The sequence below is a fragment of the Mustelus asterias genome, chromosome 10, assembly GCF_964213995.1.
Source record: "Mustelus asterias chromosome 10, sMusAst1.hap1.1, whole genome shotgun sequence".
Lineage (NCBI taxonomy): Eukaryota > Metazoa > Chordata > Chondrichthyes > Carcharhiniformes > Triakidae > Mustelus > Mustelus asterias.
This window is the reverse complement of record NC_135810.1, coordinates 59,842,388-59,975,886: the sequence shown is the minus strand read 5'-3', so window position 1 is coordinate 59,975,886 and position 133,499 is coordinate 59,842,388. Positions and strand designations below refer to the sequence as shown.

Genomic DNA, 133,499 nt, shown 5'->3' with positions numbered 1-133,499 from the left:
ATAAGGGAATTAAGGGTTATGGGGAGCGGGCGGGTAAGTGGAACTAAACCACTATCAGATCAGCCATGATCTTATTGAATGGCGGGGCAGGCTCAAGGGGCTAGATGGCCTACTCCTGCTCCTATTTCTTATGTTCTTATGTGATTTTAATTGTATTGTTTCTTGTTCTGGTCATAGATGCACCAAGCCTGTGTCCATGGTTTATGGCAACACAAGTCCTAAGCTCTGGATCTATAATATAGTTCAGACTGTGATTGTGGATCTAAAACACCCGCTGCTCGTTTCTCATTGGGCGAGCTCCTGGTCTCTTAATAGGGAGACTCATTCTCCACAAAGCACCATAGTACACCATAGTAGTCCCAGTCATTCTGAACTTGACTGATGTAGGACTGCCAGAGTAGTGCCTGGTAAAAACTAAGGAGTTGTATGTGGAAATTATGCATATTTTAGTGAAACAACAGAGATGGATAAATCAGGAGGACTAAAAGTTTGGGATATTAATGGAAATTGGGTGGAAAATCATTCGACTGAATTAACTAAGGGAGCAGGATGAAGGAAACAAAGTTTAAAAAGCGACAATCCATCAGTAATTGATGATTACTGATGGATTGGTGGTCTCATCTGATGAGGAATCAATGACCTGTCTGCACATGTCTAATGTAAAGTGATGGAGATTCTGTAGGGAACAATGAAGGGGAATCAAAATTGGCTGAAGAGGGTGGGACCATGGCCATACATTTTCAAAATATTGTTATGGTGACAAACTCCATGCAATGATCATGAATCACTGCATCATTTATTGTGATAGATATCTGATTGGGCATTATTTGTTAAGGACAATCTTCAGAGGAGCTGCTTTTGCGATAAATGAAGGCTCTTATAAAATCCAGCAGCTCTCATATGACCTGCGATATAACCTTAAGAAGTATTGTGGAACAGGGACCCCATGACATTATTTTGTATAAACCGTTCTCCTATCCAGCAGTAAATCCCAAGAAATGTTGGTCAAGCTGAAATAAGGCGGTAAGTTCATCACTTTGATTTTTGTTCCCCCTGCTTCCACTCTTACTAATACTATTAACCTCATTAGCCAATCCACTGTGCACAGATGCAGGACAAAACAAGTCTTGAGTTGCATTGTTTGTTACAGGAAGCAATTTTATTTTGCTGCATCGCAACGTGACAGGACACTCTTCTTCAGAATGGCAGGAATCTCAGATTCAAGCAATCATCATCTGCATTATGACTGAGTTTTTCACTGCAGGTACCTTTGGCTACGGGAAAGAACTTTATTACCACAGTATGTTAATTTGTAACCAGAAATATTGCTTGAAACTTTTGAACTTTTACACTAAAAATAATTTTAAGTAGTTTGATGCTTCAGAATTAATATATTAACAAAAACAACAATATTTTGATTTTCACCACCTGCCCGCCCAATTTGATTTTCACAACCTGCCATCCAAATCTTCTCTTTCCTCTTCACTTCAATAGTACTGAAATGCATTTTTTCATCATTCCACTTTCTCTTTCCCTGTTACTGCTATCAATCCCTGCTCATCCCCAAATCACATGCTTATTTGAGTCGAAATATCAATATACTGGATTGGGCCTCTCTTCCATGAACGGTACTGTTAGCAATAAGGACAATTCTTCAGCCTCTGTAGGTGAAATATTGCCAACTATGTAGAGCGAATTATTAGGTGGTGAGAAACCTGATTCATGCCGATTTTCCTTATCAATCGCTGACATATGAGCATCTCAGGTTCCCAAAATGCTGATGTTGCAAAGCAAGTGATGGGTCTAGTGAAATATTCTGAAGTTGTCCATGTCTGTTACCAAAATTGATAGGCTGGTCCTTCCTGATGACTGACAGGTGGTGAGGGGACATCCCACCTGATGACTGACAGGTGGTGGGGGCCATCCCACCTGAAGACTGAAGGGTGGTCCTTTCTGATGATGGGCAGGTAGTGAGGGGCCATCCCATAGGATGACTGATAGTGGTGAGTGGCAGTCCCTCCTGATGACTGACAGGTGGTGATAGGGCACTCTTGTCAATGTCTGGCAGGTAGAGACAGGTGATCATTTCAATGACTGACATGTAGAGAGGGGTGGTCTCTTCTAATGATGGACAAGTGCTGAAGGCGGTTCCTGTTGATGACTGACAGGTGGTGAGTGGTGGTCCCATCTGATGACTGACAGTTGCTGAATGGTGGTCCCATCTGATGACTGAAAGGTGTTGAGGGTGGTCCCTGCTGATGATTGAAGGATAGTGAGGGGCACTCCTATGAATGACTAACAGGTAGTGAGGGGTGGGTCCACCTGAAGATTGACATATGGTGAGGGTGGTCCCTTCTGTTGATTGACAAGTGGCAAGGGGCGGTCCCTGCTGATAATTGACAGGCGATTAGGGGCGGTCCCACCTGATGACTGACAGGTAGGCAGAGTTGGTGCGTATCACTGAGGTGGGGCTCACCACGCGTTTCAGGTTTGTGAGCCCAGGGCATTGCTAATTAGGAACACCTGTGCAACCCAGTTAGCGGGCTGATCCGGGTGTGCTGCGCAACCAACTAATCACTAATTAAGCTGCAGCAGTTTTTTTCCTGATGATTAGGCAGTAATTTCGAAATTGTTAAACGTGAGTAATTCCGCCCACCCTCCCAATTGTTAAATAGAACAATGAGTGTCTGAGGTTTGCTCACAGTCCGTTGATTTGCAGAACTGATGGGTAGCTTGTTTGAAAATATTTATTTTCTCTGAATACCTAATTTATGATAAAGAACGAGCCCATTTAGGTTCCTTTGTAAAGTTCAAAACAATATATTTGTTGGTGTTAGTATAACGCAAAATTAAACATTTCTCCATAGCCTGCGGAATATAAGATCTCGAGCAGTGTTTGGGAGATGTTAAACCAGCTATCATAATTTTACAAAATATTATTGAGAAAGCTGTAATGCTGACAAATTTAAATACATTTTCCAGCAACAGACTAAAATGTATAATGGTGGGGCCATCTTTTCACAGTTTTATTATTCAAATTGCAAACTTAAGAGTGCCTGGAAATTTGCCTATGGTGTTCTGAATCTTTTAACCTGTCTCTGTAACAAATAGAACATTTTTCTCAAAAAAACAAGGTACTATTAATTAACTAGTAAAAAGGAGGAATGATTGCTAATAATAAAATGGAAATATTTGAGATTGTGAGTAAACTGCGCTTCACAACGTTTGAGGGGCTAGGCACCTTTTTAGTTCAAAATTTATTTATTTGTCACAAGTAGGCTTACATTAACGTTGCAATGAAGTTACTGTGAAAATCCCCTCGTTGTCACACTCCGGCGCCTGTTCAGATTTACTGAGGAAGAATTTAGCACGGCCAGTGCACCTAACCAGCACGTCTTTTCATTCCAAGTGTTGCTATATTTTATACTCAGATTGTAGAAGGGCATACATAATACTGTGCATGTACCAAATACAAATCATGATTTAGCAACCTTAGCTTTATATTCCATTAAAAACACTTTTACCTATCTGTACCTGTCACATCTCCACTAAAGGTTTCTCTTCCTGCTGCATTTCCACAGTTAGAATGCTTGTTTGATATACAGTCTTGGATGAGGTAAACTTAAAATCATCTGATTCTCTGTTGCCTGAATGCAATCCAACACTAAGCCCTTCTCACCCACAGCATTTTTCATTGCTTACCTACCTTGGCTCCCATTCTCAAGCATCACAAAGCTAGAAATTCTCATCTTTGTTTTTCACTATTTCTATAACCTGAGTTCTGTCCTAGACTGCGCTGACCAAGGACTACATATTTTACTGTGTGGACAGTGTCACTCTCCAATCCTTTGTTGATCCTTTTCTCTGTCAAGCACTTTACAATGCATGTAGGTGCCATCAACACAATACAACACAGTCTTACATCTTGACACTTCTTGCACAATCTTGGTTTGTCACTTATGAAGGAAATGGCCATTGTACTCTATATCTGGTACTTAGGTTGTGCAATGAAGTTTCTTCTCTTCCTAGCATTTCTATTCAGCATATTTTCATATTGGTTCTTGTGCGTATGACCAATTCAGCAATCTTGTTCTGGCATTCAATCTTAGGTTCCTTCTCTGCTTGGATTGCTGCTCTATCTAGTTCTCTCCGGCACACCTCATTCAATTGGGTGGCTTCATTTTCCAATCTCTTCCTTTTGCCTTCTGCACAACCAATCTTCTGCTTGGACATAAGTAGTTGCCAAATGTGGCAGATGGAGTTTAACGTGAATAAGTGTGAGGCCATGCATTTTGGTCAGAAAAATGGGAAGATGACTTATTATCTAAATGGGGAGAGACTTCAGGGTGCTCCGGTGCAGAGGGATCTGGGTGCCCTTGCTCATGAGTCACAGAAAACTATAATGCAGGTTCAGCAGATAATAAAGAAAGTGAATGGAATGTTGGCATTTATAGCTAAAGGAATAGAATATAAAGATAAGGAAGTATTGTTGAAACTATACAAGGCATTGATGAGACCACAGCTGGAGTATTTTTCACAGTTTTGGTTCCCTTATTTGAGGAAAGATGAAGTGGCATTGGAGGCAGTTCAGAGGAAGTTCACTAGATTGATTCCAGAGATGAGGGGTTTGTCGAATGAATAGAGATTGAATAGTTTAGGCCTATACTCTGGAATTTAGAAGAATGAGGGGAGATCAAATTGAGGTATACAAGATAATAAAAGGTAGGGATAAAGTAGACATGGAGCGGATGCTGCATCTTGTGGGGCATTCTAGGACAAGAGGTCATAGTCTTAGGATAAGGGGTAGCACATTTAAAATAGAGTTGAGGAGAAACTACTTCTCCCAAAGGGTTGTGAATCTGTGGAATTTGCTGCCCCAAAGTGCGGTGGATGCTTCAACAATGAGTAAATTTAAGGAAGAGTTAGACAGATTTTTAATTGGTAATGGGTTGAAGGATTATGGGGAGAAGGCAGGAAAATGGGGATGAGAAGCATATCAGCCATAATCGAATGGCAGAGCAGACTCGATGGGCCGAATGGCCTAATTCCGCTCCTATATCTTATGAACTTTATTCCATTCATCTGCTTTGCAATCCACTCAGTTTAGTCATTTCTGAGTTTTTTCAAAGGTTTGATTTTTGACTTGATATTTTTATTGTCACATTTTTAGTATACAGGGAAAAGTATTGTTTCTTGTGCGCTATACAGACAAAGCATACCATACATAGGGAAGAGAGATTGCAGAATGTAGTGAAACAGTCACAGCTAAGGTGTAGAGAAAGATCAACTTAATATGAGGAAGGTCTATTCAAAAGTCTGATGGCAGCAGGGAAGAAGCTGTTCTTGAATCAGTTGGTACGTGACCTCAGACTTTTGTACCTTTTTCCCAATGGAAGATGGTGAAGAGAGAATGTCTGGGGTGCGTGGGGTCCTTGATTATGCTGGATGCTTTTCCGCGGCAGTGGAAAGTGTAGCCAGAGTCAGTGGATGGGAGGCTGGTTTGCATGATGGACTGGGCTTCATTTACAACTCTTTGTAGTTTCTTGCATTCTTGGACAGATCAGGAGCCATATCTAGCTGTGATACAACCAAAAAGAATGCTTTCTGTGGTACATCTGTAAAAGTTGGTGAGAGTCGTAGTGGACATGCCAAATTTCCTTAGCCTCCTGAGAAAGTAGAGGCATTGGTGGGCTTTCTTAAATATAGTGTCGGCACAGAGGAACCAGGACAGTTGTTGGTGATCTGGACAGCTAGAAACTTGAAGCTCTTGAGTATTTCCACTTCATCCCCATTGATGTAGATTGGGGCATGTCCTCCACTACACTTCCTGAAGTCGATGACAATCTCCTTCATTTTGCTGACATTGAGAGAGAGATTATTGTCATTGCACCCGTTCACCAGATTCTCTGAATCCATCATTCCCATCTAACAACATTTCTAATGCTTGCATGTTTTCAGAAAATTGATGCATCTGATGACCTTTTTGTTGTAGTTGTAACGAACTCGACTTCTACATTCAAATTTCTTCATTCTTGTCTTATTTTTATTTGATAATTTTCCTGAATTCCTAACTTGTTCAACAGTAGTGCGATCTCTTTGGGTTTGTCCATTGCTATGTCCTCCACAGCATCCTTGAAACACTGGACAGTTTCTGCCTCTCTGCAGAATGACTATCAAGGATATTGGAGGGAATCTATGCGTGGAACCAGAGGAAATGGGCGAGATTCTAAATGAATACTTTACCTCAGTATTCACCAAAGAGAGGGACTTGATGGATGAGGAGCCTAGGGTAGGGTGTGTGGATATTCTGGGCCATGTCGATATCAAAAAGGAGGTATTGGGCGTCTTAAAAAGCATTAAAGTAGATAAGTCCCCAAGGCCTGATGGGATCCATCCCAGAATAATGAGGGAGGCAAGGGCAGAAATTGCTGGGGCTTTGACAGAAATCTTTGTATCCTCATTGGCTATAGGTGAAGTTCCAGAGGACTGGAGGATAGCCAATGTTGTTCCATTGTTTAAGAAGGGCAGCAGGGGTAATCCAGGAAATTATAGGCTGATGAGTTTTATGTCAGTGGTCGGGAAATTATTGGAAAAGATTCTTAGGGACAGCATTTACCACATTTGGAAACAAATTGACTTATTAGTGATAGATAGCATGGTTTTGTGAAGGGGAGGTCGTGCCTCACTAACTTGATTGAGTTTTTCAAGGAAGTGACAAAGATGATAGATGAAGGAAAGGTAGTGGACGTTGTATATATGGACTTCAGTAAAGCCTTTAACAAGGTACCTCATGGTAGACTGGTAGGAAAGGTGAAGTCACACGGGATCAGAGGAGAGCTGGCAAGATGGATACAGAACTGGCTAGGCCATAGAAGACAGAGGAAAACAGTAGAGGGATGCTTTTCTGAAAGGAAGGCTGTGACTAGCGGTGTTCCACAGTGTTCAGTTCTGGGTCCTTTGTTGTTCGTAGTATATATAAATGATTTAGAGGAAAATGTAACTGGTTTGATTAGTAAGTTCGCAGATGACACAAAAATTGTTGGAGTTGCGGATAGTGAATTGGATTGTCAGAGGATACAATAAGATATAGACCGGTTGGAGACTTGGGCGGAGAAATGGCAGATGGAGTTTAATCTGGACAAGTGTGAGATAATGCATTTTGGAAGGTCCAATGCATGTACGAATTATACAGTAAATGGTAGAACCCTTAAGAGTATTGACAGGCAGAGAGATCTGGGCGTACGTGTCCACCGATCGTTGAAAGTGGCAACGCAAGTGGATAAAGTAGTCGAGAAGGCATACGGCATGCTTGCCTTCATTGGTCGGGACATTGAGTATAAAAAATTGCAGGTCATGCTGCAGCTGTACAGAATCTTAGTTAGGCCTCATTTAGAATATTGTGTACAATTCTGGTCGCCACACACCCAGAAGGATGTGGATACTTTGGAGAGGGTACAGAAGAGGTTTACCAGGATGTTGCCTGGTCTGGAGGGTATGAGCTATGAGAAGTTGGATAAACTCGGTTTGTCCTCACTGGAACGACAGAGACTGAAGCGTGACCTGATAGAGGTTTACAAAACTATGAGTGGCATGGACAGAGTGGATAGTCAGATGCTCTTTCCTAGCGTAGAAAAGTCAAGTATTAGGGGACATAGGTTTAAGGTGCATGGGAAAAAGTTTAGAGGAGATGTGCGAACCAAGGTTTTTACACAGAGGGTGGTGAATGTCTGGAACGCACTGCCTGGGGAGGTGGTGGGAGCAGGTACCATAGCTGCATTTAAGGGGCAACTAGATGAATACATGAATAGGATGGGAATAGAAGGATACGGACTCTAAGTACATATGGTTTTAGTTTAGGCAGGCATCATGATCGGCGCAGGCTTGGAGGACCGAAGGGCTTGTTCCTGTGCTGTACTTTTCTTTGTTCTTTGACAATTTCTCTAGCTCATTTGTGTCTTCCATGTGACTGATCGTTTGACCATTCATTTGGACCTAGCAAATTCCCAGTATGGCTCTGGTGAATGATAGCTCTGTTCTAATTTCTCTTTCAACAGTACAATGACTCTTGGGGTAGATGATACAGGATGTTTGTTTATTTATTTATTTATTTCCTATTTCTTATGTTCTTATGTTTACATGCATGCAAGGGATCAAATCCTTGTTGCGTTTCAATCAGAGACTAGTAGTTCTCTCACTGATCACAAAAGTGATAGCATCCATTATATTGGATTTCCTTGGCTCTTTTCGAGATCTATACCATGACCTCTGCTGCTGAGTTCCACTTGTGCTTTTTCTCTCAATTCTTTTTACCTTTTATTCACATCTTTCTCGTTTCTTCACCACTTACTGGTGAATGTTGTACTGTTTCTTACTTGTCCTAATAGATTTCCAAGCTACTTTCATCTTTTCTATAGTGCTTGCTGTTTTTTTAGCTTTGCTATAACTTGGGCACTTTTAATTTAGATTAGGGTCATAAACCTTTACCTCATTTTTTACTTGACATTCTCAATGAAGTTTATCCAACCTTTTTTTTTCACTCTTACTACTTCTGCTATGGCTTGTCTTACTTTCTAACTGATTACAGCTTTATTTGCTTGTAGTTTATTGCTACAACTTCAAGGAACTTCTCATTATAGAACATAGAACAGTACAGCACCGAACAGGCCCTTCGGCCCACGATGTTGTGCCGAGCTTTATCTGAAACCATTATGACACAAAAGGATGGGATGCAACTCAGTTTTGCTTTCGGTTCTTCACTTAGTCATTTAGGGTCTTTCGTTGACCTCCTGGGATCTTTCAGTGCCCCCCTTCAGGGTCATTCAGTGCCCTCCTTCTTGGGTCTTTCAGTGCCCTCCTTTGGGGGTCTTTTGTTACCCTCCTAGAGTCTTTCATTGCCCTTATTATGGGGTCTTTCATTGCTCTCCTGTGCTCTTGGAACTTGTACTGCCTACGCTGAGTCTGGCATTGCCCCTTGCTTGTGGGCATATTACCTCCTCTGAGTTCCAGCGTTGCCTCTTTCTTGAGGTCTTAATTTCCTTCTTTGAGGTCTTGTGTTACTTATGGAACCCCTTTTTTTTAAGAGTTGACCTCTATCAGCAGTCTTCTCTGATTTACCTGTCCCTTGTCCTTTGTTCCTTCTTATGGTTGTTTCATTAAATGTTGTGCATTTTACTTAAAAAGGACTCCTATCATTTCAGTTTTTGTTAGTTTCTCTTTCCTTGCTCCTGAAGGTTAGCTAATCTCTTGTCATTCCAATTTTTAAAAATATATTTCCAGATCTCTTTACTCGCCTGACCACACCACGTTCGTTTTCTTTGACTGCCCCTCATTGTCTGGCACTAGCTCAACAACTCTCGCTGAGTCTATTCGCCCAAAGGAATCCCTCTTTACCAACTTGAATTAAACTGGATATTCACAAATAGGCTGTGCCATTCAATTGTTCTACCTTGTCATCAATATTATGTTTTTTTTGTGTGTCTAGCTTCTGGAATTGTTAAGAGAGGCTTCAGACTTCATTAGGAACAAGGAAGGTATTTAATGATAAGAGAAACTTAGGTACAGGAGGTTTGCAGTTCTGGGTGCCCCAGTCTTTACATGCATACTTCATGGTTGCTCCATACCGAGAGGCCTCCACCCTCTGGTGTGATCACTGACTCTTAGTTCCTATTGGTCCCTCAAGTCACATGACCCTATTAAGCCAGACTGTCTTAAAGAGACAGACGCCACATACACAACAAGAAGGAGGAGGCCATTTGGCTCGTTATGTCTGTGCCGCCTCTCCAAGAGCAACTCAACCAGTCCCACTCTCCTACACTTTTCCCTTAGCCCTACAATTTTGTTTTCTCTTCAGGTACCCAAACATTTCCCTTTGGAAAACCACGATTACATCTACCTCCATCACAATCTCAAGCAGTGCATTCCATATCGTAACAACTCTATGTGGAAAAAAGTTATTCCTCATTTCACCATTGGTTCATTTTGCCATTCATCTTAAATTGATGTCATAAATTCTTGACCTTTCCGCCAAAACAACAGTTTTTCTCTATCTGTTCTGCCTAGGCCTGTCATGATTTTTGAACACCACTATCAAATCTCTTCTCAGCATCTCTCCTCTGAGAAGAACAACAGCTTCTCCAGTCTATTCACGTAACTGAAACTCTTATCCATGGAACCATTCATAAACCTTCCCTGAACCCTTACTAAAACCTTCCTGTCTTCCCAAGAGTGTCGTGTTAGAATTGGACACAATACTCCAGTTGGGGCCAAATGAGCAACTTCCCTGCTTTTGAACTCTATGCCTTTAACAGGAACTTTCCTAATATTAGGGCTTTACTCATTTTGTCCTGGATTATCAGTTCTGAAAGCTTTCACACCACAAAGGTAAACTCAGTGGTTGTATTGCTTGGTTTATCCTTGAGCAAGGATGTAAGATTTGTAATTCTCCAATTCTTTGGCTGTTTTTAAGGAGGATTGGAAGATTATGACTTCCACAATTTCCACCCTTACACCCTCACTCAGATGAGATGCAAAACAGGCTGATGACTCGCTATCACCCTTTTTTTAACTCCCCACAGTCAAAATCTGCCTCAATATGTTGGTGCTCCTTGCGGCAAGGCTACGGCAGCAGGGTTGTGCAGTCAGAATATATTTTTCTTCCTAGCTATTATTAAAAAGTAGGATTAAAAGCAAGCTTGCTAATTTATTTGTCAGATGTGCAGTTTTGTTGCTTGAGTTAAAATTTTTAAAAGTGAACATGTAGACTATTGTGATTTCTTTTTACTTGTACTGATGGAAAAAAAGGTCTGAAATTTTTATCCAAACTTTGCATGTAATCAAACTAGAATATATTAGCTACTGCTTTGCAAGAGTACCTGAAGGCAGCAGATTTTCAGCTTTGCTCAAATGGTTCATGAGAAAATATAGGTTAATAATTTGTTTTAAAATTGTTTTCTCAGATTTGAAGGTGTTCCTTGATCTGTGTAGAAGCTCAAAATATGACTGGAAGAGCATATGGACATGCCCGAGGGCAAGCATTACTGAATCAAGAAGAGACAGGTTCAAATGTATGTCTTAATTAAGTCCTCTGGCTTATGAACCATTTTCTTAATATGGGAATCTAAATATTTTAGACAGCATATCAAATCATAGAATCCCTCCAGTGCAGAAGGAGGCCATTTGACCCATCAAGACTGCACCAACAACAATCCCACCCAGGCCCTGTCCCCATAACCCCACGTATTTATCCTGCTAATCCCCCGAACACGAAAGGGCAATTTAGCATGGCCAATCAACCTAACCTGCACATCTTTGGAGTGTGGAAGGAAACTGGAGCACCTGGAGGAAACCCACGCAGACACAGGGAGAATGTGCAAACTCCACACAGACAGTGACCCAAGGCCAGAATTGAACCCGGGTTTCTGGCACTGTGAGGCAGCAGTGCTAACCACTGTGCCACCGTGCTGCCCTAATCTAATATTAACTGTGAGTTGGAAGATGATAGGCGGGATTTTCCGGCCGCGCTTGCCCTAAGACTGGAAAATCCCACCAGAGGTTAATGGCTCTTTGGTCCGCCCCCTCGCCCGCTATGATTCCTGTTGTGGGCAGGATGGAAAAATACCGCCCGATTTGTTTCAAATTATAGCAGCTTTACAATCTTATTTTGCTGGTAGTGCTGTTTTATTAAAATACCCCTTTTTTCATAATTTAATGTCACTATATATATGGACATCTTATATATGAATAGAATTGTTGGGATAGAAATTTTATGAATGTGAAATGGCTATAATGAGGTACAATTTCAGAGGCTAATATCCTGTGCTCCAAGGAAGCCTAAAGAGCTTCTGGCCCCAGATGTCCTGAAATAGACATTTGCTATTGCTGGGCTATGTTAAGGATCGCTCTCTTCATTTGGGCTGCTCTGAGGCCTTGGTTAGGTTTTGCTCAGATTTTCTAGACATGTCTGCAGCCAAGACAGCATCAGCCTCCAGGATGATATGTGTGGTCATTTATTTTTAAAGTCAATGTGGAGTGCGTCTCCTGCCTCCAGAGCACTCCTGCTGTTGACCAAAATTTATATTCTTCAGTTGGCTGAGCTGCTGATAGAAGCATGATCAATATCAGCAGCATGCTGATTTGTCATGTTCATCATTCCCTGCATGCACTTGACTCTTCAGAATTGTTCTAAAATGATTTCCATGTATTGTTGCCAACTTAATGGGTTAGATCTTCTATTTTGCTGCTGTAATTGCAATTATTGAATTTTTAATATTTCACATGCAGGAGGGAGCCTCAGCCACCTATCGCAGATGCTTGGATGTGCTCTACATGAGTTTTTGTCCATGTGGATGGAAAATTATGGGGAGCTTCTTTGCAGTTCCCCAATGTGCGTTCCCAATGGGTGAAGCTTCCTACCATTAGCGCAAATTTGTAAATTTAGCTGTGTATGCCAATGTGTGTCAGTTGTGAAGGGAGTAAGTGTTGAATGTGGTAGATGGAGTGCCAATTAAGCAGGCAGATTTTTTCTGGATAGTATTGAGCTTCTTGAGTGTTATTGGAGCTGCACACATCCAGAAAGGTGAAGAGGATTTTATCACACTCCCGCCTTGTGTCTTGTAGATGGTAGACAGACTTTGGGAGTCAGGAGGTGAATTATTCACCGCAGAATTTCCAACCTCTGACCTTCTCTCGTAGACAGAATATTTATATGGCTGGTGCAGTTCAGTTTCTAGTCAATGGTAAGCCCTAGAAAGTTGATAGTGGGGGATTCAGCGATAGTAATACCATTAAATGTTCAAGGGAAATAGTTAAATTCTCTCTTGTTGGAGATGGTCATTGCCCAGCACCTGTGTGGCACAAATGTTACTTGCCATTTATCAGCCTAAGCCCAAATATTGTACAGGTCCTACTGCATATGGGTACGAACTGCTTCAGTTTCTGAGTGTCAATTAGACAGAGCCATTAATAATATTAAGAATAGAAATTTTCTCTCACTTCACACCTCTTAATCCTGTCTAAATAAACATCAAGGTATTGATGAAATGGAACAAAGAAATAATAATTATTATCACCTCAAAGATTCTAATCAATGAAAACAAATACTGCCACCCACCAAAACAGAACCCCTGCTGAGCTAACCCATGAGTGGTGGAGCTCAGCCAAGCATTTGTATTGGGTGGTATTACAAAATCTGAGGTTCTCATCTTCTTAGTAGACTATTGCCTCTCCCTGAATGGCAAAACATAATTATCTGCCAGTCTGCAATGCATTGCTGTAACTTACCTTTTATCAGGGACTGTGTCTTTAAAAAGGGAATACAGTCCATGATTTCTTTACAATGCAATTTGGCTTCTGGACTGTACGGATGACAGCAGCACTGAAAGGATACAAATCTGCATGGCAGTCATGCATAGCCAAGCTACAATCAGACAGTAGCATATCTGCTGTAGGTGCATTTTTCATTTCTTGGTTTCTTCTCTTCCCCATCACTATTCCTCTTGATTCTGTCATTCAATCCCTCCTATCAAAGATCTTCCTTTTTGTCCTTTTCCCACCATCCCTTGTGCAACCTGAAACATTCACTCTGTTTCTCTCTTTGCAGATGTTGCCTGGCCTGCTGAGTGTTTCCAGCAATTTTTACTTTTGTTCACTGTGGTAACTTGGCCACAGAAAGGTAATCAAATGCATTGTGATATTCAATCTTGTTTACTTATAAAAATATCAAAATACGGTACAGCATGGATTCAGAACTGGAGGCAGCTGGTTACACAGGTCCCTCGTGGTAAGCCCATGCTACCAATGACATCACCTATGCATGCTCAAACCAGCTAAAGACATCTGTATATACATTCAAATAGGAAGATACTTTCTATAACACTCTATAACAACTCACCTATCTTGATTTCTCCTTCTTTGGAATGGTGTCAATTTCTCTTTATTATTGTCTCTATGATGGGCATTGAAACATTCTAGTCACCATATAAAAATATGCTGTTATTGTTATATTATAACAATATGTTATATTTTTAAGGAAGGACCACAAATAATAATCAAAGTTGAAGTATATAATAAATCTGTCACATTTGTGATATCATAATTTTTCTCATTTTGTTTTAGGTCTTGGTTGCGAATCCGAGTACATCTTCCCTGACACAAATGAAGACTTCTGGAAATAACCACACTCAGAAAAAATCAGAAGCATGCAGCTGTGAGCTCATTGTAAACTATTATTGGAGGATTAGAGATTAAATGTTGTGAGATGCCACATAATTCATGGGGTTATTTATCACATACATGGTGATTAATCCATGATCGATGCAGGCTTGATGGGCCGAATGGCCTCCTTCTGCACTGTAGGAATTCTATGATTCAATTACTTCCCAATGAGTCACTTGCTGTGTGCTGAGCTGCAGTGTCTCAGATAATTTTGCATAGTGTAAGTCAGTGAGGATATGGGCAGTATGATGGCACAGTGGTTAGCACTGCTGCCTCACAGCACCAGGGTCTGGGTTCGATTCCCAGCTTCGGTCACTGGCTATGTGGAGTCTGCGCGTTCTCCCCGTGTCTGTGTGGGTTTCCTCTGGGTGCTCCGGTTTCCTCCCACAGTCCGAAAGACATGCTGGTTAGGTGCATTGGCTATGCTAATTCTCCCTCAGTGTACCCGAGCAGGTGCCAGAGTGTGGCGACTAGGGTATTTTCACAGTAACTTCATTGCAGTATCATTGTAAGCTTACTTGTGACTAATAAATAAATAAACGTTTTAGTGCCGAAGTATCGCTGTGATTATGCACTCCTTGTGCAAATAAAGTGGAGTTTTGTAAACTCATCATAATTTGAAACTAATTAACTTTATTATTTTTCTGCATCAGTCTTTTTTCAATTTATGTTTATACTTCCTGTTACTCTTGACATTTTTAGCTTATAGAATCATAAATGACACATCAGAGTAGGAGGTCATTTGGCCCATAATGCCTATTTTGGGTCTTTCAAAGATCTATTTAATTAGTGCCTTTCCCAGGAACACTGCATTTTTTTCCTCTTCAAATATTTATCCAATTTCCTTTAGAAAATTATCCTTGAATCTACTTCCACCAACCTTTCAGCCAGCGACCATAATAATAATTTGCTACATTAAAATGCTTCTCATCTTGCCTTTGGTTCTAAAGCCAATTACCTGAAATCTGTGTCCTTTGCTTACCTACCATTCTGCCTTGAAAACAGATTCTCCTTCTTTACTAAAGCTGTTCATGTTTTTGGACCCACATATATAATCTCTCCTTTAACCTTCTCTGCTCTAAGAAGACAGTGCCAATTTGCTAATTCCCCAAGTAACCAAAGTCCCCCATTCCTGACACCTTTCTGGTCTGAAGGGTTGGAGTGGGAGCAAGATGGAGAATTAAAATAACAAGTGAGTGGAAACTCAGGGTTATGCTTGTAGACTGAATGGAGGCGATCTGCAAAGCAGTGATATTGTCTGCATTTGCTTTCCCCAGTGTAGAGGCGATCACATCCAGAAATGAGAATACAGTGTGCTAAATTGAAAGGAGTATAAGTAAATTGCTGTTTCACTTGGATGGACTGCATGGGGCTGAGGATAAGAGGAAGGGAGGAAGTAAAAGGTAACCACTGCATCTCCTGCATTTCTATGAAAAGTTGCCATGGGAAAGGCAGGGAGAGTTGTACAGTAGGAATGTGAGAGACCCTTGTGCAGTCTCGCTTAGGCTCAGAGCCGTACTCTGAACGTAATGGGTGGGATTCTCCCAACAGATATCTAAGTGTCGAATTCATATAAAAACTGGAGTAAATTCCGCTGGTTTTTTCAGCGGAATTTACAAAATGAATCTCCCACACTCTGTGCATCACAGAGAGCCCTAGAGTAAATCTCACTAAAAATCCAGGGGTGGAGCCTATTCCCGCTGGACTGGCTAGCAGCAAAGTGCTGAGTGGGCCACTGCGCATGTGCTGATCTGTGATAGCGGAGATCAGCGTATGTGCAGTAGTCCCACACTGCCAGTCTCCCGATCGCTGGATAGCACATCTACCCCCTATCTCTGCCCCTCCGATTCCCCCTCCCCCCCCTCATCTCTGCCCTTCCGATTCCCCCCCCATCTCCCCCCCCACCCGATCTCCCCCACCCGATCTCCCCCCCCCGATCTCCCCCCCCCGATCTCCCCCCCGATCTCCCCCCCCCGATCTCTTCCTCCCCCCGATCTCTTCCTCCCCCCGATCTCTTCCTCCCCCCGATCTCTTCCTCCCCCCGATCTCTTCCTCCCCCCGATCTCTTCCCCCCCCCGATCTCTTCCCCCCCCGATCTCTTCCCCCCCGATCTCTTCCCCCCCCCCGATCTCTCCCCCCCCGATCCACCCCCCCCCCGATCTCTTCCCCCCCCCCGATCTCTCCCTCCCTCCCTCCTCCCCCCCACCCCCAATTGCTGCCCCCCTGGACATGTCCAGAGAAGCCCTGACCTCCCCACCCCCCGCAGTCCCGATCTCCCCTCTGGCCCCACACCCTTGGCACTGGCTGATGCCCAGTGGCCTGTGCCAAAGTGCCTCTGGGCATTGCCACTTTGGGGAGCTGTTGTAAATCCTGCTGGAGTGAAACACCCCTGGCCAGGGGTTGTGGGGGGAGACTAGCGGGCCCGGTGACTTCAGTCCCGGGCCCACGAATAGCATGCAAATCTTCATTTAAATAAATTATACAGCTCTGCGCTGATTTTTGGTGCGGAGCTGGCAGCACCAGAACTCCAGCAGCCAGAGATGTGCAAAGGCCATGGCGCCCAGCACAGAGCCCGCTCATGGCCTTCGCTTGAGTCTCCTGGCCCACTGCACTGCTAGAGCAGCACAGCGGGCTGGGAAAATCACCCCAGCATGAATGAGTGACTCAATACCAAATATTGTGTAAAGCAACAATTTTTAATAAACAATTATTAATGGTAAAAAAGGAAAGAAGGATAACTTTATTAAAAAGGAAGAAAAACAGTTTGTAAATATATATTAAAAGAAAGGAAGCAAGACAACTTTATTCAATACACAAATGGTAACCACAAATTGATGAGTTCAGTTTCCCAAAATGGTAAAACAACCTTTCCCCTTGGTTCATATATCACCAAGTCTCTGAATAGTCTCCAAGGTGGTGGACTCTCTGATCAGTCACTCTGTTGATATCCTTCAGTCTTCAGTGGTTGACTAATCCACTCTGGCTGTCATCCTGGCCACTGGATACTGTGTCCCTACAAGTCCAATTTCAGGTTCCATTCCTGTCATCCGAGTCCTCTGTCCAGAATTTTTCAAAATAAGAGTCTGGCAACCATGAGTCCTCATCAAATTCTTCTCGCAGGCACTGCGAGACTTGCAGGGCCTAGACTATTTACACATTTTAATAGTGTCTCCCATCTACCACTAATAAGGTTATATTGCCCATCAATTAAACTCCATCTCCTGATTGATTGAGCACCTCATATGCAAAGTTATCCTGGCTTGTAGATCAAAGGTCACCCAAAGCAGTAAGAATTGATTCCTGTTAAAACATGGAAAGCAACTTTTATTTTAGCAAATGTAGCCGAAGAAAAAAAAAGAGTAGTTTAGACAAAACAGCAGTGAATATGGCATAACCAGTATGAAAACAAAACAAAGGAGTGGGTAAAAAAAAGTTTATCATCATTACTATCACTTCTAATTACTATTGAGTACATAATTGATTAATTGCTTATCTTAATCAGAGCACAATTAAACTTAGTTTTAACTCAATATCTGTAAATTAACTTTTAAAAACTCAATACAGATTCTCTTAAAATCAAGAGCGAGGCTGACATAAAATGCAAAATATAAAATTGTAAAAATTACTAATTGCAGACATCAGACCTACCGTATTATTGTTTGCCATCTGTCTTCCCTTTTCCTAAACCAAGGAGTAACTACCCCGCCCCACCCTTCCCAACTGTGATTGACAGGGTCCTGGACCATGCCTGGTGAAAGTTTGTTTTGATGAAAGGTCATTGATCTAAAGCATAAATTCTCTTTCTTTCCAGGGATGCTGCCGTTTCTGCTGAGTTTTTCCAGCAATTTTTATCCTTATTTCAAATTTCTTGCCCACGGAGTATTTTGCCTTTGTTTTTTAAGTTTAAGTTTATTTATTAATGTCATAAGTAGGCTTACATTAACACTGCAATGAAGTTATGTGAAAATCCCCTAGTCACCACACTCCGGCGTCTGTTCGGGTATACTGAGGGAGAATTCAACATGACCAATCCACCTAACCAGCACGTCTTTTGGACTGTGGGAGGAAACCGGAGCACCCAGAGGAAACCCACGCAGACACGGGGAGAACGCGTAGACTCCGCACAGACAGTGACCCAAGCCGGGAATTGAACACGGGTCCTTGGCGCTGTGAGGCAACATGTTAACCATTGTGTGTCCTTGACCATGTCTGTGCTGTTTAATGCATTTTTGCTCTCATCCCTACCCCTCCCAGAACTATGAGAGGGTTCCTCTTGTCCTCACAACGAGGTGAGCAGGGTAGTTAATTGACATACTTTGACCTGGCTCTCTCAGTGCAATTGGGAGCCCAATTTAAAATTAGCCATTGCTGTATGGGCTTCCAGGGATTGGGATAGTTGGCAGTGAAAGGGAGGCAAGAACAATCATTGTGGACCAGGAGGAGCAGCAGTGCTCCCCAGACCACTCAAGGAAATCTTTAACCACCCTACTCATCAACAGTCTCTCTACTCCCTCTCCACTGTCCTCAGCTGTCCTACTTGTCAATCTCTCTTCCTCCCACTCCCAATTTATTTTTAAGTATTTCTTTTCCCTCTCTATTGCTTTTGGACCTCTTTCTTGCCATCTAATAACCTATAAACCTTTCTTTTCTCCCCCATCCTTGCATTAGCCTGCTAAAGTCTCACATCCTTTCCGATTGCAAAAGTCTATCCTCAACCCCTCGACCATTGGTTTTCCTTGCTGGCGGCCAGGCTGTCCATTTAGCTGGCTTAAGGAAATGGAGCTAAAAAATGTTCATGATGTCCTTTTAAATTCAGCGGCACCTATGCATTTGTTGGCTATTCGGCTTTTCTTAGCCACCCCTGCTGCACCCTCCCTACCATCTCCTAAATAACGAGGCCGTGGTTTGAGTGAGTCCAGTGCTGAGTAGGTACAGGGTCCAATATCAGGAATCAGAAGTAGTGCTGGAATGTTCTTCATCCTTGTTTTTTTTCTTGTTGATTTTTTAGTTGACATTTCAGTTATTAAAAGTGCTTAGTTAAAGCTACTACCAATGGATCACATTAAGTATTATCAATTTGGATTTAACTCACCATAAGATATGGCTGCAATTCCTTTTATAATTGCCATTCATAAAAAATATCAACCATCACAAATATACTTTGAATGATGCTGTATTTCACCTGTATTGCTCACAGTGTGTGTAAATAATTATTAGATTTGGGACCAATGGCACAGCGGTTAACATGACAGCCTCACAGTTTGAGGGACCTGGGTTCAATTCCGGCCTTGGCTGAGTGTCTGTGTGGAGTTTGTACGTTCGCCCCGTGTCTGCGTGGGTTTCCTCCGGGTACTCCGGTTTCCTCCCACAGTCCAAAAGTGTGCAGGTTAAGTGGCTTGGCCATGCTAAATTGCCCCTTAGTGTCCCAAGATGTGTAGGTTAGATGGATTAGCCATGGTAAATGTGTGAGTTTACAACGATAGGGCGGGGGAGATGGCCTGGGTAAGATACTCTGTCAGAAAGTTGGTGCAGACTCGATGGCCTAAATGGCTTCTTTCACACTGTAGGGATTCTATGATTCTACATTCAAGTAGATTCATAGATTCATCAATATTTACAGCAGAGAAGGAGGCCATTTGAACCCGACTACAATAATCCCATTTTCTAGCACTTGGCCCTGTAAATTATGGCATCATTTCTAAATTACTTTTAAAAATACTATTGTGGCCTGTTCGTGTTTGAACAAGGAAACATTTGGAATTCACAGTCCAGTTGATAACATCAGTAATTTCAAAAGACATTTGGTAAGAAAATTAATTGTAGAGTATAAACAGTGAGCTGTGTGTTTTCCTGCTGAATTCAAAAGTGAAAGGACAGGTCTAAGCGGTCTTTTCTGGTCCTGTACATGTTAGTTTTACTGGAATGGTTTTCTGTAGGCATGTGAATACTCAAATTCTGCAAATTTCTAACCATCCCCACTTCCTTTGGTATTCAGCCTGCCAGCCTCCAGCTTTGAATTGGGGGTCTCGGAGAATTCCAGTGGAATTTTAGAACTATATGTTCATTAGCGTTTATATTAGGGGGCCACCTTTGCAAAAACACATGTTTCCAATGAGTAGGGTTCTCTGGAGAAGAGATTCATAAAATCAAACTTTTAAAATTATCATCTTCTTGCTTAACAGTGACAGTATCTGCTGGTTTTGAACGACAAGCAATGATGGAGAGAGGACGTCCGAGGAGGCGCAATTTCTTTGATTTTGGTGTAAATACACGGAAAGCAATGGAACATGTGCAAGATTCTAAGTCAGGTGAAAAAATATTACTTGATTTAAATATTTTAACTAATTTTTAAATCAGCAGCTATAGAAATCATTAATAAGAAAATTTATCTTAAGTGGTCATGATTGTATGTAATTGAAGCTGTGTTATCAGGCAGCAGATCAAATAACCTTAAGTTACACCAGAAAAAGCAGTTTGTTGCTAATATAACTTAATTAATGAGCTTCAAGGTCCTGTAAACATTATATTGTGTATAAATAGGTACAATGACTTACGTTGGAAAGGTTTTGGCTTTGGATTGTAGGTGACATAAGTTGAACAGTTTCCCATCTGTTCTGTAAGTTATTACTGAATGTAAGATGTAGTGTTCCAGGGAGGAAGATGGAAAAGAGTATTGGTGCAATGACAGCCTTGTTTGACCCCAGCTTTCACTGAGATTGGGTCTGTGATGGTCCCATTAGTGAGGATCATAGCATGCATGTCATCATGGAGATGGCAGAGGATGGTGACAGATGAGGAGGATTCTCCATTGGCCTAAATGTTTGATGGAGTCAAAGACTTCTGTGAGTTTGAAAAAGCCTTATGCAGTAATTGTTGCCGTTCCTTGGATTTGCTGTGCACTGAAGACGTAGAGATGAAGTTGAGGTGTCGGAGATGGCACATAAACCTCCAATCAACTCATCTACCCAACTCTTCAAGCACCATTTGCCCCACATGTGGCAGAGTCTGTGGATCACGCTTTGGACTTATTAGCTATCTCAGAACCCATCAAACTGGAGTGGAAATAAGTCACCCTTGATCCTGAGGGACAACCTAAGGAAGCAAGGAAGAATATGTAAGCAATTATGACTGTAAAATGGAGAGGCAATTCCCTGTTCAGTGCTTAAAAATGGACAGTGCTTCTGGGTATATCAGTGAAAGTTGCATGGTGAATTCATTGCCTAAACTCAAATCATTTCAACAATTTGCTCATGAGCGTGGGGAGCCTGAAAAGTGACAACTCTTGAAGAGATGCTGAACTTAAATGGTGGCACAATCTTGTTTGTGGCAAAATTGACTATTCATAATGATTTGATTTGATTTATTATTGTCACATATATTAGGATACAGTGAAAAGTATTGTTTCTTGCGCGCTATACAGGCAAAGCATACCGTTCATGGAGAAGGAAAAGAGAGAGTGCAGAATGTAGTGTTACAGTCATAGCTAGGGTGTAGAGAAAGATCAACTTAATGCGAGGTAGGTCCATTCAAAAGTCTGGTGGCAGCAGGGAAGAAGCTGTTCTTGAGTCGGTTGGTATCTTTTTGTATCTTTTTCCCAACTGAAGAAGGTGGAAGAGAGTATGTCCGGAGTCCGTGGGGTCCTTAATTATGCTGGCTGCTTTTCTGAGGCAGCGGGAAGTGTAGACAGAGTCAATGGATGGGAGGCTGGTTTGCGTGATGGATTGGGCTACAGTCACAACCTTTTGTAGTTTCTTGTGGTCCTGGGCAGAGCAGGCGCCATACCAAGCTGAGATACAACCAGAAAGAATGCTTTCTATGGTGCATCTGTAAAAGTTGGTGAGAGTCATAGCTGACATGCCAAATTTCCTTTGTCTTCTGAGAAAGTAGAGGCATTGGTGGACTTTCTTAACTATAGTGTCGGCATGGGGTACCAGACAGGTTATTGTTGACCTGGACTCCTATAAGCTTTCGACCCTTTCTACTTCATCCTCGTTGATGTAGACAGGGGCATGTTCTCCTTTACGCTTCCCGAAGTCAATGACAATCTCCTTCATTTTGTTGACATTGAGGGAGAGATTATTGTTGCCGCACCAGTTCACCAGATTCTCCATCTCATTCCTGTACTCTGTCTCGCCATTGCTTGAAATCCGACCCATTTCAGCAAACTTGAAAATCGAGTTGGAGGGGAATTTGGCCACACAGTCTTAGGTGTATAGGGAGTATAGCAGGGGGTTGATAACACAACATTGTGAGGCACCAGTGTTGAGGATGATCGTGGTGGAGGTGTTGTTGCCTACCTTACTGATTGTGGTCTGTGGGTTAGGAAGTTCAGGATCTAGTGGCAGAGGGAGGAGCTGAGGCCCAGGCCATGGAGTTTGGAGGTGGGTTTCATAGGAAAAATAGTGAAGATAAGCTGGAAAACCCTCAAAGCTGCCCATTGACTGAAAAGAACCCAGAGGTACCTGGAGTAGGGATACAGAGAAAAGTAACCATTTTGAAGCTAATCCTTCAAATAATAGTGACATCATGGAGCATAGTAAGGTGAAGGTGTTGTGACTGCCATTATGGTATCTTGAAACTGCCCTACATTATTCTGATGTGGTGGCTCAACACAATTTGTACATCAATGAAATAGGACATTTAAAAATTCATAAATACCATTGGCTGCAGTTATGCAGGCTGAGGTTATATTGGTACTATTCATGAGGCCCTGTACTTTATGAAAACCAGCTGCCTATCAGAAGTACCCTCAATGCCCTTTCAAATTGTAGCCTATTATTCATGGGGAAAAGTCAACAAAAGTGGTGTCTCTGGCAAGCTTGATATGGTTGTGGACTGACTGATCTGACAGGTTGAGAAGGACGAGGCAGAAAAGTTTAACTTTGTCACAGTCATGTCGGATATCATTAGCAGCAGGGAAATGGCCACAAGCAGCTGAACAAAACAATTTAGTAGCTATTAATGCAGCTGTTTGGTCAGCAAGCTGAAAACAGCAGGCAAAATCCAGGGCCTTCAATTTCATCCTACTTTTACCCACAGAGTACAAGAAACATAATACCAATCTGTTGCTAGTAAGTGACTTTACCACTTTTGTGCTGAAAAATTGCGGCGCTTGAGTTCCTGCATTCCATTTGGCAGCTACCACCTTTGAAACCCTGTACTGTTTTAGATCTGAGGCCTCTTTCCCCTCACCCCCAATACAATGGCCTTGCTATTATGAATTTTCTGTTTTTAGATTTACATGTGCTTATAAGGGGTGTGACACTGCTCCTCTCAACACATAGCTGCCACCTTGCACCTACCTCCTCTGACTCCTTAATCCCAAGCAGGAGATGCTTGCCAATTCTCAGCTTTACCATTCTTTCCGACAGATCACCACTGCAATGAGAGGCATAGGAGTGGGAGGAAGGTGCTGATTAGTATGATGAAGACCCAGTCACATGCTGTTACAGTTACCATCTCTCAGGCTGCTAGCACATGCCAAGCCTCAGCCATCCCTGCCATTTCTCTACACACTGGTGATGTGGAAAACTTAACACCCACCCCAACTGTCAAGGTACAAGCTAAAATGAGATGAGGGTGACCCTGATTCCATGAACAGTTGTAATGCATGAGCAGCTAACCATCTCTGGGTACTCAACAGTGCCTAGAAGAACCATGAGAAGAGGACCCCAGAGAGAATTAATCCTGAGAATCTCTGACTGTGGCTAGAGTGTGAGAGATCCAAACGTCTGCACTTAAAATAATTCCCTACCTTCACAAATCTGGATTCAGAAACCCAAGCCTCTTCTATTTCAGGATCTCTTCAATTCCTGATCTTGACAGCAGTTCCATTTCATTGAACTGTGCGCAACTCATCCTGATTGAACAGTAGTACAAAGCCAGGTTGTAACATTTTCAAATGATGCCAGTGGTGGTGACCAGGCAGAGAGGGGGAAAACGCCAGTGGAAACTCCAAGAAAGCCACTTACGGTGGAAGTTTAGCAGAATTACACAGAGTATGCAACACAGAAATAGGCTGTTTGGCCCAACCAGGCCATGCTGATACAGCCCACAAGTTATCTCTCATTCTGTGTCCCTCAACCTTTCAGCATATTGTTTTATACTCTTTCCTCTCCCATAAATGACAAGTTTCCTTTTCAACGCTTCTGTGTAACCTTTTTAATATTTCTCAATACTGTAATCTCTCAATCCTGATACTGGCCCCCACTGTGGCTGGAGGGGTGGGGGATGCTGGGGGTTGGGCCTTCAATAGGGGAGCCCTTCTACAGGATGACCTATGGTTGCTCCAACACCTAGACCGGCAGGGAAGGCCTCTAGGCCTGTCTGGAATCCTAACCCATCTGCACCGGGTGCCAGCCTCCCGAAACATAACATGGACCCCCACTGGTGCAGGAACCTGGAAGCTGCCTGGAAAATTCCTATTGGCCTCAAATAAGTTCTTAATGAGCCTGGTCAAATACCCAATGTGTGCGGGCAGGCAATCCTGTCAATCCCAATCCTGCCTTTGCAAGAATGACCCAGAGGTAGGATTAGCTAGGGAACTGGCAGTGGGGTTAATGTGTCACCTTCAATCCTGGCTGTGATTGGAAATCCAACCTATTGACTCTGAGGAACCTGACTCCCTTTAGGAATTTGATTGATCATGTGCTCCATTGTATCGGAATCTGATAGATTCCACATATCTGAAGCCTACAGGATATAATCCACTTGTGTGGTACTTTCCAATGCAATGTGAAGTTTCTCCTGAATTTGCTGAATTGTTTAATTTTGGATTTTTGTAGGTTCCAGCGGGCTCCCAGTGAAGATCATCACAAATCTTTTTGCCTTCAGATCACCCCCTAAGTGGTGCCTGTACCAGTACCAAGTGACCTTCATGCCTGACATTGAATCAAAACGTTTACGGATGGCATTGCTGTTCAGCCACAGTGATCTATTAGGAAGAATCAGAGCATTTGATGGAGCTATGCTGTTCCTTCCAAATAAACTTCAAAACCAAGTAGGAAGTTTATTTTTAATCCTGTTCAGTAATACCGATCTTGTAACATTGAGGAAATTTTAAGAGTGAAAATGAATGTAGAAAAGCAATATGAAAACCAAATCAGTTTTAGCACCTCTAATTTTGTGCTGGTGTGGTAGATCCCTTGCGACCAACAAGTATTTGAAAATTAATAGACAGGGTACTACACAGCTGATACAAACAATTTAGAAATTGAACCATGTTTTGTTTTGAAAATGAGCTATTTAAAGATTGGTTAGGATTTTAATCGACGCCAGTGAAGCTCACTGTAAGTTACACTAGAAAGACTTGTAGGTGCGTGATTATGTTAGCTCAAGGTTATCAATTTGTTTCAGAATCATGATCAACTGAAAAAAGACATGATATTATTGTTTTCTTGCTATGGTTACCTACTGTCAAAAATATCCATTCATAGGAAAGTCCTACAATCAGTACTTCCTTTTAAAAATTAGCCTGAGTTACTTGAAAAAATAAACAATTTATTTGGGTCACTAGCCATGCCAGTTTAATTTCTGTGCTGATCTGATCAGCACTCACCTGTACTAAAGTAATTTACTTCAATTTACCCTTCAGAAAATTGGCTGGCTACCATTAGTACAAGTATGTGCTGGAGATAGTGTCCACTTTCTACTCAAAGGCAAAGGTGAAAAATTATCATTTGCAGGCGCTTAGCAAAGCTTATTTGAAATAATTTGCAGTTATAGATGTTCCTGACCAAATTTACCATTACAACCAGCATCAAGCTTTATGCTTGTCAGATCTGATGTATCAATTGCCCTTGAGATTTCAATAAAACAGAGTGCAGGAAAAATATATTCTGCTGAAATGAAAGGACAAACTAAATACTATTGAGGCGCTAAGGACGAATAAAGATGTAAGGTACCAATTGAGGGTTAGGAGAAAGATGTATACATTAAGCACATCAACAAGAAAGAAGTGCATGATAAGATAGATTGTGAAGAAATTAAGAGAGAAGACAAAAAATTTGGAAGGCAAAGAAGGACTATGAAACTAAATTACCAAGAAACATGAAAAAGCAAAATATTTTACAGGCACATTAAAAAAGAGAAAACTAGGATGGGAATAGGATCATTAAGAGATAGATAGGATTACACTACAGGTGATGATAGAGAGGTGGCAAAAATATTAAATAATTTATTTCAATTCAGTATTTGTCAGGGAGATGGAACAAGTAGTTATGACACTGAATGATGAGAGCCATGAGATAAGTGCATTTAAAATTGAAAAAGGACATGCATTGAATACACTCAATGAAACTCAAAGAAAAAATCCTCCAACTCCACTCCATGCAGATGGATTCTTTTGATGCATTTTGAAATAATCTAGAATTGAAAAGTAGGAATGTCATGGTAAACCTTTATTAGGTGATACTTGGAGTACTGAGTCCAACTCTGGTTGATATCATGAAAGGGATATAGAGGCACTGAAGAAAATTTCTAAGTATGATTCTAGAAATGCACATGTTTAGATATCAGAAAAATATTGACAGGCTGTGTCTTGTTTCTCTTGATAAAAAAAGAGGGCTGGGGGGTGACCTTTTGGAGGTCTTTAAAACCATGAACGGTTTTGATAGAGGGGATACAGAGAGAATGTTTGCCCCCATGAAGAATAGCATAACTGGAGGCCATCAACATAAGACAGTCACCAAGAAATCCAATAGGAAATTCACAAGAAACCTCTTTATCCAAAGAATGGTGAGAATGTGGAACTCATCAGCACGCAGAGTATTTGAAGCAAATAGCATAGATACATTGAGCAGAAAGGCAGACAATCATAGGAGGAAGAAGAGAATAGAGGCTTATAATGATAGATGGGAGGAGGTTCAAATGGAGTACAAATGCTGGACTGTTTGGGCGAAATGACTCGTTTCTGTGCCATTTATCCTATAGAATCCTCATTAAAGTCTTTCATCCTGACAATATTTCTCCAAAAGCATCAGTGCCATTGCATTCTTCCTGCCCTCTTATTCCTTCAATGCCTTTCATTCTTATTTCATTTTTATGTCTTCTTGCTCACCGATTCTTAATGAAAATTCTCATTCTCATCCTACTACTGCCATTTGCTCTTGTCTTTATCTCGCAAATTCCATGAATCTGCTTCTTCCTACTGGTGTTACTTTACCAGGAGTTCAAAAAACCTGCGTATACATATAAACAAGATTCTACTGCAGTTTAGGTGAAGTAATACCAACAGAGCAGGAACAGGTCTGAGGACTTTCCTAGTCTATGTTTGTTAGGTGTTCTCGGTGGTTCTGAGGAGAAATACTCATCAGTTGTAATTGTGAGACCCCCCCCCCCCAGTACCTTAATTCTCATATCAGTGCTTTCAGTTTGTACCAGTGGTCATCAAATCAATTCTTGTGAGCCTGAAGCTTGAAATTTATACCCATTGCTGAGTAAATACATGGCTTCTTCTTTTGCAAAGACTGGCAGGAAGAGTGGCAAGATGCGACAGGCAAAGGTGAAGTTGGAAATTGAACATTGAAGCATGAATCAGAGTCTTTGATGGTGTAGTTCTTTTTTGATGACTGTTAAAGTGAACATAGTGCTGCATGAGGTGGTTGAAATGAGGATAGCTCTCATTTTCTCATCCCCAGAGATCCGTATTGCAGCATGCTTAGAAAGAACTGGAGGCAGAATTGAGGTTGCAGCTGATCAATGTAGTGCCCACATTATGATGCATAATAGCTGCAGGTGTGCTTTTTTCAGACCACACAGCTCTGCAACTGACTCCTTACTGACCTTGAATCAATGAATATAGCTTACTATTGTAAATATGTTAGAACATGCAGAAATGATTGTACCATATTGAATGATGTGGCAGCAGACGAGCAACCTGTTCTGGGAATTACTAGCTATGGAAATGGACGAAAGTCTGCCTTAGTGCACCACCAGATTCAGGAAGAGAATTGGAATGGGAATGGAATATAGGATGATCTAGCCATAAGGACATTGAATTCCCTGCAATTTTAAATTTCTGACAATGCCATATGAAGTTTATTTATTAGTGTCACAAATAGGTTTACATTAACATTATAATGAAGTTACTGTGAAAATTCCCTAGTCACCACACTCCAGCGCCTGTTCAGGTATGAAGTATGACTTACCATGATTGGAGTGCTTACAAATAACTACCTAGTGTTGTGGTTAGTCAGACCTTCACATATACACACTATTGGATATGGATAGTCTCTTTTACATCAGTATGATTTCTTTTTGACAACAGCCATCCTTAAATCATCTTTACGTTGCATTCCAATCATGGTCAATTTTGTACTGTGTTCTAGCATCTACTGTGGACTAGGTTGTCCAAATTTATTTCATATAGGATTCTTGCAGCGAGTGGATAGAAGACAGGTTTATCCTATCACCTGTACTGAATTCAAACCCAAAACTCAGAGGTGAAAATATTAACCCATTTTGTTTGCATTCAAACCTTGTTGAGCCTATGTTCTGGGCAAAAAAAAAATGTTTGATCAGTTCATGGACATCCAGAAATGTTTCATCCAAGGTCTATTTATCTTAGCATCTGTCCATTGATAATAAAGGCATTTCCAAGGTTTTCTAGTTCCTGCCATTGTGGAAATCATTGGGGATTGCCACAGTGCAATGCTCAAAGAGTTTGGTCTTGCAGCATTTTCTTTTGTCTCGTTTTGTAAGGTCAAGAACGTTGTGGGTGTTCTTTCACAACTTTTAAATATTCTATTAAGCTCATCATATTTTTAGGTTACAAAAGTGACAAGCATGATGAAAGATGGCCAGACAGTGAATATAAAAATTGCTCTTACAAGTGAATTTCCACAGGATTCTCCTATGTGCATCCAGTTCTTCAATATCACAATTAAAAAGTGAGTTGATTCTCAGTGATATGAAATAAATTGTGCAACATTGATTGGAGTAGTCAAATGATATTTGAAAAATCAGTTGTTCACAGGCTCCCAGCAGGTTTTTTTCCTATTGAGGCTTGCTGAACATCTTGGGAATAATGTAGCCCTCACCTCCATGCCCATTTTTCTGGAGCATGGATGTCTTGTGCACTTCAATGCCATTACAATATGCATGACATTGTATACTTTGGAGTATTCTATCCTACCAGTCTATACTTACCAATCTAACTTAAGTACTCATCTGGACCTTCTTTGGATCCTGCTCCTGTCTATTTAAGCTGGCATCATGGAACACATGCTCCCCTTCACCCAAGGCAGGAGACTCATTCTCAAATTTTGGAAATAAATTACATTTGTCAGGGGATCACTTGTATAGCCAGGTTGGGCTGCTGGCTACTGCAAGGGTGCATCAATGACACCTGCCCCAGCTCAAGCTAATTTAATCCTGTCAGGCAGACTGGGGCACTCTGAAGATCCAAATGGGCTGTAAACACTTCCACTCCCACTGAAGACAGAGAAAGTATTCAGTATCCTCTGGGATTGATAACAATTTGCTCATAACTCCCCACCTACAATTTAAAGGCTCAGTCAAATAAGAATCTGAGTACACCAGGCATAAATTCAACCGACACTCTCTCTGTCCAGGATGTTTTGTATTCTCAAGACTTTTTTCATGGAATTATCAAAAGACAAACAGATAATAAGATTCTTCTGGTTCCAAAAGTTTAAAACATTTTGAACTTGTAGTTAATGTATACAAATGAATTCAGTCGTCATTAATGCAAATAAAATTATTTCTCTGCATAACAGGCCAACCTGTTACATAAATAAAAACAGTAAAACCCTTCTGTTTTTAAATAGAGTTCTGAAAATGCTGTCTATGTACCAAATTGGACAGAACTTTTATAATCCGTCAACTCCAGTTCACATTCCACAACATAGGTAGGCCATTTCTTTGATTATAGTCCTAATTTTCTGCAATGTTGATTATATTACCACTTTGTGAACTACAGTGAATTACTGCACCGATATTAGATAACAAACAATTTCTCACTAATTAACAAACCATTTCAGTTATTGACTATTAGAAATGGTCAATAACTGCATTTTTGTAGAGCTTTACCCCTATTGGTTTGCATACTGGTTTTTGAGAAAACTAACTTTATTAACAGGAATGACAATAAAACGGCTGATCATAATGCATCTGTATTAATGCTGCTTTGATGTTAATGAAGCAACAATCATCTATTTAATTGGTATAAATAATAAAGAGAACTGTAACAATGCAGAAAACTAAACTAATTCTCATCACTGAGAACTGAGTTTCATGTCTCCATAGAACTATGAATGACTTCTATGAAAATGTAATTACGTTTTTGTTGTTAATAGCATTTGGGCATATTGAGAACTGACCAGGAATGGTAAATGATCCTGGAGATTGCAAGGACTGGCTTAGGGCTTTTAAAGGACAAATAACATGCTAGGCAGAAGAAATCTCATTTCCTGATTTTCCCCGCCTCTTTGCCAGTGACGTATAGGGTGGGAACCTATTTAAATACTTATAATACATTTCAATATCATCAACATGCCTCCCCGTCATATGATCCCCCCTCACTGAATATTCGTACCATTAGTGAAGTTTAAAATGGCATTGTAAGAATGGGATTCAGTCAAGGTGATCCCGCTGGGGGCAACAAGGTAAGTATAGCACCTGGGGGAAAAGGGACATGCTCAGGCAGTGCCCTGGCACTGCCTCTGGCACAGGCTGGCACAGCCCTGTGGCACAGGTTGCTACTGCCAATCTGGAGCTCCCTTTCAGGAGCCCACCCCTCTCCGGGGTGGGTTTCCCTTCTGTGTGGTGGCAGGTGGGTGTACTTGCCTGTGAAGGGGGCACACTTGCCTGTGAGGTGGTGTTGGCGATGGATGTGAGGGAGGGGTCAATAAATTTGCAAGTGTTGTCAGAAGTTTAAAAAACATACAAAGTGGAATTTTACGAGAATTATTCTAATTGTCCAGCTAGAGTTTCAGATCCATTTTTTGGGTGAGTTTTCACTCCTAAGCTTATGGACTTAAGACATTGAAAATATGGGCAAGACTATTTCTAGCCACTAGAGGCAGTGAGCGGGGCTTAACTCGCCAGACAGTCTGCAGCTCAGATCGGAGCCACAAACTTCACATGCGCAGAAAAACTTAAAAAACAGCAGCTCTCCTGACAGACCCCCCCCCCCCTCCCCCAGCCAGATACAACCTCCCCCTGCATCCATGTCTCCCCCCCCCCCCCACCCATCCTCCCTATGACAGCTCGGAAGACTCCTCGGAGGAAGGCGACGATGGGACCTCTGAGGCCAGCACCAGTTTCGTGTCAGCTTCCACCTTGCAGTTCACCATCCCAGAGAATCTTATATTGGCAGGTCAAGTTAGTGGCGAGGCATCTGGGCCACTCTGTGGTGCACACAATACATCTGCTGATGTACATTGGATGGAGGAGGGAACGTCTGAGGCCTCTAGCACACAGGTGTCTGCTGGAGGCGAGGACTCAGCTGCCCTGAGGTTACATGCTGGGCTTCTGCGATCACTTCTCCCTCAGCTGCTGGAGATGCAGCAACAGGGCCAGGGAATGCAGGAGGGGCTGACGCCAACACTGGACCGACTGCGAGGCTGTTGGGAGGAGTTCCAAAGCTTTCAGGTAGACCAGCTATTGCTGATCTTGCATGGTTCCCAGGCCAACACTGCAAGGCTGGCATTTGTGGTGGAAAGCCTGGGCAGGAAATCCTCACCATGAGTGACAGGGTCCAAGCGATGGCTGAGTCATAGTGGGCCATGGCAGAGGGCCTCAACAAGCTTCTCAAGATTCTATGGCCCCTGCCTGAGAGGCTCGAGAGTTTGCAGAAGACCCAGTCTGTGCTGAGACACAGTGGGCTATGGCAGCAGCCCTTGAGAACATCGCTCACTCACAGAGGGTCATGGCTGAGGAACTGCAGAATGTGGCCCAGTCTTAGAGGGCACTTTCTGCTGCCATTGACAGGTGGCCCCAGACTCAAATGGCCATTGTTGAGGACTTGGCCACCATGGCAAGAATGCAGCTGGTTCTCCAGGACTGGTAGGGCCAGGTGACACTGGAGCTTCTGGAGCTCACTGCAGAAGCACTGCTATCCCATGGAGTGACCAAGGTGTTTAGTGCTCCCTTACCCTAACCCAGATGTAGGCCTAGTGCCAGTGATCACAAGTAGGAGTCATCGGAAACTTGCTAACACTTTGTGCCCAGGCCCACCAGTCTGGTGTTACAATGTTGCAGAAGATTGTAAGGGTGCGGGGGGGGGGGGGGGGGGAGGTAGGGAGAAGGGGGTTAGAACCCACATGTGGCAACATAGGCCCCTAGATACCAAAACGCTTGGTGATCAGGGCCTCCCTTGTCACCCTCGCATGCCTGACCTTTGCTGCTGCCAGCCCTCCACCGTCTGGGTGGTGTTGGTTGTCACCATTGTCATCGTCCTCCTCCTCCTTCTGGGCGGTCCCCTCTCCAGCGACACCCAGCTGGTCGGCCTCCGCCTCTTCCTTGTCCAGAAGGACTCCCCACTGCTGTGTCTGATTGTGCAGGGCGACGATATCAGGGGGCTATATTGGAGGGCCCTGCCAGGGCGGTCCAGGAATGCCCCCCCACCCCGTGCCCTGATGTGCCAAGTATTGTAACAAATAGCACAGGTAGTGCACTGTCTCCTTCCAGAGCCGGAGCCGTCGACGGCACACGATGTCCGGCAGTTGCTCAAAGGACATTCACATCCGGAACGACCGGCGTCTCTGCTCCCTCCTTCTCATGCCCCATCTTGGGGCGATTGGTGGCCATGTCCTGCCTCCAGCGGCCGTCTCCTTCTCCACCTGCGGGTGGTATGGCCCGGGCCTCCTGTGCTCACAATTCATCCTCCTGCTCCTCCTCCTCAGCTCCAGCAGCAACCAAAAGAACAGTAAGATCAATGGGTTGCACTGCATAAACCATTGTCAATCTGGAAAGGGGGCGTGGGGATTGGGGCAAGGGGAGGGAGAGATGAAAAAGTTAGAGACCTCTGCTCGCCCCCAGCCCAGCAACACACACTCCCCCATCCCCCCAAGACAAGCCACACACACTCCCCAATTCCCCCCCCCCCCCCCACAGCCTCCAGAATGGCAAACGCCCCCCCCCGCCCCCCCCTGGCCCCCCCCCCCCCCCCGCTCCCCCCCCCCCACCCGCCCCCCCCCCGCCCGCCCACCCCCACCCCTGCCACTGCCGCCCCCGCCCCCCCGCCTGCCCCCGCCGCCCCCGCCCCCCCGCGCACAATATGATCGTGGATGGCAAGGACCTTGTCATTGAACTGACAGACATTTTGGAGGAAAATACATAGAGAGGTTCTGATTGTTAATTCAAACACTAGTGATCGGGGCAAGTATGATGAATGGAAAGAAGATTGGTGAGGTAATACCTCAGTGGACATGCTGATCAAGAATTTTCAAGAATGGAACAATTGGGTTGCTGCTCATAATGAAGCAATGATGATTACTCAAAGGGCCTTTCGGAAAATGCCATGTGGGGCACAGAGGGTAATACTGGGATTATTCAAGAGGGATTCAAACTGGGATTGGTGACAAGGCAGAACATAAGAAATAGGAGCAGATTGGATCATACCACCTATTGAACCTGCCCTGTGTTTCATTAAGATAATAGCTGAACTTCTACATCAAGATTATCCTGAGACCATTGTCCAACTCAGGTCTAGAAAAACAGCCAAAATGTGAATAGCCACAAAAGAAAATGCATGGAAGAGATTAGGTGAAAAGAGGTGACTGAGAAGACAATGTGAAACAGTATAAAGCTAAGAACTAAATGTTTGTGGTGGGATGAGGTTGACTTATATACAACTTGAAGCATCCAACCTTTTAGCTCCAAAGTCCATATGGAGAGAACTGCATCCAGGAAACATTGAAGTTAGAATATCAGCATTACTGCAAGTTTATTTAGTGGATTATTAGTATTATTATAAATTAGTATTATTATATTTCAGTCCTATAGATTTGAAGACATTTAAATTTTATACATTTTCCAATTTCAGGTTGATTCTATGGCCAGGCTTTTCTGCTTCAATCTTGAGATATGAGACCAAAATCTTATTGTCTGTTGATGTAAGCCATAAGGTTCTACGTAGTGAAACAGTATTAGACTTCATGACTGAACTATACAACAGAACTGGTGACAAGAGTTTTATTGATATCTGTATGAAAGAATTAGTGGGATTCATTGTCCTTACAAGGTAAGCAAAAAAGTTCTTTCAAAAAAACAGAAAAGTGGAACAGTTACAATGTTTAAGTTTATTTATTAGTGTCACAAGTAGGCTTACATTAACACTGCAATGAAGTTACTATGAAAATCCCCTCGTCACTGCACTCTGGCACCTGTTTGGATACACTGAGGGAGAATTTAGCAAGGCCAATGCACCTAACCAGCATGTCTTTCAGACTGTGGGAGGAAACCGGAGCACCCAGAGGAAACCCATGCAGACATAGGGAGAACGTGCAGATTTCGCACATACAGTGACCCAAGCCAGGAATCGAACCCGGGTACCTGGCGCTGTGAGGCAGCAGTGCTTACCACTGTGCCTCCCTTGCAACTGGCATGAAAGTGTTTATCATCCTAATTTGATGTGATAGTAATAATAACAATATAGATTAAAATATTTTTGAAATTACACTGATAAAAAATCGTAACTACAAAGAAGACAATCAAGATCAAACAGAAATTACAATCCTTATTACTCACTCAATAGCTGAAATTGCAACTAATAAGTCCAGCTGAATCGCAGCATTTCTGGTACTACTGTCTTCAATTCATATTTCTCAGTTAAGTTCATCAGTTAGCATAGTTGCCCTAAGTAGTAATAAATTCTGGGTTAGATCTTCTACTTTTCTTGACGTTGATTGTGATTCCATAGATTATACTTGCTGTGTTGTAATTCCTGAAAGAGAAAGCTCAGTAGATATTTCACATATATAAATGCAAGTATAATTCTTCAGTGTTGAACAACTGGTATGGTATTTTTTTGTATATTAGTGTCAATTATTTGTTGTGAAACATGCAGTAATAATGTCACAAGGTCATAAACAAACCTTCACAAATGTGACTGCACATCAAGCTAAGAGGTAAACTGAGAGCAATGCCACTCACCATTTTTAGTGAAAGCATCAGAACAAATTAATGCCCTTCAAAAGTCTGTAATACAACCAATGAATCAAAATATTAGGAATTTGTGGGTATCTTTTTGAATTCTTTCTCACTATTGTTGGTGTTAAGTTGATCTTCTTGTATTGCAGAAATTGGGATGACTGCAGTTGGACTCCATTGTCTTCAGAGCAGAGATTCAACACCATTTCAGTCATATAGATTTGAAGACATTAACGTGTATTGTTACAGAGAATTAATATTAGATTTATATTAATATTAGAAGAGCAAGGTTTCGATCCACTTTAAGAATGCATCCTGATCCTGGCTTTTGACCCCAGACTTGTACTGCAGGGAATGGTCTGGAGGTCTCCTGCAGTATTGCATGGCCATTTTCCTAAGTGCATTCATTTGAAGAAATTAAAAACTGCTATGTTTAAAGATCCTAAGCAGTAATCTGAAAGAATGCTTCTATCTTCCTTACGAGCATTTGATTTCAGGGATGAGCAAGCCTCCTCTCTGTCCAGCATTGCTAAGTATTAATAATGAGAAAGATGATATTTTTCTGGCATTTGTATATTATTATGTGCACATCCATATTTGAACAGACATGCTTGCTATCAGTTCAACGATGATGCCAGTGGAGTGGAGAGCAAGCACAGGAGTTGGCAAAAAAATTACCTGCTGTTCCTTTATTGAATTAGCCGAGAAGCTGGCATAGCTTAAGGGGAAATCTAGACCATCATTTGATTTTTAAAAGGTTTTGAGAGTAATGCACTGTTTCTGTTTCCTAGATACAATAACAAAACTTATCGCATTGATGATATTGACTGGTCTGTGAAACCTACCAATGTATTCAAAAAGGCAGATGGAACTGAAATCACTTACGTTGATTATTATTCACAGGTGGGAAAAATAAACCATAAATAAAATTAGGTACATTTTTTTGACCAGTGAGGTCAATAAACTGGTTAGCACTGGACTTCAAATATACAAGGGATAAAGGGGGAGGTGGCTCGATGGGTGGAGAACTGGCTTGGTCATAGAAGACAGAGGGTGGTAGTGGAAGGGTCTTTTTCCGGCTGGAGGCCTGTGATAGTAGTGTACCGCAGGGCTCTGTATTGGGACCTCTGCTTTTTGTGATTTATATAAATGATCTGGAAGAAGGAGTAACTGGGGTGATCAGTAAGTTTGCGGACGACACAAAACTGGCAGGACTTGCAGATAGTGAGGAACATTGTCAGAGGCTACAGAAGGATATAGATAGGCTGGAAATTTGGGCAAAGAAATGGCAGATGGAGTTCAATCCTGATAAATGCGAAGTGATGCATTTTGGTGGGAATAATGTAGGGAGGAGCTACATGATAAATGGAAGAACCATAAAGGGTGTAGAGACGCAGAGGGACCTGGGTGTGCAAGTCCACAGATCTTTGAAGGTGACGTCACAGGTGGAGAAGGTGGTGAAGAAGGCATATGGCATGCTTGCCTTTATAGGACGGGGCATAGAGTATAAAAGTTGGGGTCTGATGTTGCAGATGTATAGAACGTTGGTTCGGCCGCATTTGGAATACTGCGTCCAGTTCTGGTCGCCACACTACCAGAAGGACGTGGAGGCTTTGGAGAGAGTACAGAGGAGGTTTACCAGGATGTTGCCTGGTATGGAGGGGCTTGGTTATGAGGAGAGATTGGGGAAACTGGGGTTGTTCTCCTTGGAAAGACGGAGGATGAGGGGAGACTTAATAGAGGTGTATAAAATTATGAAAGGCATAGATAGGGTGAACGGTGGGAAGCTTTTCCCCGGGTCGGTGGTGACGTTCACGAGGGGTCATAGGTTCAAGGTGAAGGGGGGGAGGTTTAACACAGATATCAGAAGGACATATTTTACACAGAGGGTCGTGGGGGCCTGGAATGGGTTGCCGGGCAAGGTGGTGGAGGCGGACACACTGGGAACGTTTAAGACTTATCTAGACAGCTATATGAACGGAGTGGGAATGGAGGGATACAAAAGAGTGGTCTAGTTTGGACCAGGGAGCGGCGCGGGCTAATTGTTCTTTGTTTCTCGTTTCAAGGCTTCATTCTATGATCATCTTGCTGGTGCCAGTACAGAGCGAGACTGCGGATAGTTGGGAACCTGTCTCGGGGGCAGGGAATTCATATGGTGTTCGTGGAAGTGGAAATGAATAGGGTTGGGAAGCATTTTCTGATCAGGGCCAGTGTGATCTCCTGGACTCGTTTCGATCGCCTCAGGGGGTCGGAGAGGAATTTCCCAGATTTTTTTTTCCCCATATTGGCCCTGGGGTTTTCACTCTGGGTTTTCGCCTCTCCCTGGAGATCACATGGTCTGGAATGGGGGGGTGGGGGTGAGTTAATAGGTTGTGATGAACAAAGCATCATAGCTGTGAGGGACAGCTCGGGGATAGGATATTAGTATGTAGATAGGCTGGAAAATTGGGCGGGGATCCTGGATTCAGGATTCAATCCTGGATCGGGGAGCGGCGTGGGCTTGGAGGGCCGAAGGGCCTGTTCCTGTGCTGTATTGTTCTTTGTTCTTTGTTCTATAGAGGAATATAATATCAGCACATGAGGAGTACGTATGTAAATTTTGCTGGAAATAGAATTTACCTATATACTTTGTGTTGTTATCAAGAGACATAATGGGCTTGCGTGAAAATGGGATAGTTGCAGATCCGTTTTTTGGGCGAGTTTTTACTCCCAATCTAATGTACTTAGTTCATGAAAAAAATGGGCTAGACTGTTTCTAGCTGCTAGAGGGAGTGGGCGGGACTAGACTTGCCAGCCAGTCTGATCAGGCAGCAGAGGGAGCTATTGTGCATGTGCAGACTTCTGTGGCTGAGAGAGGGAGAGCTGTCAGGCCTCTGCTGCTGGAGTCAGCCTCAACTGAGTTCCCCCACCCCCACAATTGTGGGGACCCACAGCTGAACGCAAGCCCAACACCACCTGAAAATATCGCCCCCGTCCCTTTGCTGCCCAGATTGATTGCGCCCCCCCCCCCCCAACCGATCACAGACAGAGCAGCAGTAGACCCCTCCCCTCTCCATCCACCCTCACTAATGCAGAGCAGCAGAGGATCCCTTTCCCTCCCCATACCGCTGGCAATGCAAAGCGGCAGCAGGCCCCCTTCCCCCCACGCGTGCTCTATGGCAGAGAGGCAGTGGATCCCCATAGGCCACACCCCATCCAGGCCCTGCCCCTTTCAGGCCCCCTCCATAGCCCCCCCCCCCCCAGGCCCTACCCCCTGGCACTGTCCAATGGGCAATGCCAAGGTACACAGTGGGCATTGCCAAGGTGGCAGGCTGGCACTGCCCATGGGGCACCTATTGGGCCTCAATGGCCTCTGGATCTACCAGCGAGGGTAACACAACTGCTCCCCATTCATGGGGAGCAGGTATTTTCCTCATCAGAGAGAACATCTCCTAGCAAGGCCGCAAAGGCAAGTGAACCTGAACGATTGAGCACTGGGCTCGCTAAACACATACAAATAAGCATTATAATAAATTTAAATAAATTATTCAGTCTCTTGCCAGAATTGGGTGAAAGGCTGACAGTGCCAGAAATCCATTGAAGCCTCCAGGGTGATCGGGGCAGGGCCAGGCAGTCCATGGGGCACTGCTCACTGGGTACCCTGGCACTGCCACGGTGGCAGGGTCTGAGTGGGGGTGCTGAGGGGGGTTTGAGGTGGCAGAGCCTGTGGGGTGGAGCATGATAAGGTTTGGAACCTGATGGGGAGAGGCTCCATACACAGCGTACACAGTATACTGGGAGATCGGGGTGCCAGCTGAGTCTCCACCGCCTCCCACTGGCAGGAATCACAAGATGCTACTGTTCTGTAAGACGTGCCGTAAATTTGCATTACGTCCCTCGCTGAATAAACTGGCAAGAAAACCTATCGTTTTCTCATCTGTTCAACACTTAGAATGTTTTTTGAGAAAATTCCGCTCAAAAGCTGAATTCACATAGTTTTCCATGATGGAATTATGTGCATTCTTATTCATAGTTTCCTGCACAGTTTTAGCTATCATAAGGGAGCTAAGCCCAATTAGGGACAAACATAGAATTGTGCTAGGTGGAAAATAAAGGAATGTATCATTTAAATGTGATTGAAGTATGGGGCCAGCAACTATTTGAGCTATTGGAAAGACCAAAAATATTGATGGGGAAAATTGGTAACAATAACCAGGAATAGTAAAGTAGTAAATGAAGTCGAAGAAATACAAAAGCAAAATACTGCAGGTGTTGGAAATTTGAAATAAAACAGAAAATGCTGAAAATACGCACCAAGCCTGGCAGCATTTGTGGCGAAGGAAACAAAGTTAACATTTCAGGAACCTGCTCTAATGAAAGACCTTGGACCTAAAACATTGGGTTGAATTTTATTGCAGGCTTCGGGACCTGATGTTAGCCTAAAGATTGAGTCCTGAGCCCACACTTGCCAGCAACGGCATAATCTTGGTGGTTCCCAATTAAAGACAGTGGGTGGACCTCTGGCACTGCCAGCCCAAACAGAAGGTGGACAACTCTAGAGCCTGAGACTGGGAGAGTTGGATGGTGATGGGGAGTCAGCCCAGTGCAGCTCCCAACTCCATCTCCTTTCCTGTTACATCTGAGCCACTAAAATTAAGCTGTTAAGTCTCTTTCTTTCTCTAGAGATATGGCTGCCAGATGTTTCTAGCACTTTCTGTTTTTATTTGAAGCAAAAGGATATCTAACATAGAGGCATAAAACAGTTTGCAGGCATGATGGTGCAGCCCATATTTAACAACCTTTTAAGAGAGGAGATGTTTTACTCTCAAGAGAGTCATTAGCCTGGAGTTCTCTTCACCAGAGTGGTAGAGGCAAGGACAATGAATACTTATAATGCTGGGTTAGCTAGATTCTTGATTGACAAGGGAATCAAAGGGTATAGGGGATAGACAGAAAAGTAGCCTCGATGCCACAGTCAAATTAGCCATGACCTTACCGAATGGCAGAGCTGGCTCGAGGGGCCGAATAGCCTATTTCCATTCCTTATTCATATGTACATTTACAGGCCACAGTGGAGCTGAAAGTCAGAGCAAAGTTCTGTTCATGTGTGAAATAGATTGACATGCAGCTTAGTGTATCCTTGAGGTCTAAATTCCTCAGTACTCCAAACTTGCCACAGGAATGTTATGGCCTAAAGGCCAATAAATATATCCTCAGAATAAATCTGCACATACAGATCAGTAGTCTCACCACAGCTTGTCTGCCAAGGCTTTACAAAATGTAGGCCTGTAGAGAGGCTGAGACCCGAAGCACGTTTTTTGGGGGGGAAGGGGAGTTGGTGTGGAGTACAGGCAGCATGATTGATGGGAGGGTCAGGACAGGCTGTTTGCAGCGTATAGATCTTTAGTGCAGTCAGGATAAACATTCCTGCTACTCTGACTCAAGAAAATACTTTAAATTTTCCACATTTTGGACCTATTTAAAGTAGTCTTCAGTGTTCCCCTGAAAGGAGTCATCGCTAAGGCACCTGAAGATTAGGAAATACCAGCCATCGCTTGTGCTTCTCAAATTCTGAAAAATTTAGGAGTCTGGGTTGAAATGAGCACAGGAGCTCAATACCAAAATGGGGTTTATGTTCATTTCAGGTGGCCATAAGGCACCTGCATTGACAAATTAGTTTTATGTGCCTGTGTTAGTCCCTTAAGGTGCATGCAACATTGTTAATCTCAGACACTTTGGGTGAACTGTACATAACCTTTTATTCAGATGGACAGTAAATTATGGGACGCAAAGTTGATTTTCTGATGCACATTGAGGGTGGGAAAAGTTCCTCATTTCTGGTGCACATTCAAAGAAAGCTACCTCTCAGATAAAAGTCATTGACTGAACACTTAAAAGTAAAATTTTCAAAATCAGTAGTTATATAAAACAGGCTGAAATTTGCTATCAACCATTTTGTACCACCCCGTCGTAAATTTCACCCATTACATGTTTGTTTTGACACTAAATATGTTTTGTTTGATAGCATCTTTAATTTTTGTCTGTGCAGCAATATGATGCCTCCATCACTGATCTGAATCAGCCAATGTTAGTCAGCCAGTTAAAAAGTAAAAATTATGCCAAAGATGTGGCTCCACGTATAGCTCACCTCATTCCAGAGTTCTGCTTTCTCACAGGTAACAAAACATTTCTTTCCAAAAAACCATTCTTCACATGAACGCTGATTCAGTTACTCAGCATAACTGAATCAGTTATTTGTACAGTAACTTACTTATTACATCTTTGTTAAGTCTGAATCTGCCACTGGTTGTCCAGTTTTAAGCTGATCTATCTACCAGTCTGCTAACTGTCAGTTTTCATAGCTAAAAGGCAGACAACTGCTTACTTATTGTTTTGTAATTATTTGGGAAGTTAGGCACCAGAGATTCTAGCTTTATTTTTGACAGGTGTAGCTGATAATAACAACTTATCTTTATATAGCCACTTGTAATAAAACATCTTGAGGTACTTCACAGGAGCAATATAAAAATGTCACTGAGCCACGAAAGGGAATATTAGATTTGATGACCAAGAACTTGGTTGAGGAGGTTGGTTTCGAGGAGTGAATAAAGGGAGAAAAGTGAGGTAGGGAGGAAGGGAGGATTGGGAAGGAAATCTAGAGCTTAGGGCCAATGCGACAGAAGCCACAACAACAGATGATGGAGAGATTACAATTGAACCAATAAATCAGAATTAGAGGAGCACAGATATCTCAGATGGTTGAGGAGATTATAAGAACATAAGAAATAGGAGCAGGAGTAGGCCATCTGGCCCTTCGAGCCTGCCCCGCCATTCAACAAGATCATGGCTGATCTGAAGTGAATCAGTTCCACTTACCCGCCTGCTCCCCATATCCCCCAATTCCCTTATCGATCAGAAAACTATCTACCCGTGATTTAAACATATTCAATGAGGAGGCCTCCACCACTTCAATGGGCAGAGAATTCCAGAGATTCACTACCCTCTGAGAGAAGAAGTTCCCCCTCAACTCTGTTCTGAACCGGCCCCCCCTTATTTTGAGGCTGTGCCCTCTAGTTCTGGTTTCCCTTCTAAGTGGAAAGAATCTCTCCACCTCTACCCTATCCAGCCCCTTCATTATCTTATATGTCTCTATAAGATCACCCCTCATCCTTCTAAACTCAAACTTATGGAGATAGAGATGGGGTCATGGAGAGATCTAAAAACAAGGATGCGAATTTGTTTGACTAAGGAGTCAGTGCAGGTCAGGAATGTCACAGGGATGACACAAGATGACAGGTGAATTTGATTTGGTTCAAGTTAGGATATAGGCAGCAGAGTCTTCAGTGACCTCAAGTTTACTGAGCGTTTAATGTGAGATACCAACAAGGAGTATGTTGGAATAGTGAGGCCTAGCGATGGAAAAGGCATGAATGAGGATTTCAGCAACAGATTAGTTGAGACAGGGACAAAGTCAACTGGTGCTTTGGATATGGAATAAACTGAGTATTAATGAATAATAGCAATAATTGAGATAGACATACACTAAATTACATAGACACTTGCCAAATTAAAAATATTAGGCACTAACATAATGACAGCATATATGTGAGACACATGTGGAATCATGAACAAAAGATTAGTGGATCTATAGATAGATTCGGCATAACCGTAGGCCCGTATCACACCATCCTCAAAATTCCACTTCTATGTCTTCTGTATTTGCAATTTATCACTGCATTTGCAACCTTACAATGCATTAAATTTAAAATTCTTATCCTTTTGTTTAAATCCTCCCAAGGTCTTCCATATCTCTGGAACCTTCTCAATCTCTGAGTGGATAAGTTCTCAAGTTACCCTGGGTTTGATCCTTACAAAGCCTCAGAGGCACTCTTCCTAGTTAAGGTCTATCATTACTCCTTTCTGTGTCAATGTTAATCAATTCCAGAGGGAATTAATTTTCTGTTTAAAAAATACTGCATTTGGAGTCAGAAAGAACTTACAAGACCTCCACTTCACTCTGAGTTTTGGGATAGAGTTTGTTTCTTTCCACTCAAGCCAATTTGAGGCCCACTCTACCATTCTTCTGTTGGGTGAGTGGCCCTACAAGAATTTTGGAACCATGGTCTTTATTTTCACACTTATTGAATGAAAGGGTCAATAGACTTTTAAAGGGTTCACCAGACTTTTAAACTCGTCTGCAATTTGTTGTATGATTTCTTGGATCAGACGGCTTTAGTATGGATCCTGGGTGTGCCCACCATTTGGAGTGGAGCACCTTCCCCATGATTGATGTCACCAGAATAACCTACAGAGAAGTGAAATTCTAATTGAAGTTCATTTCACTCCTACAAATAGCCATATTGATTCATTTTGCCAAATTTCTTTCTACAGGGCTAAGTAACCAAGCTCGTTCTGATTTTCGTATAATGAAAGATCTGGCTTCAGAAACACAGCTGACACCTCAAAAAAGGCAGCAGCGACATCATGATCTGATAGATAATATTCAGAGGTAAAACATGGTTCATAGGACAAATGTTTAGCTTCATTTTTAAATGTAAGTTTGGAAAAACAGCAGTTAAACAGTATTTTGTGGATTGGTCTGTTGTCATAGATGTTAACATTGAAGAAGATAAGGTATATTGCCCTGGAAATAAAACACTTCAATTTTAGGGATTCAGTGAAAGCAATGGACACGCTCAGATCAGTCTTACCATAGTTACATGTTGTGTAAAACTTTCTCTACTCATCCGCAATAATATCAACAGTCTCAGGCTTACACAAGAGAATCCCAAATGCACTAGCTGCTATTTACTTAGTCTTACAGCAATTAATAAAGTTTTGTGCATTGAAATGTACAATTTCAGCAAGATGACTGAGTGACAACCTTACTTATAATTTTACCAGTTAAACAACTAATTGAGTTTTCACCTGGTGATTCATAGTTCACAAGTGAGCACAAGCACTCTGCTGAAAGGTGATTGACCTGAAATATTGGCCAGTATTCTCCAGCCGTTCATGTCGGCGGAATTCTCTGGTCCCACCGGCAACACACCCCCAACCGTGAGCCTCTTGCTGGTGTGAGGTGACGTCAATGGGAATTCCCATTGGCAGCAGCAGGACCAGAGAATCCTGCCACTAGCAAACATGGCGCTACCTCCCACCGGCGGGAAACATGCGGGTGGGAGGCTAGAGAATCTCACCCATTGACTCTCGTTCACTGTTCATAGATGCTGATCCCTGCTGAGTATTTCCAGCATTTTCTCTTTCTGTTTCTGCTCTTGCACAGTTGTCAGTGGAGCACTCTTTATGGGGAGGGTTCCCTCATGTGCTCCAAGGTCCAGATATGGTCAGACAGTTTTCAGCAGTCAGAGCAGCAATGTAAGCAGCCTGCCTCTACCTCTGCTGGAGCTACCAAGAATGCACCACATTGAAGCAGTAGTTAGAGTAAGAAAAGACAATTGTAATTTAGCAAGAGTATGTAGAAAGCCTATTGAGAAACAAAGAGAATTATAGAATGACGCAGCACAGAAGGGAGACATTCAGCTCATCATTCTTATGTCAGCTTTTGAAAGTATGATCCAGTTAGTCCCACCCTTCTGCCCTACCCCTACCTCCAATGACAATGAACTGGATTTCCCCAGCACCCATCAGACCAGAACAGAGACAAGCAAGTTAAAAATAAAGTCCCATGTCCGTTACTGGCCTTCCCAATGTTTGCGAAGGTGGGGCAGAGCATGGACCTCAGAACCTATCTGCACTAATCATCAGACCAATTACAGGCTTATTAAAAGCCCGTCTCCCACAACTTTTGAATTTTCCTGGAGGTGGCCAGAATTTAGCAGTTGTCTGGGACAAACCAATTGCATGGATGTGAGGATCATGTCTGGGGCAAATCATGAAGGTGGGAATAGTTTAAAAAAGTAAGTACAAAGCCTTTTGAAAATTTAAAGAGCTTAATCCATTAAGTTAAAATTGCAACAATGCAACACAGAATGGGGAAGGAACCAGAGTTAAGAACTCTGTCAGTTCACGGAACCTCATCCTCCTGACATTGTCAGGCATTGTGTGGGTATTGGTGCAGTGGGAAAGGGTGTTTGGATTCCACAGATGGAACTGTGTGTTGCATCCAAATTGAAGAGGAGGAGCAATAGCCTGCACAGCAAGGATAGAGCACCGGGCATCAGGAGGAGAGGGCAAGGGATATGAAGGAAGTGGAAACACTGGGGGGAATTTTACCGTTTTGAGTCTAAGTGCCGAATCCGGGCGTCAAATAGATCTGCGCCTGGAATCCTCTTTCCAGCGCGCCCATACGCGTTTTACCGGCTCCGGCCCGATCCGTGCTGTGGGCGGGTCTCAGCACTGGCGGACCAATTGGAGCTCTGAACTGCGCATGCGCAGTTCGAAAAAAATCTGACAGAGCGCGCCCGGGCGTGAAAGAAAGAAAAAGCAGAAAGCGGAGAGTCTGTTCGGGGGGGGGGGCGGGGGGAGAGAGTTGGGGGGGGGGGGGGGGGGGGAGTGGAGGGGGTGGGACCCAGATTATCCTCTGGTCGGTGGGGGTGGGAGGGGGTGTGACCGATCATCCCCTTGGGGGGGGGGGGGGGGGGGAGGAGAGGGGGTGTGATGTATCATCCTCTGGGCGGAGAGATTCCGCTGCCTGTCTGCGGCCGATCCCTCCTGCCAGAGTGGACGTGCGGCCATGCCATCCCACAAAACCTTCAAGATGAAGCAATTCCTTGCTAAGAAGATGAAGCAGAACCGGCCGATTCCACAGTGCATCCGCATGAAAACCGGCTACAAGATCAGTACAAGTCCAAAAGGAGACACTGGAGAAGGACCAAGCTGGGCCTGTAAAGGGGTACACCATCACTGGTACACTACCAGCCACAGATTACTCTTCCCTGCAGGGGCAAGAGAGCGGGAGAGATGGCTGTGGCTGGTAGTGTACCAGTGATGGTGTACCCCTTTACAGGCCCAGCTTGGTCCTTCTCCAGTATCTCCTCTTGGACTTGTACTGATCTTGTAGCCGGTTTTCATGCGGATGCACTGTGGAATCGGCCGGTTCAGCTTCATCTTCTTAGCGAGGAATCGCTTCACCCTGAAGGTTTTGTGGGATGGCATGGCCGCACGTCCACTCTGGGAGGAGCGATCGGCCGCAGACTGACAGCGGAACCCCCCCGACCAGAGGATGATATGTCACACCCTCTCTCCTACCCCCCCCCCCCTGCCCCCCCCCCCCCCCAGGGGATGATCGGTCACACCCCCTCCCCTCCCACCCACAGAGGATGAGACATCAAGCCTCCTCCCCCCACCCCCCCTCCCCAGGGGATGAGACGTCACACCCCCTCTCCTTCCCCCCCCCAAAGGGGATGATCGGTCACACCCCCTCTCCTCCCCCCCGCCCCCTTGACCAGAGGATGACCTGGGTCAGAGAGCCGTTGCAGTCTCTGACCCCGCTCTTCGGAGGCTGCAGCGGCGACTTCGGACTTTTATTCGGCAGGTTGATTACAGTGCGGATGCGGATTGGGCCAGAAGACGGTAAAGTGGGATTTGGCGGTAGAGTTGGGCACGCGGTTCATTGAGTCGATTTAAATGCATGCAAATGCATTTAAATCGTCGGGCCGCCCGATTCGGGCGCGGGCCGGACCCACGCCCGAATAGGGTGTTGGTAAAGCCGCGATCTGCTCGGATTGGGTGCAGATCGCGTTAAAGGCCCGACGCCCAACTTTGGCGCAAAGTTGTGGTAAAATCAGGCCCACTATCTTGTGCACAAAATCCAACCCAGAGGCAAAGAAACCTGTAGATGGTTGAGAACTAATGCTGAAGGATACTGTGACACTGTAAGTGGATGATCACACATATCTATGAACCTTGGTTACATCTCTCAGATGACTGCACCCTGGTGCGTTGCCCAGGTGACAGATTCCCTCTTTACTAATGTTAATGTGGCATCTTCCTGTCACCTTCCAGGTAGAGGACTTCTTTCCTCTCCTTTGGGGTGCCAGGTCTCAGGCTCCTTTTCACTATCTTGGCTCCCTGTGGTACAGTGGCACAAGCTTTACCCCTCAAGACAACCGGCAATCTCTGTTGGCTGCCTTGGATGTCTGAAACTTTTCTCCAGTAACTGGAATTGGACAGGAAACACATCTCCAATCAATTAAGAGCTTAACCACGGAATAATCTGACACTCAATCGGTTTCCCACTGGGGACAGGTTTTTCACACAAAAATAGATCTGGCTCTTGTTTCCCATTTCCAAGAAGAAAATCAAATCCAACTCGACCACTTTAAGAGCAGATGCATAATAAAAGAAATAACATTCTGACAATGCTCTTTGCAGAAATAAAGTAGCACGGACTGAGTTGGAAGGTTGGGGATTACATCTTGATGAACAGATCTCATTGGTAGGCCGTGTCCTTCCGAATGAGAAAATTCATATGTTTGATCATTCTGTGAGTAGCCACCTTCTGTTAACTTATGATTTTATTTCCAAAAATATCATAGTGCTGAATTGTGCAATTAAGCTTGTATTTCAGTGAATTATTCAATGTATTAAAAATTTAATATTGTCTGTAATGATCACACTTTATTTTTAAAGTTTGATGTGCTGGTCCTTTTGTAAACAATATTCTTAATATCTATATTTTACACCAAAGCATTAGGACAAAAAAGTTGGAATTATTGTTTGAGATGTGATCCTATGACACTTTTAGGTACTCAAATCAAATTAATTCCTCCACAATTATGATCACTATTGCCTAGAGGGTGATAATCACTGAATTATTGCCCAAGCAGTCTGAAAATTGGCATAGAGACAGACATGTCAACACATAGGTCAAGGGCTGATGTCTAAAAAAGGGCTTACTTTTCATTGGTCACTGGCACCAATGATGAGTCAGGAAGGGGCTGTACTGTAGAGACAGGCTTCACCTGAATCAGAATGGGACTAGTTCTACCAGAAAGGGACTAGTCCTACCAGAAAGGGTAAACATAGAGGAGGCAAAGGCTTTAAACTAGTTAGATAGTGGAAAGGGATCTACAAAAAAATGAAACTGGCTTAAATGTGAATGAAATAGGAAGGGACAGAATAAAGGAAGAACATCCTGAATTTTTGTATTGAGGGTGAAAACAATATGTTAGAAATATTACCTCTTCCACCTGAAAAAAGATGCAGTAATGTTCAGTGCCACTGTGACCTTGACAGCTGCTGATGGCATCATCCTCTCTGCCTGTACCAGGCTCCAGGTCAGGTTGAAGGAAGTGGTGGAATCCTGTTACTCACCCTTTGCTGAACTTGAGTTGCTTTCAGGCATGGGTAGAGTAGAAGTAGTGGTCTTTTGAAACCCCATGATGGATAAGGCCTTCTGTGGAGAATTTTCCTCCTCCTTTGCAACGTTTGCTCTAATTGTTGATCATGTTGCAGACCCAGAGACACTGTGACCACAGCCCCCCATACCTTGTGCAGACATGGTTCACCAAATCATGTTGCCTCCCTGAATGAAAGAGGTAGCTCTCCAAACCTTCTCCAAGCAAAATCTGCAGCACTTCCACTAACTTTACCTCAGCATTAGTAAGTCAAAAGAGCCTCCCCTGTGATGCGCGATATAACTCACGAGGCTAGAGATGCTCGAGGAAATAAAGGCTTTTATTTACTATTACAATGGAGCTACCATATATAGTACACGATCCCAGACTGAGGGGTCCCAGACAGAGTAGTGACCTTTATACCTCTCCCAGGAGGCGGAGCCCGACTGGGATGTACCATAATAACTATAATACAGGTAGAACAGCCCAACCCTAACCCTAACCCCAACAGTAACAAGTAGAACAACCCAACCCTAACCCCAACAGCAACATATATACAGACTCATAGTACTGGCCAGACCCTGGCTCAGTGCTACCTGGTGGGAACCAACGATGGTTCACCACATTCACCCCTCCTTTGAAGACAAAGGCCGGCGGGGTACAAAAAAAACCACAGAATAATTGGTCATCAGTCTATAAGTTCAGACGGTCAGGGGGACCGCACCGTCGTTGTGACCTCCTCAACACCGGCGATGACACCGGAGTAGGCACTCGCGGTGGCGTTCTCCCCAAGGCGGTGTCCAACGGCTCCTCCACTGTCTCACGGGCCGGTTGACCCCGAGGTGATGACGATCCGTTGAGTTCGGACACGCCTTGAAGTGGCGACCATGTCCTGGACTCAGGCAAGCTGTACACGGGAGTAAAAGGGTTAAGTGATGGTCCCGATGCTGCCCGCGCCGTGTCAGGAGGAGAAACAATAGTTGGGGGATCTCTAACAGGAGGTATGGGAGCGACAGGGGTTTCCAAGTCCCCTGCTGGCGCCAGGTCTCGAATCGAGACCGTGTCCTCTCGCCCATCAGGGTATGCCACATAGGCATACTGAGGGTTGGCGTGGAGGAGATGGACCTGTTCAACCAAAGGGTCGGACTTGCGGGCCCTAACATGTCGCCGCAGGAGTACAGGTCCTGAGTACGTCAACCAAGACGGTAATGAGGTCCCAGAGGAAGACTTCCGAGGGAATGAAAACAGCCTCTCATGGGGAGTAGTGTTGGTTGCCGTACACAGGAGTGAGCGTATGGAGTGGAGCGCATCAGGGAGCACCTCTTGCCAACGGGAGACTGGAAGGCTTTTTGACTTCAACGCCAGTAAGACAGCCTTCCAGACTGTAGCATTCTCACGTTCCACCTGTCCGTTATCCCTAGGGTTGTAGCTCGTGGTTCTACTAGAGGCAATCCCGTATGAGAGCAGGTATTGCCTCAAGTCATCGCTCATGAACGACGAGCCCCTATCGCTGTGGATGTAGCAGGGGTACCCGAACAGGGTGAAAAGATCACAAAATGCCTTGATAACCGTGGCAGCAGTTGTATCAGAGCAGGGAATGACAAAAGGGAATCTCGAGTACTCATCAATGATGTTGAGGAAGTACACATTCCGATCTGTCGAGGGAAGGGGGCCCTTAAAGTCCACACTCAGTCTTTCGAAGGGACGAGTGGCCTTAACGAGTTGTGCCCTGTCAGGTCGGTAAAAGTGCGGTTTGCATTCCGCGCATGCCCGGCAGCTTCTAGTTATGGACCTGACATCCTCCACCGAGTAGGGTAGATTCCGGGCTTTTACGAAGTGGTAGAGCCGAGTGACCCCTGGATGGCAGAGGTCATTGTGGAGAGCCTGCAAACGGTCCTCCTGCATACTGGCACATGTTCCACGCGACAGGGCATCCGAGGGCTCGTTGAGTTTCCCTGGACGATACATGATGTCGTAATTATAGGTGGAGAGTTCGATTCTCCACCTCAAGATCTTATCGTTCTTGATCTTGCCCCGTAACGTGTTATTGAACATGAACGCCACGGACCGCTGGTCCGTGATCAGGGTGAACCGTTTTCCCGCCAAGTAATGGCGCCAATGCCGGACGGCCTCCACAATGGCCTGGGCCTCCTTTTCCACCGCTGAATGGCGAATTTCGGGGCCTTGGAGGGTGCGAGAAAAAAAGGCGACGGGCCTGCCCGCCTGGTTAAGTGTGGCGGCCAGGGCGAAATCAGATGCATCGCTCTCCACCTGAAAGGGGATGGACTCATCGACAGCGTGCATCGTGGCTTTCGCGATGTCGGCTTTTAGTTTTTCAAAGGCCAAACGAGCCTCTGGTGCTAGGGGAAAAGAGGTAGACTTGATGAGCGGACGGGCTTTGTCCGCGTAATTGGGAACCCACTGTGCGTAGTAAGAGAAGAAGCCTAAGCATCTTCTCGGTGCTTTTGCGCTAGTGGGCAGGGGAAGTTCGAGGAGGAGACGCATACGGTCTGGATCAGGGCCGATGACCCCGTTTTCCACCATGTATCCGAGGATAGCTAGGCGGCGCGTGCGAAATACACATTTCTCCCTGTTGTAGGTCAGATTCAGAGGAGATGCAGTGCGTAGGAATTTAAGGAGATTGGTATCGTGGTCCTGCTGGTCATGGCCACAGATGGTGATGTTATCCAGGTACGGGAAGATAGCCCATAGTCCGTTATGGTCCACCATTCGGTCCATAGCACGCTGGAAGACCGAGACCCCATTGGTGACACCAAAAGGAACCCTTAGAAAATGGTACAAGCGACCATCCGCCTCAAAAGCCGTGTATTGTCGGTCCTCTGGGCGAATGGGGAGCTGGTGGTAGGCAGACTTTAGGTCGATGGTGGAGAACACCCGGTACTGCGCAATCTGGTTGACCATATCAGTTATGCGCGGGAGGGGATACGCTGCGTGTATCTATTAATGGTCTGACTATAGTCAATGACCATCCGGGGTTTGTTCCCACTCTTGACCACCACGACCTGCGCTCTCCAAGGACTAGCACTAGATTGTATGATCCCTTCCTTGAGGAGCCGCTGAACCTCAGATCGAATGAAGATCCGATCCTCAGCGCTGTAACGCCTATTGTTAGTCGCGATGGGCTTGCAGCCTGGCACAAGATTCTGGAATAGGGAGGGTGTGGTAATCTTAAGCGTTGAGAGGCTACAGGTGGAGCGCGTTGGGCAATTTGGAGGCTGCTGTTCTCCCACTGAAAGCGGAGGGAGTGGCCCACCGTACTGTAGGGTTACACTCTTCAAGTGGACCATGAAATTTAGTCCGAGGAGTATTGGCGCGCAAAGGTGCGGTAACACCAGGAGCTTGAAGCTCTCGTAAACCGTGCCCTGCATCCTTAAATTTACTACGCAACTCCCTAGCACGGTGACAGACCGGGACCTTGATGCCATCGAAATCGTCTGCTTGACAGGTTGGATCTGGAGGCCACACCGCTTCACAGCGTCTGGGTGAATAAAGCTCTCCGTGCTCCCGCTGTCAAACAGACAATAAATCAAGCGTTTGTTTACCTGTATGTCCATCATGGACTTGTCGAGTCTGTGAGGCTTTGCCTGGTCCAGGATGATCGACGCCACCGTTGGTTCGTGAGCGCCACTGCAGGCAGCTGAGATGGATGATGATGACCCCTGCTGGTCATTCGCGGTCGGTGCCGACCAAAATGGCTGCTCCCATAGGTCGCACGTGGGCGATGGCGCCAAAATCAGCGACCCCTGGTGGTCGCACGTCTCTTGCGACTCCGTCGTCTGTAATAGCGACGTCCTGGCCTCGCACGTGGAAGAAACCCTCGACGATGCCGACGACGAGGAACCCGGCTCCGGGGAGTCGCTGGCTGCACTGCTGTTCCTGGAAGTAAGTTTGGATCGACATACCTTCGAATAATGCCCCTTCTTGCCGCAGGCGGAGCACAACACCGCTTTAGCGGGACATTGCTGCCGAGTGTGCTTCACTCCCCCACAGAAGTAACACCGCGGGCCGCCTGGAGCTGCTGCCGTCATCAGGCCCGGGTGTGGGCACGCCATCACGCAGCTTTTCAGACCCGAGGGACGAGGTGGGATCTGCAACTGCTCCTGCCACGCTGTCTCCACGTGGTCTTCAGGATACATCGCTAGGCTTTTGGAGGCCGTTTCTAGCGTATCCGCTAGTTCTATAGACTTAGTGAGATCGAGATTACCTTGCTTCAACAGTCGGAGTCGGATATAAGACGATCCGATTCCCGCCACAAACGCATCTCGAGCGAGGTCATTCATGTTCTGGTCTGCCGACACTGCTTTGCAGTTACAGCCCCTGGCTAGCTGTAGGAACTCGCACGCGTACTGTTCCGTCGTTTCGCCGGGCTGCCGTCGTCGAGTGGCTAAAAGATATCGAGCATGCATCTCGTTTGGCGGTTTAATGTAGCGCTTCTTAAGAAGCTCGAGGGCCCCTTTGTAGTCGGTGGCCGCACGGATCGCTAAATATACAGCGTCGCTTACCCTCGCGTGGAGGACCCGGAGTCTGTCGTCGTCTGTGGTGACCACTGCGGAGGCTGCGAGGTAGTCCTGAAAACATTTCAACCAGTGGTCGAAGGTGTTAGAGGCGCCCGCCGCACGTGGGTCCAGCGTAAGACGTTCGGGTTTTAACATTTGCTCCATACTCTCTGTATCGTTTTCCACGACAAGAGTTCAATTAATAGTAAATAAAATTGATGCGCGATATAACTCACGAGGCTAGAGATGCTCGAGGAAATAAAGGCTTTTATTTACTATTACAATGGAGCTACCATATATAATACATGATCCCAGACTGAGGGGTCCCAGACAGAGCAGTGACCTTTATACCTCTCCCAGGAGGCGGAGCCCGACTGGGATGTACCATAATAACTATAATACAGGTAGAACAGCCCAACCCTAACCCTAACCCCAACAGTAACAAGTAGAACAACCCAACCCTAACCCCAACAGCAACATATATACAGACTCATAGTACTGGCCAGACCCTGGCTCAGTACTACCTGGTGGGAACCAACGATGGTTCACCACACCCTGCAAATTGCCCTTTAAAGAAAGCTATTTGTGGAGGTCTCATGTGCTTCTGAATGCCTGTTCAGCTGTGATTAGCACAGACATTCAGTGAATATGCACAGAACAAGTGACTGAAACGAGCATCAAATCAAGTGGAACATGTATTTTGACATCATAATAGGATCTCTTCTGACATCTCTAGCGTTTGCACACCATACACATGCTAGCAAGCAGTCTCACAGCACGGAACACCATGTGGGCTGCTCTGATACTGGCCTGCAGTGCACTTGTGTGATTTTAGATCATCAGGGCTTGCATATTGCTGGCATCAACGGCGTGTTAGAGCCCGATTTTGTGGCAGAGACAGTGCTTCACTTGCGGGGAAGTGCCCAACTGGAGGCCTTTAATGTAAGATAGTCATCAAGAAATCAATAAGGGGATTCAGAAGAATACCTTTCCTCTGAAAATGGCAGGAATATGGAACTCACTATCACAGGGAGTAGTTGAAGCAAATGGTGTAGATGTATTTAAGAGATAGCTACATAAGCATAAAGGAAAGCTTGGATCTCGGTACTGATAGAGTTAGAAGAGAAAGGGAGTGGAACACAAGCACTTATATGGACTTGTTTGGACAATTGACTTGTTTATGTGCCATATATTATATGTAATTTTAATAAAAGATATTACATAATTTAATATAAATCATTTTTCCTTTCTATTTCCCACTTCCAGTGCCAGCCAGTGTCACCAGCAGACTGGTCCAGAGATACTCGAAACTCAAGGATTATTGGCAGTCGGCCACTTCAAGACTGGCTGATAGTTTTCAGTCAAAGAAATTGTGAAACTGTTGGGAAACTTTTGGGATGTCTTAAAAAAGTGGGACCACCAATGGGCTTTTCAGTTGAGAATCCAAAAATGTAAGCCCAGACAAACAGCGAATCATATAGTTTAAAATTGACACTATTCACTGTCTCATAATCAAAGGGGAGGTTCATTCTAGGAGTCAACGTTACCGGAGCAACATGTTACACATTGGAAATGTTTCCAACAATAGAGTAAATAACTGCCATGTTGAGTCAGTCAATATGTTAATTTAATATTCAAGGTTATCAACATGAATGGCTCTTTGCCCTGCAATCGACAATAGAATATTGAGAACAGGTTACTATGAGTTTTGATATCCCGACTATATAGGATAAAATGCACAGAAACAGGCCATTTGACTCAGAAGATGGGTCAGTCTTCATACTCCAGTTTAGCCTCCTCTCATTTTGCCTCATCTAACTGTCAGCCCTCGATTCCCTTCTCCCTCAAATTTTGATTGGCCTTTGCTTAAATGCAGCCATACAATTTGCTTCAACCACTTTCTGTGTTCTCACCACTCTGGGTAATGTAGTTTCTTCTCATTTCTCTGCATTCCTTTTTGCCTATCTTATATTGATGGCCTCTAGTTCAGCTCTTCCCCGCAAGTAGAAGGAGGGGGAGTGGCGGGGGCTCAGCGATACAGGGTCACTGGGCTGGCCAGCGATTGAGCTGGCAAGCAATCGGGAGGCCAGCAATTGAGCTGGCAAGCAATCGGGGCTACTGCGCATGCGCCGATTTCAGCGCTGACAGATTGGTGCATGCGCAGTGGCCCGCTCAGTACTATGCTGCCGGCCTCTCCAGCGGGAATAGGCCCCGTCCCCTGATATATTGCGTGAATCACACTAGTGCACACTGCGGTGCACAGAGTGTAGGAGATTCATTTTGAAACTCCCGCTGAAAATACCAGGGATTTACTCCTGTTTTTACGTGAATGCAAGGCTACCTGCCCACACAAAGCAAGTGGCGTATTAAAGTAAGTAACTGCCTGTTAATGGAGGCCTACTGGTTCTAGTTGGCTCACTAATTCCCACTGTCAGTGTGGGTCAGTTTAGATGCCTGGGGATAGGTTTTTGGTGATAAAACCTCAGCACTCCAGGCATTGCTAGGTCTAGATGCAGCAGCAGCCAAAGGCTGTCCTGTAGAGGGCTCTCCCAAAAATGGTGGCTTGGTCGCAAAACCCATTTTTAAATTTTAAATTTAAAAAGGTTTGAGAAAGGGCGCCTCCATTTTGAAACTATTTTGAATAATTTCTAACCCTTACATGTACCGTCATAGCTTACTGCTCCTTTCAAGCTGGAAAGCTGCTGATTAGCCTTCTAACTTCAAGGTCCTGCCAACCGACCTTAATTGATTACTCCAGGGGAAATCACACAGAGTTTCCCATGGTGCAGGCTTCTGGCTCGCATTTGAGCCTGACAACAGGATTCAGAAGCTTGCATTGGAAAATCCTGCCCCAGGTCTCTCCCTCTTTAAAACTGTACCACTTAATGACCATGTTGTCATTCTGCCTTCCAAAGTACAGTGCTTCACACTTTTCTGCATTAAATTTTATTTTCCATGTTTTCACCATTATGTCCACCTGAAGTCGGCTATTATTCTCATCATGATTTACGGCACCCCTACTCTTGGTTATTTGGAAGTCCAGCTCATTAATCTGTCAAAAGGAGCAGTGGTCCTACTCCTGACACATGGGGGCACCACTGCATACTTCCAACCAGTCTGTAAAACAACCATTCACCACTGCATTCCACTTTCTGTCTCTTAGCCAAGCTGCTATTCACACTATCACTGCCTCTTTAATCCCAAAGGCATCAACTTTGATAATTAATCTATTATGTAGTACTAATTCTGTAACAATAAATACTGATTTAGTCTGCATATTTTGAAGATCATTTACTCAACATCAACTATGCTATCTTCATCAATCCTCTCTGTTATTTCATCAAGTTTGTCTGACACGATTTGCCTTTCATAAATTCATGTTCATTGTCATTTATTACCCCTTATTCTACAAGTGACAATCAATTTTGTCCTGGATTATAGTCTCCAGAAGTTTCCCAACTACTAATGTTAGATTGATTGGCCCGCGATTACCAGGTTTAATCCTCTCCCTTTTATTTGAACAGCAATACAGCATATGCAATTATCTAGCCCTCCTGCACCACTTCAGCAAACTGGGATTCATCACAATTGATTTTCTAGTTTTAGTGCTGCAAACATTTTTAAATACTTTCATAATAAATAATTAAATAGTTGTTTGGTAGTCCAGAGCTTTGAGTATGCTGAAAAAAGACACTTTGTCAAAGTTTTTCATCTTACGCTCATCAGGACAATCGCAAGAATAACAATGTCAGGAAACAACTTTATACCACATGAGAAGGTTGGATTCTGATTGGTAGATTGCCATGGAGAGTGCACCAGTTGATGGTGACTGACAGTTAACTGCCAAGCATTGTGTGAAATTTAAACAGTTCAGCTTGACTCTGATTGGTCAAGGCATTGCTCTGTGGAATGAACCAGCAAATAGCTATCACTGATGATCTTCAGCAGAAAAAGGTACAATGCATGTACATGTTCTTCCTGTCTGCAAAGAATAAGGCCATGTGTAGTATTATTAATGGCTTACAGCACATGAAAATATGCCGCACTGTGAGCCTGACTGGCAATCTGTTGTTTCCCCTGATATTGGCTTTCTTGCGATGGTCCTGATGAATGCAAACAAAATGTTTTTTTCAGCAATACTCAAATAAATAAATACATAACGTAATGGCCAGAACTTTCAATCTCCATAGGTCGTACCCAGGCAATACCCCAGAAGATGTTCTGGGGTCCTCCGGAATTTCCCACAAAGGGACTGCACAGGAATTGCCTGGGGAGTTCGAACTTCAGATGAGCAATTACTCTGCATTGGCAAGTATCCAAAATTCCGGTTTAAATTTGAATGGTTCTGGGTCTCTTAGCAGAATCGTTATCCAGGATAATTTAGAAGAATTAAAACCACTTCTGATTCCTGAGCAACAATGATGCTGATCCCCTGACAGCCCCACTGACCAAGACCTCATACCCCCAATTACCCTTTGCACCCCCAATTATCCTTCTGACATCCTGACTACACCCCCCACATCTGATTAACATCCCACACCCTCCTGATTACCCCTCCACCATCCGACTTCGTCCCTGACTACTCTCAAACCCTCCGCCGCCCTCCTGACCTCCCCTGTGACTAACTCCATCACTCTCCCAACTACCATCGAATACCTTCCCCCGTCCTCAACTACCACACACCTCCCTGACTATTGTTCCTAACCCCTCTCCACCCCCTCAACTATCTCCACGGACTACTCTTCCAACTCCCCCCAACCTATCCTACCCCTCTTCCCCCATTATAACTCCCTCATAACCCCATTCCCATGCTGCCCCCAACCCTCCTCTCCCCACCTTACCCCCCCTCTCATCCTATTCCTCTCCACCTCCTAACCTCCTCTCATCCCTTCCCCTGCTCCCCCTATACTACCCCTTTCCTTCCCTTCCCCATCCTATCTCCCTCCCCTCCTCATCGTACCCCTCCCCTCCTCATCCTCCCCCCTCCTCCTCATCCTACGTCTCCCCATGCTACCCCTCTCTCCTCCCCTCCCCATCATAACCCTCTTCCCATTCTAGCTTACTCCCACTTTCTCCCCATCCTGCCCTTCTTTCTATCCCTTCCCTCACAATTTCTCCTTATTCTATCCATCCTACCCTCCAACCTACCCACTTACCCACTTACCTTCTCCTTGGCTTCTCAAAGTGCATTTGGACATTTAAACTTACCTGCTTTATGGCAGCTAGTGCTGTAAAAAGGGGGTGTGACCTCATTTCCCCAGATGCTGTGCCCTGCACTGTAGACTCTCAGGAGCTGGCACCTAAGCCTTCACGGTTCTTAGCAGGCTTGACTCAGATAGGTGAGAAAAGTGCAGGTTCCAGCTGAAGTAGGTGTCGAGAAAAGGAGTGGCAATTAGAAGTTCTTTTAATAATAGCGCTTGAATATATATGTTTTCTATCCTCATTATCTTGGGTTGTTAAACTAATTGGTTCAAACACTTATTCCTTGATTGTTTTGTTATGTGTTTACAGGGTCCAAGTAAATGAAAGTCCCACATCTTTCATACAAGCTTTGAGGCAACACATCGAGTCCAGTACACAGCTGGTAAATATGCAGACTAAATCTCTATTTACTGTTTAAAAGGTAGTACAAAACTTCCTCAAAATTATTTTCTGAATTGAATATTCTTGGCACGCACAGGAAACTTAAAATTGGCAAATTTTCTCTGAATACAGTGTTTTGGCAAACAATTATGAGGTTTGAAGAATGCACCCTCCATGTTATATTAATTCTACTCTGGTCATAAACTTACTTAATAGTTATCTCTTAATGAGCATCAGTAAAATTGATGTGGAATGCCCTGCCTGCAGCAGTGGTGGACTCGTCAACGTTGAGAGCGTTCAAGTGGTTATTGGATAAACACATGGATGATATTGGAATAGTGTAGATTAGAGGGGCTTTAGATTGGTACCACTGGTCGGCGCAACATCGAGGGCCGAAGGGCCTGTACTGCGCTGTAATGTTCTATGTTCTATGTTCTAAAACAGATGTTTATGGGAGCTTGTTGTCTGCAAATTGGCTCTTATGTTTCCTGAGTACTTTCTGTGGATGTAAAGCAATTTGGGCTGTCTAAAAGTCATGAAATTCCAATTCTTTTCCCATACCTAATGGTGCACTAAGACAGACGTTTAGTAATTCTAGGAACAGGTCGCTAATCTGTCACCAAGGGCTTATAGCTTGAGGGATGCCACTCCACATCAAGCTAATCAGGAGTCTCACCTGTTCTTACCGCCAGCCATTGGCGCGTTAGAAGATTGGCACACTCATCCTGTTTGGCCACGTTATGAACGCACCTTCCTTGGCCATCAAGTTCTGGGGTGGGACTCGAAAACCGAACTTATGGCTCAGAGGTAGGGACACTATCCACTGCACCACAAGACCTCCCAGGAAGCCATGAAAGGTACAATATAAATGTAAGTCTTTTTCAAATATTAGCAACAACTGCCTAAGAGTGAACTTGCAAGAAATCAGTTGCTCATCATTGTTCAGATAATTCGAAAGGTACAAGTAAATACCAATATGTTTAACATTATTATTTAACTCAGCAAATAGTTCACATAGGGGAAATTACAGTTGCTGAAAGTACAGCACCTATATAGTAATTTAAGGTTTACAGTTTACATTTTTTTCTGAATTGCAACGGGAAATAACTTCCTTTCCTGTTCTTGCACTGTCACCTCTGAAGTCCATCAGGGACCTCACATTCTCTCCCTTTTACTTCTTAGCGCTCCTCAGTGGTGAAATCCAAAAACATGCCAGGCTCCATATGTGCCTTGGGGTGTTAAAGCTGCTATAGAAATGCAGATTATTGTGGAGGAATGAAGAAGGTGCAAAGGATGAATCCTTGCTGCATAGCTTCAGGCTGCACAGATTAAGTCTAACCGAAAAATGGTTTAAAACACACCAAAATATTGTGATGGAATCTGTGGACAAAACTTATATTCTATGAGACAGACCCTAATTGAAAAGGGAAACTGACATTTCTGGTTGCTAGGGAAACTAAGGTTGAAACTGAAAATTGGAAACCAAGACTTCTGGTTGAAAATATATAAGTGGAGTTAGAGTCTTCAATGGTGCAGTATAGGCTGATTTGATTTGATTTGATTTATTATTGTCACATGTATTAGTATACAATGAAAAGTATTGTTTCTTGCATGCTATACAGACAAAGCATACCATTCATAAAGAAGAAAATGAGAGAGTGCAGAATGTAGTGTTATAGTCATGGCTAGGGTGTAGAGAAAGATCAACTTAATACGAGGTAGGTCCATTCAAAAGTCTGGCAGCAGCAGGGAAGAAGCTGTTCTTGAGTCAGTTGGTACGTGACCTCAGACTTTTGTTTCTTTTTCCCGACGGAAGAAGAAAGAAGAGAAAATGTCCGGGGTGCGTGGGGTCCTTAATTATGCGGGCTGCTTTTCCGAGGCAGCAACAAGTGTAGACAGAGTCAATGGATGGGGGGCTGGTTTGCCTGATGGACTGGGCTACATTCACGACCTTTTGTAGTTGCTTGCAGTCTTGGGCAGAGCAGGAGCCATACCAAGCTGTGGTACAACCAGAAAGAATGCTTTCTATGGTACATCTGTAAAAGCTGGTGAGAGTCGTAGCTGACATGCCAAATTTCCTTAGCCTTCTGAGAACGTAGAGGCATTGGTGTGCTTTCTTAACTATAGTGCCAGCATGGGGGGGACCAGGACAGATTGTTGGTGATTTGGACACCTAAAAACTTGAAGCTCTCGACCATTTCTACTTCATCCCCATTGATGTAGACATTGATGCATGTTCTCCTTTACGCTTTCTGAAGTCGATGACAATCTCCTTCGTTTTGTTGACATTGAGGGAGAGATTATTGTCGCCGCACCAGTTCACCAGATTCTCTATCTCATTCCTGCATTCTGTCTCGTCATTGTTTGAGATCTGACCCACTATGGTGGTGTCGTCAGCAAACTTGAAAATCAAATTGGAGGGGAATTTGGCCACACGGCTGACTGAAGAAGACAAGGGCTCGACCTAGAAGTTGAGAAAAGGTAAATACACAATTGCTGCAGATATTTCTGTTACTTGAAGATAACATTGGTGAATCTGCAACATTCAGACTGAATTGAGGAGGTTCTGCAGTCATGATATTTTTGGTGAAGACCATGGAACTTAAGTTGGTTGTGAAATGCTGTTGGCTGGGTAATTAGGTTAAGTCCTAGAAGCAAAGAGGCTGACATTATTCTTGAGGAAGACAGAGGTTTGAAGGACATTGTGACAAAGTTCATGACATATATGCTAAATGGACTGCTGAGCCAATTTATAAGATCTGTCTTAGTTATATCTGCTATTTAATGTGTAATTTATAGTTTATAATCAACCACAATTTGCCTCTAATTTGTTTGACTTACTTGACTCTGGATTTTAGAGTGTAGATGGTTACCTAAGATAACATTTAGTGTTTGCTATGTCTGACTCTTTTATAGTAAAGATTTTTCTGTTTTAAACCATGGAATCTTGTGGCTTCATTCTTTCAGTAAATAACTGGGATTTTTAAAAACATTACTGGTCTCTAAGGAGATCATAATATTTAAAAGTCTCACAAACAACACAGGGTGGCACGGTGGCACAGTGGTTGGCACTGCTGCCTCACAGTGCCAGGGACTCGGGTTTGATTCCCGGCTTAGGTCACTGTCTGTGTGGAGTTTGCACATTCTCCCTGTATCTGTGTGGATTTCTTCCGGGTACTCCAGTTTCCTCCCACACTCCAAAAAAGTGCGAGTTAGGTGGATTGGCCATGCTAAATTGCCCTTTAGTGTCAAGGGGACTAGCTAGGGTAAATGCATGGGTTTATGGGGATAGGGCCTGGGTGGGATTGTGGTCGGTGCAGACTCAATGGGCCAAATGGCCTCCTTCTGCACTGTAGGATTCTATGATTCTATGAATTATCTGCACTTCACTAGGTTCCTTGTGGCTTTTAACTGTGCAAAGCCTGTCGGCTGCTACAAGCCGGTCCCAACAAATGATCTGTAGAACCATTGGGATCTGGCAGCAGCTACTGGATGGTAGAGAAAGGAAATAGGGCATGGGAAAAACCTTTTCCATCTACTATTATTTGCTTAAGGTGAACTGAGCACACAATGAGTGATTAATGGTTGCCTCCAGCAGACTCCAGGAAAGTGGTTCTGTAAGGATTTTAGAGTGGGAAATCTCATATTTGAGCTTGTGTTTCCTCTGTTCTCCTCCCCTCCCATCAGAAGGAAAATCTAGCCTAACATACTTAAAGTGCAAAAATAATATAAATAGAATAAAAGTATCCCTGGATATAATGAGGTAGAAATTAATCTGGGCCCAAAGCAGGAGATGTGAGGACCAGTAGAAATTGGACTCTCGCCTCATCTATATACTTGGGTGAGTTGCTGGTGCTGGCTGCACCTTCACTGACAGCTCACCCTGTGTGACATTCACTCTCTGACTCGCCCATAGTGATCTTGAGGTGAGTTCTTGGAGAGGGATTGGAACTGGTTCTGGGGGTGGGGAGAGGCAGAATTATGACTCCTGCAGAGTCAAGACATTCCTGACTCTGTAGGAAGGTTTTTTTAATTGAAAAAAAACTTGTTGATAATCACGAGGGCTGTCATCCCTGCTCATGCAGTGACTAATTTGTCAAAGATGTCCTATCACAGGCTTTAAATCCCTAATTTACATATCAGCACGCCATACCGGTCAATAAGATCACTCCCAATATGTACCAATCTCTACCCCAAACCAAAACAGGAAATGCTGGGAATACTCAACAATTCTGACAATATCTATGGACAGAGAATTATAGTTAACATTTCAACTGGTTAATTCTTGTCAGAACGTTTCTTTTATACTAATTTCTATCCTGATGTATTCTTCCTAGCTGATGATCTTTTTCTTGAATTGTAGGTGTTGTGCATCCTACCCTCAAATCAGAAGAATAATTATGACTGTATAAAGAAATTCTTGTGTGTAGAAAGGCCAATTCCAAGTCAATGTGTGGTGGCCCACACTCTAAACAGGGCAAATGTGATGAGTATTGTCACCAAAATTGCTTTGCAAATGGCTTGCAAAATAGGGGGAGAATTATGGATGGTGGATATTCCTGTGAGTACTCAGTTGTGCAAAGTTAAAGTTTGGTTTTCATTGACTTTAGTAGATACATTGTTCTGTTTTAAGCTGCATTAACAGTGTAATCATAGTCAAATATTTATACACTTTTTAACTATTTTCTAAATGGGTGATTGCTCTCTTTAATCTAGTTGATCTTTAACACATACATTTATTTCCCTAAATCCTAAATTTATTTCCCTCATTATATACATTAGTTACATTAATACTGTTCTACTTGTCTGTCCTTTTGGCCTGCTGATACAATTTTCACTTTTTAAATGAATTTGGGGATTTTATACCACTCTACAAATTGGTAAAGACGCTTATGGGCAGATCACAGATATCTATCACAAACACTCAAGGTGTTAGGTCTCATCATCAAGGAGACTCTCTGACCGGAATTTTACCATCCCGACAGCCATCGGAGTGAGGGGGCAGACCATGGAAAGATCCATTGACGTCGGGCAGGATTTTATGATTTCGGGATGAGTGAGGCCATAAACTCCCTCCCTCCTTGTCTGCAGCCCTATATTTGTTCAGGACATATTTCTAAATGTATAGAAAGATCCTCTGATTCGAAACTCATAGGAGGAGCAAATTTCATGCATCCTGTAAAGTTTACTGCCCACGTTACAATTAGATTTTCCATATATTTTTATTTAACACTCAGATTATTAGTATATATAAACATGTGAGTGACATGTATTTTGTGGTGATTACGTATGTTAAATATCATTTTACAGTTAAAGTCATTGATGGTAGTCGGTATTGATATAAACCGTGACACGCTTAGAAAGGGGACATATGTTGGATATGTGGCAAGTATCAACACTACAGTTACAAAGTAAGTTCAGTTTTGACTCATTTTATCAAATTCCAAACTTTCAAATGTTAAATTTTCATGGAAACTCCCATCATGAGACTTGGGTTTTGCCAGCATTATTATCCATTCCTAATTGCCTTTGAGATAAGGTGGCAGTTAGCTGCCTTCTTGAATCTTTGCAGTACTTGTGGTGTAGGTACTTCCACAGATGGCTATAGGGAATTCCAGGATATTAACCTAGGAACAATGAGGAATGACAATCTATTTCCAAGTCAGGATATGTATGAGTTGGAGGGGAGCTTGCAGGTAATAGCTTTGTTCAAAAAGAATTTAAGAAAAAGTTCAGCAACTATGTGCCTGACAATTTAACCTGAGTGGTAGAAAAGCTTTTAGAAAGATAATTTGGGACAAAATTAACAGTCATTGGTACTAATGTGGCTTAATTAATGAAAGTTGGTGCAGGGTTGTTAAAGGCAGATCGTGCTTAGCTAACTTGATTGAGTTTGTATGAAGTAAGAGTGTTGATTGATGTACATGGACCTTCAAAAGGCATGTGTTAAAGTGCTACATGGAATCATAGATATTTATAGCATGTAAGGAGGCCATTCAATCCGTCGTATCTGTGTTGGCAGACAGGTAGCCATAAAGCTTAATCTTACTTTGCAGCTCTTGGTCCTAGCATTGCAGGTTATGGCACTTCAGTGCATATATTAAATGCTATGTAGGTTTCTGCCTCCATCACTCTTTCAGGCAGTGAGTTCTAGATCCCCAGCACCCATTTTCCCCTCGAATCATCTCTAAATCTCCTTTCACTTAACCTAAATCTATGCCTCTGGTTATGAATTCTTCAACTAAAGGGAATGGGCCCACCCACTCAATTTTATACACTTCAATTAGGTCTCCCCCCACTTCCAAAGGAAACAACCTTAGTCTATCCAATCTTTCCTCATAAGTAAAATTCTCCAGTTCGTCCTCATAAACCTACTCTGTATCCTCTCTAGTACAATCACATTTTCCTACAGTGCAATGGCCACAACTGCACACACCACTCCAACTGTGGTTTAATTCCAGCATAATCTCCCAGCTCTTATCATTTTTGCCTTGGCTAAAGGTATCCTGTAGGCCTTCAAGGGCACCTTATCTACCGTTCCATCGACTTGTCGGGAGGGATCTATGAAGGTGCGCTCCAAGGCCCCTCTGTTCCTCTACACTTCTAAGCATTTTATGATGTATTTTATGATGTATTTTATTATGTTGTAATGTCATAATACACTTTGCATTATGGAGCTTTTATTGTTTCCATGTATTACTCTGGTAGTTGATAGGCCTTTTATTGTGTATTTCCTTGTCCTGTTAGCTTTCCCCAAATGCATTGCTGCACATGTGTGGATTGAGCTCCATTTGCCACTGTTCTGCTCACCAAACTGGTCCATTGACATATTCCTCAAGTACTTACAGCAAGTGGGAAAATTGGCAATACTGTTGTTAACAATGGAAAGATTGCAGTGAAGTTTGGACTAATGTTGCATTTCCTGTACATTTCCACTGCCATTTAGTATAATACATGTGACAGAGAAACTGATTGTCGATATGTGCAATTCTTAATTCAAAAATAAAGTATTTCTCTTTGAGTTTGGCTAATGAAGAATTAATTCACAGTTCATCTGATCTTATATTAAAAAATGGATGTATAGTTCAACCATTTAAAACAGAATTTAACCTTTTTACCTATTTTTGGACTTAATCTTACAATCGATCCACATAATAATCAAAATAATTAGAATGAATATAAAGTGAAACTGTTACTTTTGATCTCAGATTAACTGGATGGATTATTTTCTGCAGATGGTTATCTCGCTGTATCTTCCAGCCTTCCGGTGTAGAAGTAGCTGATTGTTTGAAGGTTTGCATGAGAGGTACTGATATTTCCCCCTCTTTTTACTTTAAGTACTATAGATTTTGATTGATAGACAGTAGGTATGGTAACATAATGGTCATGAGATTAGCAATCATCCAGGAAGTGGAAGTTTAAATCCACCATATCAAATTGATGAAATTGAACCTTAAAAATCTGATAATTTGTGGGCTAGAGCTGGTACCAGAATTTAACCGTGAAAGTTCCTGGATGTTGCAAAGACTCAGCAGGTTCACTAATGTCCTTCAGGGAAGGAAGCCTGAATTACAAATTACTCCAGTCACACAGCAAGGGGTGGCATGGTGGCACAGTGGTTAGCACTGCTGCCTCACAGTATCAGGGAGCCGGGTTCATTTCCCGGCTTGGGTCACTGTCTGTGTGGAGTCTGCATGTTCTCCCCGTGTCTGTGTGGGTTTCCCCCGGGTGCTCCGGTTTCCTCCCACAGTCTGAAAGACGTGCTGGTTAGGTGGATTGCCCCTGCTAAATTCTCCCTCAGTGTGCCTGAATAGGCGCCGGAGTGCGGCGACTCAGGGATTCTCACAATAGCTTCAATGCAGCGTTAATGTAAGCCACTTGTGACACTAATAAATACACTTTTTTAAAAAAGTGTTGTTGATTCTTAGTACTTTTGAAGACAGTTAGTAATGGGCAGTAAATGTTGCCTTTCCAGTGTCACACAATCCCACAAATTAAAAACTTACATAGAGTTCCACCTCTTTTGGATGCATTTTGATTTCACCACAATTACAGACCATCAAAAAATAAATACCATACCATGCTTGCTGTTATGAGTTCTAATCTTCAATGATGACATTAACCAGTGCGCTTTAGTTGTGCTGGCCAGGTAACACTGACACAGCACAGCAAGTTGCTTTATTTCATTTAAATTTCATAATACCATTGCAAATGAGGTATCATGCATTGCACACATGCCTGTAATTGTTTCTATGGTGCTTCACATTTCAGAGGTTGAGAGACATGGCATGTCAAGCCAAGAAAAATACATTGTGCTTCCCTATGGATGCATCATTGTCTATTTAAAGAATTAGGTTTGTGCTGGTAGTTAAGAATAATGGGTGGCCTTGATGTATTTTATTATGTTGTAATTTCATAATACACTTTGCATTATGGACCTTTTATTGTTTCCTTGTATTACTTTGGTTATTGATAGGCCATTACCTCAGCTAGGCATTGCTGGAGAGTGCTGTCAAGGATTAAAAAAAACAAATGCAATGAACAAATAAATATCAATTATAACACATTTCAAAAGGGAGAAATAAAATAGTAGTCTTACCCAGAATTATTAGACAGACAATTATTGAACAGGCTATTCCATTGGCATCTAGTATAAATCTAAAAGTTAAGAAAGTAGTCAACCAACTTGCATTTTTCTCTGTCTACCAGTAATGGCATGTAATGTTACCATTAAATACAAGACCATTTATCTATGCACCTCTTCCTTTCTTAAGTACTGATACATTCCTTCCTAATTTTCCCTTTTTAAAGTAAACTCTTTCTGTTATTTTTGGTGGTTTTTCTCTTTAACTTTGGAGACTGAGAATTATGATGAGCACAAATTCAATTTAAGTCCAATATCTTTATGAAGAATTTTAAACAAAACAGTTTCAATTAACTCTTCGAGTTATCCCTCAGGTGGTCAATCTGAGATAACTATAAGTCATTTCGGAGTGACCTTTGACCAAGATCTTCCTGCTTTGTTCATTGGGACTCTTCCTATATCTTCTGTCTTCTTTCTTGAGCGCTCTCGAGTGGGACTTATTCAGGGGTTTAATACAGTTAGTGAAAGAGCTCAGGCACAATCTTCTTCTGATTGCTGATTGGCTAGTTGGGCACATAATAGACTGTTGGTCAGTTAGCATATCCCCAAGTTGCCATTGGTTTAACCATATAAGGACTTCTGCCTGTCCCTCTCTGATTACCTTTCTGGTTTTCAGTCAGCCTATTCTAATTTCAACCGTTGCTGGGATTAACAATTCTATTCAATTCAAATTGTTCAATTCAGCAACTCGTTTAACAATTAACATTAGACAAGTATCATTTAACAAGTATCATTAGAATTAACAAATTTCGCACAGTGGATATGAGTATCAAGGGCATGTGTGCACTAATGGTCTGGTGTGAAGAGCTGGGCAAATCTATGCAGCCTATTCTTGTGCTGTCTAAACAGATTCTGGGGTAACAGGCTAATGAGGTTATAACTGAGGCTTCACCTGAAACAATCTTTTAAAAGCCATCTGGGCCTTTGGGCTAAGAAAAAGCTCAGATCAAGCCCAGGAGGGGTTGTAATGCCTCATCCTGTCATCTTGAATCTTGTTTGATTGGGCCCAAGATGGGAGGTATGGCCTGTCTTGTCAGCTTGGATCTGTTTTGAATTGGATTTTTGATTGGGGAATAAAGTATCAAAAGGTACAAAAAAAACAGGTCTTGAATTGCAATGCAAATGGAGAGGAGCACTATAAACTTCTCTATCTATTGACAGGGAAGCACAAGTTTAAGAATGTTTTATGATAAAATGCACTTAAGACAATGAATTCGTAGGGAAAATAACAAAACAGTTAATTTGAATTAAGCATGATTTATCTTAGTCTAGTATTAATTAGCAACCATCTCTACATCCAAATATATTTGTAAATATTCTTTTAATGTCACCACTGAAAGCATTTTAGTTTGGGCATGTAACTGCTTTGAAACACAGTCATATTTGCTGAAATTAAAAGAATATTTACAAAAATATTTGGATGTAGAGATGATTATTCATTGATACTAGACTAAGATAAATCATGCTTAATTCAAATTGAAATTATATGAAATTTGTTTTGAACTGCTTATTTATTAAAAGGGATTATTAGCGTCTAGAAAAAAAGATTAGCACATAACAAACACTGCTCTGAACTCATAGCCAGTCTGTAAAGCCTTTCCAAGGGGCGGCACAGTGGTTAGCACTGCTGCCTCACAGTGCTAGAAACCTGATGCACCTCAATGAGCACCCGGAAACAAGGCTTTAGAACTGAAGGCTTTAATACATTAACAATGAAACTACTAACACAAATTCACCCGTTCAGACTGAAGGGGTCCTGCCGGAGCAGGGGGTCTTATACCCTGCCACCGGAGGCGGGACCCCACTGGAGTGTGCCATGATAACACCCAGGACAGGTAAACACCCTATCCCAACAACATAGTACAACCCCCATAACAACAACACCCTAGCCCAACAGTAATACAATAACAACCCCAGTGGTGAACCAACGATGGTTCACCACATTCACCCCTCCTTTAGGAACCAAAGGTGGCGGGGTGGATGAAAACAGACAATGACAAAAAAAATAACAGGATTCACAAGTCCAGACGGTCTGGAGGACCACACCGACGCTGCGATCTTCTCAACACCGGTTGCGAAACCGGAGCAGGTGCTTGCGGTGGCTCTCTCAAAACAACATCTGGCTGTCCCCTCAAAGACTCCCGGGCCGGCCGGCCCTGATGAGGCGATGGTGTAGGGGATCCTGGAACGTTTGGTGGTGGTGGTGGTGGTGATGATGGTGGCGCCGATCTCCGAGTCTCAGGCAAGCTGTACATGGGAGTAAAAGTGTTATGCACTGGTCCCGGTGCTGACCGCGCCACGTCTGGGGAAGTAATGAGGAGTAGTGGATCTGTGACTGGGGGAATAGGAGCGACAGGAGTTGCTACGTCCCCTGCGGGCGCCAGGTCTCTAATGGAGACAGTGTCCTCTCGCCCGTCAGGATATGCCACATAGGCATACTGAGGGTTGGCGTGGAGGAGTTGGACCGGTTCGACCAAGGGGTCGGACTTGCGAGCCCTCACATGGCGCCGCAGAAGGACGGGTCCTGGGTACGTCAACCAGGCTGGCAATGAGGTCCCCGAGGACGACTTCCAAGGGAATGAGAACATCCTCTCGTGGGGAGTAGCATTGGTTGCCGTACACAGGAGGGAGCGGATAGAATGGAGCGCAGTTGGAAGGACCTCCTGCCACCGGGAGACTGGAAGGCCCTTGGATTTCAGTGCCAGTAGGACAGCCTTCCAGACTGTAGCATTCTCCCTTTCCACCTGTCCGTTACCCCTAGGGTTGTAGCTCGTGGTTCTACTAGAGGCAATCCCGAATGAGAGCAGGAATTGCCTCAAGTCGTTGCTCATGAACGACGAGCCCCTGTCGCTATGAATATAGCAGGGGTACCCGAACAGGGTAAAAAGCTCACTGAATGCCTTGATGACGGTGGCAGTCGACGTGTCCGCACAGGGGAAAACAAACGGAAACCGGGAAAATTCGTCTATTATGTTAAGAAAATAGACATTCCGATCCGTTGAGGGAAGGGGGCCCTTAAAATCTACACTCGGCCTCTCAAAAGGGCGAGTGGCCTTGACCAAATGTGCCCGGTCTGGTCGATAAAAGTGTGGTTTGCATTCTGCGCAAATCCGACAACTTCTAGTAACTGACCTGACCTCCTCCACCGAGTAGGGTAGGTTGCGGGCTTTTATGAAGTGGTAGAGTCTGGTGACTCCAGGATGACACAGATCATTGTGGAGAGCCTTCAAGCGGTCCTCCTGCATGATGGCGCATGTTCCGCGCGAGAGGGCATCCGAGGGCTCATTGAGCTTCCCTGGACGATACATAATATCGTAATTATAGGTGGAGAGCTCAATTCTCCACCGCAAGATCTTATCGTTCTTGATCTTGCCCCTCTGCGTGTTACTGAACATAAACGCCACGGATCGTTGATCCGTGATCAGGGTGAACCGCTTACCTGCCAGGTAATGGCGCCAGTGTCTGACTGCCTCCACAATGGCCTGAGCCTCCTTTTCCACCGCTGAGTGCCGAATCTCTGGGCCTTGAAGGGTGCGGGAAAAAAACGCGACGGGCCTGCCTGCCTGGTTTAGTGTGGCGGCTAGGGCGAAGTCCGATGCATCACTCTCCACCTGGAAAGGGATGGATTCATCCACCGCGTGCATCGTGGCTTTCGAGATGTCGCTTTTCAAAACCTTGAAGGCCAATTGGGCCTCCGGCGTAAGTGGGAAGGTCGTGGACTTAATGAGCGGACGAGCTTTGTCCGCGTAGTTGGGGACCCACTGTGCATAATACGAAAAGAACCCGAGGCATCTCCTCAGTGCTTTCGTGCTAGCGGGCAAGGGAAGTTCAGTGAGTGGGCGCATACGGTCTGGATTAGGGCCAATGACCCCGTTTTCCACCACGTATCCGAGGATGGCTAACCTATGCGTACGGAATACGCACTTCTCCCTGTTATAGGTCAGATTCAGGCGAGATGCAGTGCGTAGAAAGTGTTGGAGATTCGTGTCGTGGTCCTGCTGGTCATGGCCGCAGATGGTGACGTTATCCAGGTACGGGAAGGTAGCCCGCAACCCGTTCTGGTCCACCATTCGGTCCATAGCACGCTGGAAGACCGAGACCCCATTGGTGACACCAAATGGAACCCTGAGGAATTGGTATAGACGACCATCCGCCTCAAAAGCCGTATATTGTCGGTCCTCTGGGCGGATGGGGAGTTGATGGTAGGCGGACTTAAGGTCTATGGTAGAAAACACTCGGTACTGCGCAATCTGATTGACCATATCAGAAATGCGCGGGAGAGGATACGCATCCAGCTGCGTGTATCTATTAATGGTCTGACTATAGTCGATGACCATCCGAGGTTTGTTCCCGCTTTTGACTACCACGACCTGCGCTCTCCACGGACTAGCACTGGCCTGTATGATCCCTTCCTTGAGGAGCCGCTGAACCTCAGATCTAATAAAGATCCGGTCCTCAGCGCTGTAACGCCTACTTTTAGTAGCGATGGGCTTGCAGCCAGGTACCAGATTTTTAAAAAGGGATGGTGTCGTGATCTTCAGGGTGGATAGATTGCACGCGGGGCGCTTTGGGCAATTTGGAGGCTGCGGCTGGTTCCCTACTGCCAGTGAAGGGAGTGGCCCACCGTACTGTAGGATCACACTCCTCATGTGGGCCATAAAGTTTAGTCCGAGGAGAATTGGCGCGCAAAGGTGAGGTAGCACAAGGAGCCTGTATTGCTCGTAAACTGTGCCCTGTACCTCAAGAGTTACCATACATTGTCCTTGGATCGGTACAGACCGGGACTGTGATGCCATGGAAATTGTCTGTTTGGCAGGGAGAACCCGGAGTCCACACCTTTGAGCAGTTTCAGGGTGTATGAAACTTTCGGTGCTCCCACTGTCAAACAGACAATTTACAGTTCTGCCACTAACCTTTACCTCCATCATGGAATGTTCCAGTCTGTAATGCCTGGTCTGATCCAGAGAGATCGACGCCACCGTTGGCCCCTGGGTGTCACTGCATGCTGCCGATGTGGATGCTGAGGACCCCTGCTGGTCGCTGCTGCATGCTGCCGATGTGGATGCTGAGGACCCCTGCTGGTCGCTCCTAGTCGTCGTGGACCATGATGGCCGCCCCCATGAATCGCATGTGGCCGAGGGCTCCAAGCGCAGCGACTCCTGGTGGTCTTCCTCCTCCTCTGTCTGCCACGATGGCGCCGTCCTGAGATCGCACGTGGTCGGACCTCGTGGGTACTGCAGCGCCGAAAGAGATGGTCTCCGTTCTGGAGGGTTACAAGCTGCACTGCCGTTTTTAGGTTTGGACCTGCAGACTTTGCCGTAGTGGCCTTTTTTACCGCACTGGCTGCAGATTGCCGTTCTTGCCGGACACTGTTGCCGTGGATGCTTGGCCCCACCGCAAAAATAGCATCGCTGGCCACCTGGAGCTGCCGCCGTCGTCGAATCGATCTGGGAGCGCGGGTTCGCGGGGCGAGGAGGGAGCAGAGCTTGCTCCAACCACGTTGACTGCACGTGGTCCTCGGGGTACAGCGCCAAGCTCTTCGACGCCGCCTCCAACCTCACGGCCATCCCCATTGCCTGGGTCAAGTTGAGTTTCCCCTTTTCTAATAATTTAAGTCTGATGTACGAGGACCCTACCCCTGCTACGAACGCGTCTCGGGCGAGGTCTTGCATGTACTGCTCGGCGGAGACATCCTTACAGTCACAACCCCTGGCAAGCTGCAGGAGTTCATTGGCGTAGTCTTCTATGGTCTCGCCCGACTGCCGACGTCGTGTAGCGAGGAGATAACGAGCGTGAATCTCGTTGGGTGGCGTAATGTACCTATTCTTTAGGAGCTCGACGGCACCCTGGTAAGTGGAAGCTGCACGAATGGCTAGGTAAATCGTGTCGCTTACCCTTGCGTGGAGGACCTGGAGTCTATCACTGTCTGTAGTGATAGCTACCGAGGCTGCCAGGTAGTCCTCGAAGCACTTCCACCAATGTTCGAACGTGTTAGCTGCACCGACCGCACGTGGATCCAGTGTCAGACGATCCGGTTTTAGGATCTGTTCCATATTCTCAGTTAATGTATTAAATTGATGCACCTCAATGAGCACCCGGAAACAAGGCTTTAGAACTGAAGGCTTTAATACATTAACAATGAAACTACTAACACAAATTCACCCGTTCAGACTGAAGGGGTCCTGCCGGAGCAGGGGGTCTTATACCCTGCCACCGGAGGCGGGACCCCACTGGAGTGTGCCATGATAACACCCAGGACAGGTAAACACCCTATCCCAACAACATAGTACAACCCCCATAACAACAACACCCTAGCCCAACAGTAATACAATAACAACCCCAGTGGTGAACCAACGATGGTTCACCACAAAACCTGGGCTCAATTCTGGCTTCCGGTGACTGTGTGGAGTTTACACGTTCTCCCCATGACTATGTGGGTTTTGTCTGGGTGCTCCAGTTACCTCCCACAGTCCAAAGATGTGTCAGTTAGGTTGATTGACCATGGTAAATTACCCCTTACTGTCATGGGGACTAGCAGGGTAAATACATGGGCTACAGGGATAGGACCTGGGTGGGTCCGTGCAGGCTCGATGGCCCAAATGACCTCTTTCTGCACTGGAGGAATTCTATACGCTATGCTTTGTTTTGTACTTTCTCTCACACATATAAATAAAAGATCAATCAACGTAACCCAATATATTGCAAGATAAAATAAGCAGTGCAAAATTTTGAATACAAAGTTTTATTTGTCACACCAAAAAGTGTGGTATAAACTGTAGGCTTCCCAATATGAATCATTGCATTGAGGAAAAAGGAGAATAAAATAAATGAAAATTGTTTTGGCAGAGGATGTTAATTATATCAATTGAAGTTAAGAACATACAGATGAAGGACATTGATTGGAGACATTACTGACACAAGTATGGTGTGGAGTCAGGGGAATTATACCAATATGTGAAATCACGCAAGTCGTCAGGCACGTGTCCCGATGCCATCACCCACGTGCAAAATTTGTTGGCGGGCACACTCAGGAGTTGGAAGGGTGCCCACCAACAATCAAGCAGACCATTTAGCACATTAAGGGGCCAATTGAATGCAATTTTACGTGGCCCCTCTACTTTTATGGTTGGCAGACATGCCGATTGGCCAGGCAGCCTTTAAGTTTTAGCTGCAACCTCAATCGAGGGAGGATGTAATGTCAGTGCTGAAATAAAATTTTAAAAGATGTTTGTGGACTGAGATTTGTGTATTAATGTGCTGTCTAGACACTCTTTGCATAGTTTTTCCGTCGCTATTTTTTTTCAGGTCTGCAGCTTCCCGAGACAGCTTCACAGAGGCTGCCCCTCTGAGGGAGCACATTGGAAGTGCCAGCCCGCACCCTCACTTTTCTTGGCAGTCACCATCTTCCCACCTTCCCTGGCAGCGCTGAGCCTTTCCCAGTGTGCATTTCATTAATTGGTCAGCAATGTGAAATTGCATTCCAGGTTCGATCCTGGCCAAAAGCGTATGTAGCACCCACTACCGGGCCCACCAAGTGTGCATGCCCGCTGGGTGAAAATTACATGTCTAAATCTATTACATACAAGACTGGCTTGAGATTCTTCCTTCATCAACTGTCTATCAGGAGTATAACAGAGAGTGCTCAATGGTGAATTAAGCCTATGTCCTGGCCTTACTTCAGGATGCTCTGTGTTACAGAGAAACTCTCAGATAATGCTGAAAAAATGTGATTTGTCTCTGCTTTCCAGAGACAAATTTGTGAAGAATATTTGAAATACCTTAATATAGTTCTGATGTTGTGCAAGCATTTCCCTTTGTGTGAAAGGAATGCTAGAACATTAAATATTCGGCTGGGAAGCTTCTGGTACATCACATTTTGCCTCCAGTATCCCATCCTCTGGTTTCCAATTGAGTTATGGACCACTTCTTGTCAGTTCCTTATTTAGACTTCCAGTATTATCTCATGTTAACATATTTGAGCTAATGGCTGCAAGTGAGAAGGTTATTGATGGAGTTCATCAATTTCTGCTGGCAGTGGCTGAAGATTCTTAAATTGTTTATTTTCCCTCTGTCTCTGACATCAGAGGAAGCATTGCTAAACCATGGGGCCACCAGGTGTCTTCCTTTCAGTATGTTTGCAGCAGCCTCCAGGTCCATTTCTCAGGTCCACAGCTGAGTTTCTGGGATGCAGGGCTCTTCAGTGCTGCCACAGGGGTGAAGTCTAGATTGTGGCCAAAGCGATCCTCAGCATCGCTACTGTGGTGATTCTGATGAACAAGGTAGCACTGCATGCTGCGTCCTTTAAAGATAATACCTGCACCTGCCTTTCATTAAGGTAATGCTGAGATCGGCACCTTGTTGCTCCCCCCTCGCTCCATGATGGCATTATATGGGTCTCATATCTCCAGGTCATTAATTGATCAGCCGTCATGTGATTGTGGTCAGCTGGCTGCATTCCAACTGTGCGGTAACAGTGCCTGCTTCCAGCTCTGTCACTGAGACCGATGTCACAAATTCAGTCCAATGAGTTTCCTTTTGTTCTCTTTTATCTTCCAGTTGGCATAATATAAACATCAGAGTTTGAACCTCAGTGAGGAAGTACCATTTCTGATCTGTGATCATGAGCATTTAGTCAACAGGGTACACTATGCAGTGCTCTATGTTGAACTGTTGGCGCATCTCCCTGAGAATGCTTGATGCCTGGATTCCCAGGTGATGCATAGCAAACATCAAGCAATGGATGAAGTGTCCCATTCACCAGACATAGTCACTCTCAACTCTGTGAACTTAAGATCCATACAGATTTATTGTAAATGTTTTACTTGCACTAGTGAAACAGCCTGGAAATTATTACCTACTTGATGTCACTTCACGACTAACATATTATTTTATAGGTGCTCTAAATAAATGGCTTGAAGTGAATCATGTTCTGCCTGGCCGCATTGTTGTTTATCGAGATGGTGTAGGGGATGGGCAACTAATGACATTAGTAGACTATGAAGTCCCCCAAATACTGGACAGCTTCAAGATGGTTAGCCCGGACTATAGGTAAAGTTTTAATATTTTTTGTCAGAAACACTGAATGTTTAAATTCCTTGAGCAATGAGTTCTCTAAACTACACAATGATATACATATTTATAGTCATCGTCATTGAAGCATGGGGTATACAGCACAGAAAAAGGCCATTCGGCCCATCACATCAGCACCACTCAAAGACAAACCCTAACCACGCTAATCGCATTTTCCAGCACTTGGTCCATAGCCTTGTATACCTTGGCATTGCAAGTGCACATCTAAACACTTCTTAAATGTTATGAGGGTCTCTGCCTCCACTACCCTTCCGGCTTCCGCCATCCTTGAGTGAAAAAATCTTTCCTCACATCCCCTCTAAGCCTTCTGCCCCTGACCTTAAATCTATGTCCCCTAGTCATTGATCCCTCCCACCAAGAAGAAACATTTCTTCCTGTCTATCCATGTCCCTCATAATTTTATATATTTTCCCTCAGTCTGCTCTGCTCTAAGGAAAACAACCCAGTCTATCCAATTTATCTTCATAACTAAAACTCTCCAGACTAGGCAACATCTGGGTAAATCCTCTGCACCCTTTCCAATGCTATCACATCCCTCCTATAATGTGGATTCCAGAACTGCACACATTACTATAAATACTACTATTATAAATAGGAAAGCATTAACATCTACATATACATAGAAAATCTCTTGTTCTAAGGCCCTTGTCTTTCCTATATTATTATAGCTTCCACACGGATTATGATTGTAACTTGCTCTTCCTTCCCTTCTATTATCAATCCCAGCCTTTGCTAAATGTCTATTAACCTAACATCTGGGAGCTAACAAAGCAATTTGATCAGTATTGCAAAAGGTCTCACCTGAAAAGTGGTCAGCCAGCAGGTGAAACATTTAAGAGAGTCAGGGGCACCTTTGCTGTCCAATTGTTGCCCAAGGCCAGTCTGATGCAGGTCTGCCTGAAACGGGGAGCGGCTGTACAAATGTCCAGATTAGGACCCTATATTGGTTGTAGGGCCCTAACTGAAATTAACAGATACTAATGGACAGAATGCGATAACGTGCACCATGTAATGCTGTATCCATTTACCCAGGTATATAACCTAGAGGAATGAGAGAGGGGGTTCATGTGACCTGCACTGAATTCTGTAGCTAGTAGCCTGGGTGGTTTGGTTAAAGTTTAAGTGTTGGGGGACAGACTGGTTGTTTTACTGGGAAGCATGTGAAAGAAATTGGCTAGAATTCTCGAAAAAAATTCCAAGTGTCGGATTCGAGTGAAAACTGAAGTAGTTCACGCTGGTTATTTTAGTGGGAGTTCAGGGTAGAATCTCCCACACTCTGCACTGCAAAGGCCACCAGTGTGAATATCATTAAATTTCAGGGGGTGGGGCCTATCCCTGCTGGAGAGGCTGAAATCAGCGTGCTGAGCGGGCCACTGCACATGCGCCGATCTGTCAGTGCTGAGATCGACGCATGCTCAGTGGCCCCGCACTTATGGCCTCCCAATCGCTAGCCAGTTCGATCACTGGACAGGCCCTTGACCCCCCAATGCCGGCTCTCCGTCCCCCACAGCTTGATCGCTGGCCCACCGACCATTCCTGGGCCCAGCCCCGACCACCGCCCTCCCGGCCCGCCGCAATCTTCAGCCGCCCCCACACCAATTTTTTTTTTCTTCTCCCCCCACCCGACAGTAACCACCCCTCCCAGCTGACCCTCCCACCCCCCAGACTGCCCCGATCACTGCCCTCTCTCCTTCCCCCACCAGTCCCCAATGCAGGGACCCCTCACCCCCACTGATTGGGCCACTAGGCCCCACCCCCATCAGCCCCCTCCCCTCATATGCCACACCCCCTTGCCACTGTCCCATGTCCAAAGGGCAGTGCCAAGGTGCTCACTGGGCCTAGGCTGGCACTGACCAGGTGCCAATGCCCAGGGGGCATCCTGCCCGGCACCCGACCCTCTGGGGGGCCTCGATTGCCCCCCCTTCATTCCAGTGGGGTCGGGCCGCTAATTGCCCGAAAATGGAGAGCTATTCTAAACCCTGCTGGAGTGAAATACTCTGGCAGGGGCAAGATGCTAGCAGGCACGGAGAATTCAGTCCCGGACCTGCTAATAGCATTTAAATTATATTAAAATTACAATTTAAATACTTACACAGCCTCCCCACCGATTTCCAGCACGGAGCAGATGCTGCTGGAAATCTGGCACTGGGAGATGCCATCGCGGTGGGAACACATGCGTGAATTCCGCACATCGCCGCCACGGGATTCTCCTGGCCCGCTAAAACATGAATGCAGTGGGATGGGAGAATTGCCCTCATTGTCCCCATGTGTACCTGAAGTTCAGAAACCTTGAGCTTAAGTAAACTCAATTTGTGACACTTTCTGTAGATTAGATTAGTCAGTGCCTGACTAATGGTACGAAATCTCACAACACCAGGTTAAAGTCCAACAGGTTTATTTGGTAGCAAAAGCCACTAGCTTTCGGAGCGCTGCCCCTTCGTCAGGTGAGTGGGAGTTCTGTTCACAAACAGGGCATATAAAGACACAAACTCAATTTACAAAATAATGATTGGAATGCGAGTCTTTACAGATAGTACAAGACTTGATTATCTGTAAAGCCTTAACACTCCTTCATCTCTAACCATGTTTTAATGGAAATCTTTCTTATTTTTAGCCCCAAAGTAACAATCATTGTAGTTCGCAAGAAAAGTACCTGCAGATTCTTTGCTGATGTGAATGGAATGCTTCAAAATCCACCAATTGGCACTGTGATTGACAACGAGGCTACGCGCCCTGAATGGTTTGTTGGAACTAAAAGTGAATGGAGTTGTTTACACATTAAAGAGCAATGAGTGAAAATTCTGAGGTTATGCAAAGTTCGCAAATGTTGAAACACTCCAGCCTGACATTGGGGAGTTTGGGAGCCCATTTCATTTACAAGAGATAGCCATGTGCCAATTCATCCGTGGGCATAACTTTATGTCTGCCTCCACTTTACAACCAGTCTTTAAGTGATGATCAAAAAAAATACTCAGATACCCCTCTCTGAGACACCATTCCCCTGTCCCCCACCCCTCCTCACCTTGCCAAGACCACATCCAGTATTCACAGGCCCTTTGTTTCACTTTTTTTGTGACAAACCAGGCTCCAGTAGTAGGCTGGATCCCTTATGAGAGCTTCTGGTATATGGAGTCACCACCCATGGCTCTGGAACATTGGAGGTCACAACCTTGTCAGAGGCAGATGGAGACACTCCCATAGCACAAGCACAATGTCAATAAATTATCCACAAGTATTAGATGTTGTAGATCTCCCCTCAAGCAATGATATCAGGCTAGATTAGTGTTCTGAATATGACCTAATTTTGTTTTATTATATTGATAGGTATGACTTCTTTCTCATCAGTCAATGTGCACGCCAAGGCACTGTTTCTCCAACATACTACAATGTTATATATGACAACAGCAGCATGAAGCCAGACCATGTGCAGAGATTAACTTATAAGATGTGTCACCTCTATTACAACTGGCAAGTAAGTAGACTTCTAGAAACTGAATGCATTTTTGTTTTGTATAGCTGTTTTCCTTCCTTTTCAACTCTGCAATATTAATCTATTTTTCAGTAACTGTTCCAATAGTAGGCTTAGCACTAGTTTGCTTTTTAGGAATCAGATTTGTCAGCAGATACTATTTTTTAGACAATGTAATATATTCTCTTTACTAAGAACAATGCACACTTTAATCCTGAAAGCCTACTTAAAATGAAATTAATATTTAAATATGAATTTAGCATCTTTATTCCTATTCTAAACTGTTTACCAAAACTGGGTTAATAGAATAGGCTAAGTTGTTGTTTATTTCATTCTGTTCCATTATGATGTAATTTAGCCCAGGATTTCACCACACTATTTCCCGAGTTTCTGTTATTAACATGGCTGTTTTAGTTGGTGGAGTGACTTGTCTTGTTAACTCTGATAATGAAGAGACTCCTCCAGGCTAAAATGTTATACAACCCCTGAGCAGTCCACACCCAACCTCTCAGAGGGACAAGTGGTGTATAGCCGCACGGAATTGATCAATGGTAGGTCTGTGATGCCCTTAGATGTTATTAGATGCACATTATTGAATGGATCAGCACCTCCCCCCCCCCCGCCCCACCCTACACTGCCTGGTGTGGGTAACTCATTGAACCCACAAAATTGCCTCTTGGCCTTGACAATAACTGAGAATGGAAAATATCACATTGGTGTGATAGGATTGCTTTTCTTACTCAGGGACTGAGTTGTGTTGGAGCAGAATAGGAACATCAAACTATTTCATATTGGACCAGAGAATGCCTGATGCTGAGACTGGATAGGATTGAGAAGAGTTCCCTTTTGGCACTAATATTCCTGCACTGAAACAACTTTTCTTCTAAGAAAAGGAAAGAACAATATCCAAAAATTCTGTTAAAATTTAGCTACCAATTTAATCTTAATTAAATCATTTGTACGTTTTGGAATTTGCTGCCAGCACTTCATTAAATATCCAGCAACATTGCCTTCAATTCTCTTGATAAAGAACTGGAGAAAAATAAACAAACATAAAAGTATATGGATTTTTTTGAATTCCTTTCATTGAATGAGGGCGTAACATCCAAAGATTAAGAAAGTTAACTTCTATTTCTTCCACAATAATTCATGAACAAAAAATGATTCAGATAGAAATGAGAAAGGTGAGGCAATGCATGAGAATTAGATATCAGTATTAGAAAAGTAATTAATTAATTAATAGTAATAATCCAGGTGACTGACAGGTAAATAGTGCCGATAATTCTTATTCAAAAACCCTACAAAGACCTTAGTGAGGTTAGTAAAATCGACACAAAATCACAAATGTTGAATTGTTAAGAATCTGATTTTAATAAATGGTGGAAAATGTTATTTCTATGCATAAAAATAGAGATGGATTATTTTTTGTCATACATTGCCACTTTAAATTGAACAGAATTTCATTATTGTTGACTTAGTCAATTAACTTACATGCTAGATGATTACTGTAATTTGAGAAATAATAGTTCTTTAAAATAGTTTGACATGGAGTGTTCTAGAAGGTTGTAACACTTAAAAAGAAAATTAGAAACTGGAATTGAAACTGTTCCAAACTGAAGCAGTGATAGTCTCCTTTGCCTAACAGCTTTAAGGATCTAAGATACATAAAATTTGACCTGTATCAATCCAGTTCTTAGAGACTGTTACTGCTACTACCTCATGTGTTCAGTGCACCTTCAGTGGCTGAGACAATAGCCTCTATATTAACAGGGGAGAGAGGAGTGGGGAAGCAGTTGGTAGAGTGTGGGAGCAAAGGGTGTGGGTCACAAAGCCGGCAGTCCACCCAAAATAACAGAGTCATCAGTCTAATCTGCCTAGAGCCTCTCTGGCATTCAATCCACCTCCTGGCAGATTTGCCTTGACATGGAAGCTGTCACTACTCCACAGTTAGGTCCCGCCATATAATGCCGTTGTATTCCAATGTTGCATTCAAGACTCAATTTGTATATTCAAAGGAGACCTCACTTTTTTATTCATTCATGGGATGTGGGCATCACTGGCTAGACCTTCATTTATTGCCCGCCCCTAATTGCCATTGAGAAGGTGGTGTGGCTGCCTTCTTGAACCGTTGCCGTCCATGTAGTGTAGGTACACCACATACCAGAACCCAATCAGAGGACAGCACGATCATTATTTTAACTGCCCTCTGCTTTGTTTCTGCCATACATTGGAGAGTTAGAATTGGGGCCACTGTTTCAATTAAAGTGAAATGACAGCAAAAGTATTTATACATTTAAAGCCCTGGGTGTTATTCCATGGGATGGAAGTTGATACCTACAGTCTCCTACACAATGAACAGCTGATCTCCAGTATAACATCATAGGGAGATAAAACTACTATAATTCAGTTTTAAAGCATACTGGCAGAGTTCTAACATAGTTTATCCTGCTTTCTATATGGAAAGTGTAGAAGCCAAAGAACGAAAAAATAAATAGAAAAATAGCCTGTTATTGTCTCTCATACTATACTATTCTACAGATAATTTTGATTGTTCCATTCATTGTGACCACTATTTTCCAGAAAGAAGCCAAAGGACGGAACAAGGATGGAAACCCTTTTTTACTTAACGGATTTATTCCTATTCCTATCCATATTTAGTGACTTGATCTCTTTCTGTTAGTAATAGAGATCCTCCAGGAGGCCTGAAAATAAAGTAGCAGTTGCAATTTTGTCTATAGACTCTCCTTTTGTTGAAATTTGCTTACTTCAAAACATCCTTTTTTTAAATAAAAATGCTGATCATGTTTCATTCCCTGAAAAGTAGGATCTTTGCACTTGTCTGGAAAATAGAGAAACTTTGAAACAAGTTATCCCTTGCCAAAGGCTTGCTGGGATGTCCTTTGTGTGATTTGTTGCAGTAAATCCATCTCTTTTTTTATACTTTTACTCACCTTGTGATTATCATGAATAAACTATATCTAAAGCAGCATAGAGTTATCCATCTGAAAGATCATGGTTCTTTTCTCGTTCATTTCCATTCTAATCTTTCTGGATCGCAGGAGTACAGCATTAACAATCATTAATACATAATTGCTGGAAATATTATCAGTGAATGGTGGACAGTTTTGACTGTTTTCTGCCCCTGTTCAACTTTCACTTCTTAAAAAGTGTCAATGTTGTCTTTTTTCAGGGTGTGATTCGAGTTCCAGCTCCATGTCAATATGCCTTCAAACTTACAACCTTGGTGGCTCAGAATGTTCATAGAGAGCCCGATTTAGAGTTAGCTGATCGTCTTTTCTTCCTGTGAAAGTAAACTTAATCCTGGAAGCAGTTAGTGGAATTTTCTTTTCTTTATTTTCTGAGAAATCAAAATACGAAGCATGTTCATTTGTTTTAAATCCACAACAAGCTGGTTTTTTGCCAGATTGTAAATTTGTTTGTTTTTAGGGGAGGGGTCGCTTCTGTTTCTCAAAGTTTTATATGAAACAGAGTTCATTTTAAATTGTCATTTGATCTATGTAATCTATATTTGAAGAAGGAAAGCTATATTAAAATATATAAGTATGTTCCTATCCCTCAAACTTTACTTTAAAAGATGGTAAAATATAAGCAGATATATGTAATAGAAAAATATATCAATGTATACAAAATGCTATAATATATCTTGCATTTTATTCAAGTTAAACTTGTTCTGAGGTTACATAATTTCTTATAGAAGGAAAGAATAATTTTGTATCAATGTAAATTTCTTTGTTTTTGAATAACTGTTCATCTGAAATTATGGTGACTTTTTTTGTTAATTATATTTTAATCAGCAAACTGCTTTAATTTTTCTGAAGGTACATGATGTTTAATCAATAAGTAAAGGTGTTTAATATGAGAGTTATCTTTTTTTATATATGCTTTGTTAGCTTTTGAGACAATTAAAATATTTGGGTTCTGAGCAAAATTTGTTTCAACCTTACTGAATAATAATGATTAAAAATGCAGATCTGAATCAGTGTTATTGTTATTTGAATGTGTTGCAAAGGTAATCGTCATATTTTTGTTTATTAAAAATGTTCTTCAATAGTTATGTATGTATGTTTTATTGGATAGGTGTAGCATTTTATTATATATATTCCAATGGTTTTGTCATTTCTCTGTATGACAAAAGCATTGGAATATATGTAATAAAATGTCTCTTAACAGACAAGATACTTCCAAAGGCCTCTGGGCAAAAGTAATTCTCAAGGAAAGTCTTTACCTGACAATGTACCTTTTTCATTTGGCTACATGTCAGTAAGTTGATACTGCCACTCACTTGGTATCATAGACTTCAACTAGACATAAATCAAGCATATCGGGCCCGATTCTCCCATTGCGACCCGCAACTTTTCTGGCGGATCGGGTTGGGAGATGCGCGTGTTGGCCATTTTGCGGGTTCCCCGCAAGTATTTATGACCCGTGTGCATCTCCCAACCGGAAGAAAATGGCGCAGCCAGGAACATACAGAAGTCCGGTGGGAAGTGAGGTAAGTCATTTGAATATGTTTTCAGTGTAATTTAAATCTCATTTCAATGTGATTATCCATTCCGTGCCGGCCCCGATAGCATCTCCCACCCTACCAGGAGTACTTCATACCAGTGGGGTTTAGAGGAGCTCCCCACATTCGGGGAACTAGTGGGAGACCCTGCCAGAGTGAAGGGGGGCAATCAAGGCCTCCCAAGGGGTCAGGTGGCAGGAGGGTGGTGCCCCCTGAGCATGGGCACCCTGGCATTGCCAGCCTTTGCCCCTTGGCACTGCCCAAGGGGCAAAGTGCCCATGCCCAGGGGTCACCTTGGCACTGCCCACTGGGCATCAGGCAGTGCCAAGGGGGTGGGGGTCTATTGTGGGCAGGACCTAGGGACAATTGGTGGGGTTGGGGAATCCTGCTGCCACTCTTTATGGGGATCGGTCTGGGCTGGAGGGAGGCTATTGATTGGGGCGGGCTGGGGTGTGGTCTGCCAGGGCGGGGGGGGGGGGGGCTGACCCTGGGGGGGGGAGGGTGTCAGTCGGGGTGAAGCGGGTGGAGAGATCGCCACTGCTGTGGGAGGGGAGGGGGGGGGGAAGGTGGGTTGGACATCAGTGCACTCCGGGGCAGGGATTCAGGGCTGGCCCGGGAATTGTAGTGGGGCCACGATCAGGCTGTGGGGGGCGGGGGCTGGAGGGGCAGCACTGCGGGGGTCCCGAACTAGCCAGTGATGAGCTGGCCAGCAAACGGGGAGACTGACAGATCGAGGCCACTGCCCGCAAGTGTTCCAGAACTGTCAGACTCCAGCATGAATAGCACCCCCCCTCCTGGGTTTTTAATGATATTCCCGAAAATGACCTTTGCATTGCACAGAGTGGGGAGATATGAGTGAGAAGCTGCACTGAAAAAACAGCCATGATCTGGAAGAATTTTCCCACCAAATCAGCACTTTTGAGAGAATCGCCCCCTTCATTTCTAACATTGCACTATACATTAGAACTAGGCATCTAGCGATATAAGATTGGCATGAGGTGGAAATATTTTGCTTGATATCTTTTTCAACAAATGAATAAGAAAGTATATATTTCCTACCAGTTTACAACTCAGCAATAATGTGGAAAATGGTGTATTAATGTCCCGTACAGAGAAAGCAAGACAGGTCCAACCTGGCCAATTACTACGATCATCAGTAAAGTGATGGAAAGAGTCATTTACGTTTAGCAATAACCTGCTCACGGATGCTCAGTTTGGGTTCTACAAGGGTCACTCAGCTACTGACCTCATTATAGCCTGGGTTCAAACAGAGATAAAAGAGCTGAACTCCAGAGGTGAGATGAGAGTGACTGCCATTGATATCTGTCTGTGTGGAGTTTGCACATTCTCCCCATGTCTGCGTGGGTTTCCTCCGGGTACTCCAGTTTCCTCTCATACTACAAAGATGTGCAGGTTAGGTGGATTGGCCATGATAAATTGATCCTTAGTGCCAGGGAGATTAGCAGGGTAAATGTGTGGGGGCTACAGGGATAGGTATTGAATACTGTGCAATTGTTGCATCTGTGTGGAGGGACAGAGAGAGGGTGCTAATTATGTATTGCATTTTCTCAAAACAAAAGAAAGAATATGGGACACTGTGTATAGGTAGAAGTAGCCATTCTGGGAACATAAGGGAGATTTAACACAACAGTACAATTGCTCATGTAAGTGCAAGTATATTAAACAACTAATCAGATGTAATAACACAAACTCATTGCTGTGTCATGATTTTACACATCCTTCCAATGTGTCAAATCATTCCAGCTCCAGTGGTAAACCTAGCTTCACATAATCTAATAGGAACATAGGAAATAAGAGCAGGAGTAGGCCATTTGGAGCCTGCTCCAAAATTCAACTCTATCATAGCTGATCTTCCTCAATGCCATTTTCCCACACCATCTCCATGTCCCTTTTATATCTTTAATATCCAGAAATCTATCAACTGTTGTCGTGAACATACTCAATGACTGAACCATAGCTCTCAGGGGTAGAGAATTCCAAAGGTTCCAGCTTGTCTAAATCCTCGGAAGCCTCTTTATATCCTTTTCACAACTCATGCTCCCATCTAGTTTTATGTCATGAGCAAACTTGGAAATATTACATTTGGTCCCCAAATCCAAATAATCAATGTAGATTGACCAGTTTATTCTTACTCTCTGATTTCTATCCGTTAACTAATCCTCAGTCAATGCCTGTGTATCCATGTGCTCTAATTTTGTTTACTAACCTTTTATGTGGGACCTTATCAAAAGCCTTCTGAAAATCCAAATACCCCACATCCACTGGTTCCCCCTTATTTATTCTGTTGGTAACATTCTCAAAAAACTCTCAACAAGTTTGTCAAACACAATTTACCTTTCATAAATCAATGTTGACTCGACCCAAACAGATCATTATCTTCTAAGTGTCCAGTTATCACATCCTTTCTAATAGATTCTAGTATTTTCCCTACCACACAATCATCCCCAACTCTAACCTTATGACGGATGGAACACAGTCATGAAGCAGCTGAAAACTGCAAACAGGTTGTGAACAGGAACCATGTGCCATGGTCAGTCACAAAGGACATCACTTATGATGTTGATAAGGTCTGAATCAGCGATGTTGCAGTGTTAAAAATCTGATTGGAGAGTTTCAAACATACATTATGAAAAAAGATGCATAGAGATTTTTGAGGTTGCAACATGTTCAAGGACTGGGAGAGAAAAATGAAGTTATAGAGGTGGGGTGATAGTTTGCAAGGGCAGAGGGAACCATCTGTAATATCTGTTTACATGAGGGCCAGGAAGGGAAATTGGATAGTCAGCAATTTACTGGGAAGAAGGTTCAGAGAGAGAGCAGGAGCTGGGTAGCATCAACATGGTGAAATCAGTGAGGGTAAGAGGGAAAATAGGGGAGGTACTAGAGAGAGATGGGGGGGCCATGAGGGGAGAACTTTAGGGAAATTTGGGCATTTTGCACTATGGATAGGGATCAATGTGGCAGAGGCAGCTGAACCGATGGTCTTAACTCCTTGTGTATTTAACATGCAGGTGAAGGAGGTAGCTGATCTATTCCCCTCCTTATTTTATAAACCTCTAAGATCAACCCTCAGCCTCCAATGTTCCAGCGAATAAAGTCCCAGTCTATCCACCCTCTTCTTAAAACTCAAACCATCAAGTCCTGGTAGCATCCTAGTAAATTTTTTCTGCACTCTTTCTAGTTTAATAATATCCTTTCTATAATAGGGTGACAAGAACTGTACACAGTATTCCAAGTGTGGCCTTTCCAATGCCTTGTACAACTTCAAGACATCCCAACTCCTGTATTCAATGTTCTGACCAATGAAACCAAGCATGCCGAATGCCTTCTTCACCACTTTGTCCACCTGTGACTCCACTTTTAATGAGCTATGAATATGTACCCGTGGATCTCTTTGTTCTGTAACTCTCCCCAACGCCCTACCATTAACTGAGTAAGTCCTGCCCTGGTTCAATCTACCAAATTGCATCATCTCGCATTTATCTAAATTAAACTCCACCTGCCATTCATCAGCCCACTGGCCCAATTGATCAAGATCCTGTTGCAATCCTAGATAACCTTCTTCACTGTCTACTATGCCATCAATCTTGGTGTCATCTGCAAACTTAGTTACAATGCCTCCTATATTCTCATCCAAATCATTAATACAAATGACAAATAACAATGGACCCAGCACCGATCCCTGAGGCACACCGCTGGTCACAGGCCTCCAGTTTGAAAAAACAACCCTCTACAACCACCCTCTGGCTTCTGTCATCAAGCCAATTTTGTATCTATTTAGCTACCTCACCCTGGATCCCGTGAGATTTAACCTTGTGCAACAATCTACCATGCAGTACCTTGTCAAAGGCCTTGCTAAAGTCCATCTAGACAACATTAACTGCACTGCCCTCATCTACCTTGGTTACCCCTTCAAAAAACTCAATCAAATTTGTGAGACATGATTTTTCACTCACAAAGCCATGCTGACTGTCCCTAATTAGTCCTTGCGTCTCTAAATGCCTGTAGATCCTGTCTCTCAAAATACCTTCTAGCAACTTACCCACTACAGATGTGAGGCTCACCGGCCTGCAGTTCCCAGGCTTTTCCCTGCAGCCCTTTTTAAACAAAGGCACAACATTTGCCACCCTCCAATCTTCAGGCACCTCACCTGTGACTATCGATGATTCAAATATCTCTGCTAGGAGACTCGCAATTTCCTTCCTAGCCTCCCACAACGTCCTGGGGTACACTTCATCAGGTCCAAGGGATTTATCTATCTTGATGCGCTTTAAGACTTCCAGCACCTCCTTCTCTATTACATGTACACTCCTCAAAACATCACTATTTATTTCTCCAAGTTCCCTAACATCCATGCTTTTCTCAACAATGAATACTGATGAGAAATATTCATGTAGGATCTCACCCACCCTATCCCTGTAATCCCACTCATTTACCATGGCTTTGGCTAACCTACACATTTTAGGACACTAAGGGGAAATTTAACATGCCCAATCCACCAAACCTGCACATCTTTGGACTGTGGGAGGAAACCGGAGCACCCAGAGGAAGCCCACGTAGACATGGGTGAATGTGCAAACTCCACACAGACAGTCCCCCAAGCCAGAATTGAACCTGGGTCCCTGGCGCTGTGAGGCAGCAGTGCTAACCACTGTGCCACCATGCTACCCACTCTACCTTTATACATGCAATTTAAAAATAAATCCATGATTTGCAGCAGCATCACATTTTTGCCTCCATTTTGGTGAATATTATAATTAATCTCATAACACTAGGTTAAAGTCCAACAGCTTTATTTAGAATCACAAGCTTTTCGAGCGCTGCTCCTTCATCAGGTAAAGAAGGAGTAGCACTCCAAAAGCTCGTGACTCCAAATAAACCTGTTGGACTTTAACCTGGTGTTGTGAGACTTCTTACTGTGCCCACCCCAGTCCAATGCCGGCAATTCCACATCATTATAATTAATGACAAGTAAGATAGAAAACTAATGGAAATGTAACACATGGAGACTCACTTGCTGATATTACTGAGCAGTGAAGGAAGACTGAGTATAAAAAAAAGCAAATTTAACCATCGTATTTCCTTCCATGCAATATTTTTTGAAGAGATAACAGAGATGTTCTCTCTCCAAAGATGAATATTGGCTTCATGACAAAACATCTGGCTGCAGTACCAAACACTATTTTCAGATTTCTGAGTCCATGTTTCCGATTTGGTATCCTTTGGAACTACATCCTGTTTCTTGAGTTTCAACAATCTCAGAAATCTAAAGGTGACATTTACCAAATTCAGCCAGCAAGTGGCACTGTAAGAGCAAGTCAAACTGAATGAGAAAAATTAACCCAAACATTCCTTCAGTGCTATATCTGGGTGGGTAAAGGTATTACTTAAGACATTATCACCATTTTGGGGCGGGAATTTGAATTGCTTGATGCTGGCCATCATTTTCTTCATGATAGTATTTAAGAGATGCAGTGGCATCTTGCAGAATACATGCTGCTTTACCTGAGATGTGAGCTGGCTGACAGAATTTGAGTGACCATAATCCAGATCACTCACAGAAATATGTACCGAATTGCTGAATTTCATTTCTAAGACATCCTGGAAGGTAGAAAATAATGATAGAGTTTGATATTACAATCAAATTAAATCGACCAAAAGGGTATGTGGGTGAAGCTGGTTACCAGCGTTAGTGGGGAATGAGCAACAGCACGATGCATGCTTCAATTTTTTTTTTCATTTATATATCCAATTCAATCATCCCTTTTGGCTAAGATCAAGTGTAGTATGGATCGCCTGCACTTGGTTGAGGTCATTAGGTTACGCTGAGGCTTCATATGTTTCATATGAAGCAATTTTTAAAAGCGGCATCTCGGCCTTTTGGCTAAGATGCAAATGAGCTCAAGTCTTGGAGGAGGATCCTCCCCCTTCTCCAATCAGCTTGACTCATGTAGATCAGGCCCAGGCCAGGCTGCTTTAGGTCTCCCGTCCTGTCTTGTCAGCCTGGATCTGAAATGTCTCAACTTGTTGAGACTCTGAATTGGATTTGATTTGATTGAATTGGAAAAGTATAAAAAAATATATATATCCAATTCAATCATCGCTTCTCGGCCTTTTGGCTAAGACCAAGTGTAGTATCGATATGCTGTACTTGGTTGAAGTCATTAGGTTACATTTTAGCTTCATTTGAAGCAATTTTTAAAAGCAGCATCTCAGCCTTTTGGCTAAGATGCAAATGAGATCAAGCCTTGGAGGAGGTGCAATGCCTACTCCAATCAGCTTGGATCATGTAGATCAAGCCCAAGACAGGAGGTGAGAGCCCTGTCTTGTCAGCTTGGATCGGGAATGTCTCACTTGTTGAGACACTGAATTGGACTTGATTTGATTGAATTGGATAAATAAATAAATATATCCAATTCAATCCAATCAAAGTCCAATTCAGAGTCTCATCAAGTGAGACATTCCCGATCCAAGCTGACAAGACAGGCCTCTCACTTCCTGTTTTGGGCCTGATCTACATGATCCAAACTGATTGGAGCAGGCATTGCACCTCCTCCCAAGGCTCGATCTCATTTGTATCTTAGCCAAAAGGCCAAGATGCCGCTTTGAAAAATTGCTTCAAATGAAGCCTCAGTGTAGCCTCATGACTTCAACCAAGTACAGCATGTCAATACTACACTTGATCTTAGCCAAAAGGCCGATGCAGCTTCAATTTTTTTTTAAGCAAGTAGATCCGATACTGGAGCAACATCCTCGTTTTAAACATTCCTTTATTCACTGATGATCCCCTTTAATGCACAGCTACCAGTGCTGCCATTTCAAGTATGTATGATTACAGAATATGTGTTCAGATTCAAAGGGCTTCAAAGTAACAGAAAATGATAAAATTAAAGGGATTAGTACATTGGGATATGTGAAGCATTCACAACAAAGTAGATGACTTAATAGCAGAGACAGAAATTAATGGGTTTGGTCCGATAACCATTTCAGAGCCATGGTTGGGAACTAAATTTTCAGGACTCTAGACTTTGAGAAGCAATACGCTAAGTGGAAATGAAGCAGAGTAGCCCTGATAATAAAGGATGGAATATTAAGTAAAGGATGGAATATTAATAATAAAGGATCAAGTAAAGACGGTAGAGAGAAGGATCCTTAGTTCGTGTGATGGAATCCGTTGTTTCAAAGCATATATTTTTTGAGACAGACTTGGGCTGACAAGTGGCAAGTAACATTAGCTGCGATTCTCCCATTGCAACCCGCAACTTTTCTGTCAGTTTGCGGTGGGAGACGCGCGCCTCCGGCCTTGAACAGGGATTTGTGCATGCGCCAGGAATGTATGCGCATCTCCCAGAGCCGGTGAACAGTCGCCGGTCAGACTCTGCTGGAAACCGGCGGGAAGGCAGGTAAGTCATTTAAATCTTTTCTGCATGTACTTGAAACATGTTTATTAGCTCATTATTGGGACCTTTCAGGTCCCGATTGAATCTCCCACCCTACCAGGAGTACTTCATTCCGGCGGGATTCAGACTAGCTCCCCACATTTGGGGAACCAGCAGGAGACCCTGCCGGAATGAAGGGGGGGGGGGCAATTGGAGCCCCCCAGGAGGTCAGGTGGCGGGGGGGTGGTCCACTCTGGCAGTGCCAACCTGTGCCCCCTGACACTGCCAAAGGGGCAAAGTGCCCATGCCCAGGTACACCTTGGCACTGCCCATCGGGCATCGGGCAGTACCAAGGCAGCGGGGCCTTGGGCCAATCAGTGGAGGTGTGGGGTCCTGCTGCCATTCTGCATGGCGATCGGTCTGGGATGGAGGGAGGGCAGCGATTGGGGCAGGTTGGGGTGGGGGTGGTCTGCCGGTGTGGAGGGGGGGCTGCCTCAAGGGGGTCTGACCCCAGGGGAGGGTCGTCTGCCGGTGTGGAGGGGGGGCTGCCTCAAGGGGGTCTGACCCCAGGGGAGGGTCAGCGAGGGGGGGGGGGTCTGCCGGGGTGAGGGGGGTGGGGGGATTGCCACTGCTGGGGGGAGTGGACTGTACATCGGGGCGCTCCAGGACGGGGGAGTCAGGGCTGGCCTGGGAATTGTTGTGGGGGCCGTGATCGGGCCGTGTGGGGGACTGGTGGGGCAGCACTGCGGGGGCCCCGGGCTGGCCAGTGATTGAGCTGACAGATCGGGGCCACTGCACATGTGCAGAGTTCCAGAACTGTCAGACTCTGGCGCAAATAGGCCCTGCCCTTCTGGGTTTTAAATGAGATTCACGACTGGGACGTTTGCAGTGCGCAGAGTGCAGAGATTCAGGTGAGAAGCTGAATTGACAGAACAGTCGGGATTTAGAACAGTTCTCCCACCAATTCAGCACTTTTGGGAGAATCGTGGCCTTTCATGCCAGGCAATGACCATCTCTAACAAGAGAGGATCTAATCATCACCACATTCAATGGCATTACCATCGTTGAATTCCCCACTAGCAACATCCTGGGGGTTACCATTGATCAGGAATTGATTGTACCAGCCATGTAAATACTGCGGCTACCAGAGCAGGTCAAAGGCTAGGAATCATCTGGCAAGTAACATACCTCCTGACACGCCCCCCCCCCCCCCCCCCCCCCCCCACACCTCCCTCCACAAAGCCTGTCCACCTGTCCACCATCTAAAAGGTACAAGTCTGAAGTGTAATGGAATACCCTCCACTTGCCTGAATGATTGCATCTCCAACACTCAAGAAGCTTGACAGCATCCAGGAAAAAGCAGCCCACTTGATTGCTACCCCTTTCACAAACAGTTAATCCCTCCACCACTGATGAACAGTGGCAGCCATGTGTACTGTATACAAGATGCACTGCAGGAACTCATGAAGGTTCCTGAGGCAGCACCTTCCAAACCCACGACCACGTAGAAGGACAAGAGCAGCAGATACCTGGAAACGCCACTACCTGGAAGTTCCACTCCAAGTCACTCACCATCCTGATCTTCACTGTTGCTGGGTCAAAATCCTGGAACTCCCTCCCTAACATTACTGTGGGTGTACCTCCACCTCAGGTACTGCAGTGGTTCAAGAAGGCAACTCATCACCAACTTCTGAAGGGAACCTAGGGTTAGGCAATAAATGCTGGCCTTTTTAAAATGTTTGAACCACCCATTCTACCAGTCCATTTGAAGGCTGGTGATAAAGTTCCGTTCAGACGTGTTGGATACCATTAGGGAACACAAGGTTCTGAAGACCACCGCTAGTAAAGGCTGTACCGTTATCGGAAACCAGGACTTCCGGTATTCCGTACATGCTGGAGCTTTGCTGCAATTTCTCGATCGTAGCCTGAGTGGTCGTGTAGCCGATGTGGTGCACCTCCAGCCAGTGGAGTGTGTCCACCATAATTAAAACCATAGAATCCATAAGGGGACCTGCAAAGTCGATATGGCCTACCAGGACACTCTCATGTAGAAAAGCTGAGAGTGGGAGTTCTTGATTTTCCTGCACAGGTCACATTGTTTTACCAAGTCTGTGATGTCGGAATCAAAACCGAGCCACCAGACCTAACTCTTGGCCAGAATCTTCATTTTTGATATTCCCAGGTGGCAATTATGTATCAATTACTCAGTACCCCAAATCATGATCCTGTCCTCATTACTAAGTTCAGCTTTGGTAATGAGGTAGGATTTCATTTCTTCATTGGGTTGTCCTGAGAATCCCCCGTACAAGATCATGTGCCCTATTTTGGAAAAGGTTGGATCTTTTTGGGTCCAGGCTTTAATCTTCCTTGCTGTCACTGGCAAGGTCTCCAGAAAGTTCAGTGTATTCACAACCTCCTCCACTGTTGGTAAAGGAGCCAGGCTCGTGGGCATGGGAGGTGACTCAGTGCATCAGCATTAGCTTTCTGGGTTCCAGGGCGGTGTTCCAGAAGATATTCATAGGCCGCCGATAATACGATCCAGCGCTGTATTTGAGCAGAGGCAATGTGGGGAATTGCTTTGTCCTCTTTAAAAAGGTCCAGTAAGGGTTTATGGTCAGTAACTATAAAAAACTGTTGACACTAGACATATTGATGGACCTTCTTCACACCAAATATGACCGTCAACCCTTCTCAATTTAGGAATATCTTTGTTCAACATCTAAAAAAGGTTCTGGAGGCATACGCGATGGGCTTCTCAGCCCCGTCTTTCCAATGATGTGATAACACTGCACCAACCCCATACGGGGAAGAATCACAAGTTAAATTAAATTCTTTCTCGAAATGGGCCAGTAAGTTAGATGATAGTAACTGACATTTAACTTTAGAAAAAGTCTCCCTGTGGAGCTTCCCAGGACTATCTGTGGTATTTTTGTAGCCGGGTTTGCAAGGGAGCCAGCATGGAAGCCAAATTCTGGATAGACTTTCCATAATAATTGACTAATCCCAGGATTTTAACTCCGTAATGTTCCTTGGAGTCAGTGCCTCCTTGATGGCCTTTAACTTATCCTCTACTGGATGAAACCCTTGCCATCTACTTAGTAGCCTAAATAAGTTACTTTGGCTACTTGGAAAACACATTTCTCTTTCTTCAAGTGAACTCCCGCTTTAGAAAATCTCTGTGAGACTTCTTCAAGGGTGGTCAGGTGTTCCTGTTCTGAAGCCTCTGTGAAGAAGACATCATCTAAATATACTGCTATCTTTGGTAGCCCCTAAAGGATGATCTCCAATGGGCGGCATGGTGGCACAGTGGTTAGCACTGCTGCCTCACAGCTCCAGGGACCCGGATTCAATTCTGGCCTTGGGTCACTGTCTGTGTGGAGTTTACACATTCTCCCAGTGTCTGCATGGGTTTCTTCCGAGTGCTCCGATTTCCTCCCACAGTCCAATGATGTGCGGGTTAGGTTGATTGGCCATACTAAATTGACCCTAGTGTCAGGGAATTAGCAGGGTAAATATGTGGAGTTGTGGGAATAGGGCATGGGTGGGATTGTGGTTGGTGCAGACTCAATGGGCCAAACGGCCTCCTTCTGCACTGTAGGGATTCTATGATTCCGTAACACTTTGAAAGATGGCACACACTGATGAGACCCCAAAGGCAAACAGGTACGTTCACAGAGTCCCTTATGTGTGTTGATTGTCACATATTTCCAGAAGGACTCGTCCAATTCAAGCTGGAGGTAGACATGGTTCACATTCAACTCAGAGAATTTCTTGCCACCTGTTAACTTTTCGTACAAATCTTTGATCTGGAGCATGGGGTACCTATCAAGTTTAGAGACTCGATTGACCGTCAGTTTATAATCCCTACAAAGACAATCTGATTTGTTAGGCTTAAGAACAGGGACTATGGGTACGACTCATTCTGCAGATTGCAATGGTCTTATTATAACAAGGTTTGAAAACGCCCTCGTTCAGTTTTCACCTTCTCCAGCATGGAGTAAGGAACTGGTCTGGCTCTGAAATACCTAGGTGTAGCGTCGGGGTCAATGTCGATCTATTTTCCTCAGGCCCTCCTGAAAAACTCCAGGGTATCTATAACTCCCCCATGCCTAGCCTAAAGATCTCCAACCAGTTGAGCCAATGGGCGGCATTGCTGGAGCCAATCTGACCCCATTAGGCTTGGTCCGTGCCCCCACACAACAACGACTGGGAGAGGAGCCTAATGCCATCTATAGGTCACTGGTGCTGTTGTGGTGCCTTTTATTTATAAAGATTCCTCCATGTTAGATGGCTAGCCTGGCCTTTGTATAGAATCATAGATAGAATCATAGAATCCCTACAATGCAGAAGGAGGCCATTCAGCCCAATGAGCCTGCACTGACAACAATTCCACCCACTCCCTATCCCCATAACCCCTTGTATTTACCCTTCTCATCTCCCTAACACCAAGGGTCAATTTAGCATGGCCAATCCCCTTTATCTGCACTTTGGAGTTTGGAGGAAATCCACGTGGACACGGGGAGAATGTGCAAACTCCACACAGACAGTCACCCGAGGCCAGAATTGAACCCGGGCCCCTGGTGTTGAGGCTGCAGTGCTAACCACTGTGCCACCATGCCAACCTCAGGAGTTGGATGCCCGATTGGAGGTGCTTATAGGTCTGTTTTCTGATAATGGAGACTGTGGCTCCAATGTTCATCTCCACCTTCAAGGGACAGTGATAGTAATTCACCATTATCAGGGCAACCTTTGTATTTACAATATGATTCAGTTGCAGTGTTAATTAATGTTAGGTTATCTCAGGAAGAGGGAATACCTACATGGTACGTTCAGGTCCAGCCTCAGCTTTCTTCCCAGGCAGCAAACATTTTGCCTGTTCCTGAAACATCACTGTGGCTGTGTCTTTTGACAGTGCTTGTCAACTGGTAACTACACCTCTCTGGAATATGTTCTTTAATACTCTTCGAATTGTCCCTACTGTTCCTTGACTGGTGGTAACATTAAGGCTCCTATATCGAATGGGACCCTTTAATACCTGATTGACACAAGCACTGTCCATTAAGGACGGGTTGCATGAGGTCTCTCCCCTAGCTGGAAGACATTGCTGCCTGATGCCCCTTGTAGCTCCTGAGCCCCTTTTTCTGTGTCCTCAAGTGACAAATCTATCTCAGCGGCTTTTTCCAAAAGTCCAAATTGGGTTCTGCCAAGTGTTCTTTTGGATGGTTAGGCCATTTATGCCACATACCAATCTGTCCTGCAACATTTCATTAAGAGATGGTCCAAATTTGCAGAGTTCAGCTAGTTTCCACAACCTAGCCAAGAACTCAGTGACAAATTCCTCAGGGGTTCTCCCAGCCATGTTCAAGTGATATCACTGGAGAATTACCAGCGGCTTTGGGTCGTAGTGGTTTTTTTTACTAGGTCTACTAGCACATTAAAAGTTCTTGAGTCAGGGGCATCCCTGACTCAAGAACTTATCACACCGAAAGTCAGGACCCTGCATGCTGTTAACAATATCACTTTTTGCTTTTTGTCTTTTTCAATGTTGTTAGCACAGAAGAAGTAATGCATGCTCTCAGTGTATTGGGCCCAGTCTGCCCCACTGGTGTCATAGGGCTCGAGTTTCCCAAACAGAGGCACAATAGTATTTTCTTAACAGAGAGGTACTTGATTCACAGAGTTGTGATGGAGGAAAAAATTATTTTTCTCTTTGTTGCCAATGTAATAATTCAGCCAAACACCAGTTTTCCATCACCAACATCCTTGATTGTGCACCAAGGGAAAAAAGCCACTCCCGTAACTTGCAGTCAGCCAGTCTTCACCTCGGGACCTACAGCACCAGTCTGGATAAAATGAGAGGCCTGAAACCCCCCGCTGGCTGCTTCCCATTGGGAGACCCTCCGCTCACTCAATAAGGCAGCTCGTACTCCACGAAGCCCATGGGTAGATCTATTCATGATTCTCCTCTTGGTTGGCAGAACAGTTAGCAAGGTTGATTTGCGAAGACTATTGGCAAGTTCCAATAACAGATCGAGCCAAAACAACCTTTACTTCCATAACCTTAAAATGGCCTTTCGCAATGTGGATTCATTCCACAGGGAATGAGGAATACACCTTTCAAAGATTGAAACCAAATTATTGCAGGATTACACAATTGTGTTGCATATATTGATGATCTATTGGTCTGCAGTAATACATGGGGAACACATGTGGGACATGTTAGTGCACTATTTGATACACAATAAAAAAGCTGATTTGTTGATAATTTTGGCAAAGAGTAAGTTTGCCAAGGCCAAAGTCATCTATTTGGCACATGTCATGGGGCAAGATCAATTGTTGCCCAGAGAAGTTAAAGTTTAAGGAATTATGGACTTTCCTGTCTCTTTCAGTGTTACAGTGAGTAACTCATCTCCTGCCTCTCCAAAGCCTGTCCACCATCTACAAGGCACAAGTCAGGAGTGTGACAGAATACTCCACACTTGCCTGGATGGGTGCAGCTCCAACAACACTCAAGAAGCTTGACACCATCCGGGACAAAGCAGCCTGCTTGATTGGCACCACATCCACAAACATCCACTCCCTTCCCCACAGACCCTCCGTAGCAGCAGTGTGTATTATCTACAAGATGCAATGCAGCAATTCACCAAAGATCCTTCGACAGCACCTTCCAAACCAATGACCACCTCCATCTAGAAGGACAAGGGCAGCAGATAAATGGGAACACCACCACCTGCAAGTTCCCTCCAAGTCACTCACCATCCTGACTTGGAAATATATCGCCGCTCTTTCACAGTTGCTGGGTCAAAATCCTGGAATTCCCTCCCTAATGGCATTGTGGGTCAACCCACAGAACATGAACTGCAGCAATTCAAGAAGGCAGCTCACTGCCACCTTCTTAAGGGCAATTAGGGATGGGCAATAAATGCTGGCCAACCAACGAAGCCCCGTCCCACGAATGAATATATAAAACTCCTCTGATCCTACAGCAGATGACTTCACTTTTTTTCACTTTGTGAAGATTCTGACTGAACAAAAAAGAAGCATTTTCCTATTTGCATACTTTTCAGAACTTCAAAACTCCACTGAGACAATTTCTATGTGCGTCCTTTCGTCTTGTGTACGGTATAGGCTCCACTATATTGAGAAATGTTTATTTTTGACCTCTTTGCCAAATATTTGCATCCTGCCTGCAAGAATGACTCTGACTTTCCTGTGACTCATTGCTTCAACTCCCCCTCACATTCTTATTCTGAACTTTCTCTCTTTGACTTCCTACACAGGTCAAACCAAACTCAATGCAAGTTTCAGGAATAACGTTTCATCTTTTTCCCTGGCACTATGAAATCTTTATGTTTCTGAACATTGACTTTAAACCTTCGCTCTATCCCTCTCTTCCTTTCAAGTTTCTCCAAATCCACTTCAATCCCCTGCCTCTTGAAGATACTTATTCCCAGGCTTCTCACTGATTTGGCTATTTTTAACATTATTTTGGTTTTTTAAATGTCTTTTCACTGCTTTAAGTAAAATGATCTTTATAAACTGTTGACTAGCTATTGCCTCTTTCCTAGTTTTTAATAAACTGTACAAATCATTGAATCCAGAATTGCCTGTGACAGGCCTCAGCTCACTTGATTCCGTGGGCCTGTCAATGTGGGAACAACGTGGCCAATTTAATCGTGGGAGAGGCTGCACTTTAGCCTCTCAATGGTACAAAACCTCCCCCGATTACACTGGAGGGCAGAAGGGTTGATGTGAAATTCACAGTGGCAGGATGTGAATGAGGCTCATTAATGAGTCAGTTGACACCCATTAACACTGAGCCCACTGCAATTTAGTGGTGGTTCAGAGATTAAATGGAGGCATGGCTTCCCTGTACCCTCGGAAGGCTGCAGCCTCCCAGAGGGGGTCCCTTATAGTCAGTACTCTGTGCCCAATTGAGGAACCTGCATCAGGAAGCTGAAGTGGCTACTGGAAGCCACAGCCTGCCCTTACCTCCCTCCTTAGGCCTGTAGTCCCATGATAATTCTGGATCTCTAGGGGCTGCATTGCTGCCAGTAGTCACTGCTCACTTTAACAGCATGTGGAGCTGCCAGCCTCTGTGTGGCCGGAAGCTCTCAGTGGGCAGGACTTCCACCAACAGTGATCTCAATTATGAGGAAGGCCCGATGGTGGCAGGTGAGTGCCTGAAGGGCACCTGATTTGTCAGACCTTCCCTATGGAACTGATGGGATTCACTGTCAGTTCTCCGAATGGAGGACGAGGCCCCAGTCATTCCAACAAAATCCTAGCCATAGTTTGTGCTTCATTTTCCTCCTTTCCTCTATCCGATAGATAGATAGATAGATAGATAGATAGATAGATAGATAGATAGATAGGGAGGGAGGGAGGGAGGGAGGGAGGGAGGGAGGGAGGGAGGGAGGGAAGGAAGGAAGCCATTCGGCCCATCGAGTCTGCACCAACCACAATCCCACCCAGGCCCTATCCACATATCCCTACATATTTACCCACTAACCCCTCGAAACGTGTTTTGTTTGGACTGGTTGGATTTCTTTCTTCCAGTTTTCATGAGCAGCAATGTTTGTTTGATCAGAGGAACCACATGTAATTGATTTCAGTTTGGACCCCAGGTACAATGGGGACTGGAGTGGCCCAAAACTGGCTCATTTTGTGCAGCAACCATCATTAAAGGGGCTTTCCATTGGCCAGTTACTAGGTCCACTTAATATGAAAATGGTTCCGACATCATACATAGAATCTTGAGTGCAATTTTTACAGACAAAAGCCTTACCGAGCAGAGCAACAGAAGAGGCTTAGGGAACGATAATGTTCAAATTAGTTTTGTGGCTTTGGAGAATTGGTTTCCACAAGGATAATTGTCTCTGTGAGTTCCTCTTCCTCACAATCGCACCCGTCCTCCTTTTTCTCCAGACTAACTTTCCTGCTGGACTCCAAGCCACCCAATATTGAGCCATGGAGCTCCAGAAGAAGACCCTTTTGGTGCCCACAACTTGCCAGAGGCACAGTAATCAGGTCCAGCTCTCAAAATGGACCTCCAGAACTGGGGCCTAAGTAACAATCCTCACAGGAAAAGGGAGAAAGTGACATTTTACAGTCTTGTTTATCAATAACTCTTTATAAAATTATGAATAATCCTACAAGTAAAGAACCACGGGGGTGATTTTTGTGTAGTATGTTCAGGCATTGACGATCCTCTGATGTGGCCTTAAGCTAAAATGTTTGTTTAGCCCGTGGTTAGTACAAATCATTTTAGTAAAGGAGTTGAAGCCAGTGCTTGGAATGGCCACCCGGAGGCTTGTTTAGGGTTATTAAAACGCCTGCTACTGCTCATGAAGGAGGCTGCAGAGCATTTTGATGGCTTGTGCTTGTCCTAAAGCCCTTTCATAACAGCAGGTATTTGCTGGGGAATAAATATGACACTGATGTTGAATTCACGTGCTACTTAAAGGGATACTCACCATTTCATATTGATTAGCTGCTGGAGCTGTGAAGAGAATCTCTGAAACATATCAGGAGACTTTCTGGGGCATCTCAATTGTCAAGACTTTAACAACACTCGAACAACTTTTATTCTGGAAATTCGCTGAGGACTTCATCAGAAAAGAATAAGTGCTCTGCTACTCCTTACTTATGCCTAAATAGAAATCACTCGGAGAAGGGCACTGCTTGGTCATGGGCATCTTGTTGGGAGTCCTTCTTCATCTGGTGGAATGGGACGAGAACACGAGACCAGATGAACCAGCATCAGCTGCTATGGGAGAGAGGGGCAGGAAATTGAGGTATGTTTCTTCCACCCTGCAGATGCAGAACATCCTTCCTCCTTCACCAAAACATCCAAATTGATTGCTGTGCCTGTATGTTAACTTTCTGTGATTCATTTATGAGGCATCCCGATCCTTCAGTATGTCAACATTTCTTAATCTCTCAGCTTTTAAAAAATATTCTCATTCTGCCTACCAAAGTGAGTAGTTTCACTTTCCCCACTTAATACTCCATCTGCCGCTTTATATTCCATTCACTTACTGGTCTTTATCCCATTACAGCCTATTAATGTCACAGCTTACTTTCCCACCTAGCTCTGTATAAAGGACTTTACACCATGAATGCAGAATATCATAGATAGAATCATAGAATCCTACAGTGCAGAAGGAGGCCATTCGGCCAATCAAGTCTGCACCGACCATAATCCCATCCAGGCCCTATCCCCATAACCCCAAGCATTTAGCCTAGCTAGTCCCCCTGACACTGAGGGGCAATTTAGCATGGCCAATCCACCTAGCCCGCACATCTTTGGACTGTGGGAGGAAACCGGAGCACCCGGAGGAAACCCACGCAGACACGGGGAGAACACGCCAACTCCACATGGACAGTGACGCAAGCCAGGAATCAAATCCAGATCCCTGGCACTGTGAGGCAACAGCGCTAACCACTGTGCCACCATGTCGCCCACCAGTATGATCTTGCATGTTAACGCCCATTTTTAGGGAATATCTGTAATAGTTTCATAATGCAACAGTTCAGTGTCTGCATGATTTGAAGAGAGAATTGATAAGTCGGCACGGTAGCACAGTGGTTAGCACTGCTGCTTCACAGCTCCAGGGTCCCGGGTTCGATTCCCGGCTCGGGTCACTGTCTGTGTGGAGTTTGCACATTCTCCTCGTGTCTGCGTGGGTTTCCTCCGGGTGCTCCGGTTTCCTCCCACAGTCCAAAGATGTGCGGGTTAGGTTGATTGGCCAGGTTAAAAATTGCCCCTTAGAGTCCTGGGATGTGTAGGTTAGAGGGATTAGCGGGTAAATATGTGGGGGTAGGGCCTGGGTGGGATTGTGGTCGGTGCAGACTCGATGGGCCGAATGGCCTCCTTCTGCACTGTAGGGTTTCTATGATTTCTAAGTCCTGAGAAACCTGGACTAACCTTTGTAACCATAGCTCATGATGCCAATTTGAACATCCACATGCATATTAGAGAGACAATGCAGGTACAACTGAACTGCCATCCCAGGATGCTGTGAAACACATAACAGAAAATTATTCTAATGGCATGCAGTCGGATTTTGTTTGTTTTTCAGAGTCTCAGCCTCCAGCATTGAGTTCACTTGTAGAACAGGGACATCGATAATGCTGTTGTCTGGATTGCTCAGTTAGGTTTCCTTTACGGGAGCTTAGTTTATTTTTACTCATTCACGGCTAGACCAGCATTTATTGCCCATTCTTACTTGCCCTTGTGAAAGTGGTGGTGAGCCACCTTCTTGAACCACAGCAGTCATGGGTATAGGTATCCCCACAATGCTATAAGGACAGGAATCCCATGCTTTTTACCCAGCGACAGAGAAGGATTGGCGGCGACATAGTTCCAGGGACAGTGAAGGAACATCAATATAATTCCAACATGGTTTATTGGCAAAGGTTTGGATTTTTTTTCACATTCAGAATTAATGCATCTTATCCTTTCATTAGTGTTTATTGTCGGGTAGTCTGCCATTTTTACGGTTTTGATGGTTATTCTGCTGGTATTTTCCTTCTTTATCCTCACCTGCTTGTGATATTTAAATCACACTGGACAAATGGGGAGGACTGTGCCATGGGCCAGCTCAACTCAATTTTGCCATTGTACAATTGGAGATTAAGTCTGTTTAGCCTTCTGAATCATGTTCGTCACTACCTTATAACAATGCTTTTGTTCTAACCACATGTATTCCGTATTGCTCATTCTCAAAACTTAGTTTTCCCTTTGTGTTCTCACCACAGATACAAGCAGGATCAAGGTGCTAGGCAGATGGAGTGAGCAGACAGATACATCAATAACTATAATCACTGTTATTTTCACTGGGTATTGGTTATGCTTCTAGTGATACGAGAACTTCACTTTCACTTTCTTAACCAGAATTTAGTTCATCTGGTGATAATAGCAGCGCACAAGGCCAGGGAAAGAACCTTGCTCAGTAAGTAATGGTATGGACTTCAATGCAAGGACTCGAGTGAATAAGGCAGAATAACAGATAGACATGCGGGAGTTTGATACCACAGAGATATCACTGAAACTTTAAAAAAGCAGGGATGGTGGCTCAACATTTCTTGTTAAAGGGATTTTGGAAGGTCTAAAAGGGGGATTAAAGAAGGAACAAGATCAGCTGTGAGAATGGATAAGGTATATAAAGATCATCAAATGAGACCATACAATTTGAACTGAAAATTAAAAAGGGGCAGTCACTACAGACCCCCAAACAGTCAGACAGGGATAGAAGAGTAAATATGTTAGCAAATTGGAGGCAGAGTGGTAGCACTTCCACTCTGACATCTGGAAGTAGTTCATCCTTCGAATGTGTTCCCTTGCACAGTACCTTCTTCTCCTTCCTGGCACCTCCTCGCAATGTCCTCTGTGGCCTTTTGCCACATTTTTCACCCACCCCCATCCCCGAAGCAGTCCCTGCAGGTGGCCATGTGCTTGCTGCTGTCCACATCTCTATCTCTGCAACTCTCTCTCCTCAGGTTCTCCTCCTCATTGGAGGACCCACCTCCTGAGTGGACGATGCCATTAACACACAAGTGCTGCTGTTCTGAAGGGCCATTCTGTTACTTGGTTCCTCAACACACCCTATCCACTATCCTCCCAGCCCCTCTAACTGGACCCACATGTCAACAGCCAGATAGAACTATGGAGGCTCATCCCCAAAGCTTCTGGACTCCCTTTCCTTGTGGAACACTGCCCCAGCATTCCTGTGAAGGCACGCTGCCTCACCCAGCAGCTGTCAAGTATAGAATTCATCTCAGCTGCCAGCACAATTTTGCCTTTAAATATCTGCTAGAGCCCAGGCTTCCCTTGGCCTCTGTGTAATCTCTGTAAAAACCAGTCAATTGGATGTTTACCTACCTTAACCAGCACTCAATTATCTGTTTGCCAGAATGGTACACCATTTGCACTTCATTTACTGTCTGCTGCTGGTAAAGACCTGGCATGCCAACACCATATGATTTTATGTTCCCCCCCCGACTCCAAGGCCATTCCCAATGGGACTGGAAAATCTCGGCCCAGATGTGAAGACTAAGCATTTATTGAGATCTTGGCCTCCTGACCATTAACAACAAGTTCAACCTTACTGCAGTTTCAACACCAAGGTTCCCAACCCTGCAGCAGTCACTAATTCCAAATCAGATTTAATAGCACATGATAGAACCTAATTTAAATATGCTCATGGTGGAACTGCTTATTCAGTGCAGTATCAACATGAGAGGCTCAGGAGGTATTCATACAAACATAAAATGTGGAAGTAAAATGATTAGGAGCAGCCCTGTTGGAATTGGACATTCCAAAGCGTCCCAGCATGGAGTGAATTGGCCGTCCACAATAGCTGCCCATCTACCCTGTCCCTGCACCACTTCACTCCCACCCCGTTTCTTTGTTAATATTGAGCTGGAGCTGTCAAGTGCATAGACAGAGCTGTTACCTGTCTGGTTTAGGACTGAACTGCCCAGTTCTTGAATAAGTTACCTGGAAATTCCATGAAGTTTTGTCAACTGCAGGTTTCCTTGTTTAACACACCCATATTCATGGTAGGATTGGCACTCCTTCCCAATGTATAACTGCCAATCGTTCTGTAACTCACCTCTGTACTAGTGTCGAATGAAATTGAAATTCCGTCTTTCCAATTCTGTGTGGCAATTATCTGCCCTGAAACTTTGGCCCTCTTTGAAGGGGGAGAAACGGTAGGGCTGACTGATAAAAGACTTTTATACATGCATGAGGCATAAAAGGAAAATCTAAAAGTATTTTCCAATCCTGCTCATATTCTGTGCTTATTGCCAAACATCATTTGAACAGATTTTAGAACCAAAAATGTATAATTATCTATTTGTAATTGCCAGTAAAGTGAAGTGCTGCAGCAGCCAATTGGAATAAATTGTTAGATGATGCCTCTGCTGTGAACACAAATGAAAGAATGTGCATCCACCCAACTATCAGAAGCATCCAGCATGTTCAGACACATGTGAGTGAAGGGAGGTTTGGTAGGAGATAAAGAGATATGTAATTTCACGCCACGCTCCAACATAATTACAAGGCAGATTTCCAACTTTCAGAAAAAAACTTTTTTTTGCTTGTTATGATATTTACCTATGTTCATGAAAAAAAATGAGTTTACATTAAATCACTAAACAGGAAACTTCAGTGTTTTGGAGAAGCTTGAAACACACTTTTTCTTGAAGACTTTTTTTTCAGAGTATGTTTTAATCCCCGCCCTTGTGCACCCATTAATCACTGAAAAGATGTAAGGATGTGTTTGGCAATCTAATCGGCAGTTGGAGACTGGATCAGTGTAAACATGCAGTAATACTTCCAGCTAAAGGCAGGTGAAGCAACATACCTCAGACAGACACAAGTCCAGACATACCTCGGAAAGAGCTACCCTCAGTTGACTCATAATCAGCTACTCAAGCTACGAGTGTATTGTTTGATTCAAATACCTTGGATTGTACGGCAGATGAGCTTAGTAAAACTTTATCATCAAAATCTCATCAGAAGGTAAGAAAACTAAAATGGGGTTTGTTCCTGAATATTTTAAACAATTTTTCGATGTTCGATGATGGTTGAGCTTTTTGTTGTTCGATGATTTGAAGGAGCTGAGCTTGTGAACTGTGTCTTCTGATTGTATAATTGTGACCATTGCACTTATCTATGAGTATTAGGTGTTGGGTCAGACATTCCAGACTACATGCATATCCCTTAAGAAGTTTGGAGTTTTAAGATTATTTCTGGCAGGGCATGATGTTACTCGATAAATCCTACTTGAATTGGGTGTTAAGTGGAATTGCAGTATGTTACTGCTTAATGCTGTGCTGCATGATACGGTGTGTTTATTTTTGTAACTTGAATGCCTCCAGAAACAAATATAAACAGTATATAATAAAAAGTCTGTGCATGCATGTTTGGATAATTTTTAGGAATAATTTAACAGAATCTGTGTTGTCTAAGCCTGAATCCCGATCGTCTCCATTCTGCATAAACTTATAGAGTTATAAAGATGCATTGAATTGTGAAAGCATTCTGTTCTAGTTTGCTGTTGAGAATTATACTTAATGCTTTGCTCTCCTATAATCTCTATTACAGCTCAGCCACTGTAGAAGTTCCATGTTGTATTTTGATTTTTTTATTCTTACATGACTATTAACCACATAGTGCTGCCTCATGTAGGCCTGTTAATTTCTGATATGTTGACAATCCTTTTTCATAACTTTGCCTATACCAATTTGATTTTTAAATTAATATTTCACTTAGACTCTATTGGTAACTGCGGCCTATTTGCTAGTCAATCATATCACAAGTATTTAATTAACTGTTCGTTAATAGCTCAGTGTGAAAGTTGTGTTTAATAAATAGTTTATCTTTCCAAAACCACTCAGTATGATTCAACTAGGGAAGGAAACCATCAGCCAGTACCATCACACAGAAGGTTACATGTGTATAAATGATGGATAAAGGTAGGATCAAAATTTCCTGTGATGTTCACGAAGCCAAACAACCTTTCAAAACCCATAGGGCTGTATTTAATGCTCTCTTGAGGGATCAGGGAGGTGGAAGGGATGATGTGATTAAATTCTGGCCAACCAATTAGCAGCCAAGTCTGGTCTGGGAGCACCACATCAGATCAGATAGTGGGGTCAGGCCATGACCAGAAGTAGATTCCTGTGTTTAATTAAAGGACCGCCAACAATGGGGAGCATGTTCAGGGCCAGCAAATTTAATTGGCAGATTGTCATTTTTGAGGCACAGCAGCACTGGTTCCAGAGGATTAAAGAGGAGAGGATCTATGGGCAGAATATCTGTCATCATTCTGGTGGCTATTATGCCAGCTGTGTCTTGTGCCAGTCCCGGATAACATAGGATGAAATATCATTGCTCATTCAGGGCAGCCTTGCACTAGATCAGAGTGACCATCCCCCTCCTCGCATGGCAGTGGCTGCTAAGAGCATTGGAGGATTTGACAGTTCGATGATGACTCCTCCAGGCGGCAACTGAATATCGGAATGTTCTCATTCCGCAGGATGGGGAGAAGATCTTCCCACCATACTAAGCAAGCCTGGGTGGAGGTGGCAGAGGAGGTCAGCAGCTTTGAGGTTGCCCAAGGCTGCAGTGCCACAAGAAACTGAACAACCTTTTCCATTCTGCAGGGGTGAGTGGCAAACCTTGTCCTGATGTGGGCTCTCAGCTTTGGGAGGGTATGCGTGTGATAGGCACGGGATGTGGAGAAGGGGTTCATGATTGGGCAGTGACCAGAACGCATAAACAAGGAGCTTTGTAGTGGCAGAGGGAGGAGTGCGTTTGTCTCATTGGAAGGATGGGAGAGATTCACCTTGTGTCACGGCCAGAGCGTGTTTCTGAAAGTGGCAGTCTCTTATTCAACCTCCTCTGAAGAATAGAGAGTAGATAATCTTTATCTCTTCTCCAATAGGTCAGTCATCAGCCCCAGCAGCCACCATTCCCAAAGGACTGGCATTGAAATCTGATGAAGAGGAAGGAGATCTCTGGCGGGTCTGGGTAAGATGCTCTTTCAGAGAGTTGGTACAGACTCATTGGGCTGAGAGGTCTTCTTCTGCACTGTAGGGATTCTGTGGGTTCTATGGTTCTAGGATGCCATGGCAATGACTAGGCTCCTGCCACTGTGCAGGAGTTCCTCACCATATTGGGACCAACATTACCTCAAGTGGTCAGAGGGCACCAGCCAAGGCCATCCCAGGCAAGGGGGAATTGAGGTCACCGGGTTGGCTCTGGCACAGCTGGCAGTGAAGATGGGGCACCTTGTACAGCACACATGAAATAATTAAGAAATCACAACAGACCCACATGGGACATCATAGGTTTTCATTTTCTTTGGCTCTGTTAGAGGTTGTGTTGATTATCTTTATTAAATGATTGTGACGTGTTGTTGTGGATGAATATTGGTCTAAAGGGTTTTTAGCTCAAGACTGCATGATCATGTGCGTGCTAACAGCCATCCTCACTGCAGTCATCACCAATATGAGATTCTAGCCCTGGTGGTAATCACTTGGAATATTCAAACAATGTCACAGATTGGAAGACTATGTCAGGCAATGATCTTGTTACTTAAAGTGCACCATATTATGGGAAGCAGCTGTGTTTTTCTGGCGCCCACCCCCGACTGATCCTCTTGTGCAGCAGTGATGGGTTTGGCTTCTCTTTTTTTGTGTTCAGGATCCATTTCCGATTCATCATCTCAGGAATGCCAGATCTTCCTCGGCCAGGGCTTTGCATCATTGCAGCAGCAAGCTGTGAGGCATGCAGCATACCACAACAAGGTGGCTCAAGAAGATGGCTCACCAGCATCTTCACAGGAGCAATTAGGGAAAGACAATAAATGCTGGCCTAGCCAGCAATGCCCACATTCTGAGGAAGAAAACAATTGTAAAATTTCAAGGAGGCCCAAGCTTGTGCATATTGCAGTGTGTCACCAGCTCAGTCCATGCTTCAGAAATTTCATTTGGATGGCTCTGGTGAGTGTGGCTTTCATTATAACAATGCCGACCCTTTGTTTGTGAATTCTTCACCAGGATCATGAGCAGTCTCTTTAGTGAACAGCTTTTATCACCAAGTAGCCAATAAAGGAATAGTGAGTGGCAGCAACAAAATTAAAAACCTGTTACAAAAGACCTTATTACAATTTAGTACAGTTCAAAGAACCCTTAATAAAATTATCTGAAAAAGGCTCAGTTTTCTCACAAAGTATTTTATCTGTGGGCTGTGGAACTGACCATGCCACAATTGAATGTCACCCACATTTTCTCTTAATATATTTACAAAAACTTCTACTATTTGCTTTGATATAACTTGCACGTTTTAAAAAATTCCCTTCTTGTCTTAATACATTATTTGTATCCTTTGTTGCTTTTATTAGCTCTGCCAGTCCATGTGGGTGGCATGGTGGCACAGTGGTCAGCACTGATGCTTCACAGCGCCAGGGACCCGGGTTCAATTCTCGGCTTGAGTCACTGTCTGTGCGGAGTCTGCACATTCTCCCTGTGTCTGCATGGGTTTCCTCCGGATGCTCAGGTTTCCTCCCACAGTCTGAAAGACATGCTGGTTAGGTATATTGGCCGTGCTAAATTTTCCCCCAGTGTACCCGAGCAGGCGCCAGAGTGTTGCGACTAGGGGATTTTCACAGTGGCTTCATTGCCGTGTTAATAGTTAACACAAATAAATAACACAAATAAATATTATATAATATGGCTGAAAAAACTACAGCTTCATACTATGACTGGAAATACAATATGCTCAGTGACTTGGGGTTATGGGTTCGCATGGCATTTAAGACTAGATAAAGGAAACGAGCAAAATTTTAATCTTTAATCACAGGAAGTATTAAATATAAAAGTCAAGAGGCAATACTGAACTGTATAAAACATTAAGACCTCAAAGTTCTGTGCACAGCATTAGATTACAAGAAGGATATGAGGACGAAATCAATTGATTCCTCCCACTTTTTGGCGCGAGGTTAGTGATTTATGATTTGCCTCTGCCCAGTTGCATTGAAGTAGAAAGCACGCGTCAGTGTGTTGCCTGCTCACTTATTTGATTTCAGCCGAGCACGGCTCGCACTGCTGGCTTGCTGAATGCTAAACAAATACGCAACAGCATTTGCAGCGAGCACATGTTTCAGCTGGCCTAGTACACTCATTACAAGGAAGCTGCTGCTGACTGCCTGAACTGTAATTAGCAGAAAATAGAAGCTGAACAAATAGAGTCCCAGGGAAGTGAAAGGGCTCCAAGGTTCATGGGTGCTCTGGAGGAGGCCGTGGCCATAAGGAGAGAGAGGCCATGTTCCCATGGGGCCAAGAGGCCCTCCAGGAACAACCTAAAGGGGATGGAAGCAGATGGCAAGGAGGTCAACTCCTGGGACTGGATTTTCTCGGGTGTTTTGATCCCTTTGACTAAAATGTCAGGCAGGAGGCCACCCACAACCCTGACAGCAGCCCTGTTGCAATGTAACGCTGAGAAGCACTAATTGCTTTAAGGTGAAACTTCCGACCCTATTTTAGCAAGAAGTTACACCTTAGAATTCTGTCGGACAACCGCATGGCTGGTAGCTCTTCAGTCCTGGCACCGGCTTCCAGAACAGCGGCACGGTAGCACAGTGGTTAGCACTGCTGCTTCACAGCTCCAGGGGCCTGGGTTCGATTCCCGGCTTGGGTCACTGTCTGTGTGAAGTTTGCACATTCTTCCTGTGTCTGCGTGGGTTTCCTCCGGGTGCTCCGGTTTCCTCCCACAGTCTAAAGATGTGCGGGTTAGGTTGATTGGCCATGCTAAAATTGCCCCTTAGTGTCCTGAGATGCGTAGGTTAGAGGGATTAGCAGGTAAATCTGTAGGGATAAGGGGGTAGGGCCTGGGTGGGATTGTGGTTGGTGCAGACTTGATGGGCCAGATGGCCTCTTTCTGCACTGTAGGGTTTCTATGATTCTATGAGAACAGTAGCCATGACTAGGATCATAGGCAGTCCCCAATTCTGAGGAGCCCAGGTAAATCCAGGGGTGTGGGTCTCGGTGAGCAGTGAAGCCAAAAGGAGTAGGGGCCAAGAGGCCAGAGGGTGGGAGGGCTGAAAGAGGAGATGATCTTGGCACAGTGGTGGCTTTGATTGGTCCAGGGCCCCACAAAGGAGGATTCTCTTCCCCTTCCCTGACACCAGCCCACTCAGCCAAAAGCTATCAGGATTGCCTCGTGGCTTGGGTCTTCCCTTATTGTGGGTAAAATATCAATGGAAGGAGATGACGCCCTTTGGTTATTTTAGGGTGTCAAACGGCCCAAGGGCCCCCACCATCCTATAAACTGTTAGACAGGTCAGGAGCAGATGGGCAGGTGGGCAGGAAGGCCACCCCACACATCTTCAAAAAGCATGGAGTGGTCGGAGGGGGTCAGCGCAAAACCCAGCACATAGAGTCAGACCCAGAGGATCTGACAGCAGTGCTAGAAGCAGTTTAACAACCTCACATGGGTGGTTAAATTGAATGAATGCATCTTCACATGTGATCTCATACACACCACCAACCTCTCACACTGTTAGATACACTGGTGATGGTGATAAGGATGAACACTGAGATACACTACATAATGGTGATAAGGATGAACACTGAGATATTTGGTGTATTCACAGTCCTGCCATATAGCCTGTTTTCACTTCAAGAAGCATGGTGGATTCGACACGGGCCATTGAGCAGAGCGGAGCCTGGGCGCTGTTTGTTATTGATATCATTTAACAATGTTACACAGGACACACAGGTGGTAGCCCACATCACTGCTATCCCTGAGGAATTGATACAAGTCTGTGTAAGCTAACAAATCTTTTCCTCTTAAACTCCTCCACCACTAGAGGAGTTAGACTCACAGTTTTATAGTTACTTCTCCTTTATTTGAACAGGGGTGCAACATCTGCAAAGTTTCCATCCTCTGGCATCTCTCCCATATCCAAGGAGAAGTGAAACATTGTGGTTGAAGACTACTATTCCCACCCTTACATTCCTTTCCAGTATGGAAGTGGTGGCCAGCTCCATGTGGATCTGCTTGTGCTGCAGCATCTGATCACTTTTGCCTCATCTTCCATTGCAACTCAGGCAGAAGCCACCCTGCATCTCAGTGCTGCTGCGTAAAGTCAGACTCAGGTCACGCAATCTAATCTTGTGGTCTCAGTGCTCAAAGGGCAGTCCAGCAATCTGTGTTCTAGCAAGTTACTAGGATTGCTGAGACACTGCCCCAGAGCGACTGGGAGTGGCTCCACGGAACACAAACTGCTGTCCTCTCTCAGGATCTAGGCTTTCACACCTGCCACTCGCCAATGCCAGTCAACCCAAGCTCTTGTCACCATGCTGAGGTGATGCTGTCCAAAGCAGGGCCCTCAAGCCAGGTCATGCAAGGCCATCTGCAACCTCCCCCAGTGGAAGTCTGCAACCTTCCACTAGCCATGATGCAGCCACTGGGGTATGGAGCACTAGGCCAGGCAAAGGCAAGATATAAGGTGGAGATACCAGCGTTGGACTGGAGTGGGCATCAGGTTAAAGTCCAACAGGTTTATTTGGAATCACGAGCTTTCAGAGCGCTGCTCCTTCATCAGGTGAATGGAGTCCACTCATCTAATAAAGGAGCAGTGCTCCGAAAGCTCGTGATTCCAAAGGCAAGATAAGCACTAAGGGAATGCATAAATGAAGAGTTAATGAATAGTTCAACTGTGTTTAAATGATCAGTTGTTAGATGAAGATGTTATGGCGAGGTTTTAGTTTGTGGACATTATGATAGAACGTCACAGATGGACGGGAAGGTGGGGAATGGTGGAGTGGGAATGGGTGTAACAGAATGAAATGGAAATGTGGGCTCTTACCGATAGCTAAGACAGAGCAAAAGTGTCCCAGATGCCTCCTCCTTGTCTCTTCCTTTTTCTCTCTTTTTCCTCTTCCTTCCAAGATGACCTCTGTATACTTGGTGGCAATTGCCATAGTCTCATAATCGCATATTGTTGTGGAGGATACAGCAGACCACTGTGAAATTGGAGACATGCTCTAGAGGCTATTGTAGGGCAGCCCAACACACACACACACACCTCAATTTTGTGGCTTTAAGTTTTAAACAATCCAAGTATGTAATGATATGGTATTCTGTTATGCACAAATACGTCTACAAAGAACAGTTTGAAAACTTGGGTCTTTCTTAATTAAAACAAGAAAGGTTATGAGGCAATGTGATGAAAGTGTTTAGAATTATGAAAGGATGAGGGAAAAGGTAGATAAAAGCACACTGCCTCCATTGGGTGAGGGGGGCTGGGGGGGTTGGTGGTGAGTGGGTGTATAAGAAATGGTAATAGATGATAGCAATTAACACAAAAAAGACATTTGCAGATATGGTGGACAGTTTGTTGAAACTCATCAACACAGCATGAAATAGTAATAAAGAAAGTAAATAAAATCTTACCAGGGAACAGAACAAAGGCTCCAGAAGGTAGTGGTGATCAGTACAAACCTGTTTGCCACTCCACATAATCCGACCCCATCAGTGATCAGATAACTAACTCCATGGTCACCAATTGTAGCTTAAACCCCACAACCAGTTACTGTGGAGAGGAATACTGTGGGCTGTGGAACTGACCATGCCACAGTTGAATTTCACCCACATTTTCTCTTAATGTATTTATGAAAACTTCTACTCTTTGCTTTGATGTGCCTTGTACGTTTTTTAAAATTCCCTTCTTGCATATCTTAATACTTTATTTGTATCCTTTGTTGCTTTTATTAGCTCTGCAGTCCATTAGATTAACACTTTTCTCTGTAGTAATGAGTCCTTTATACTGACGGCATGGGGGCACAGTGGTTAGCATAGCTGCCTCACAGCACCAAGGACTCAGGTTCGATTCTGGATTTGGGTGACCGTCTGTATGGAGTTTCTCCATGTCTGCATGGGTTTCTTCCGGATGCTCCAGTTTCCCCCCATAGTCCAGAAATGTGCAGGTTAGGTGGATTGCCCATGCTAAATTGCCCCTTAGTGTCCCAAGATGTGCAGGTTAGGTGGTTTAGCCATATTAAATTGCCCCTTAGTATCTAAAAATGTGTAGATTAGGATTAGGATTTACCGTGGATTAGCCACAGTAAATGCACAGTGTTACGCACAGGAGGTGTTCCTGGATAAGATGCTCTTTCGGAGAGCTGGTGCAGACTCAATGGGCTGAGTGGCCCCCTTCTGTACTGTAGGGATTCTATGAATATTGCCTCTTACCTCATTCGTTGACTGTAGTTCCTTAAGTACATTTGTCAAACCTTTGCCATTTAAAGCTGTACTCTGATTTTTTTATGATACCAAACAGTTTTCCACTGTTTTCCTATTGGTTTGCCATTAATACTTCAGTCTAGTTACTGTGGTCAGTTCATCATTTTGAAGATTGCTTTACTTGAATTTGAGACCCGAGTTCACAATTTCATACTTCTCCTTCACAAATCTTGTAAAAATTCAATTGGATATGGTTACTATTTGTGAGATGTTCCCTTACAATCTGATTATGAATTAATTGTGGTATAATGTTCATAAGTCTAGTATGGTCTCTTTCCTTGTTAGTTTTAAAACATTTTGGTCAACGTTAGCACTACCTGTCCACAGGAAGGGGGCTTATGATCTTCTCTTTGGCACTCATGATGGACCCTGCAATGAGGATGCAAATATTCATAGAATATCCTTCTTTATTAGTTGCATGATTGCACACCACTAATCTCACCTGATTTTAGAAATGCTAGCAATGTTTCTGCTCTGATTGATCGATTGTAGGATTGCTTAGGTCTGTGTCTATAACCTGTTGCTTTTGCTGTTTAGCAAGCAAGTAATCATAGAAATCATAGAAACCCTACAGTGCAGAAACAGGCCATTCGGCCCATCGAGTCTGCACCGACCACAATCCCACCCAGGCCCTACCCCCATATCCCTACACATTTACCCGCTAATCTCTCTAACCTACACATCTCAGGACACTAAGGGGCAATTTTAGCATGGCCAATCAACCTAACCCGCACATCTTTGGACTGTGGGAGGAAACCGGAGCACCCGGCGGAAACCCACGCAGACACAAGGAGAATGTGCAAACTCCACACAGACAGTGACCCAAACCAGGAATCGAACCCAGGTCCCTGGAGCTGTGAAGCAGCAGTGCTAACCACTGTGCCACCGTGCCAAGTAACATTGTAGCCCTCTGTCCCATTCTAAGGTGTGCCTGGTGCAGTTCCAGGTGTTCTCAGATGGGTTCTTCTGTCTTGTACTTTAGGTGTGGGACTTGGTTCTTAAACAGACTGTAGACTTACTCTGGTATCTCCTTAACACTTGCTAATTGGTACTAAATCTTAATAGATTGGAGTAGGCACGTTGCTCCTAGGCATGATTCTAACCTCTCTCTCTCGCCTAACACATGACTGACTGATGTCAGTGGTACATCATCATCAATGTCATACATCAGCATATCCCTAGTGTTAACCCTTTATACTACACATCCTCCCAGGTATGCTATCCTACTTTTTAATAACATAAAACTTTGTCTTCAACTATTTACATTGCATTTCTGTAACTCCCTTTTTTACAACTACAGATTCTATTCAACTGAAACTCCTATTCTTGCCCTCCCCAAGTCACGGCCCTGAGGAATTCAATTTCCCTATGTATTCTCGAAAAGACATCTTGGAGACAAGAGGGCTTTCTTCTGCATCTGTTAGGACATCGTCATCTGTACAATAGGACACTTCCATAGCATTGCTGGCTGCATCTCCACATCATGCATTGCCAGGGAGCAGAGTGTAGGTTTCAGGATGACTGAACCACAAGGACAACAAAGACTTTTCAACAAAAGATTAATCTAAAAGAGAAGCCCAAAGACAATCGACCTTTAGACTCTTTGGGACTAGAAAGAAGAACTCTGGACACTCTGAGGAACTTGGTGCTCCCTCAAAAGGCTTTGGAAATAAGCTTCAGAAGATGAATTATCTTGATTTCAAGGGAACACTGTATCATCTACTGCCATATCAAAAACTGAAAAGGCATTGAAGATCTAAGATTTCAATTAACTTAGATAAAGAAGGAAAATATGACCAACCTCCTGTAAGACTATCAGAAAGAAAAGATGATTTCCCAATGTTACTTTGGGAAGACAACTGCTTTCTGTAGGCAGTGTTAAAAGAAGCACACTACTCTGTACGAGGTTGTTCTACTAAGGGCAATGGGATTAATGTGACCAAGACAGCCTCATCTCCTATAGTGAGACAAATGTGTTGTAGACATGATTGCTGTACAGGATTCTGCAACTTCTGTGCTGACCTCCAGATCTAAAGAGAAGAAGACGCCCAGCTGAGACTGAAGCATGTGTGCCAATTGACTTTCACCCTGGGAAGGTCTCTCTATATGGAGCAAGATATTTTTTATGGAAGACTCTTTGTGGACAATGGCGATAAAGTAGGCAATACATTGGTAGATTCAGTGAAACTAAGATCTGAATGCCACTAAAAACACAACTGATTATTTTCTAAAAAGACAACAGAGACTTCATAAGGTGCATCCATCGACATTCTCTAGGTCATCAACCTCCGAGAGCCCACTCAGTATTGCAAGGGATTCTTCCTCATCAATCTCTTGGGAGAACCAATTCATGGAGGTGTTCATGGAGATAGTCACCATCTGCTGCAGTGCCATCTGTGTCTGCCATCTCGGCTTTGCTTTGTGAAGAACTAAGAGATTCATAACTTCCATGTCTACCAGAGGTCTAGTGGATGGTGTAGTGGATCCAGTGGATCTGCTTTCTCCTTCCACCAACATTTTTTAAACTGCTTTCAAAGGTTTAATCATTCTGTGATTCCTTCAAAACTACCAACGCGTTTTTTACATTGCTATCTCCACGATTGCCACCATGTTCTGAACTGGGTACATCTGTCTTGGACTCTAGGCATGAGACTTTGTTCTTAGGCAGGCTGTAAACGTACAAAGTAGGTATGTTGCTCTTAGGCATGATTCCAATCTCTCTCTTGAGAATCTAACACATGACTGGTACACCATCATATATTAACATATCCCATCAGTTGATCTTTTACACTACGCTGGGAACAGCCTTTTACACTCACCAGTAAGTTAGGATTAGTTTCTAAGCATGATGACTATGGAGGAATGAGGCATGTGTGGACTATGGAGTTACAAACTGTGGTGGTATATAGTTGTGTTGCTGCTGCTGATGGTCCATAGCACTCTATGGATGCACAAGTTTTAGCTGTCCTTCATCTGTCCAAATAAGAATGGTAGCCACATTCTCATTGTGCCATCCTTGTGAAGACTCATTTTCACAGTGATTACTCCTGCCAGTGCTTTCATAGATGGATATACTTGGAAAGGTTAAGTTCATGAGGATGAGATCAAACAGGTTATTCTGTCACCACCTGAATATATACCCAGTCTCACAACTGGCCTGCTCAATCAGTGGTGGTGCTCCTAAGTCTCTCAGTGGCCATTGGTATGGATCCAGTGTGCATTCTCTCTCCTTGCCTCTCTCACTGTTGCCTGTAGATGGTGTTTAACATGGTAAACTATAGAAGAGTATAGAAATAGCCAGTTGTTGGTTGGTAAGCAGTAAATGGGAGATTTCCATGGCTTTATTTGAATTAAACCCAAGCATCGCATTGGAATCATTATTGAGAACTCCCGGGATCATGGCCACCCAACTGTATGTTAGATCAGCCCCAGCTGATATGGACAGTATATACTGAGGAATGGTGAAGGGGGAATCTTGGACATTAGCTGAAAGGTAGGATATCGAGCTGTTGTTTGACCAATCTGGATCAGTGTTCCAATCTTGGGAACAATTCCCTAGATATTGATGAGGAAGACTGACTGGCTGGCATTGCTCACATCTTATTCTGATATTTTACCTGGGTAATCTTTCTTACATTTCTGATATATTGCTCTGTAGCAATTGTGTGGATCACAAGGTCACATCAAAAATATTTTTAAAATTGGGACTGCTATTAAGTGAATGGAGGATTGGTTAGGGGTTGCAAGTTGCCTACCTTGAAGAATATTACTGAACCACTTGGGCTTTTACAACAATCTGATAACTTCCATGGTAATTTTTCAGATGTTTACCAGATTTACTGAATACAATTTTATCATTCACTATGGAATTTGAACTTGCCACCGCTGAGTTGTTAATCCAATATTATAACCTTGATGTGTGACCAACTGCCTCCTAATTCTGATTCAACGATGATCCTGAAAATGTTCCGTGTGGGGCTAACATCAGTATTTCCAGGATTACTCATGCACAGTAAGCATGCCTGGGCCGGGCTTTTGCTCGGAGAAGAGGGTGAGAAAGGAGGTGGGCTGGCACAGACTGGTCAGCGCCCCAAGATGCCTTTGAGCCCCCACCTTTTCAACTACCTGGCTTCAGCTGCAGCTATATGCAGCCTTACAGAGGGGCTCCCCTCCAAAATGGTGGCCTGGCCATTTTTAAATTTTAAATTTACTGGAGTTGCCGATTGGAAACCTCAAAATGGAGCCACACTCTCTCGTCCTTAACTGCAATGGCAGGTGGCAGCTTCTTTCATACTGGATGGTCCTACATCTTTGAGATCCCATCTGCTGTTCTTACTTGGACACTAATTGGCCACTAGTAGGGCAATTCATGGAAACATAGAATCCCACAGTGCAGAATGAGGCCATTTGGGCCATCAAGTCTGCACCAACTCACCAGCAGAGCATCTTTCCCTATCCTTGTAACCCCACGCATTTACCCTGCTAATCCTCCCTAACCTACACATCTTGGGGCACTAAGGGGCAATTTAGCATGGCCAATCCATCTAACCTGCACACCTTTGGACTGTGGGAGGAAACCGGAGCACCCGGTGGAAACCCACGCAGACACGGCAGAATGTGCAAACTTCACACAGCTGGAATCGAATCCAGTTCCTTGGCGCTGTGAGGCAGCAGTGCTAACCACTGTGTCACTGTGCTGCCCCAAATCAGGCTAAATCACTGCCAGTGCCTGCTCCCAGAACAGTGTGGGGTAGAAACCCAGATTCGAGACCAATGTCAGGATCCTGATCTAAAACACAAATCCTGCACCCAATCATGCATTAGACAATCAAGGTTATTTTCTAAAGTAATAACACTGAGTAAAAAACTGTGTCATAGACCATCAAATGGAAAAGTACTGCATGAAGTCTTTTTTTTTACAGAACATGACATTACTTATGATTGTGTTAAATTAAATGAATGCATCGTTGTTTCTTAAGTATAATGAATTGTATTGAAAACATGTGACTATTTTGTTATAGTAAGCTGATCTGAGCTACCTCCAATTTGCATCTCATGCTGATTAAGATGTTTTCCAGATTTGGGCAGCTCTGGCGTGGCTCTTTAGCCAGTCTGAAGTTGTAACGCTTGCTGTTTCCAACAGAATGCCTCATGTTTGAAATGGCCACTGTGCCAGAGCAGTTTGACACAAAAAAAGCTTGACCAGATGATCTCACAATGCAATCAAATCGCCATTTCTACACAAATGGACTTTTCTAATTCTGCAAACTTATGATTTGTGTCAACGATATTGAAAGCCACGATAGTATTTTTTGAGGTTTTTACATGGGTTGTTTTCTGGAATTCATAAAATGTTCTGAGTGACTGAAGTTAAACAAATTCACCAAAATGCATCATTAACGAAAAAGCACCTGGGCAATTCTTATGTATGAAAGAAAATTAAAAGTATGATAAATTAACTGATAGAAGAATATATAAAACATTCAGTAGCATTGGATTCATATCATTTTGGCATTATTATTGTGTTTCAGGTTGGATTTTGCACTTCAATAAAAACATGGAACCTTGTGAAAACTGGGCCAATGCAGCTCTGACCAATTGGTTAACCCATATTGGGAGCCATCATATTGCTGATATGTTGAGAAGTGAAGGTAATATTATAAATTATCATAATGAATTAGTAAACCCTATTATTTTACCATGTTTTCACACTCCAAAATGTACAATGTATCACACAAAATGATAATCTCAGAACTAGAAACATTTTCCTCATCCCTGTACTGCTATAGTTAGCATATTGGGAGAATCTCTATCAATAAGTGCACCGTCTAGTAATGCAGACTTGAACATTTCCAGGTTCAATCCACAATCTGCTCCATTAATCCAGCACTGTCTAGACAGTAGTCAAAGTGTCTGTTCCAGACTTTGCCCCCTACTTAACATCAAAGATCAGCAATAAAATACCTGTCACCTAACATTGCAGGGTTGTTACTGTAGGAACATAGTATACCAAAGATTTACTTAAGGTTTAAAATTTTACTGCCTCAAACAAATGCCTCCAAACTAATTATCATCTAGCTGATGTGAGCCTCTTGTGCCTTTCTTCAGGATCTTTTACTCTATTACATATCTGAAGTGCTTATCCAATGGTTTCAGCTTGAGATGTGGAAGGTTGCTGTGACCAAGTTAAGGGCTCCCAAGGTGCTTGAGGTTAACAACCTCTTGGAACCCAAGCCTAAATGGCTAATATGGGCCTCCTCCCTCATCTCTTGGCATTTGCCAGTGATAGGGGTCATATGGGGAAATCCTCCAGTAAGACCCTCCCTGTGGTTTATGATGGGGAGGGAGGCTCATTTTTGGATTTTCCATGGCTTTGGTACAATGTGGCCCTCACCTCAATGAAACTACCTACCCCCTTGCTGGGGCATACAAGACTGGCCCTGGTGCCCCAAGACACCATTTTCCTTATTTTGAGGGTGCACTTGCATCAATTGCAGGATCTGTTAGCAGGGGAGACATTGGTGAATGGGGTGACAATGTTGCAGTCCTGCTGTAACTGAAAGAGGATAATATGTTCCACTTCCTTCGCTAATCCTCTTTTATGGTTACAGCTCATCTACAGGAAAGTAAACTGCCATCCTCAATGTGGCTGACAGTCCCAAATTATTTTGTCTCCCACCATGGCCTAGGGAGATAGTGGAGTCAAACACCTGCATGGTCAATACATTGAGCAATTGCTGGTACATGGCAAACATTTTTTCTTTGACTGTGCCATTCTTCAAATGAGTCAGGATCCAAATTTGGCTTCCAGCAAACTATTTCCTGAACTGTCCTTTTCACTTGTGTTTGATCCTGCACTGAGTATATCAATCTGCGCAGATTCTTCTAATGATACAATCTAGGTGCCAGTCTATGCTGGTGTTTCAGAAGGTGTGAGTGTGTAATAGTGGATCTTCGGAGTTTTCTCCTTCCTCTCTGACTGCCTCAGGTCTGACAAGGGGTCATCCAGACTTGAAATATCAGCTCTGTTCTCTCTCCATAGATGCTGTCAGACCTGCTGAGATTTTCCAGCATTTTTTGTTTTTGTGTTGGCATGGTTAAGCCCTTTCTGACACTCCAAATGGACCCTGTTGACACTACTTGCTCGGCCATCTCTTTCTATACCTGCTGACTTCTTTTTTTTGTTTATATCCAATACAATCCAATCAAAGTCCAATTCAAAGTCTCAGCAAGTGAGACATTCCCGATCCAAGCTGACAAAACAAGCTCACCCCTTCCTGTCTTCGGCTTGATCTACATGATCCAAGCTGATTGGAGCAGGCATTGCACCTTCTCCAAAACTTGATCTCATTTGCATCTTAGCCAAAAAGCCTAGATGCCACTTTAAAAAATTGCTTCAAATGAAGCCTCAGTGTAGCCTCATGACTTCAACCAAGCGCAGGATGCCAAAACTACACTTGATCTTAGCCAAGAGGGAGAAGCCTGCTGACTCCTTTGAATTGGAGCATGCCTGCCATCTGAAGGAAACAGGAATACTTTCCTGCCCATGAATGCATAATATCAGAAGTTAAGGTCACCTCTCGGGTGGATGTGAAAGATTCCATAGCACTATTTTGAAGAAGAACAGGAAAGTTGTGCCAGTGTCCTGCCCAATAGATATCCCTCAAATAACATCACAAAAATCAGATTATCCAGTTTTCAGCATATTGCTGTCTTGGGGAGTTTGCCATATGCAAATTAGCTGTTGTAATTCCTACAGTACAACAGTGACAGTATTTAAAAGATATTTTCTTGGTAGTAAAGTAATTTGGGATGCATTGTATTTATTAAAGGCACATTTCAAATGCAAGTCCTTCCTTTTCTTTTCCTATATTTTTTCTTATTTTACAAATGTTTTTGTTTGTCTCATTCTCTTAAAGTTAACAGAAAATGTACTGGTGAGCAGGTGATGCCTGTGGAACTATACCCAGCATAGGGTTAGCCCTTTTAGGATAGAAGGGAGTGAATTGCATAGATGGAAAGATTATCTGGTTCAGGTGATTTACTGTGAGGATAGCACACATTGAGCTCATTGTATGACATTGCAGCAGCTATGACTGGTATCTCTTTCTTACCAAATGCAAACAGCAAGATATTCTGATTTGTCTGTGTGGAGCCATGGAATTCAATATTCACATGAACTTTATTGCTCACTCCTGAAGGATGAAGTACTTGGAGGCCAATCGGAGATAAGGATCTTCCATCTTTGTATAGTCTTTCTAGATAGCAGTAAATATGACACGGACATTATTATTTTTCATGCAAGTATTAAAGTATCTTAAAAGTGCCCCAAAACTTTTAAAGTTATTTGATATTTATTTTAAATAGATAAATCCTCCACCTATTATAAAAGCAGCATATACAAAAGAGAATGGTGGAATATCCAACTATTCCTCCAACAAGAAAAAATACTTGCATAACCCAATTACTCAAGGCTTTCACCTAATTCAGGTTTGCTAAACTTGTATCTTCCTGACTCTGCTCCCAATATTCACATTTGTATCCTTCTCTTTAATAAAACTCATGGAGGGGAAATTTTCCCATCCTGCCCACCACGGGAATCATAGTGGGTAGGGGATGGACCATGCAAAAGTCCATTGACCTCGGGTGGGATTTTCCGGTTTTGAGGCGAGTGCAGACGGAAAATCCCACCCATGTTTTTTTAAAAGTTTATTTATTAGTCACAAGCAGGCTTACATTAACACTGCAATGAAGTTACTGTGAAATTCCCCTAATTGCCACACCCCGGTGCCTGTCCGGGTACACTGAGGGAGAATTTAGCATGGCCAATGCACCTAACCAGCACATCTTTCAGACTGTGGGAGGAAACCGGAGCACCCGGAGGAAACCCATGCAGACACAGGGAGAACATGCAGACTCCGCACAGACAGTGACCCAAGCCGGGAATTGAACCTGAGTCCCTGGTGCTATGAGGCAGCAGTGCTAACCACTGTGCCACCATGTTGCTGCCTCAACTAATTTCATTACTATCACCAGCTCTGCCAAATTCACACCATCCAGTACATCTACGCCCATCAACGAACTCACCTGTAATCATATGACAATCACCTAATACATTCACCTGGGTCACCATCACTCAGTTGACTCTCAGAAGTCGCCAAGACCACTCCAGCTTCATTAGTAGCTGTGAAGCTTGGAAACTCGCATATATTACAATTCTCCCACAGTTACTTACTATATTGTATTCGTTAATTTCCCTTCTTTACTTCTGCTTTTTCATTCAACCAAGAAACAACGATGATTATCTGTGGCAGAGAAAGATAAGAGATAGGAGCAGGAGTGGACTACTTGACCCCATTAACCTATTCCACCATTCAATAAGATCATGGCTGATCTGATTGTGGCTTTAACTTCACGTCCCTACATATTCCCCCCATAATCCTTGACTCCCTTGTTAATCAAACACTTTCCTATCCGAGCTTTGAATATATCCCAAGCTTCACTCTTCCCTCTGGAATTCTAGAATTCCAAAGACTAACAACTCTTGAGTGAAGAAATTTCTCTTTATCTTAGTCTTAAATGGGATACCCCTTATTTTTAAATTCTATCCCTTGGTTCTAGAGGACCCACAAGGACAAACATCCTTTCAGTATCCACCCTATCAAGCCCTCTCAGAATCATATATGTTTCAATTGAATTACTTCACATTCTTCTAAAATTCCAATGTGCATAGACCAGTATACTTGATTTTTCCTCATTGGGTAACCCATTCATCCCAGTAATCAGCCTAATGAATGCTTTTTGAACTGCTTCCAACACAGGTATATCCTCCTTAAGTAAAGAGACAAAACTTTGCACAATACTCCAGGTGTGGTCTCACCGATACTATGTACAGAAGGCAAGACCTCCCAAGGGTATATCCTCATCTTGCTGCCACTGCCACTTCCATAGCAATGAAGTCCTTGTGGCACAGTGAGTTGCTACCCAGCTTCTGAGACAGGAGATCCAGGTTCGAGTCCCACCCCAGGAATTCGATTTATTATTGGGGCGGCACGGTAGCACAGTGGTTAGCACTGCTGCTTCACAGCTCCAGGGACCTGGGTTCGATTCCCGGCTTGGGTCACTGTGTGGAGTTTGCACATTCTCCTCGTGTCTGCGTGGGTTTCCTCCGGGTGCTCCGGTTTCCTCCCACAGTCCAAAGATGTGCAGGTTAGGTTGATTGGCCATTCTAAATTGCCCTTAGTGTCCTGAGATGTGTAGGTTAGCGGGATTAGTGGGTAACTATGTAGGGATATGGGGCTAGGGCCTGGGTGGGATTGTGGTCGGTGCAGACTCGATGGGCCAAGTGGCCTCTTTCTGTACTGTAGGGTTTCTATGATTCTATGATCTATGAAGACAATTTACAATTGTTCCCCTTTAACAATGCTTAAAGTATCTCTAAAGAGGGCATTAGAAATATAGATGTACTGCCATCTCATCTGCTCTGGTACCACTTCATGTTGCTTCGTTCTTTTAAGGATTATGATATAATTTGTGCAGTGTCCAAATATGTGAAGGAAGAAAGAAAGAGAAAAAACTTGCAATTATATCGTGCCTTTCACAACCTCAGGTGCTTGAAATCCAGTGAAGTACTTCTGAAGCATCGGGCAGATTTCTCCATTTTTGAGTCTACGGGCGGTGGGCGGTGGCTCCGGTGGCATATTTCCTGCTGGTCAGAATGGCAGGATCCTGCTCCAGACTGTGTTTGGAATATTCATGAATTATACACAGGCAAGTTCCCCTCTGAATCACCCAATGGGCTGGCTGCTGATTCGCTCAGTCGACGTCAGCTGATGAGTTTGCAGGTCTGGTGCTATAAGTAAATGCCAGTCCAGCACACTCATATCGCTCTCTCCAGCCCATCTGTCTTCACTAGACCATGCAAGACATCTGGAATCCAGAGGCAAAAGGCTAGCAGCCACAAGAAGAAGTCTATTTCTCAATTCAACCTCCCTCCCTCTGAGCCCATCACCTGGGAGACACCTATGTCCCACTTGGACCTCTACCCACCACATCTGGAGTCTTCATCCATCCCCTTCCAGTAAACAATGTAAACCTTTGTCCCCGTTGTTTATGAGCTTTTCATTCAGCCTTGTCAGAATCCAACTTCCCTCCCCTCAGTCTTCCCCCTGCCTCCCGTTGTTGATCATCCTCATCCACCTCTAGCAGCTTTGCCTGCCATTGTGCCCTCTCGCTCTTCCACCCCACATCTGTGCATAGCCCTCCATCCATACTGCCCCCTAATCTTCATCAGAAACCACCCTTTCACACCACATCCCACCGGTCGACCTTCAGGCTGTTGGAGTGAAGGGTTCATGAATCCTACAACACAGTACTGTCCATTAAAACAAGCGGGGCACAAACTGGTCTGCCCTAGCACAGTGATGTTCAGCACAACAGGAGCAGCACAATGCTGTGGCAGATAGACTATGTATGTTGCACTCATCTTGAAGTCTCGAACAAACTGAAGTCCACTTTGTGCACATCACTCATTTTCAAACGGGTTTGATGCCGACGTGATTTCCTGCTGGCGTGATGCAAAATTGGAAGACCAGACAAGGTTTTGGTGATCACGCAGTTTTAATGAGCATACATGAAATGTAATGAATGCAAGTGGCATTTACTTCAGCAGATAGTGGGGGAATGCCATTAACCTGACATTGGGAGAATTGCAGACTGTTTTTACGCTGGTGGCTTTCCAATTTTACAGCTCCGGCTGGATTCTCCACTCCCATCCACCATGGATGGGATGGGAGAATTCTGCCCATTTCCACTGTTGTAATGTAGGCATAAGTTATGTCAGGAATACTATGAATTAAGTAAGATAGTCTATGTGTTTGTAACTTTTTTGCTTACTTTGTTTTTTCCTAGATGAGAGTCCTTTCTTTTTCCAAGGTATGTATTTCCATTTCTATTTCCCTTTCTTCATTATACATTATACATATCAACCAAACGGAAACAAGCAACAACACAATCCTAGGACTTTGCTAATATGACCATAGAATTCCTACAGTGCAGAAGGAGGCCATTCGGCCCAGTGAGTCTGCACCAACCCTTCAAAAGAGCACCTTACCCAGGCCCAACCTTCCCCCATTATCCCCATAACCCCAAGCATTTACCATGGCCAAAGCTGCTCTGCCATTTAATAGGATCATGGCTAATCTGATTATAACTCCACGTTCCCACCTATCCCCAATAACCTTTCACCCCTTTGCTTATCAAGATATCTATCTATGGCTGACTTAAAAAATATTCAAAGACTCTGCAGCTACCGTCTTTTTGAGGAGAGTTCCAAAGACTCTCACCTTCTCTAAGAAAAAATTATCCTCATTTCTGATTTAAATGGGCGACGCCTTATTTTTAAACAGTGACCCCAAGTTCTAGATTCTCCCACAAGAGGAAACATCCTCTCCACATCCACCCTGTCAAGATCCCTCAGGATCTTGTATGTTTCAATCAGGTTGCCTCTTATCCTTCTAAATTCCAATGGATACAAGCCTAGCCTGTCCTGTCGAATCTTTCCTCACAAGGCAACATGCTCTTTCTGGGTATTAGACTAGGAAACCTTCTCTAAACTGCTTTGGATGCATTTTCATCCTTCCTTTAATAAGGAGGTCAATACTCCAAATGTGGTCTCACTGGCGCTCTATATAACTGAAGCATAACTTCCCTCCTTTAGTATTCAAATCTTCTTGCAATAAATAATAACATTCTATTAGTTTTCCTGATTATTCGCTGTACCTTCATGCTAACCTTTTGTGACTCATACACCCAGATTCCTCTGCATCTCAGAGCTCTGCTGTCCCTCGCCATTTAGATAATATGCTTCTTTTCTATTCTTCCTACCAAAATGGACAATTTCACATTATATTATTATACGCCATTTGCCAGATCTTTGCCCATTCATTTAACTTATCTATATCCCTTTTAGGCTCCTTATGTCCACTTCACAACTTACTTTCTTATCTATCTTTGTGACATCAGCAAATTTAACAACAAGACAGTTGGTCCCTTCATCAAAATTATTTATATAAGTTCTAAAATGTTGAGGCCCCAGCACTGATCCCTGTGGCACATTATATCTTGCCAAACAGAAAAATGTCCCATTTATACCTACTCTCTGTTCCCTGTTAGCTAGCCAAACTTCTATCCATGCCAATATGTTACCCCCTCCACCATGAGCTTCTATTTTCCACAATAATCTTTGATGTGGCACTTTATCAATTGCTTATCTAGAAATCTAAGTAGAGTACATCCCCTGGTTCCCATTTATCTGCAATACATCTGTATAGCGCTTAAGAAACAATACTTTTCACTGTATGCTAATACATGTGACAATACCAAATCAAATCAAATCAAATCATTTTGCTGCTTCAAAGAACTCAAATACATTGGTTAAACATGATTTCCGTTTCACAAAACCATGATTTTTTTCTAAGTGCCCTACTGTAATGTCTTTAATAATAGCTTTGAATGTCTCTTTCCTACCCACCGACGCCCCCACTCCCCCACCCCAACAGTGTGAAGCTAACTGGTTTGTAGTTTCCTGCTTTCTGTCTCCCTCCCTTTTTGAATGAAAAAGTTACATTTGCTATATATTTTACAACATATTTTACAATATAATGTAATATATTTCCAAAGCATTGTGAGAAGAATTGATAAATACAAGTAAAAGCTTACATGAAAGTAAACATAATTCTTTTTTCGTTTCATTAATGTCATATAACACAAAATGTTTGAAAGAAAACTTATCAAAGTGTATTTCTCTCATACAGAAGATGTCACCTCAGAACTGCTATCTGCTCAGAGGGATTGCAATCAAATAGGTGAGACTGGTACACTTAGAACACCTATGTATTGATAACACCATGATTACTAATGCCAATAATTTATTCTGAGGCAGGAATTACCACAGAGCAATGATGGCTTGTACTAATTGGTGTATTATTCACTGCTTAATAGTAGATCTATTTGAAAAGTTGATAAGCTGTTAAGTAATTATGAATCAAGAACAAGGCAGTAATTTAAATGAGGGAGTTTAAATGGCATAAACTGAGAATACAAAATGTGTTCAGGAAAAGAATTATGTGATATACTGGGGAGTACGAGACTTAAAGTATTACACTTACAGAAACCTTACTACACAGAACTTGTATCGCGCAGTACTAATTGATCTTCAGTGGCGCCGCTCAGAGAGAGCTAAGGCCAAGTGCAATATTCACACCCAGTTGGGTAAAACAATGGGGTAATTAGACCAAGGCAGTTGAGGAGAAAATGTTTAGAAAGGGGGCATATTGGCGAAGAGCGGCAACAATGGGAAATGAGAAAAAGAGTGGGGAATAAAGTTTATTTATTAGTTTCACAAGTAGGCTTACATTAACACTGCAATGAAGTTACTGTGAAAATCCCCGAGTCGCCACACTCCGGCGCCTGTTTGGGTACACAGTGGGAGAATTTAGCATGGCCAATGCACCTAACCAGTACATCTTTTGGACTGCGGGAGGAAACCAGAGCACCCAGAGGAAACCCGCGCAGACATGAGAGGAACGTGCAGACTCCACACAGACAATGGCCCAAGCCAGGAATTGAACCCAGGTCCTTGGCATCGAGAGGCAGCAGTGCTAACCACTGTGCCACACCAGAGGGAGAAAGGGTGGAAATTGGGGGAGGAGGCAACAAAAAAAAGGGATAGAGATGGAGGAGAGGGCAGAGAGGGAGAAGAGTAGGTCAAAAGGAAGAGGGTGGAGATGCTATGGGGACAGGCCAAAATCTATTCAACGGTCTGGAATCCAAAGCCCAAATTCTACTCAATGAGGCCAAAACGGGACGAAGGGGTGTGGTGATTGTCCCTTTAAGGGCAACACAGCTGAGATGGGGTCACATGGCCTGTGTGACCAATCGGGACACAGGGCAGAATTTTACCGGCACGTCCGCCCGAGGTTCGTACGATCCCGCCTGAAGCCAATGGAAAATGCCGTTCTTTGATCCTCGCCCACCCCTAGAATCGGGGCGGGCATGCCGGTAAAATTCCGGCCATAGTGCGGAATCACCCCATGGTGCGGGAGACTCCTAAACAAAGAGATAAATTGGGAGCTAGCTACAGTCATGAGGCTGTTGTACAATTCTGAATGATAAATACCTTTTGCATTCATTAATGAAGTCTGTGAAAGTATATCTTTGCAAGGGGTATGAGGATTGAAGTACGAGGAGATTGGTCTGGCATTGGGGTTGAACTATGATGAAACTGAGAGCAATGTTGCCAAGCTTGAACTGTGAGGGGAGTCGCAAAGCGAGTGTCACTCTCCAAATTGGAGGAGTAAAGATTTCCCTAATCGAGGCTCAAGATGACAAAAACCTCTATTTGAATGTATTCCACCAATTGCTATCTTGCACGATTATTGCTCTATTTCTACAAGATATGAGTGCCCAATTTTAACAAACTTTTACTGTCCCAATTTTGATTTTAACCAACGAAACTGGTCCAAATTTTGGGAGGATCCACATTGTACTGCTACTCATTCTGTCTCGCTTTTTCATCTCCTGCTCTTTGTTTACTGTTCCTGTTCTGCTCAAACGCAGAGATCAATAGCGAGTAATATGACATTGTAAATGAAAGGGCACAAGGAGATGTGTCAACACTGAATGTTCTGCCACAGTACCATGCACAGAGGTAATAGATATTGTATGGAGTGTTGTGATGCAACTACCATTTTCAATGTATTTTACGTATAGTGACTGAAAAATGACTACAGAGTCATCACAGGAAAATCAAAGACACTGGGCGTGATCTTACTGGCCGTTCTTGCTGCAGCGGAAGCGTGGCATGGTCGGAGAATTTGGCAGCCAGTCAAATCTCCGTTCACTGCAGCGGGATGGGAAAATCCCACCGTTGCGAATTGTGGTAAGATTCTGGCCTTTAATCGAGTGTTTGATCAGGTAAAGTTTCCATAGTCCCAGGTGACCTTAGGCTGCTCTCCCCTTTGAGGGGGAGAGCTGACTGGTGGTGATTTAACCCGAGGATCCTCAGGCAAGGGGCAAGATTGAGAAGATGTGGCCTTCATGAATAACCTCAGCCAGTACGATAGTGTTTGATCACAGGCTATGAATTGCTACCAAAATCAGGGGTGTTGCCACTGATGGACAGAGGAGCAACAACATGGAGACTCTCTCAAAGAGTTAGTCTGCACCCCCAGCACTGCTGGAAGTAAAAGTAAGATAAACACAGTCTGTGGTACAAAAGCAAAATACTGCAGATGCTGGAAATCTGAAATAAAAACAGAAAATGCTGGAAATTATCAGCAGCTCAGCATCTATGGAGAGAGATGACCCTCTATCAGAACAATCTCTGGTGGGACTGCCTGAGTGCTGTACAGATTGAGGTAGGTTACATAATATAATTGTGAATTATTACATTTTTTAAACTCTGCATACATAATTACTTATCTGTCTTCAGTGTCCCTAGCTACTGACTCCATCTGTCTCCCCTGGCAACTGCCCAAGTCTGAACCAGTCCATTCACAATCTTGGCGTCGGGTTTGCACCTGGGGTGAGCTTTTTCCTATGTATACATGCCATCACTATGACCAACTATTTCCAGATCTGACACATCACTCAACTCTACCCCTTTAACAGCTCATCTGCTGCAGAAGTTCTCATCCACACCTTTGTTACTTCTAAACTTAACTATCTCCAGACATTCCTGATTGGTTCCCACATTCTAATTCTGTAAACTTGAGGTCATCCAAACCTCAAGTGTCTATGTCCTAACTTGCACCAAGTCCCTTTTACCTTTCACCACTATGCTCGCTACATTGACTACCAGTTAAATTTCCATTCTTGTTTTCAATTCCCTCTTCAGCCTCCCCACTTTCCTATCTCTGAACATTCCCCAGCCCTACAGGTTTCTGAGATCATAGAATCATAGAGGTTTACAGCATGGAAACAGGCCCTTCGGCCCAACTTGTCCATGCCGCCCTTTTTTTTAAAACTCCAAAACTAATCCCAATTGCCCACATTTGGCCCATATCCCTCTATACCCATCGTACCCATGTAACTATCTAAATGCTTTTTAAAAGATAAAATTGTACCTGCCTCTACTACTACCTCTGGCAGCTTGTTCCAGACACTCACCACCCTCTGTGTGAAAAAATTGCCCCTCTGGACACTTTTGTATCTCCCCCCTCTCACCTTAAACCTATGCCTTCTAGTTTTAGACTCCCCTACCATTGGGAAAAGATATTGACTATCTATCTTGTCTATGCCCCTCATTATTTTATAGACCTCTGTAAGGTCACCCCTCAGCCTCCTACGCTCCAGACAAAAAAGTCCCAGTCTATCCAGCCTCTCCTTATAACTCAATCCATCAAGTCCCGGTAGCATCCTAGTAAATCTTTTCTGCACTCTTTCTAGTTTAATAATATCCTTTCTATGACAGGGTGACCAGAATTGCACACAGTATTCCAAGTATGGCCTTACCAGTGTCTTGTACAACTTCAACAACACGTCCCAACTCCTGTATTCAATGTTCTGACCGATGAAACCAAGCATGCTAAATGCCTTCTTCACCACTCTGTCCACCTGTGACTCCACTTTCAAGGAGCTATGAACATGCACCCCCAGATCTCTTTGTTCTGTAACTCTCCCCAACACCCTACCATTAACTGAGTAAGTCCTGCCCTGGTTCAATCTACCAAAATGCATCACCTCGCATTTGTCTAAATTAAACTTCATCTGCCATGCGTCAGCCCACTGGCCCAATTGATCAAGATCCCGCTGCAATTGGAGATACCTTCCTCACTGTCCACCATGCCACCAATCTTGGTGTCATCTGCAAACTTACTAACCATGCCCCGTATATTCTCATCCAAATCATTAATATAAATGACAAATAACAGTGGGCCCAGCACTGATCCCTGAGGCACACCGCTAGTCACAGGCCTCCAGTTTGAAAAACAACTCTCTACAACCACCCTCTGGCTTCTGTCAAGAAGCCAATTTTGTATCCATTTAGATACCTCACCCTGGATCCTGTGAGATTTAACTTTATGCAACAACCTACCATGCGGTACCTTGTCAAAGGCCTTGCTAAAGTCCATGTAGACAACATCAACTGCACTGCCCTCATCTACCTTTTTGGTTACCCCTTCAAAAAACTCAATCAAATTTGTGAGACATGATTTTCCACTCACAAAGCCATGCTGACTGTCCATAATCAGTCCTTGCATCTCTAAATGCCTGTAGATCCTGTCTCTCAAAATACCTTCCAACAATTTACCCACCACAAATGTGAGGCTAACTGGCCTGTAGTTCCCAGGCTTTTCCCTGCAGCCCTTTTTAAACAAAGGCACAACATTTGCCACTCTCCAATCTTCAGGAACCTCACCTGTGACTATCGATGATTCAAATATCTCTGCTAGGGGTCCCGCAATTTCCTCCCTAGTCTCCCACAATGTCCTGTGATACACTTCATCAGGTCCTGCAGATTTATCTACCTTGATGCGCTTTAAGACTTCCAGCACCTCCTTCTCTGTAATATGTACACTCCTCAAGACATCAATATTTAATTCCCCAAGTTCCCTAACATCCATGTTTTCTCAACAGTAAATACTGATGAGAAATATTAATTTAGGATCTCACCCATCTCTTATGGATCCGCATATAGATTACCTTGTTGATCCTTAAGAGGCCCTACTCTCTCCCTTGTTACTCTTTTGCCCTTTATGTATTTGTAGAAGCTATCTGCACTCCTCTAATTCTGGCCTCTTGATTATCACCAGTTGAATCACTCCACCATAGGTGGCTG

General features: G+C 43.9%; 2 protein-coding genes and 1 non-coding gene across 3 annotated transcripts in view; all 3 read left to right on the top strand.

Annotated features, from left to right (window-relative positions):
* Window positions 1–14,118: 14,118 nt before the first annotated feature.
* Window positions 14,119–83,975, top strand: LOC144500032 (piwi-like protein 4). Its single transcript, XM_078222790.1, has 19 exons — window positions 14,119–14,203; window positions 20,394–20,519; window positions 24,996–25,210; window positions 28,978–29,099; window positions 30,000–30,080; window positions 34,220–34,417; window positions 36,117–36,228; window positions 41,354–41,480; window positions 43,696–43,813; window positions 47,641–47,752; window positions 54,389–54,573; window positions 58,634–58,706; window positions 63,069–63,266; window positions 64,016–64,116; window positions 65,941–66,011; window positions 76,244–76,397; window positions 79,054–79,179; window positions 79,764–79,911; window positions 83,099–83,975. Exons 1-19 carry the CDS (start codon window positions 14,152–14,154, stop codon window positions 83,213–83,215), a joined length of 2,436 nt encoding a protein of 811 aa, XP_078078916.1. The 5' UTR covers window positions 14,119–14,151; the 3' UTR covers window positions 83,216–83,975.
* A 6,578-nt stretch (window positions 83,976–90,553) lies between these two features.
* Window positions 90,554–90,752, top strand: LOC144500166 (U2 spliceosomal RNA). Its single transcript, XR_013498946.1, has one exon. It is a non-coding gene; the product is annotated as a U2 spliceosomal RNA (small nuclear RNA).
* A 15,463-nt stretch (window positions 90,753–106,215) lies between these two features.
* The window catches only part of amotl1 (angiomotin like 1), a 133,877-nt gene continuing 106,593 nt past the window's right edge, over window positions 106,216–133,499 (top strand). The window contains exons 1-4 of the mRNA XM_078221791.1: window positions 106,216–106,366; window positions 120,190–120,309; window positions 126,569–126,592; window positions 128,473–128,523. Coding sequence (XP_078077917.1) covers window positions 120,216–120,309; window positions 126,569–126,592; window positions 128,473–128,523 — 169 coding nt within the window. The 5' untranslated portion in view covers window positions 106,216–106,366; window positions 120,190–120,215. The remainder of the gene's footprint in view (window positions 106,367–120,189; window positions 120,310–126,568; window positions 126,593–128,472; window positions 128,524–133,499) is intronic.

Bases quoted from the DNA above. Each gene is read 5' to 3' on its own strand.
- LOC144500032 (XM_078222790.1), top strand. From the start codon at position 14,152: ATGAAGACTTCTGGAAATAACCACACTCAGAAAAAATCAGAAGCATGC. The intron at 36,229-41,353 runs GTGGGAAAAATA...TTGTCTGTGCAG, and splicing joins ACGTTGATTATTATTCACAG to CAATATGATGCCTCCATCAC. The intron at 64,117-65,940 runs GTAAGTTCAGTT...TATTTTCTGCAG, and splicing joins ATCAACACTACAGTTACAAA to ATGGTTATCTCGCTGTATCT.